The 144179-nt window shown below is 39.1% G+C and overlaps 2 protein-coding genes across 2 annotated transcripts; one reads left to right on the top strand and one right to left on the bottom strand.

Moving 5' to 3' along the window:
- The first annotated feature begins 23185 nt into the window (after positions 1-23185).
- Positions 23186-114260, top strand: LOC121314540 (bone morphogenetic protein 7-like). Its single transcript, XM_041247931.1, has 7 exons — positions 23186-23649; positions 83108-83300; positions 91694-91842; positions 92267-92464; positions 100518-100594; positions 109906-110016; positions 110903-114260. Exons 1-7 carry the CDS (start codon positions 23244-23246, stop codon positions 111050-111052), a joined length of 1284 nt encoding a protein of 427 aa, XP_041103865.1. The 5' UTR covers positions 23186-23243; the 3' UTR covers positions 111053-114260.
- Positions 114261-114846: 586 nt separating this feature from the next.
- On the bottom strand, positions 114847-127669 carry LOC121314541 (thioredoxin domain-containing protein 5-like). Its single transcript, XM_041247932.1, has 10 exons — positions 127333-127669; positions 123989-124138; positions 122643-122748; positions 120835-120931; positions 120149-120264; positions 119290-119376; positions 118580-118735; positions 117929-118011; positions 116711-116840; positions 114847-115980 (listed from the first exon to the last, which is right to left on the bottom strand). The coding sequence occupies exons 1-10, from the start codon at positions 127518-127520 to the stop codon at positions 115858-115860; spliced, it is 1236 nt and encodes a 411-aa protein (XP_041103866.1). The 5' UTR covers positions 127521-127669; the 3' UTR covers positions 114847-115857.
- Between the last annotated feature and the right edge of the window lie 16510 nt (positions 127670-144179).

Genomic DNA, 144179 nt, shown 5'->3' with positions numbered 1-144179 from the left:
CATGTTACAGGCTAAATCAACCAAAGTCTTCATGTTATATTTAACAGTGGCATTTAGTGAACACCTGCTTTGTTTCCTTTTGTATTGCTGGCAATGCAGAATAGGTATTCACTAGACTGTGATGATACTTTGGCTGATCATGCATATGTTACATAAACCTGTAGAACAGCAATTTAGCACAGACTTATCAAAAAGTAAACACAAAAAAACACAATATTTGAGTAAATTCAACATGAAATATTACAGACAACATAAACATGTATTTGAAGCTTATTGCTCTTTAACTGTGATCTGTTCTATTGGTTAGTCAAAGGTCTTGACTTACCGAGTGGCAAGCAGGGCAGGAAGACTGTAAAGCTGTAAACAAATTTGCATGTAAAAAACTTCTGAGCAAAAAATGAACATGCTCAATTAAAGTGATTAGATAGAGAATACCCACAGAGTACTCTAGGGTTTCCACAAATAAGGACTGCTGATATAACAGCTATCCTCATCAATGAAATGATGCTTCTGGAGTATTCCATTATAGTACAATCTATGGAAAACAAAGTATGTTTAAACCTAAATTAAACAACTGATTTGAGAATTAACAAAGTACCTTATCTGCTTAGTCAAGACCAATGCTTAGCAACAAAGCATTGGATTTGAATGAATGAATAATAGATTCCAAAATGAGATCTTGTTAAAACAAATACAAAAATCACTCAGCAGCATTGAATATGAGCATGTTATTCAATGCTAAAATGTTCTACTTTGGGGTATTATGATGACCTTGTGTTAAATGCAGTACAACTTCAGGAAAGGGAAAAGGCATCTGGCATTAACATGCACATATTGTAATGTATTACAGTTCTTCTAGTTCACTTTTAATTGTTGTTTCTTAATAAGTGGGGGGAAAAATCAACCATGTTAGAAGTGGTTCAAGTAAACTTCACTTTGCTGTGCAGCTCTCTCATGCAATTGTATATTTACTGATGCTACTTCAATTATAGGCAGCAAAGTGCACTTTAATAAAAAAAAAAAAAATCTATTTTGCTGTGGTTTGAATGTAGACCCCTTTGATTGTGCTATTTTGCCCTGCTTAGCGCGCTGTAAAATGTGGTGCCAATGAATAGGGCAGCGAGGTGTCACTGTGCTAAGTTCTTTGAACAAAAGTAGTGTTCTTTCATTTTAGGACAAACCAAAGTGCACTTACTACTGAGCAAAGATCCTATGACACCGTTGTATTAACATTTTTGCCCTGGATGAAATATTCTCCATGCCATTGCAATTCATACATTGTAATTGGTGTTTAGTAAAACACATACAGTACAGAATGTAAAGCAATATGTTGCATCTTTTTGGGTTCATCTTTACAAATATCTTAATCAAATAATAATAACAAAGAGTTAAGTGGCTTACCTGGTAAAAGCACGGCCGTGTGGTGTGGAGGATGAGTCATAATGAGGAGAGGGCATGATTGCGTCCTGGCTGTGTGAAGTTGTTCGTTTTCATTGGTTATTCCCAAGGGAGCGTCACATTGTATATGGTGCTTCCACGGGGTAGGGAGGCAAAAGAGGCAGGGACTGGTAGCTCCGACATTAGCTCTTCAGTTTCTGGGTAAAGAGCGATGAGGCAATTGGCTTGATCAAGGGACTGGAGGACACCCATTGACCTTTAGTTCTCCTGAGCTATTGTGAGAATTGGTGAGGTGAGAGAATGTGAGCATCCTAATTTAGAGAGAAAGTAATTGAGCACTCTAAATTAAAAGAAGATTAAAAAGAATATGTACAGTATAGTGTCAAGTAACCAGACTGGATAGCTGAACAGCTACTTTTCTGGGTAATTTAAAACTCCCTGAAGGGCACACTGATAGATCAAAAACATTTATGCAACTATACATCTTCTCACAAATAAAATCTGTGGATCACAGTATTTCTGCTGTATTAGCAGCATTTCTGATAAGTAAATTAAGCTTTCTCATGCAATGTGAGATTGATGTGTCTAAAAAGGTTGATCATTCTAAGCTGTGTAACTTCTGTCTTTACAGCTGCAAAGCAGAATGTGGTGGCAGAGACACAAGGGTCTATTATGGCTGTTGATATTAACTGTCCGGTGGTGAGGAATGCAGTAAATCAGGAGACAACCCAGCAGCTGCTTGAGATGTTCACTTCCTTTGAAAAGGACCCTTCGTTGACGGCCGCTGTATTTCATGGAATAGCTTGGTGATTTCTATAGGTTGGTCCTTTGATATTAATGATGACCTGGCAGTATGTTTGTAAATGTGCCTTTTACTGTTAGTAAACTGAAAACAGTGAGAGAGGTCTATTCAATCGATCAAAATGGTTCACATTTTGGAAAAATACGGCCATCTTTTTTATATCAGGAAAAGGGAACTTTTTGAAAACCATTCATAGCAGTGTCTGTGGGTATCTAGAATATTTTTCTTTAAAAGTAAATAAAATCCCAGGTTTGGACCCATATTAATATTTAAATATTTGGCATCCTCTTTTTAGATCAATTGAATAGACCACAGTGGCTACTCTGTGCATACTAGGCTACAACCCACATTGTAATGTACAACTCCTTTAAATTGCCCAGTCGAGAAGTAACTATTAATAAGTGTAACTCGTCATTGTTTTCAAAGTGATAAACTACTGCACCTACATTGCTCCTTCTTATTAACTGTAGTCAGGAGACCATTCGTTTTAGTCCTTATGACATGAGTGCTTGTGCTAGAAGAATGACATTAAGGGGCAAAAGAGAACCACCTTATAAATGGTTATGAAGAGATTCATTTTAAAAGCAAGAACTATAGTTACAGTTTTGTTACAGAAACCTGTTTTGTTACAGTAACTTCTCCAACACTACTTTTTAAGGGAGTCTTTAACTGCAGTTATACAATAGTACGGGTATTAATTATATGACATTAAATTCTCGCACTTTTCCAAATTACAGTCAAAATCTCAACTGCTTACTGTAATAAGCAGTTGTAAAACATCAAAGCAACTTTGAACACTTTTGAGTTTCAGCTAAGATAGTCAGTAACCATTTCTTTAAAACGTTTTCATTTGGTGGTGTTTTTACAACATCCGTAAGGTAATTTCAGAAAGCAGGTGCCAATAATAAGAAGCTACATTTCCCCTCACTTTTAGTGAACGGATGTGCGAAGCATATCAGTTGACTTCTAGATATGTCTGAAGAATAGAAGTCTGAGTGACTTTGCCATTGCCAGTTAATTAATATTACAGTTAGCATTTAGTACACTGACATCTTTATGATGTCCCTTGACACCTGTAGAGATTCTGTCTATGACTGACTGGGGTTAATTGAAAAAAAAAAAAAAAAAAAACTTTTAGAATAAGTCATCATTTTCTCATGCATTAATTAAAGTAAGAATTTTATAAAACCAGATGTTCGCTTCCGTGGCTTAATATTATATTGATCAGCCCAGACATCCTTTGTTAGAGATATCTGCTGTTCCTATTAAAATGAGTGGCTTATTTAAGGTCTGCATTTTTGTACCAACATAATATTTTGTCATCAATAAAAGACATTATGTGGATGAAGGTAGTGGTACCAATGGGAATCCTTCAAAATTATGTGTTTATTTTTTTAATTATTTATTTAAAGTATATATGTAAGAAACACATGACAGACTGTACATTCCTATTGTAGTATGTCAATACCGGTGGTGTTTTGTCCAACAAAAAACAACAGGTTTGTTATTGTTTGATAAAGCGTTTTTATATATATATATATATATATATATATATATATATATATATATATATATATATATATATATATATATATATATATATTTGTAAATAGCACCACATGCAATGGACAATAAAATAAACCACTTATTATTTGTAGACAGTATAATACATACAAAGCACAAGATTTCTGAAGAATACAACTAAAGTTTTTCTAAACAGGAAAACATACATATGCAAGATTTGTGCTTTCTGTAAACAGTAACATGCACAAGTTAGTTAATTGCCTCTTGGCAACTTCACTTAACTATATTAGAACCTGCTTGAAGTAAAAACCTGGACTGGATTAGTTCTCGAGGGCCAGAGTTGAGTACCACTGCTATATGACATGAATTCCCATGTTTGTGTTTGGAGTGAGCGCACACAGGAATGGGAACACCTTAAAAGCATGTTTAAGGGAACACCTTAAAAAATTTACTCTATGAAAGCATGCAGAGATGAACAGTGGGGTGTTTTGCTCTATTGAAAGCATGCAGAGATGAACGGTGGGGTGTGTTGCTCTATTGAAAGCATGCAGAGATGAACGGTGGGGTGTTTTGCTCTATTGAAAGCATGCAGAGATGAACGGCAGGGTGTTTTGCTCTATTGAAAGCATGCAGAGATGAACGGCGGGGTGTTTTGCTCTATTGCTGTATACTTCAGTGCAAAATCAAAGGATGGTTTCAGCTCCAGGTCTTCATCATCATCATCCTTTTCACAAAGTAAAACCTTCTTTCAAAGGTATTGTTCTCAGAACCCCCCCAATCACACATTAAACTCTTCTTTACTTCCAGTGACTGAATCAACCTGTTGACATATTTCATTTGCAATAACAAGCAAGTTATACCAATATAACGTCAAAGTAAACTAGTAATACTGCAAATAAATGGTACCAAAATAAACAATACTTATTGTATACACATTTAGATCCCTGAAGGTTTGCTGCTGTATCTTCCATTCTTTTCACTGCACTCACAGCTGAAAGGGATCTTTGCGAGAAATGCGACTGGACAAAAATGTCACCATACAAACTCCCAACCCCCCCACCAACTGCAAAACAAACATTCCACAGCACCAACATAGCCTTTACAGCATGTGCACTGACAGAGCAGGCTGAAAGAAACCATATAGAATAGACGGCAAACCCCACTGAATAGACAACACACCTTGACTTACACAGGTACGACATTGTACTTGTGCTTTACCTTTTGACTACCTGTGTAGTAGTATTATTTCCTAGAAGAAAAGACAAATTATTGACAACTGAGGAATGCATTATTTCTCCATGTAATTGTGAAATTGAAGTTTTTTTTATTTTTTTACATTTAGAATCTCCAATTATTTTTACCACCGATTTTGGAATGCCCAATTATTTAATTTTTGTTTTTCTCCTTTACCGCGGCAATTCTCCACACAGCTCAGGGACCCGAGGCTCAGTGGGTTTCCTCCGATCGCATAAGCCAATTGGTGTCTTTTTACACCCAGGCTTTTTACACCATGTTTGCAGGCTACCAGCCTCTGGAGGACAAATACCAGTCCAGCAAATCTCTGCCCCCAAGCTCACTTGGCGCCTGTAGGAGTTGCCGCAGAGCAGTGAGGAGAAACAGTCAAAGCCGGATCCCACCTCCCCAACCTCGGGAGCGCCAAAGCCAATGTGGCACCCCCCAGGAATCCCCAGCAAAGACCGACTGCCACACACAACCTAGATTTGAACTTGCAATCTGCTGCATGCCATGCAGCAGTGTTTTTAGTGAGCCATTCAGGGACCTGTGAAGCTGAAGTATTATCTGTATATTATTGATTGTTGAAACATAATATACTGATTCATGCTATTTTCTGTTTTGCTCAGCAAAATACATAAAAGAGATAATGGTGTTGTGTGATTTACTGCTCAATTGTTAATCTCATCAATCTTTTACTCGAAATTTATAATCACAGAGTGCTAATTAAACTAAAACTATTGAGCATATTAACTAAACTGGATTCTTAATTTGGACAGTTAACCTAAATTTTTCCTGCATACCTTTCTAAAAAATTTGCTATAATACTTTATAAAAGTATTATAATACTCTCATAATGCTTAGTCATGGATGAGAATTACCTTGAGCAATACTGTTAATTTATGTATTTATTTCTTTATTTTTTAACAAGCCAAGCAGACAGTCGCGTGTACAGGTATAATAAAAACTCTGTAATGTTCAGATGGAATTTTGTCCTTGTCCGTTTTGTGTGATGCAATCACACTTTATTGATATCTCATTTCAATAAATAAATAATTTGCCCAACTCCTTAAGAACCAATTCAAAATAGCTTCTCTGCTGTTAATAGAATTTTTACTTTTGGTTGTCAGTGGGGTATTTTGTGGTCTCTTATATGAGGTCATTTCTGCGCTGGTTAATTTCAAGGAGCTGGCCCATCAACGAGTCTCCGTCAAATTGGAAAAGGTCCTTGTGGCAGGCTGGTGAGTGGATAGAGGCCCAGAGACAGTCTGCAGTTCAAAAAAATACTAATTTTATTATAAATAACACAAAATAAAAGTGCACAAGGGCAAAAAAGGGATTTAAACACAAAAAGAAAGACAAAAAGCAAAATGGACAAAATAAAGGTTTCCAGGCTGGGCAATGCCTTCACTGGATTCACAAATCTCAAAACCGAACCAAACCAACCCAACCCAACCCAACCCAACCCAACCCAACCCAACCTGCTTCCTCAACTCCCTCCTCCCAAATGAGAAGCAGAGGCCTCCTTTTATGTCAGGTGGCTGGGTGCTGATTGATCGTTAATTAACCTAATCAACTAATCAACCCCAGCCACCTGAACATAATAAACCCAGGCAGGTAGGGGAAATTAACCCCATCCCTGCCAATTTAAAAAGGGCAGAGCTTTGCTCTGCCATAGTCCTGCTCTAATGGTAGAAAACTTGAATAACTGCCTTTTCAACAGAAATTTGCTGTCACCAGCCTGATTGGCATAAAGGATTTTGTTAAATAAAATTAGAAGTTTTCCACTAATAGTACTAGTTCTATACAATTTAAGGGTGTATTTTGGGGTTCCTGAGTTGCTTTCTTGGTGTGCAGAGTGACTTACTGTGTACAGTCAGGGGAGAGCTGGTTCCTGACCTAGTTGTACCAAGTTTCTGATCTTTGCCGGGGATTGTTTTTTTTTACGATTTTTTTTTTTTTTAATGTTAATTCATTCAAGAATAAAATCATAAGATACCAGGAAGCAGCAGCAACTTTTCATCTATAGTGTAGTCTTTGAAATACCTGCATATTTAATTTAATTTAACTTTAATTTAGCTTAACTTTAATGTAAGCCCTCTGCAGCTGCTTGCCAGATTGCTTTTGTTTTTAAGTTACTTTTTTATTATGTAGTTTGCCAAAGATGATAAAAAGAGAAAGCAATAGTCTTCAACCAATGGCTTCAACACAGGAAGCACATTTTGTATTTTTTTGTTTGGATGAATTGGCAGGGTCCATCTTCAATGCACTTCTCCAGGGCAGTTATCGCAGCAGTTAGTGGATATGCTGCCGCCGGAGGCCTTGAACTCTCTCTGCTGGTTGACTCTCACTGATGGAGCAGAGTGCAATTGTGGGTGTCTTCAGCAGGTGATTCAGTATGGTTCATAAGCACTTTCTTCAGTCCATAGTTTTATTATCCCCTGCAGGGGATGAAATCCCTTAGATGGGGATATAGTGAAGGCGGTCATACAAAAACACTTATGTCATACTTTACATATATCCAATTGTGATGAAATTGGGTATTAACATTGTTTGGCAGATTTTTTTTGTAGTACATTAGATTATGGGGATATATGGTGGTCTGTCTGTCTGTACATTTGTCCATCTGTATGTGTCACTGTCTACCTAATTTACAACTGTGTCCTCTGCTTCTGGTTTCTGTGCTGTGCTTAAAGTACTGTGCTGTCTCCAAGGCCACAATACCCTTTTGTAATGTTGTGATCAGAATTGGACACAGTATTCTAAGTGACATGTCATAAGTGCATTGTACAACCTTGTTATAATCTTTGATTTAAATTAGGGGTGTGCTGATTCTCATTTATTCCAAGTAATTACCTGTAAGAAGTACTTGTTAGCTGGTATTATCTAGATCAAAACTGATATTTATTAATGTGATGATTTCAAAGCAAGAAAAACGGCCCTTAACTCACCTTTACAACTGAGTACTAAACAATGGCAATTCATTTTTGCACTGAGTGTTTTAAAAGACAGTTGAAAGCAAATTTTCCTCTGATCCGGGGCACTGACATTTTGATTGTTTGCTGTCGTACAGAGGCCGTAAGCTGACAATGAAAATATATGTTGCAGAACTAGCACATGCAACTCATTTGTGACATGAACGTGACCTTTCATTAATCCTAACTAGGAATATGTATTTCTTTGTTGAGTTTAGTCAGAGATAACACCTTTCCAAGGACTACAATCCCACAAGTCACTGCACAGATGTAGCATATCTAAGGAAACTAAGGAAAGTGAAAAAAAAAAATATATATGAAAAAGATAAAAGACAAATAACCGTTTATAAAATATAAATGCATTTCTAGTTTGATCACAACAGGTTCTATCTTAAATAATACTGTCAGATTGTTATTAAGTGATATTCAATAATTGTGTAAAGAGGGGAAACCGAGGGACCACATTGTTTTGTTTTGAGTAATTAACACATTTTATTATATTTAATCCCTAACAATTTCAAATTTATTAAAAGGTAATTACTTGGAAAATACCAGTTTTGGCACAGCCCTAATTTATACTACACTTTTGACTATATTAGCCGTCTGTTCTTTTATTAGCTTCCGCACGCTGTCTGGTTGCTGACAGTGATGAGTCTATTACAACACAAAGGTCTTTCCTTGAGTGTTTTATTACACCCATTTGATAAGGGGTCATCCAAAATGGTCATGAATTACAGCAAACCGTACACCGCATGAAGAGCCCTCCACCCCCAAAAGCTTTGATAAATAACATTGTTCAAATACTCCAATATTTGAACGGATATCTGAACATCAAATTTCCAGTTTGCAGAGAAGTAGAAAGAAGACGACAGGTAGATATCCTCTACTTTCTGAAACATGAAACTCTAGCTGTCACAAAACATGGAAATGCAATATGTGCAGATATATACAGTTCATTCACACAGGGTGAAGTCCACTCAGAACTTAACAGCTATTTTTCACTCAACTCATCTTCAATAACCTAATGAAAATATTTTATTCCTTTACTTGTTAGCAGACTGCCTTTGGATTTCCATGGGAGCCACTGTCTATTTCTAGAAGAGTCCAATTCATGTACACTACAGTATAGTTTTTAACATAGACATGCATCACAACAAGGGGTGTGGGTTATCTGCTGATAGACAGGAGAGAGACAAGGAAGTTGACATTGACACGCCACTCAGGCACGCAAGATTTATTTAAAAAAAAAAAAAAAAAAAAACACAGTGGGTAAAAACACAGCTGAAGAAACAAATGCTGGCCAAAACAGTGGCCGAGCACTGCTCCCATTATAAGGGAGGTCCTGCTCCAGGGACATTCTCTCTGACACTCGAATAGACTGGTTGGGATTACATTTCCCTAAACTAATCCCTATTCATGAATGCTAAGGATCCTGGTTAGAAACGGTGAGCATCAGTTGCGATCACGACCCCGGTTAGACACACGTGGTTGCGTACTTGGTTCACTCTCCCTGGATATGTACAGTCCTAAGGGTTCACAGACGATCCATTCACTTTGACCTTTAGCTTACCACTCCTTTTTCAAGCAAGTGGCTGCTGTTAATTGATTATCCATAATAATACTCAACCCAGACATATCTAATACAAACTTAAATTTGAACAAAATGTATTTATAAAACTAAAAAGAAACAAAAACACACTATTTACATGTGCACGCAAAAACAACTTTTCTGCAGACATGAGGCTAATATACCTCCTTGGATTGTGACATGCCAGCAAGGTACTAGATCTCCAGGGAACACAAAAAGCTCAGTGAAGACACTTTCCCCAGCACTATGAACACTGTGCTAATTGAGATGCTATCTGTCTCACCCATAACCAGTTCAGCCTTTAACACCCTGCCAAGACTACTGCAGTACTTTATGTCGGCCAATTATTGATGTCATTATTTTCCACCCTTTGTGCATTTCTGAAAGGAAATAGGCCCATTAAATGAGCCGGAGGGTTAAAAAAAAAAAGGGTGCCTGGCAGCTCCTAAAATGATTACTGCCACGTTAAATGATGGCAGTTGGCCAGTGTTTAACTGTTTTAACCACAGAACCACTAGAAATTGATGGGTGGAAATATTCAATTGAAATTCAAAGGAACAAAGCGGCCTAATTAATAACATGAATACTGTGCAGTGTAAGGTGCTTGCCAACCCTGTGGATTCCAGAGGAAGTACTCTGAGTCTGCAGTGTTGACTCATAAATTAAGGTTTGAATCTCCCTATTAAAGAAATAGCAGCATGAAGTAGAGATCTGAAGTCACAGAAACCCTTGTACCAATACAATACACTGTAACATTGCTTTTAAAAATTATGCTTTTTGATTGGCTGATTTGAGTTCTGAGACATGGTGTTACGATCCAGTGAGGTGTATAACCTCAAAAGCTTCTAAGATATTCTTTATCCGTCCATTATCTGCAACCGTTTCATCCTATAGAGGGTCGTGGTGAGCTGGAGCCTAACCCGGCAGACACAGGACGCAAGGCAGGACTACACCCTGGATGGGATGCCAATCCATCGCAGATAACTAAGGGGCAACTTAGAAAGGCCAATTCACCTAGCCAACATGTCTTTGGACTGTAGAAGGAAACCAGAGTACCCAAAGAAAACCCACTCAAACACAAGGAGAACATGCAAACTCCACACAGACAGACCCCTGAGGAATCGAACCCAGGACCCTGGAGCTGTGAGGCAGTAACCACCGTGCCACCCGATATTTATGCTTTTGATAACATGTTATTATCCAAGCACTAATAGAAAATAATAGAAATTAATAGTTGTATAAGATTATGAGGCAATCGGTTCTTTTGGTTGTCTTTTCAAAACTGTTGTGCAGAAGCAAGGTATGAAGCTCCAGGGCATACCCTCAAACCTACTTAACAACTGTATTTGAGCAACAGGCACAATAACTGAAACTGAAAGATGCGTGCTTTGGATCTTAACAATGTGGAGAACTGAATAAAAACTAAATTCAAAATAGATATTGGATTCAAAGATGTTGTTCAACTGTAAAGTATATAAGGAACAATACTTTAGTAATTTCAAACATCTGTTTATAAAACAGCATTTTTTGCAGCTAGCGAACAGGGGTTTAATGAATGACTGGTGACAGGCTGCCTGGCTGAACCGCACAGACACAATTACAGGCGATGCGTTTTGGAAAAAAGAGGCCTTAAAGTGGACAAAATAAAGCTAGAGTCTGTGTTAGAGAACTAAAGCTGTTATCTGCAGGTTGTAGGGTTACAGAAAGGACAACTGGAGTATTACAATACTGCACAGTTAAAGCCATTTTGATAACCCCAAATATCAATATAGCAAACTTCCTGCATAATTTGGTCACTTTTTTTCTTTTAACATGCTATCAAAGTATTTTAATTAAGAAAGTACATATTAACCTTGAAGTTAATATTGTGGGTTATCTTGAGGATCAATCAGTCTTGATAAAAGTTAAAAAGCATAAGTCAATTGACATTGAAACTGAAACTTAGTGACTCTCTCCGGACCAGTCAAAGTGTAAAAATGCTGAAAGAAACAAGTTCTTCTTTGACAAACGTTTCTACTGGAAGTCTTTATTAATATCTTCAAAAATAGACTTCAAGTTGAAATGTTTATCAAAGAATGTATTGGTTTCTTTTGGAGTTGCTACATATGTGAGGAGGGAGTGATTTATTGTAAACTTGTGTGATATTTAGGGGGCATGAGCGAGGGCTCCTCCCACTACTTCCTTCCTACCAATAACATCTGCTAAATCACCTATTTAAACTCCAAGCTTTGAGTTGATCTCTGTCCTGCGTTTTTTGTTTCCTTCATCCTCCGCTCCTTCCCCACTAAGCTTCCTCTTCATTCAGATACATCACCTATGCAACTGCACCCTCCTCTGCAACGGTCTCCCTCTTAGGGTTAAGTGAAGCTCACTACCCAACCTTAGAAGCCCAGCGGCTGTTGGCTTTGTCCTCCGCGAAGGTTCACTGTGAGTCAAGGGGGAACCCTGGAAGTATCGGTTGCTTTCCAGTCTTGGAGACCAAAAGGTTCAGTCTCACCTCGGTAGGCCAAGGGGAATCTCCTTAGTCTTGTCCAAGCTATAAACACTTATCATCTATTATCAAATCCCGAGGTCTCTTCTCTCTCTGCAACCCCTCTGCAGCCCTCAATCAATAGTTATGGAAGACCAGTCATAGTTATTTATGGTACATAATTGTTTTATAGATTAATCTTTAATTTTCAATTAATTTTAGTGGAATATAAACGTTTGTCTTTTTTTCTTACAGGATACAAAGCACGCCATATTCATTATTGTCTGTCACTCAAACATTCCTAGCTCACAGTGCAAAAAAACCTTCCCCTTGGGCTAAATTGATCTAATTCCAGTATAAAGCAATCCTAGTCCAAGGTAGAGGTAGTTTTGCTAATAAATTACAGCAGAGCAAAAGTAATGTGAACCACTATCTACATTACACACACTTTTTTTTTTCTACACAAATATCTGCTACTTAGTTCTTGTGTCTCTGGTTAATTTCCCATTGTATACTGAACCATACCTTACGGGTGTGATAGAAGAACTATATGAATATTTAGTTCTAGTTATTGATAATATTAGATTATATTACAAGAAAATGGACCAGTGATTTCCTTTAACCTGATTGATCAATATGAGGGTGTGATAAGGTCTTGCTCCTGTCACGTGTGTGTGTAGCCGCTGTTCGCGCATATAGAAAGACAACTGGAGGTGAAACGCCGGCAAAGGGGCGCAGGTTTTATTAACACAAACACAAACGAAAGAAAATAGAGTCGGTCATGTGACGTTACTAGCAAGCGGTACAAAAAGTGCAAAATAAAACAATACAACAAACTATAAATCAAAGGTGCCGTGAAAACGAAAGGACTTGCAGCAGCTCCGAGCAATCTCCCACGGATGTTCTTAAACTGACGGACGATCAATCAAGACCCGCCCACCTGCTGATTGAGTACCAGTACAGCCAATCACGTGCTGCCCTTCCCCTCAACCGTACTTAGCATGCTGCAAGTCTCAATCTAGCGCCGGTCTGTAAACAATAATTCAATTACACAAATCAACTCCAAACGACACACAATAAAACCATTCCCACATAGAAATTACACCAACACTAATTTACCATTATGCATGCCAATCGCCCTGCCACAGAGGGCCTTAATCTCTGATAAAGAACCTCAATTGTTATCTTTCAAACTATGTTTCCAAATCAGTCCACAGGATAATACTTAAATACAGTATTCGTGTATTTTACCTATTTTCTGATTGATGAAAGGAAATCTCTGTTCTTGTACACGCCCTCTGAATGTCTGTCAGTGTCTACTTCCTCGTTGCCCTATACGTTCAATTTATCTATTTAAATTTAGTATAACAAATAAAGTTAAAAAAACCTAAAAGCAAACAAAAAATACGACAACACAATATCAACTAGTCTCCAGTTTGAATGACACAGGAAGCACTTGCATTTGGAATTGCCAATAGAGTGGTTCCACAAGGTAAGGCATGTAGTGATCGCCTCTAAAGATTGTCCAATAATTCCTGTAGATATTTTAAACAATGAAGTGGACCAAAATAGTGTAGGTCAGCAAAAGAAAGACCAAGCAAACCAAAATATGATACTTTTTTTGTTTGTTTTTGAAGTGCTGAATGGAGTTTATGTTTCATAATGTAAGGCAGATGTAGCACGTAAGTGTAAAGCACCCCTACTATGGGTTTCAGTTTCACAATTTTTAAGCAATATTATCTTACCACCAGGGTTTCTTCAGAATATTTTCTGTAGCCTTTGTTTGGCAATACTGAGCAGAAGTTATTTAAATGATTTAATTTTTTTTCTTTTTCAAAATCATGATGGGATAATTTGAATGGTTGAAGTTTATTTATTGGTTGATTTGATAACATTACAACTGTCAACAATTAATTCATGTTTAAATTAATAATTGATTACAGTCATTGAATATACTGTACATATTTGTAAATATAAGTAGCTGTTTTTACAAAGTGTTTGCTATCTGGCACAGCACTCAATGTGCATGATTGTCATAATGCTTTTGCTGGACAATATTACTAGCAGCCCTGGTGGCATCCTGGAACTGCTCTCACTTGCAAGGGAAAGGTGGTATTTATTCGAACTGCTCCAAGTCTTTGATAATATAGATGATACTCCCCCATTACGTAATAGTTTGAGCCAACCTGTCGTGTACTGGTGGCAACTACTGTGTTACTTCACCAGTAAGGTAAGAATGATAATAAGTTATGTATTTATTTATTTGAGAGCATCAAATACAAACACCAAGGACAATGTGACTCGAACCAGTCAAGTCAAGCGATATTATATAAAAAAATGACCTTTCCATTACAATGTTATATTATATAGACCTGGATCCTATAGCAGTTGCTTTCCGGTTCCTTTTAAGTACCACCTGGTCTATAGCAGTAAGGTGCGTTGTTTTGTTCACTGCTGCAAAGAAACTGGTGAGGTGGAAATACATGCACCGGTGACTGGATTAAAACAACAGTTTGGTGACATCAATGTGGCAAATAGTATTAGGAGAAAACGTTGTGCTTGGGCAGCGGCAGGCCTGGCTTTAACAGACTTGCTGTTGTCAGAAAGAAATACATTTTTAGGATGTCAGGTGAAAGGTTTAACAATTTGTTAAACAGATGGGGACCATCGCAAAAATACACACGCGATGCCAGTGACACCTGCAGAAAGACTTGCAGTCGCACTGCAAACAGCAACTGGCAATTCCCAGCAGTGCGGCCACGAGCTTCCCACTCCACTCTTTACTTGAGTGTTTTCTTGCTCTTCACAAATCTACCACACAGTTTTCTCCATCGGGCTTTACATTTTCTCCAGTCCTTTTTAATATATTTTTTTTTTTTCTGAATAATAACACACCAACACTGTTTCTATTATTTTAGTATCTCTATATTTTTTAACTAAGTGAGGGGTTATATAAAAGTGGATGCTTACGAACTTCTTCTATTAAAAACTATAATAGTTTCTTGTGCAGATAGTAACATGCTAAATGTAATACTAAAGTCATACAAATGTTTTGACTTTTTTTTAAATGAATTCTTCTTATGCTAAGCAGTACTCTTTTTTATGACTTAATTGCTGTGATATTAAATGCCTAGGTTAGATAATACAAATATTGTCATCTTTACAAACTCCATCAACTTAACTTCAAATGTCTTTGCTTTTGGTAAGATTTGATAAGACTTCTATTTCCTAAACAATTTGCCATCTCAGAGTTGAGTAAAATGTTTAATTTGTTTAACCACAAAGTGTCACCGGGTGAGCAAACGGAGAAGAAAACAACACGCCCATAGTATGAGGCCAGCATAGTTCAAAGATCACGCTATCATGTGATTTGTTTAGAATCAGGAATTACTGGAAGGGATACGGCAACTCAGTTCTACAGACTCAGATAATGATGTCTGGTGGATTCTGACACAGAGAAACATAATTTAAATGATATACTGTGTTACAGCAATGAACTTAGAACCACTCAGAATTATTGTAAAAGGTAAGATAAAGGTAAACATAAAGTGACATTTGAAGCTACTTTGTGAAAATTTAACGTGTGCCCAATTCTAGCAGGTCAGAAACTGGATGGTAAGGAACTAATCAATATTTCAAAAGTGATTTTGTTAGCAATTCTCCTTCCTGCATTTATTGTGGTTTTTCTGTACTCCCCACAGCTTTCCAGTGTGCCATGGAAGTGGCTGAACAGATCTCTGCTTTCCCACAGCGGTGCCTGCCAGCTGACTGTCAGCTTACCACAGCATCTTTGAATCCTCTTCTTTCTTTGAGGCCATGCAGTTTGAATTTCGCCACAGCAAGCAAGTGATTCTAAAGGAAGCTGTCCCTGGTGCTAACAAATTCAGCTCTGGGACAGGAAGGGAGTCTTAATATTTAGGATTCTATAAAGAAGTTAATTTATCCCTACATATCAAATTTAAAGTGTAGTTTGTGATAAACCATAATAATATGGAATGAGTGTGCGTGCATTCTCCTATTGCAAATTAATGCTAGACCTAAGATAATCCTTAAATCTGTTTGCAAATATTATATATGCTAAAACCTGAATGTTTGATAAGATCCTCAGTGTAACTTAAATGCTCTTTTAGTGAATGTTTCACTGACTAAACCCTTTCTGAAAGTGTGTAAGGGTTTTGTTTTTATTTAGTAGCTGTATTTTGCAGATAAGCTTCCTTGCATGATGAAAATAATCTCTACCTATCATAAAATCTAAAAATGAGCAGACACAGCAATCTATTCTCAATGGGGTGGGTTGCTGTTTTTCAAAGGGTAAATGCAACAAATGTCAAAATTACCCTAAACTGTGAGCTAGACATGCCTGCTATATTTGTCTTTATTCTACTGATTAAAGCTCCTTGGCTCATTTTAAAAGGCCAACATCATTCATAAGAATATATAAAGTAAGTGCAGATCAGACAATTTGTCACGATAATTCTAATAAAACAATCACTTCAGCAGGTGAATGATTTATATTGCAGTGCCTTTCAAAGTAACACAACAGTTACTACTAGGATATCCAATAGTCTGAAACCATGTAGCAGTTGTTAAGTAGTACACAAGAGCCATTCAGTAATCTACAAGGACAATACTATAGTTTTTAAGTAGTAATTCATTAGAAGATAGCCCACTAATATTGAATACTTCACTGGTCAAAGCAGATAGTGACCACATACCAAAGCCTACAATACGTAACTTCTGACATATTGTTTAAATGAAAACAGGTGAGTCTTGAGTCTTCTGTGATTTTTGCTTTAGACACTGCCTGTTGCTTGTCTCAACACGTTGCACACATGTGCTGGCTCAGTCCATTGTGATCTGCTTGCCACCGGAGTTGTTTGGGGGAGGTTGTTCCATTCCAGGAACACCTGGAAACCTGCTTTGGACACGTTGGTAAATGTAGCCATTGAGTTGAAGAATGAGCTGATTTCAAGGGCAGTTGTACACAGCTCTGGTAAATCTAGTGCAGTTGTCGTCAAAGCTGTGTCTGCAAGACCACCAAATTGTGCCTGCAACCTCGGCTAACGTAATCTGGAAAAGTGCAATACTGGCAGAGGAACTACAGCCGTTACAATCTACAATTCTATGCTCTCAATCTCTGCTTTTGTGCCATTTGAAAAATATGACAATGTAATTTTATTTTACATTTTAGAGTAAGTAGTTTAAATGTTGGGGAGAAATACACAAATGTACCAGCTGGCAAAAAAAACAAAAAAACAATGAGGATCTGACTGGATCAGATGACATGTCACAAAACAACACAATTTATATATATATATACACACACACACACACACACACACATTGTGTTACATGTTTTCGTGTGTTACTCTCAAATCTTGTTGTTTCAGTAATTTAGCCTTCTCCTTATTAAAACGAACCTCTTAACCAACCATGTATAATACATGCATAAGAAGCAAACCAGTAATTAAGCATGCATTCAAACTGGGTCCTAGCAGCAAGATAGCCACACTACCACCATGGTGACCAACCAGAACAAATCAGTAGGATATTTAGGAGGATCCAAATATAGGTAATACAAATTATAATAGCGTATGGTTTATTTTGAAAATATTTGCTAAGAAACTCATTATTCTAAATCATGAGAAAGGATTATGAAACTTGAATTAGGGGTTTGTTTTTATTTATTTTTTGTCTACTGTTTCAGAAAAAAAATACTTCTGAAGTCTGGAAGCATCACAGTGTTGCACAGGCTGCAGTGCACATAGCAACTCCATTACGCTTCCCCACAATCAACCTTGAGAAATCTTTTCATTCACATTTTTTTGCTGGAATTGGAAGCTTGGCACAGACTGTTCCTCGCAGCCTTGGATATGGAAACACTTTCCAACCAAGCCATCTGTCAAAGAACTAAAATGAGGCGTAGACTAGTGTGCTCTTTCACTTTGTTAAATGTAGAATAAAGCAAACAGCTGCCACATTGGACCTTGCAGGCTATTTTTTCTTCTCACAATTGCTTGTATTTAAGAATGTATTTCACACCTTTAAAAAATATTACTCTTAAGCATTTAAATATAGTAAGTAATAATTGTTCTGTCGATGTTTAACAACTTATTTTATGTCCCATTATTGGAAAATGTATATTGTGTCATTCAGTAATGCAGGTTTGCCTAATGGGGTTAGCAAATTATAAAATACAAACAATAAATTACACAGTTTGTTTCTGGATCTCTATACATCTATTGAACTTGATACAGTATGTAACCTACTCTGAATACATGACCATATCTAGTACCATTCCTTATTCAGACAATAGTACAGTTATGGTTGAATTTGACACATTGTCTTTTAACAAAAATCAACCTTGGAACATCAGATCACTTCTTACAGGCATACCAGATAAAGCGCTTTTGTAGCTCCCAGCTCCCGTTAGTAGAACCAAGCAGTACAAGCTCCACTCCACTCTCACTTAAACAGCGAAATAAGCCATTACCCCAATGCATTGAGCAACCACATCTTGTGGCGACAAACATCACAAAAGCAAGTAATGATAGCAGTGAACTAACAAACGTGCAATTGATTAGAATATAAGTGTAATAACAGGCAACAATAAAAACAACACAACAGTAACAATGAATATTTCCCCAGAGAAACCCAACAGTCCCAACATCCTTTTGCACAACTCATTTACATAATGCTTCCAGGTCAGAGGTGCCTGACATGGAGCAGCGTCCAAAGCCCTCTTCGGCAGACGGCAGCAGAGAGCCCGTTTGGCCATGCTCATTACACTGAACCCACCTCAGGGCCGAATGTCCCTCTGCCTATTGTCCAGTGCCCAACACAAAGTCCACGAGTCTTGGGCAGCCAATAGGGGCGCTGACCGTGCATGGGAAATGTGCTCCCTGGGGCCTCGGGTTGGGCTGCCCATCGGTCCTGTGGGTGTCTCAGTATCACCCAGGATGGTAGGCGACCAGACGCTCCTGGTGGAGGATGACTGCCCTATCCCTTGTCCGTAGCCTTACCTGGTAAGTCACCTCAGAGCCACTTGAGTACAAATCAAGGGCCCTCCCAATAGCTGGCCAGCTTAGGGCACAATCCTTTCTTCTGCCGGGGACTTTCCACAGTTCTTCAAAGGCAACAGCACAGTCCGACTCCCGGGAAAGTTGGCCCCCTTCTCCGTCAGGTGGTGCAAGGGCCTGGCAATTTGTACGAAGTCCTGGACAAAGCCAACAACATGTGAGAGGAAGTGTGCTTCCTTCCATATCAGGTTGCACTTCCCCAGATGGAGCTGCAAGTTCTCGAGTGTGTTCTTGGAAAGTAGTGGCATAAGGTATCCAGGTACATGGTGCAGGCAGTCCATTGAACCCTGGCTAGCTCGATTTACACAGTTCAAATGGCATGATGAAGAACTGCCACAGAGTGGCCAATGGAGAAGGCAGTCTTGGGGAACACCTCGACCTGCTGGTAGCTGCTCTGAGAACCTGTAATGCTGTTCAGGGCCTATTTGATTCTGGGGAGTGGGTACTAGTCTTTACGATACAGAAACACAGTGACCCATCCTTTTTCTTCACCAGAACAGCAGGTATGGCTCACAGGCTGGCTGATGCCTCGATCAATCTGACGGTGGCCATCTCCTGGACAAGAGCTTTAGCTGCCTCCCTTTTAGGCGGCAGTTTCCGGATCTGGGTTTTGTTGCCTGTGTTGATGCTGTGATGGACTAAGCTGGTGTGTCTACAGTCCCCTACATTGACAACGAAGATGTCCCGGTACCACTCAACAATTAGCTCATCCTATTGGCCCTGAAAAAGGCCCTCCTGACTGCTGCCATAGCGCTTCCGCTGCATCTTCCTTCACCCCTCCTGAGTCTGCCTTCTGGCAGTGGAGGTACCTTGGGTCATGGAGCAGGTGGAGGTCAAGACCCTCACCGGCTCCAGCAATGAGTCGATCGTCCTTGTTGCAGGTTCTGCAACATCATCTGCCCCTCCATGTCTGTCGGGCCCTCCTCTTCCCAGGTGAGTCGAAGGCAGTCTTGGCCGAGGTGCAGGATTCCCACACATTGTAAGGAGGTCCAGCCCCAGGATGCAGCCATACATGAGTTTACACCATCTGGAACTCTTAATTCACAGTGTGGCTACTGAGCTAGTTCCCCAGGCACTGTTGTCCTAGCATGGGAGCAAACGGCCTGGTGACGGTGCGGAGGCGAACCTTGGAAGGTGCCCAATGTCACTGTCATCTGCCTTGACTATCAGGAAGGACCCTGAACTGTACGATGGAGATAGTGGAGCTGGTATCTACCAGGGTTTTGTACTGAACCCCATTCAGGAGGCAGGGTCTCCTCAATGGAGTCCAGTGCAAAGCCCTGGCATTGAGCTTGGAGGTGGCCAAGTCCCCCTCATCTCCAGCAGCGCTTCTCGTGGTACTCTGAGGGACAGCGTAGACCCTCAAACATCAAAATATTAAATAATAATCGCAGTGAACTAACAAACATGAAATTAATTAGAAAAACATAAGTGTAATAAAAGGCCATAATAAAAACAACAATAAACAACCAGACAACAGTAACAATTAACATTTCCCCAGAGAAACCCATCCAACCCAGCATCCTTTGCGCAACTAATTTACATCTCGCTCACAGGCCGGAGGTGCCTACAGAGTGCAGTGTCCTAGTACCCCCGGAAGGCAGCAGCAGAGAGCCGTGATCATTACAACATCTTTACATTTGAAAAAAATAGAAGCACATACCGTTCAGTATTTTTATTAGGGCAGGGGTTTACCACCAGAGTACTTCAAAGTGTTATAGGGGAACGCGCAACGACCCAGCAATGCGAAATACAAAATGAAAGTAAAAGAAAAATAATTATATTGAATTTTTTAAACAATATTATATATAATCTCTAAACAACTCTACATAAATATTTTATTTTTGTTTCGCAGCTCAAAGTTTACAGTAAGACTATAGTTACAAGATGATTATCCACCTGTAGGCATGGTGATTTCGATTGGCCATGTTTCCACTCTGATATTTTAGGCACCGTTGCATTTTAGTAACAACAGTAGCGGCTGATTAAATTGTTTTTGGAGTTTGATAGAGTATGTTCAGGTTATCCTGTGTATTGTTTCGTGTCATGTGGATACATTTCTTAGAAAAACGAAAGAAAAAAACACAAATAAATCAATAGAATGCGCAAAGCGACATAAAGTTATACAGAGTCCCTCTGGATATATATTTTTTTAAATTGGGCTTTAATATTTAAGTTTATTATTGTCAGTTTTTATAGTTTTATATAGAAGTTAATGTTTCTGATGTTGTAAGTATCATTTACTTCCCATCACAAGTATGCTGAGATGGGAAGTAAATGATAAACATTTTACAGTGTAGACTATTTTGGATTATTTATAATAACTGCCAAATAAAAAGCGAATATTTGTGTTTCTCAAGCGATTCCCAAATACCGTATTTTTGTTCTGTGCATCCAAAGACGTGTAATTAAAAGTGGTAAGAATTACTGTTTGGCATTCTGTCTTAAAAGTTTGTCAGTTCCAAACTATTGTGACATAAATTATATATTAAATAAACTTTGGGGGGAATCTAAAGTGTTAAGCAGATTACTCTTGCCTTTTTATTGCTGTAACTGTGGTACCATTTAGTGATAATTGTAAACAGGTACTTCAGCTGAAACCTCCAAACAGAAGGGGTACAGTTAAAAAATAAATAAAAAAATAAATAAAATAAAATAAAAAAAATCTGTTTCTAGCACACCTGCAATGGGACAATGAATTATTTTGTCTAGAGTGAGAGCAGAATTTGATTAAAAAATTAAAATACAATACTGGATCGTCAAATAAATGAATGTGTGAAACTTTTTTTTTTTTTTTTTTTTGTATTTTACGAATGGGTATGTTGAGTAATGTTAAAGGATTTTATTATAATTATTATAATTCATTTTCATATGGAAATAAATAGTTACAGTAAACAAGCACCCCCTTCGTGAAAACATTAATGTCATTCCTCACTTAACCTCCAGGGGTCTCCAAAGACAGATTTACTTTACTGGGAAGAAAACTAGAACTCGCATCATCCTTCCAGCTTCAATTCTCAAGACTGCGAGTAAACCAGTCCTGAATTACATTTGAATGACTGAACTTTTAGAAATGTCTCAGACTGGAAATATTTGCATTATGCTATATATTTTAAATTTCCAGTAAATAACAATTAGGTTAAACCTTTACTCCCTCCACATTTTAGTTATCAAGTACCGTGTACGTATAATAGCAGGATCGACGTGTTAAAACATTTGGCAGTGATAGAAGTATATATCTTTACCGAAACCGTGCAATACCCATACCATACATGTACCATACAGAAGTACCTCTGAAAAGCTCAATTGCAACTTTTCTTTAGTCATCATAATTATGTAATCATTTCCACTGTTACATTCAAGCAACCTGTTACTTTTTTTGCCTGCCACCTCGCTGTGCCACCATTGGATGTAAGGGGTGATTGAAGGAAGCTTGTTTTGAATTTCCTGATATGTCTCATTGGAGAGTCGCTCGGTGACTGGGCGGGATCAACCGGGCTAGAAATGCTGTGGTACCTGCAAGAACAACATCACTTACAATTGAGGACTGGTGCGTTATTTGTAGGTATTGAAACATTTAACGAGAAGGATAAACTGACGTGAAAATGTACTTTGTGGGGTATTAGCTTATGAAACTACGAGTGAATTTAGAAGCTAGCTAATTGATTACTATATATATATATATATATATATATATATATATATATATATATATATATATATATATATATATATATATATATGTATATCTATATATATTAGAAACATACATGTATGTAAAAGTTTTTTTTATTTTAAAAATAAAGTCAAGATCTAATATTTTAAATCCCCTGGATATAGTTGTGATTACCTGAATGGAAGTACCATGCTGGACGAAAACTTTTGCATGCTGGTAAAAATGTGTACAATGTAAACCCATGATAAGTTGTACCGAAACTTAAATATCAAAAATGAGAATTTTAAAATGCATTTGCGTATAGACGTGATCTGCTTACTAGTTTTGTATCATCAGCTCTGAACACAACACACAGCTGTATAAAGAAAGCTAAACATCAAGAAAAAACACAATTTACAGTTTGATTTTTATTTTTATTGAACAGATTACAGTCGAACTAAACATTTAAATAATAATAATAATAAAAAAAAAAAAACGGAAGAAAACAAATCTAAAACCATGATATGCTACTGGTCAGCTTTTTGGGTACTGTGGTGGAGCTCGTGCTGTGTCTTCTATGCTACTGGAAGCAGCGCTTCATTTGATAGCAATAACGACATCCATTTAGGGTTCATTCACAGGAGGTTGAAGACTGACGAAAAGAGAGAGATGCAGAAAGAGATCCTCTCAGTCCTGGGGCTGCCACATAGACCCAAACCGCATCTGTCATCTGGAAAGTACAATTCAGCCCCGCTGTTTATGTTGGATCTGTACAATACCATTTCAAACGAAGAGAAGAACGAAGTAGAGGGTTTTTTGGATCAGTACAAATCCATCTTCACGACACAAAGTCCACCTCTTGCCAGTTTACAAGATAATACCTTCTTAAACGATGCTGACATGGTGATGAGCTTCGTTAACTTGGGTAAGTCAGGGCTGTTGTTAATTGTACAGGTCAAATATAATACTGTCACTCTGCTATTTGTATATTGTGCTTTTTCCACATAGAAGTTTGATCAACCGTAAGATTTAGAAAACTGTACTCATGTTGGAGATGTCTCCAAAATTCTGTTTTACCCTAGTTAAGCTATTATTATAGAAGAATCCAACGACATAATCTCTTAAGTCTTACTCAATGTTGTTATTATTTTGTTTAATTCGATTTTTTAAGGTGCACTATTTCATTATATCTGTGATGCGATTATACATTTCAAAATATATAATTATTACCATGTCTCACAATAGGGTGTAACTGACAAGTAAAAAAAAAAAAAAAAAGTTTTGTATAATTAAACAAAATGGAATATAGAGAGATATAGAATATAGATAAATGGTAATTACAAATGTGCTGCCATTATGTTAATCAAGAACGATTATAACACTCCTACTCGTCTTCAGTTGAACAAAAATAGTGAGGACATTGCTATTATACATATATATATATATATATATATATATATATATATATATATATATATATATATATATATATATATATATAGTGTGGTATATGTTATACAGTGTGTGTATATATATATATATATATATTATATATATATATATATATAATTATCTATATATATTATATATATATATAGACATATAGTTATGCTGACACCGGTGTACTGTGTGCCACATTCTTCATTTGTCAGTTCATGCTGAGTTTTAAAAGAAAACCAGGCTGTATTAATGTATTAAAGTGAATGCTTGTTTGTATCCTACTTATAGACAGAGAAGGAGATGTGATACCTTTTATTGGGCTCTAATTTAATCACCAGCTTTCAGGACCTCAAAGGTCTCTTCTGAAGGTGAAATTAGGAAAGAGAGATTGATGTTTTCCTACTTTCACTTGAAGAAGAGACATTTGAGGTCTTGAAAGCTTGTGATTAATTATTGTTTTATTAGTCCAATAAAAGGTATCACATTTCCGTCTCTTTGTCTGTCATCTCTGGAATGATATGGCTACCATTTCGTCTATCATGTCCTACTTATAGAATTTTAACATGACAGAATTTGCTACTAAGTAGTTGAATGACGAGACACTGCAGTGTGATCACAGATCATGCATAATAAGGACGCAGATAGCCAGCAGCTTTGCCAGTTCCACCAGCTCAGCCTGTTACTACTAAGAGAAGTGATTTGTCCCTTCAGAGAATGCTAACGTAATGTCTTCTGGAATAGTGGAAAATGTGGGTAAACGTTTGACGTAACTCTGAAAGGCAAAAACAAAAACAAAACAAAAAAAAAACCTTTACCTAATTTGGCATAGAATTGCACCTTGTACTTGTCTTTGAAGCCAGCCATTACTGCAGAATCCAGTTTCTGCGGGTAAAGTGAAGACCAGATGTTTGTTGTTCTGTATTGTTAGTATTTCTAATTACATATGTCAAACATAAACAAATCCATTTACCCCAATATTTGTTTTTGGACCTTAAGTTTTTTTTATGGTTGTATAGGGCCACCAGGGGTAGCAATTATATTTTACAAACTTTTTGGAAGCACTTGAGACCCAAGCTCTTAATGACAGCTCTCTAAAGTCAGTCAGAATTGTAGTCTTACCCACCTTGATGGAAACTGTCTTACAACAGGGAGATCGTTAGGTTATTACCATAACCCTGGTTCCCTGAAAGAGAATGACAACCATTACCAAAGGGTAATGGTTCTCATTTTCTTTCAGGGAACCAGAGTTATGGTAATAACAAAACGCTCCCTTTCAATTAAATGACACCCATTACCAAATGGGAAACTGTACCAAAGCTGTCGTGGCTCTAGATTACCAACAGTACAGCCCCACGGCGATTGCCACAGAGCCCACATGACGCCTAAGGGTATGCTGCCTAGAGCCCAGAGAGGGTCTCGCTAGGTTTGCCACATCAAGGTGGTAAAAACATGCAAATGTCTGACTACCTGTCCATGTAGCAGCATTGCATAGTTCATCTAAGGAGGCGCCATGAAGGAGAGCCCACGAACTTTCCTGGCCCCTGGTAGAATGGGCCATAATGTCCCCCAGTAAGGGAGAGTCCATCTGTTCATACGCCAAGCCTATCACATCTGCCACCAAGTGCGCTAGACGTTGCTTTGATAGGGCCTGACCTCTAGAGCGGGACCCATAGCAGACAAACAGCTGGTTGGACTGTCTCCAAGACACCGTCCTATCCAGGTAACAACGCAGAGCCCGAACTGGTCATAGTGTGTGCTGTCTATGGTCTTCCTCTGACTTGTACGGGAGAGGTCTGAAAGTTTCCAAAACCACCAGCTGGTTGATATGGAATGAAGATACCACCTTTTCCAAAAAGGCTGGATTTGTTTGTAATGTTACCCGCGAGTCATTCCCGTGAAAGTCATGCATGTGTCATCAATGGACAGTGCATGAAGCTCACTTACTCATCTGGCAGACGTAATGGCTATTAAAAACGCACCCTTCAAGGAGACAGGGCACAGTTCTGCTGATGCCATGGGCTCGAATGGGGGACCCATAAGGACCCACAGTACCAGTTCTAGATCCCACTTGGGGACCATACTTCTCATGGGAGGACAAAGCCTCCAAGCCCTTTTAGAAATTGCACTGCCAGGAAATGTACCCCAGGGGACACCGAGTCAATTTTGTCGTGGCACACTGATATTGCTGTCAGGTATACCTTCAAAGTGGACGCTGATTTTTTTGCGTCAAACATGTATTGTAAGAAGGTGACCTTTGGCAATGCACCAGTCTTGGAAAACTTTCCATTTATATGAGTACTGGGCTGTAGTGCTCGGTGCCCTAGCAGACTGTAGTGTTTCTTCTTCTGCATCTGGGAAACCATGTCTGAATAGACGGCTCCGTTCAATGGAGGCTCCTTTCAATGTGGAACCTTGCACCAATACCGTGACTGTCCCTGATAGTGGGGAATGTGCCTAGGCACACTTCTTGGGCTCCTGCAGTATGCAGTAGAGACTCTGCTGTTCTGGAGGCTGAGGGTGCAGACGCTGGGTTGCTCCAGGGGAGAGCACCAATTCCAGGAAGTCCTGTCATAAAGGGGGGGCATGCTGTGGGTGCCCTTTTTCCTGGTGGAAGCGGTTCCTCTTTCCCTCCTGTTCTGCTGGCCAAGGAACGTCCGTGGCTGCAGCTGCACACTGCATTAGTGCCCGGAACTCTTCCCTCTGCGACACATGCGGCAAGGGTGGTAAGGAGCCCTCCGCCTTTGCATGCCCAATGGAAGTGACTGGGTCCGAGACGTCCGATCTCGATGCTGTGAAGGACAGCTCGTCTGGGCTAGGGCATCTAGGTAGTGGGGATGGAGAACGAGACTGTGGGGGCTGGGACTGCCCGATGGTAGGGGGCACTCTGCCCTGTGATTTTAGTAGGGTCTCTAGCATGGTCTGCTGAGCCCTTACAGTCTCTGCTCGCTCCGCAAAGAGCTGCTCGGCCGAGCTTGGGCGCCTCCGAGGCGACTCCATTGGCGATCGTTGGCATCTGCTTAGGGAAGGGGAGCGGTGCCTGCATGGCGACCGCCTGTCCCCTGGTGACAGTCCCCTCGAGCGGTACCGCCTTGGCGGTGATCATCTCGCCTCCCCTGAGAGCTGTCTGCGCCTCTGTACCCGTGGTGGGGAAGGGGAGTGTGAGCCAGGTGTGCAGGACAGCTCTCTTGTCACTGTAGCAGGGGGGTCCTAGAGGACATCTGTAGAGGCCCTTGGACCATGGACCTCATTCTCCCATGGCTCAGGGAGAGAGAGACTCTGCTGGGGATAGGGCTGCTCTCCAGCACTTAGTTCTTCTAGAGAACTTCCTAACGGAGAGCCGTCCAGCTCACCTGCCAGTGCTTTGGCCGCATGTTCTGGCCCTAGGCATCTGGTGCAGGACTGGTGCTCCTCCTGCCTGGACAGCTGGTCGCACTGGTGGGAACCAGCAGAGGACCCAGTCGACTATACTGACATGGCTTCGTAGGTGGGGCTGCTGCTCTCGGTGCCGATAGTAGCACTGTCGGTACCGGGCTGTAGACAGCTCTTAAGCGATTCTCCAGTGCCGAATCAGTTGGTGCCGGGATCGGCATCAAGGAGAGCGCTGTCGGTGCCGAGTCAATTGCACCGAGGTCGATGCCCGTGTGTAGGGCATTCGGTGCTGGGCTCTAGACGGCCCCAAAGCTATTCACCGGTGCTGGGATTGGCGTCGAGAAGAGCGCGGTTGGTGCCAAGAGTTTGGTGCCGAGTCAACCTGTTCCGAGGTCAGTGCCAATAGTAGGCATGGTCGGTGCCGGGCTGTAGGTGGCACCAAAGATGTCTACACCAATGCCTAGTCAATCGGGGATGGGTAGGTGCTGTTTTTCTCAGCCTCAAAGTTGGCGGGAAAACCGCGTCGATGCCAGGGTATGCAGCCAATTCAGTCGGCGTGGTCACCGAGGGCAAGCGCAACAGTGCTAGGAGAGCTTGAGGCTTGAGAGGGGCGCTAGACCCGAGTTGTTTTTTTTTTTTTGTTTTTTTTGTGGTCGCTGTGGCCGATTAAATCAGTGTTGAGGACGACGCCCCGAGCCCGCGAGGTCTCCTCACAGCACCAGAACAGCTCCCCACACGGTATGTGAACACTACACAAGACATTGTGCAGTGAAAAGACAGTAATGGCCGCTTACCAATCTCCCGAGGAGGGGTCGAAAACCAGCTCTAGTCAGTAAACTGACATGAGAATCAAGCAGTGGTACTCTCAAAAACGCTCAAAGCATGATTCTACTGTGGATTAGATAAATTGCATGTAAAAAAAAGAAAAAAAAAAAAACAAATCAGCCATATTCGGGCAAGGAAAGCACAAAGCAATCTGTGACCTGTCTCAGTGGAGTGAGAAAGAAAATAGTGATATGTTACTGTGAGGACATCCCTCTTCAACAGAAGGTGGGAGGGACTTCCCCCTCACAGCAGGGCCCTGATAGGGCAGATTTTTTATATATGCTCGGTGATTGACGGTCAGAGAGGGCTCTTTCCCATTTGGTAATGGTTGTCTTTCAATTGAAAGGGAATGTTAGGTTATTACCATAACCGTTGTTTCCTGAAAGAGAATGACAACAATTACCCATTCGATAATGTTTGTCATTCAATTGAAAGGGAAGAAGATTTTATGTAGTAGAGAATACATGCCATTTACATAATAAATTAATCCGTCATGTGAGGGAGAGTGCAGTTGCAAATAAGTGTGTGCTACAGATGGCAGGTGGCAAGCTATTCTAAGTGATCCCAGTGATCTGCCTTATCAGGAAACAAAGGGTTAAGCTTGCTGTTGCTATTATGCAGTTGCTGGATTTGTAGTAAGATGTGCTGCATTATTTTGGTTTAATGAAATGAGACCTTACATGTTGATGATGCACTTTAACCAGGAAAAGTTCAACATTAAAAGGGCACAACAAGTCCTTCCATTTGCTGTGCAAGTGTTTACAGAAGCAATGTAAACATGTCATAAGAAGATAAACACAACACTGCATGCCAGAGACATTGGTCTAATTTACATAGAGCTTTAATTGATATCCATGCTGCCTATTGCTGCAAAACAAATCACTCAGTAGAGGACATTTTGGAAATGTTAAGCTTGTGTGACAACATGCTGCATACTGTATACATTCGAAAGTGACCACATTTTGCGGGTCTAATGGGTGTGAGTTGGAAAAATATTGCCTGAAGTAAGCACTGAAATGCATTACTGCTGTGTACTGTATATTTTGTAAGGTTTTTTTGTTTTGTTGTTTTTTTTTTTAGATTAGTCTCACAGAGTATTTAAAAACATATCACATTATTCAATTGAATCAGGAAAGTTTAGGAGTGATATTAAGTGATAACATTATCTTTGCAGATATTGTATGCTGTTGACAGTAGAAAAGTCTCTTGGAAACATTTTTTTTATAGATTTATTGGACCAAAAAAATGTCACATGTAGGCAGAATGACTGTAGCTCATGAGGAGGCTGTTCAGGGGTAACATGTTGACAGCTGAGAGATGAAATTTCTGTCTTCCGTGGGCCAGAGAACATTTGAGGTGGCGGCAGAAACAGTGTTCGAGACCTGATGGAAGACAACATGTGTGGAGATGTTGTAGTGAGCGTTATGCTGACTTTTATGTTGCTCAAACCAATCGCTGGGGCGGTGGAAGTGTGATGATGTGAGGAGGAATCTCCTTTAACATAAGAATGCCTTTGGTGCAGATTGAGGGCAAACTTTACTGCTCAGCGATACATCGATGAAGTGCTTGAGGCAACAGTTTTTCCATTCCAGCAAGCCAATCCAGGAGTGTCGATTTTCCAGCAGGCACTTTCAAGACCACACAGTGCTAGGATTACAATTGCTCGACAAGAAAACAATGTCAAGGGCTTCCCAGCTTTTTCTCCTGACCTGTCCAATAGAACATCTGTGGGACCAAATTGCCAGTGCCATCCACAGGAGACAACCGTGACCAGCTAACTTTTGATAGCTGGCAGTAGCTGCACAGGAAGAGAGGCGGAACATCCCACAGCAGTCTATCCATGGGCTGATCAGGTCTATGTGTCAATGCTGACAGGATTGTGTTAATGCTCAGTGAGGTCATACCCGATACTAACTTTGTAATGTTTTCATTTTGACAGTGTGTCACGTTTCGTACTGAAAACTTATCATGATTCTTTGATCTGTATTTTTGTTCACATTTTCTGAGATTTTGTTTGATATCTGTGTTTAAAATATTTGATTAAATTCATTAGACCTGAATGTTGTGTTCCTTTTGTGCATCTGTATATTAGGAATAGCGATCTTGTCTTGAGGCATTCCAGGAAAAATTGGGTTAATAGCCCTCTGAAATTGCCTTTGAGCCACCAGCTCTCTCAGACAATCATTAATCCCTAGCAAAATGTCCTTGACATTAATATTTAACTAAAAAGTGCAATACAGTGGTGTTTTTAACTATCACAGGACTTGTAATGTTTGTGAATGAGCAGAATAGGAAAAGGAAGTCCTAGCTATAAGCATGTATCCATTGTATACATGTAGACTAGCAATCTTTTCTTCCATTGATCAGATCTTAATTGCAATCGTGAACTTTAAACAGCTGTCCTAATAGAATTGGTTTTGGCAAAATGGTTCTTTATCATCGTTTTTAAGGTGAACATACTCAAAAGTTACAAATGACGCATCTTGTAAATAGTTAAATGATAGTTCATAATATTCCATGACTGGAGAATAGCATTAAAATAGGGGATCCACGTATATGGTAAATATATTAAAATTGTTTACTTTCAGTTTCCAGGCTTTATTTGTTATAGTTAGGCTTGCTACTATTTGATTTTTATTTGTATGCCAAATCGACAATTAATTTTATAAACAAATTTGTTTCAAGCACAGCTATCACACCTATAGCTTTAAAACAATTACTTTTTATGCCATTGAGAAGCGTCTCATTTAGGAAAAACCCTTTATCATATTTAACATGCTACAAAACCATGGTTACCAACAAAATACTTTAAATAACATTTGGTCACAGCGGAGCTATACCTTATAAAGATAAAGATCCTACACAAATTAAAAAATAGACTCAAATAAACCATAGAAAACACAGCATATACAAGTATATTACACATACTTTTATAACATTGTGAGCAAGTGGTTTGCATTGCACAGGTGTAGTGTTGATGTAAGTGCTCCAAGCAACGACAGACACAAAGTTCACGGTTCAAACAGTCTTTTTAATTCTCTTGGTCTGCTTGAGACTGTTAAATAATAATGCTGGCTGTACACAACAATGTGTATTGCCAGCCTATAAACCAGAGGGTTCAGTCCCTAAATAATAGTAACACACAGACACACAACACAGATACAGACACTCCCGATAGTGAGTGTGCTTGGTGCAGGTGTGGCGTAAGACAGCAAGTATACTGTACAGGTGCTGTGTAGTCCGGGTTTAGTGCTGGCGCGTAGCGACAGCTCCCAGGTTCGTGTTAGCAATATAACAATGACAAACACAGACAGTTAGTAACAAACAAATAAAACAGTTAACACTCACAATACTTATAGTAATGGTCCATTTCCTTTCTTGGTCCTTGTGATAACCACAAGAAAGAAATATATTACAGCATCACATCCCCCGATATACCCTTAGTCACGCCCCCTGCGATAGCTAGTTCAAACTCGTCTCCTCCAGTCCATAACTGACACATCGCGTACCACATTAGGATGATAGCTTCGGGCATTGTGACTCCGCCCCCTTCCTGGATGGCTGGCTTCCTACTGACCCTGGAATGAACTTCCAGACCATCCAGTACAAGGCACATTGTTCCTGTTATACAGCACCCTCACAGATCGGGAAGGAGATTGTTGACTAGGATTAATTCGCTCTCTGTCACAAGCATACATTTACAATTAAAAATAATATCCACAGAACAAAACATTAGATAGTTGAACAGAACTAACCTGCACTTATTATGCATAGTCTGAGCTGAAGTTTCATGAGCATAAGGTATGGCTTTTGGAAAAAAAAGTTTTTGATGAATTTGTGCTGCTTTTTAGTGTGAGAAGGTGATTTTCCCACTCTTTTAAGTCGTAGCATGGTTTGGCCGTGCACTTCCTATTTCATGAGGAATGTGCATGATATGTCCGTGCTACATCACATTCTCATGACAATGGAGAGAGAACTTGGAGTTTCTAGCCTGCATGGAAACCTCACTTCTGTTGTGCAATCCATAAAAATATACTTTTAACAATTGCAGAGAAGCATTAATGTAGCTCTATGACCTTTTCCTGGTTGCCTTTGTTATACTGCGTTTCAATGGTCGTTGCGTAATTTGTTCTGAAGTTTTTTTTTTTAATTTAGTTGTCGCCAATTATTATTCTTTTTACTATCTTCGCCCCAATTTTGTTGTGTCCAATTAATTTTAGGCTCAGCTCACCGCTACCACCCCTGTGCTGACTCGGGAGCAGCGAAGACAAACACAAACACACGCTGTCCTCCTAACCGTGTGCCATCAGCTGACAACTTCTTTACACACTGCATACTAACCATGCAGCCACCTCAGAGGACAACACACCTCTGGGCAGCTTACAGGCAAGCCTGCAGGTGCCCGGCAGGACCATAGGGGTCGCTGGTGCGTCGTGAGCTGAGGACACCCTGGCCGACCTAGCTCTCCCTCCCCGCGGGTGGCGCTCGGCCAATTGTGTGTCACCCCGCAGGAACTCCCAGTCACGGTTGGCAGTGACATTGCCTCCAGGCTATAAGGCATTTCTTAATATTAGTCTTGCAATGGGATTACAGGAGATAAGGAAGTGTATTTCTGGCTCAGATGATGATTTTTCAATTTGTCCCTTTTTTGTGATCAATTTTTTTTTTTTTGAAAATGAGAAAAAACAATACCCCAATATCCAATACAGTATCCCACCCCCCACAAAGGACTCAGAAAATCCACATCAGACATTGAGAGCTGAGGACTGGTTTATCAGGTATTTAATGGTAACTGCAGCCACTTCCCAGGCCTGTACAGTCCCCTCCCTGGCCTCATGAACCTGGGCGATAGAAAGGTCTATATATATAATGTCAAGGAATGCAAGGGTCCACTGACGCCAGTGCAGAGAATGCCGAGGCTGCCAGCGCAGGGCCATCGTTTTCTTAGCAGCAGTAAGGCTTGCCAGCCAAATCCGCTTTTTGCTGTAGAGACAGATCAAGTGACGAATCATCATTCAGCAAATGGACTAAAGGGGAACAAGGAATGATTTTCCCCAAGTATAGTGGATAAAGTTGAACAAACTCAATCCCAGAATATAGCCACCTCTGGACATTCCCAAATTATGTGAAAAAAGGTGCCCATGGCTCCCTGGGGACAAAGTGTACACAACGGGGTATCAGTGAGTTTCATTTGGAATCGTCTCCGTGGGGTTAGATATATTCTCTGAATAAGACTGAAACGGATCAGCTGGTGATTAGGGGTTTTGGAATCACAGCATAGATTATCCCAAACAGTATCCCAGCAAATGTCTACATTTGCAGAAGATATGTTCTTATTCCAAATAGCTTCATTCACTAATGGTTTGTAAGAAGCTGTTAATAAGTGAGTATAAAGTGTGGACACCAGCCCCTTTGTTTTACCCTCTGTGTTCAGAACATCATGCAAAGCATCAGATGGTAACTCTGTCCCCCAGGGAACACCATGGGGACACATTGCAAAGCGAAGACGTAAATAGAAGAAGAAAGAAGTACCTGGGAAATTATACTGCAGTTGTAGGTCTTGGAATGTGCGAAGGTAGTTGTTTTTAGTAACATCTACCAAAAATGTAACGGTCGCATAACAAAATATGTATCGTGAAAAATAGGTGAGTGATACAGTAATACCATTTTATTTGAAGTTTAGTGTGCTTTTCCACCAATTGCCATATTGTGATCAAATAAGAGATTATAGGACTAAAAACGTAATGTGCATTGTTTAAGGGAAATACCAGAAAAAAAAAATAAATAAAAATCTTGAAGTCTGTGTGAAGACACTACTTTTTTTCTAGCTGTCGCCATGAAACATTAGTGTCAGCATCAAACCACACTGATCGGATACAACACAAAGAACCAAAACTCCTGAGGATCTCGCACGATGAAATGTATAGAATTTAAGATGTGCCCGCTTTCCTCTCCACTTGAACTTGAAGAGTACCGAATGCACTTTATCCCAGTATCCAACAGGAGGAGGGAGAGGAAGCATTGAACTGAAAAAATTCAGTATATTCATTTTTATTATAGATATATGGGCTTGGAATGAGTTAAGCAACTACACCCATCTGTTTAAGTCCCGCTCAACCTGTCTGAAAATCGTATTAAAGATGGTGAGTACAGTCAAGTGTAAAGATGAGTGGATTTCCACACCAAGATATTTAAAAGGCTTGACTATGTGCATGTTTGTAGGCAAGACTATATCAGTCATTGCAGTATTCAGAGGCAACAGGGCAGACTTAGACCAGTTGATTTCAAGTCCTGAAAGAGCAGTGAAATCATTAAAAAGAGCAAGTACGTGAGGGAGCGATTGGGAGACGTTTCTAATAAATAATACCATCGTTAGCATATGTGATGCAGCGTATTCTTGATACTGATAGGGGTAACAGTAACAGTTTGGCAGGCTGCTTGTGCAAGCAGTTCAAGTGAAAGAGTGAACAGCAATGGGGAGAGAGGGCATCCCTGACGAGTGAACAACAATGGGGAGAGAGGGCAGCCCTGACGAGTGCCTGTGGAAATAGCAAACTGGAGAGCATTTGGTACCTGTGAGCACCATCGCCGAAGGATTAGCATATAATTTTTTTTTTTTGATCATTTTGATAAACTCTGCCCCCACTCCCATGCCAGGCAGTCAAAAACTTTTGCAGTGTCTAGTCAAAGGGCCACACACAGGGCTTCAATGTTCATGGCCGTATGGATAACGTGAAGGAGAAGGCAAACATTATCTGTCACCAACCTGGTCTTAACAAATCTTGTTCGATCATGGTGGATGAATTTAGTCATAAAGGTTTCAAGTTTACATGAGAGCACCTTGGCATACAATTTAAATCCATGTTTATCATGAAAGGGGGCGATAACTAACACAGAGAGAGCGGTCCTTTTGTTTCTTCAGCAATAAAGACGTAATAGCAGTATTAACCTGTCTGCGAAAAGAACCCCTCTATATAGCCGCATGCACCATCTCCAGCAGCAAGGGTCCTAGTTGATTCCAGAAAGTGAGAAAAAACTCAGGGGTTATGCCATCAAAAACAGGATATTTGCCCTTCCTCATATCCTGCACTGCCTCTCTCATCTCCTCCAGAGAGGAGATGTATCATTACAATATCGAATATCAGAACTAAGTAATTTAGAATAAAAGGAGCGGAACTCAGTATTTAACAAGAATGGATCAGACACTATATTACCTTGCGTGGTCTTGATAACTGAAATGTCTGCGAAATGTTTGTTATTACGAAGCCTTAAAGCTAGGAGGTGACTTGCTCTGCTACCATGAAAATAATAGTTCTACCTAGCCCTATGAATGAGAAACTCAGCACCCCATCTGAGTAACAGATTGAGATCTTTCCAAGTAATATCCAATTCGAGTGCAATGATTTCAGGAAAAAGAGCTCTGTAGAGTATTTTCTAAAAGAACGAATTTGGCTTCCAGCTCTTAAGTTTTGCACAAACGTGATTTATCGAGATAACAGGCAAAGAGTCAAACAAAATCTCTGATAAAGCCCTTTATTGTGAAGGACAAAATATGAGGATCATTCACTGAATCACGATTAAAATCAAGCAACTGGAATGAGATACAAAATGATTAGTTCTGTAATAGAGTAGTATTGAAGCGCCATTGTGTGGCTCGATTCAGAATGTCATCGAATACTAGCCTACAGTACATAGCACTGTGATCTGACAAAGTCAAGGGTAGAATATCAACATTACGCACTTTGGGGAAAAAATAAATGTTGACATAAATATGAAATCGATAATAGAGAAGGATTTAAGTCTAGCCGAGAGAAAAGTGAATTCCTTAACTGATGGATTGAAAACCCACCAAGCATCAACTACATTAAAAACAGATCTAAATCTCTGCAGTGTGGAGGATGCCAAAGTCTGTATACTTCCCTGTTGCATACTTGATCTGTCAAGAGCCTTGTTCATATCAGCACCAATCATTAAACTAAAGTATAAAATAGTAATTTAGTCAATTAATTAAAAAAAGTCTGGTTCAAACGTCGTTGTAGCGTAAACTGAGACAAAAGCAACCTGAGATGCAGGCGTTTAGATATGTTACTTGCCGCTCCCCGTCTCCCCCTGTACCCAAGATAGAGATCTGAAAACTATGGCGCAATAAAATCAGTGAGCCCTTTGTTTTATTGACTGCAGAAGAGGAAGCAGCCATGTAAAGGTGTCTGTTAGCAAATCTGGGAACGTCTTGTTGTTTAAGGTGAGACTCCTGCACCATGGCAACAGCAAAAATAAATATACGGGACATACAAGATGCCATCAAACAAGAATAGATCAGTCAGGTTATAACAAAAAAACACAGCAGTGGTTTTATTGAGAGCCCTCCCTGCACCTCCCCTCCTCCCCCAAAGATCACCACCAAACCCCCACCCACCCCCCGCCCCCCTCTAGTCCCAAAATCTCACCTCACACAACCATTGGTATGGAACTGTTAAAAAAAAAAAAAAGACCAGCACCCCCCTTCCTGTACAATAAATGCTTGTGACACTGGTGAACAGGGCAAACAGAGCATCACTCCCTCATTAGACATACAAATCTCCAAATTACAAATAGTCGTCACGAATATAACAAACTTACAAGAAAACAAAGTACTTGTTTGTCAGTTGTGACAAAATAGCATTCAGGAGAAAATGCGACAGAAATATCGGAAAAAATAAGAAAAAATAAAAAAAATCCCACACCGTAAAAGCAGGTGATCCACACTGTCATAAGCAGAGACCAATCCTGGGATGGGCCAGCAAGGCCGAGGGAGTCCAGAAAGGCTTGGGCATCTTCAGGAGAATTGAAGAGATAATCCATGGAGCCATGATGAATCTTAAGAGTCGTTGAGTAAACCCTGCTTTTGCAGGTCGGAGACTAAGTGACATTCTTTCTGGCTGCCTGCAACACTGCCTGATGATCCGAGTACCTCAGCAGTTTGAAAATAAGAGTGCGAGGCCTGTCCCTTGATTTGGACTGGTCAGAATATATACGATGAGCACGCATAATCTTGATGGTCTTACCAGACAAGATTGGGAACCATAGTGGGAGTTTTAGATAGAAAACCAGACGAAGATTATTGCGTCAGTTTCTGTCCTCCAACCCTGTCCTCTTAGCCTCTATCCAGTTGATCCTGGCCTCACAGGCTGTAATAGCTCTCTTGTTTACCGATCACAGATGCACGGAAAGCAGACAGATCCGCCTTAAGAGTCTTGAATTGTTTGGTAAAGGTCGAGAACTCCCCTTGCATGGTGGTAATCTTAGAAGCAGTCTCAAAACCAATGTTTTCAATACAGGATAATATATGCTCAAAATACTGACGAATCTGAGACATGCACGCCTCGACAATGGAGACGCTTGGGCGGATGCGATGTAGGTTTCTTTTTTGACGAGTTCAACAACCTGGGGTATGTCAGACAGTCAAAAATGGAGAAAGTAAGTAAGAAAACTGAGTTTTTTTTAATAACAAAATAAATGAGGGGAGGCGATGAGAAAAGCTTCTATGCAGCCCTCCTTCAATTTGTCCCTTGAGTGTGACACAAGCTGAAGAATGGTAATGGTGTCAAATTTGCACTGCCTACCCCTCCAGGTGCTCCATGCTTGGAACTTGCATTTTCAAAATCTTGGGGAGAATCCTGCACCAGGAAGATTCCCCTCTAAATCAAATATAAGTTTTAGTTTGCAGATGTACTATGTGAAATGGAACTGTACTGAACTGAACTGAACTGAACTAAACTAAATGCTTTTACTTTACTCGGTTTCTCCTTTTGGCCAAAACCTGTCCGTTTAACAAAACTCACTCATCCAAGCAGCCGAACTGGCTTTCCAGCTCCTTTATATAGCAGGTTGCCAGGTCTAATTGATAGTAAATAAACCAATTAGCAACTGGCCACATTGCACATACATTTTAACTGGGAGGGGAGGGGATTCTAACCCCAGCCCTGCCATATTTGACAAATACCTTTTATAAAAAAATACACTCAAAAACAAACAATCCTTTCAGATTTCCACACATCCAAAATCCACACATCCTTTCAGATTTCACTAGTTTCAAGCTTATCTGTGTCTTGACTTTGGCATATACTGAAATGGTACATCATGTATTACTACTACTACTGTATTTCCTGTATTTGTATTCATTAAGAAATGTTACATTTCTGATTTTTTTTTTTTTTTTTTATAGTCTTGGTTTGCCATAAACAAAATAATATTCTAGACTCAAAATTTTAAAAAAAGAAAAAGATTGATTTAATCCACTCAGAAGACCTCACCTCTAATCTAAAACCCGCATTATTAAAAGGGTTACTGCTTCAGCAATGATTAAGCTCCTAGGTAAACAGCAGGCAATGAAAGCAGAGTTTACAAGAAGGTCCACTGTACACCTTCCACAAAGAAAAGATACAGCCAGGTGGGATATATCTTATTCACCTGACACAAAATAGGCTAATTCCAGTGTCTATGAACAGACGTAGTTATGTAAGCCTGCTTTGCTGCAGTTCTTCTTTCCCTGAGTTGACAAGGCAACCTGTGTTTTATAGTATTCAGTGCTTGAAGAAGGTGACTGCAGATTCAATATGCTTTCCTGGCACAGATGTTTTCTGAGACATTTTATTTGCTATGTTGGAAGTTATGAGTCAGCTTAGTATTCGCATAATATTTACATGAAATCACTCCTGACTCACCTATTTGTAGCAAGACCAGCTAATTTGACAGCTGAAACCCTATACCTCTCTGCATCCATCTGTGTTGTTTTCTCACTGTCTGAAAACATCATAATCTGGCATCGGGATGGCAAACAAGTGTAATACATAACCACCACTCTCTGACATGCTGCTTGTTAGAACATGTCCTGTATTGGATGCTTAATCTGTGTGGTGCAATAAAAGTTTATACTTAGTAAAATCTAACCTAGATGATGAAGTAAACACCAATGCAAAACAAACTCAAGGGATAACATTTTGAAATGAGCACATTTAACAGAGTTATTCACGTGTGAATGGGCAGCGCTGTGTTGCAGCCTTTAATGGCTATAAAATAGCAGGCAGAGGCTAAATAAGGCAGGTTAAACACTCTTTTGCTTGTCTCTTTACAAAGTGCAACATCTCTTTAAATATTTTACAGCTATATGTACTAGAGTCCAGGCAGAGCAAATAAATAAACAATGTGTATAATTGTTAACAGGGACAGCTGTGGATGGTGGACTGGCAGGTCATCGTTTCTGGATGTTCTGGAGGTAGTTACCTGCTTTCACTCTGGGGAGATATAAAGGAGTATTGCAGACTTTCCTTTTTGGTTTGGCTGCTCTTTGTAGACTTTCCTTTTTGGTTTGGCTGCTCTGCTGTGCTCTGCGCCTTGCTATGGGTTCATCAACCTCACAAGTGGAAAGACTGCTCCTTTTATACATCTGTGGCTGGGCTTAATTGATTGTTAATTGATCAATTAAGTCCCAGCCACAGTATGCATGTATATTTGGCAGGGATAGCATTAACCCTATCCCTGCCAAACTGGAAGAACTGGAAAAAGTGCCAAATGCTGACATTAAAAAAGTGGGAAAACTACATATGATAATCAGTCATCTACCTGTCTACCACGAAAAATATTACACTTGTGCTGTGTCTCAGCAGATTTACAGCTTTAGAGAAGCTAGGAGACAATTGGCTACTGCTGCACTTACATTTACTAATAGCTGGTGCTGCATTTACATTAGCTGTGTGTCAACACAAAGTGAGTATGTTATGTAAAAATAAGTCACATATAAGGAAGTTGAATTAAGTTAAGTTTTAAAGAATACAATACTGTACAATTGTAATTTTAATGAATACATTATATACCTTATTGATAATAATTAACACTTCACAAAATGCATTTGCTCCTGTGACAGGATGGCGTGTGTGGTGACGTCAGGCCAGAAGCAGAAAGAATAACAAAGGCAAGCACCGCAGGGGAAAAGGCACAGTGCGCACCTTTTATTTAAACAAAAAATAAAATAAATATTTAAACACAAAAAACACTTCTCAAAGAGCAAAATAAAAGTTTAAACAAAATAACCATGAACACTACAATACAACAAAACCATATTTAAATACAATAAATACATACTAAATAATACAAGGAGACATGGGCGGAGGGGGAGCCCCCTTTCTTAAAATAAATACTAAATCAAAACAAAACAATAACGTGGCAGACAGCACCTCGCTCGTCCTCACCCCTCCTCGACTCAATTGTCAGAAATCAGACCTCATCCCTCCTCGACTCAATACTCACCCCTCCTTGAGTCAATCCTCACCCCTCCTCGACTCAATCCTCACCCCTCCTCGACTCAATCCTCACCCCTCCTTGACTCCTTTTACAGTCATTCTGTTTTACTTGCTAGAGATACCAGTGAGTACTATGATTTTTAAAAAATAAAAATACACAAATTAAATAGGCCTATATTTATATAGGCCTATTTATTTTGCGTATTTTTATTTATTTATTTATTTATTTTTTAAATTGTAGTACTCACTGGTCTCTCTAGCAAGTAAAACTGTACTGTTAAATTTTTGTCCAGCTTTTCCAGTATAACCGTAAAAAAGGGTAGGGGATAGTATGGCTTGAAGCGGTCTGACGATTGAGTTGAGGAAGGGTGAGGTCTGAGGATGTCCTATAATGGACACCGTTGAGGTTGTTTTTGGCATGCAGGCAATGCTGCAGGCAGTCATGTCACAGTCTGTTACAGTGCTTGTTCTTTATTGAGTTAGTTGCCGAAAAGCTGGCTTCGCACACGTAAGTGCTACCAAACATGGACAGTTCCTTAAAAATACAGGATACTAATGTGGAATATTTTTCTTGGGGTACTTTAAACCAGAATTCAGGCACAGAGTATACCGCATGTATTGCTTGCATGAAGAAGTCAGCTTTAAGTTCCAAAAGTTTATAGTCTGACTTGGTAGTTTCTGCCCCATTTGTGCGAGTTCAGTAGGGGTGGCTCTCACAGGCATGACCAAAGGATTTTGCAAAAAAAACAGAACACCACCTTCCTATTGCAATTGAGTCAAGTAGATCACATGACTCAACTGTCAGTGGTGATGCATGCAAGTTTTGGGAAATGGTGTGTGAACTCTGCACTTTGCAAGTAGCTGATCAGAAGCCCCACTTTGCTTTGGAAGGAAAGCACAGACCGCAGCATGTTACTCACCATCTTACATTTGCCTGCAGGGAGAGATTCAGGGTGTTTAAATACCCAGTCATATCTGTGAGAGAGGCCAGTTTTAATTTCCAGTCAGAGTCGGAAAACCTTACTTCGTTTTTGCCATGCTTGATTAGAAATTTCGTAATTATTGGGAACAAAGACCAAAAAACGCTCAGGCACACGCCCACGAGACAACCAACAAATCTCACTGTGCAGAATAATGTCACTATACTCTACGTCATAATGACTGAAACTTCTGGAAGAGGCGGTGACTTAAGGCTTGTGCACACAGGTAGTTTACTGTTTTTACAACAGGATCCATGACAAGATCCATGAAGTTCCCCTTCTTTATCTTTGCAAGCAGAGCCTCCTGATGAATTATTCAATGGCACGAAACAAATTTTCCAACTCCTTTGGCATCTCTTGCGTTTCATCCACAAGTGTGGCCTTCAAGAGGCAGTAAACAAAGAATCTCCTCCCGAAACACACCGTGTGACTGCTTTGGAAAATGCACCCATACAAGTAGCTGTGCAATATTTGGGACATCGATTGTTTCAACCAGTGCTATACTGAAGCAAGACGCCTCGTTCAGGTCAGTTATCAGCTGTCCAAATACATCACAACCAAGAGACTTGCATCACCTTGTAGTTGTTGTGTCCTATAGTTGCAATAGATTAATCAGTATTAATTTCAGTATTTTGTCTTTGTTTGGAAAGTTAGCGTAAAGAATTTTAGCAGATTCATGGAAGCACTCCTTTACGATTTCCGCGCCACTCAAAGCCTTCTTATGTTTAAGTAAAATCTGTATAATTCGAAAAAGACACTTCAGTAACTACAGATTCCTGCTCAGTTGTTTGAGTTAACAATGCTCCTGGTAATTGAGGGAAGCTTTCAGTTTCTTTACTTGCGCTTTTCTAAGTATAGATTACGTCAGAAAAAGGACTGAATAATCGTTGTGCAGTGTTGTAAAATGCTCCGTTTCTAGACTGACCCGGCTTGCTGGTAAATCAGACAAATGGCTTTGTTTGCTAACTCTGTAAAGAAAAACCACATCTTCTCAGAGTGAGTTACATTCTCTGCAGTGTTTCTTATGAGCATTTGTCATCACATGTTTAGGCCTTACTATTATTGATTGAATTTGAAGAGGACTTGCAGCTTCGCATGAACTGGCCTCCTTATTTCAAACTGCAGCAGATCCAACTAAACCGCTGTACTTTAATGCAGGAACTCTGTTGAGCAACAATCAATAAGAAAAGTAAGCTTTTTATTTTTATTTTTATTTTTTAAAGTAGACAGGCTAATTGATTAAAGTGACAATGGAGCTGGTGAAAATGTAATTAAACAACAAAAAAAACCCAATAATGTAAATAATGAAAATATACAAAACGCAGAGTGTTTGGGTTATATAGAAGCAGCTGGGGGGCCACTCCTTGGGTCTCCATTGACAATTTTGGCCTGCAGGACATATAGTGAGGAACACTGGTATAGAAGATGTTCTCAAAACCTCCAGTAAATAAAATATATATACAGAGGCGTCATTACTCTCCAAGAAGCTTAAATGGTTTTCCATTCCAGCAAATATAAGCAGCTAAATGTCTGTGGTTTCCTCCACCTTTGTACCTATGATTAATAAATACAGTTGTGGACAGGATACATGTAACTTCTTGTAGTTTCATGTTGTTTTTTTTTTAAATTATTATTTGTAAAACATCTGTTGAACAAAATGAATGGTCTGTTTTTATCTTCTTAAATGAGGCAACACCTCCCACATTCTGGTATCAACCAGCATTGTTATAATACTTTAGTGGTGACTAAAGACCCATATTTCATAAGATTGGTCCAGTCTAAATAAATTGAGGTTTAAAACAGAAGTGTTTTTTTAATGGTTATGTAAGTCTGTATGGACTCATATTTAAGCCTATTTGCATTAGAACTTGACTACTTTAACTCAGCTTTGTAAATTATGTAAGCAATTACTGATAGCGAAAGTGATCAAAGATTCGTTGTTTAAACAGTGTATTGTGTGCACTGTTTCTGATGGGATTCAGTTATGTAAAATAAAGTCACTGTTTGCTAGTAGGTACTGAACACCCTTTTAAAATGTTTCACAGGCTTTGTAAAATATCTACCATGCACTGTATTCATGCTTTTATCACGGACACGAATCAAAAAAAGTTTTGAGGCGTTTGTCAGGTTGTATATTGACTGGCGATTCAAGGATGCAATTCCATTCCAGTTGCGGGTATTTTCAGCAAGAAAGCTTACTCGTGACAATTGTATTAATAGGAATAGCTTCCTCCTGGTGAATCCTACTGTTTCTCTTTTTTGTTCTGTTTAGATGCTTGATAACCTCTACCTTAATAATGGTTAAAAAAGACACGACCCAGAAGCTTTGAATACCGTATTCAAGATGTAGAATCATTTTTGTATCCCTCTACACTGAAGACCTTTGTATCTTGTGAAAGTATGCTTGCATATTCATTATGAATTTGATGTTTTTAACATATACACTGCCCTCCAACAACAATTGGAAAAGCATTGGGACACTCTGTGCCCCAGTACTTTTAAGACTAAGAGAGGGATTGTGCTAAATAATTAAATAGTGATAGAATGCAGTGTACTATTATGTATCAACTATCGTCTGAATTGGTTTCTATTTTAGTTATATATTGTTGCACATATAATTGCTTAATAGTGTAGCAGTGCGATTATGTCTCCTTCCATATTTCAAATCTTGTATAGACATGTGCACTTGTTTGCATAGCTGATATGATACATGGTGTAAGTTAATATAAAAAATGATAGGGGCACTGAAATGGTTGGGATTAAACTAGTCCGTAAATTAATGAACAGTTTGAAATGTTTCCATATTTGCAACGGTAACGGCTCGGAACCAACTGTGTTGTGCATTCTGAGATTTTCTTATCAGTTCATTACCCATTAAGCAGTTCTTTATACACCCGCAACACATTGATAACTACTATGTAGAGTTATTGAAGAGCAAGGAGATCAAAGACAAAAGGTTCATGCATTCACTGAAACTCTAGATAGCGTTTTTATTAGACAGCCAGTTGACTGTCCCACTTTTAATTCAGTTCAGAGAGAAGCATTGTGCTGTGCTCTTCCAGAGCAGCTGTGGTACCATCATAGAACATGTCTGGTCCTGGAAAGGTCATTTGTAATTTGTCCTGCCTTAAGTACACAATATACGCTATCTGGGGAAAAAAAATAAAAACACCTAACTTAACACTAAAAGTGATGACCCTGAATCAATGCAAAAAGTGTGCAAGGTAGAGGGATAAGAGATGATGCTTAATGATAACCACCACTAACTCCTGTTTTCCAGAGTAATAGTTTTGAGTTGACTTGTAGCAGGGAGGTGCAGCTTTTCTATACTACAGCTATAGATCATGGACGGCATTTTAATTAGAAATCAGATTTCATGAGCTCCTTTTTACTGCTTCATGATGCATTGTTGTTTTTGTACTTGGTTAAAACACAAATAATTAACCCGAACTTTCTCAAAATACAGCACACCTAAATTGATACCTGGCTTTGCAGATGTTGGACTTTATTTGAACACCCTATCATGTGTTATTGCTTTCGTAGGAACATTAGGTTTAGTATTGCCTACTCACATCTCTGTATGCTACAGCATCTGTCCATATTGTCATATATTGTCATATATCTATCTACTTTCGTGGTTATGTACCAGATAGGTGTTATGTAAAATGAGGGAACAGATTCTGATAGCATTTCCACATATCTCGGGTAACTTTCGGTCTGGAGTGGAAATAAATGTTGTTGTTTTTGTGAAAAAAATACTATACAGTCAACCTTGGTTAACTCAACTGGTGGATAACTCAACATCTTCGCTTAATTCGACAGAAAGTCTTGGTCCCAAATTTTCTCCATATAAAATATATTCATCCTACCTCTTTTCATTTTTTTATTTGACACCATGCTTTACGACACTTACTACCACTACTGAAGAGATAAAAACGATTAAAAAGACTACTCGACACTGTCGTTTCACGTGACCGATCTACTTGACACTCGTATTTCATGTGACTGAACTCTGACTGGAAACAGATCGTTCAATCATTTATTCGCAACTACCAAGTGCAGCTAGTTACATTATCCGTTCACAATGAGTGAGATGTGAAAAATTAATTCTGGTTTAACTGGCTTTAAAGCTCAGGTTATTCGGGATAACAAACTTGTCAGCAGAACTTTCAAAGCGTGTGTTTCTGAATGCAAAACAATCGACAATTCTTCTTTTCCCAACATATTTTTTTGCAGACCCCAGGCTCTTTTCTCCACCATATGTATATTACAGAACACCTGTTTTTTACACACTTATTGTGACGTCTATATCATTTATATTAAATGATTTATTTCTGTTTTGAAATAGAACATTTGCCTGCAAAAAAATCTTTATATAAATAAAAATGGTATACATGGGATTTGAACCTATACCCTTCAGTTTGTATTATGTGTTGTGTTAATAATTGTCATTGCTACATGAGTAGTTGAGACAAGTACTGTTTTGAAAGATGAAGTCAGCCAGCTGAGAATTCTTGGGACATTTTTCGAGCCATCATTCATCTTCATCATCCTTATTCTGAGATTTTGATCTTGAGCGCTGAAAATTTTTGGTTTCCTGTCAGTGTAACACACATTGTGGTCCTTATTGGCACAAGGAAGTACAGTTTCCTCTTGATATTGGTTGATGAGAGTGACATTATTTGTGGTCCACACTGGACAAAAAAGGTACATTAATTCCTGAGAATTAGATATGGTGAAGGAAAACCTATATATTTGGGAAAAGTACATTTATTTAAATATTGAAAAGAATGAATACATAGACATTGATTTCTTTATTTTTCTTTATCATATAAACATAGTCATTACTATATGAAAGGGAAATAAATATTCAATAGTTCTTGTGCAATCTTTTATATTAGTGAAGATTTTTGTACATAAAGGTCATCATGCTTTCATATATTTTTACTTTCAAATTAAGAAATATATTATAATGACCTGGACAATTGCTTTGTTGCAGGACTTGTTGTCTGTTCAGTTTGTCTTGTCTGTCTTTTATGTATGTTACATGTATTGTAAGGGGAACGGGATGGGTCACGCTGTTAGGGAATGGGGAGAATGTGTGTTGTTGTTTATTACGTGGTGTGACAGGTTAGCCGAGTGGTGACGTCAGGCCAGAATGCAGGAAGAAAAACCAGTGCAGTACCTTGCGGCGCCATTTATTTGTTAACACAAAAATATAATAAAAGATTTAACAAAAACACTTGCTCACAGAGCCAAATAAAAAAGATAAACAAAAACAAGCCACAAACACAGTAAGAAAATAAATATTCCAGGTCAGACCAGTCCTCTCTCGTTCTCCACTTTCGAACACCCACCTGGAGTGTAGAGAGCTGCAGGCTTTTATGCAGGTGACCATCTCCCAATTAGCAGTAAATTAAACAATTAATGGGGAAATGGCCACCTTCTGCACAAGGTTTTTTTTAATTGTGGACGGGGCTTCCCATCCACACTACCAAACAAAAAACACCCACGGCTCTTCGCCGTCACATTTAATAAAACAATAACAAAACGCAGGACTTTGGTCATCATTTAAATATATAATAAATCATAATACTAATAACAACAACAACAATGCAAAACAGATATACTTTTTAGGCTTTGCCCTGCCCCCTTCTCATGTACAGGGCTCCTGGCCCTGTTACACGTGGGTTGCAGAGCATTTGAGAATTCAACACTGTCTCCCTGAGTTAGGGCTGCCATCTGTCCGGGTTTGACCAGACAGTCCGAGAACTGGCATCTGTGTCCGGGTGGCAAGAATTAAAAGCTCTGATGCCCTGATGTCCGGCTTTTAAGTGAAACGCATAAGAAACATCAACCTTCCTATAATGTTTTCTGTGACATACATTAGTTGCTTAAACGATTTCCACTATATTATTAGAAAAATGTACTGTTTAGTACTGATCTGTACATTCTACTTTGTCCCCAGCATTTGAGTAATGCTGAAGACAACAGACATGTCCACGTGATGTAAGCAATACAACTGATGGGTTTCATTCACATGATCCCAGCAGGCCCATACTGTCGGTATTTGCAAACACAGAGCATACTCCAGTCACAGGAATTAGAAAGACATAATTTATGATGTGCCAGATACTTGGAATTTGTGACCTCTGCTGTGCACCATCGGTGAACGAGCACACTTTGACGTGATTTGACCAAGTTTATTTTTTCAATTTGTTTCACTGTGTCAAGAAAAAGGACTTGTGTTGTCATAATTTAAACTTTTTTTTTTTTTTTTGGAGGGGTAAGAATTTTGAAGTTTTTAACTAATTAACTAATTAATAAGTTAAACTAATAATTTCTTACAATGTTCTAATACTGTAGTTCTTTTAGTGGTGTATAATACATAGTCTTGATTGCATCCTTTTTTTTTAATATTAGTGCTGCTTTCTCTGCATTGTATTGCAATTGTTTGCCAAAAAATATGCATTATCGTTCATTCCGCTTTGTTGTTGTTAATGGTTACTGTAAATAGTTCCATTGTTCTTTGTAGAAAAGTACAGTGAAATGTGTACAGAACTGCACAGTTAAGAATAATATATATATATATATATATATATATATATATATATATATATATATATATATATATATATATAGTGAGCCGGTAGGTGCACACAGAGAAAACAGACAGTGGTTTCCAAAATAAAGCAGGTTTTTATTGAGGTTGACAAGGCATTTAACAAGGCTTGCTCTTATACTGAAATGCCAGCGGTGTTGTCGAGATGTATCCAAAAAAAAAATAAACAGTTCAAACAAGATTTCAAACAAAACAAAACAACCAAAAGAGTGGCGATGTAAACCAACTGGACCGATAACCACATCCATTTGGTGAATAAGTAATTCCACCTGGTGTTTTTCTAACTGGCTTGGCTTCTTTGGGAAACCCTTCCCCTACCCTTGTTAGGGAATCTTGTCCTTTGTTAGTCCCAGCAGTGGACAAGTCATTCCTCATAACCCCCCATAGAGAACAGGGAATCGCAGACACAAATAACCACAGCGTTATCCAACATGGATTCCAGTTATTTAAGTTATCCAGTTAGTTGGCTCTTCTATAAATAAACCCAGGACGTTCTCAGGTCGGAAAACAAACCAAACAACACCCTTCCCCCCAGACTGCCGCTACATGCTCTCTTTTACTAGCCAGGCATTGGGCTGTTACAGGCTACAGGTGTGGGCCAATGAAAGCTAATGATACTCTAACAATGGTGAAACCATAATCGCCTACCTAACCACACCTGCAGCCTGTTAGCCCGTTAACTTCTTGACGTTATGTCATATTGGTTTGCACATGGGAACAATACATTTGTGGAAATGATTGCACATAAGGACAACTGCTGTCAACTGCTGTCAACTGCTGACATTTTCACAGTGTATATAAGTGTATAAAAACAAATTTAAACAATGTATGGTTTTGCCCCTGCCCACTTCCGGTTTGACGAATACATACCCGAATTCATAAACAAATACAAATATGAATACTAATAGCATGGGCATGAATACAGATACAGATAATGGCTCTATGTACCACCCCCAATATATATATATATATATATATATAGAGAGAGAGAGAGAGAGAGAGAGAGAGAGAGAGAGAGAGAGAGAGAGAGAGAGAGAGAGGATTGAGAGATCCCCTAACTAGTTATACTTTCACTCCAACTACAAAACTGCTATGCTACACAGATTCACATCTTGACCCTTTCAACAGACTAGGCTACTATTTACATTTACCCTATCCAAACGGCAATACATTGCCTCAATATAGGTTGAACAATTTTGCTATTCCCGTAATGTGTGTGTTATAATAGTTTGAAACTGACAAATGTGGGTGTTATAAAAAGTATAATATATATATATATATATATATATATATATATATATATATATATATATATATATATATATATATACACACAGTAATCCCTCGCCAACCGCGTATTTGCCAACCGCGGAATTCATGTATACGCGGTTTTCCTTTTGTATACCAATTTGCCAACAGCGGCATATAGATTTGTGTATACACGGTTTTGCATGGAAACATATGACGCATTTGCCTCCGCGCCATCTTGTGTATTCTTGCATGCTCCCATCTCACCAGCATCTCACCCTACCAGTACCAGAATCATCTCTCGCTTTGTCTCATGTACTAGTCATAGTATTATGCGCATGCGGTCTTGTTGCTCCGTGTTAACTTAGCGTAACTGCCACCAGTCAACAACACCCTGGCTTTCAATTCTAAGGATTCAAGGAAAATAAAACATTACTTTTTATTATGTTATAATTTTATCATTTTTTTTACCTGTTACATTACCCAGTATGTTATAGTATTTACATTGTTTTTATGTTACTGTGTTCTTCATTTGTGTTTAGTGAAGGAAAATGCAACTTAGATAGGCTTTGATAAGTGTAACCACGGCCATGGAGAACCTAACCCCCTATTTCTCATAAGCTCTAGTATTTACCAACCGCGGTTTTGTCAACCACAGGGTTTTCAAGAACATAACCCCTGTGGTTGGCGAGGGATTACTGTATATAAAAACATCCTCTGATTGGTTAAACAGCATCACATGACCATATATATATATATATATATATATATATATATATATATATATATATATATATATATATATATATATATATACCGTATAGCACAGCTTCCATACTAATGAGCCGCTTCACACTGAGTAAATCACTACGCACCACTACATTCTAAATTCCATGACAATTCCATTTTATTTGTTATTAGTTACAAAACCACTGCCAAAAACTCTTTCTAGAGCAGTAATATCCTTTTTATAACAAGGTGACCAGAACTGAACACAATATTTTAGATGCGGTCTTAATAATGCATTGTAAAGTTTTAACATTACTTCCCTTGATTTGAATTTAACACTTTTCACTATGTATCCGAGCATTTTGTTGGCCTTTTGTATAGCTTCTCAACATTGCCTAGATGAAGACATTTCTGAGTCAAAATAAACTTACAGATATTTTTCATAGATTACTTCTTCAATTTCAGTATCTCCCTGTGGCAAAGTGACCGCTGATTATTAACAGGTGCAGAGGTGATGCAGTGCAGAAATGAAGCAGACAGAGATTTGTAATCCAGTACGGAAAAGAGAATTTTATTTTTGTAATCCAAGTCTGGTGACCAAATAATAAACGCTGATGCGTAAAACACGGAGAACAATGACATAGATGATTTTTATCCCTAAACAATAAATAGGAGTATCTCTCCCACAATATACAAGCACGGTCACCAGTCCTGGGTGCGCGCTTTAGTACTCGTGGTGGGTAATACAGTTTATAGAGTGACAATGGTGTAGTGCTGTCCCGGGTTTAATGCTGGCCATTAGCGACAGCTCCAGAACGTGTAAGCCATCTAAAACACAAGTAACAATTAAAGACAAGATGAACAAACAAACACTCACAATATTTTTACAGGTTACTGCACGGGTCCTTCTGGGTTATATGTCATAACCAAAATGAAGGAAAACATTAACAATTCTCCGGCCCCTATATGCTGTTACGCAGGACCCCTTGGTAAACCATTCTAGCTGACTTTACTGCTTGCAGTTGCTACCTCGTTTACCTTCCAGGTCAATACGTTCCTGCAACGGAGTCTCGTTCTTCTTCCAGGCTGACCGACTTCCTGACCCTGGAAAAGAACTGTCAGGCCAGCCCGTCCAAGACTTTCCCTTTTACTACCTAGTACCCTCACAGGGCAGAAGGGAGATTTCTATTAATGTAATTTGACTTGTGTCTGCCCAGTTCTGAATGCTGTCTAGATAATTTTGAATGTCCTTTGCTGCTGCAATGGTGTTTGTCACTCCTCCTATTTTTGTGTTGTCTGCAAATTTAACAAGTCATTAATGTAGATTAAGAAAATCAGAGGATCTGATACTGATCCCTGTGGTACTCCATTGGTTACCTCGCTCCATTTTGGGGTTTCTCCTTTAATCAATACTTTCTGTTTTCTACATGTTAACCACTCCCTAATACATGTACATGCATTTCCTTGAATCCCTGCTGCATTCAGTTTGAGAATTAATTGTTTATGCAGGACTTTGTCAAAAGCTTTCTGGAAAATTAAATTAAACCATGTCGTATGCTTTGCATTTATCCATTGTCAATGCTGCATCCTTAAAAAAATTAAGCAGGTTAGTTAGACACGATCTCCCTTTCCTAAAACCATGCTGACTGTCTCCCAGGATACTGTTACCATATAGGTAATTTTCCATTTTGGATCTTATTATAGTTTCCATAAGTTTACATATAATAAAAGTCAGGTTTATTGGTGTGTAGTTACCTGGATCGGTTTTGTCTCCCTTTTTGTGGATTGGTATTACGTTTGCAATTCTCCAGTCTGTTGGTACAAGAGACTGCTACATGATCTGAGAGCGTTTTGTAAATGACTTCTTTCATTTCTTTGAGTACTATTGGGATGATCTCATCCAGCCCAGGGGATTTGTTTGTTTTGAGAGCTTCTTGTCCTTTTAACACTTCTGCCTCGGTTATGCTAAAGTTATTTAAAACTGAATCAGAACAGGTTGGCATGTGGGGCAAGTTGTCTGTATCTTCTTTTGTAAAAACTTGTTAAAAGTAATCATTTAATATATTTGCTTTTTTTTCTCTTCATCTATTATTTTGCCATTTGTATCTGAGACATTTTACTTCCTTCTTGAATGTTGTTTTCCTTGTTTGTTTTAGCCCTCTTGACAATGTTAATTTATATCTCTTGTGGCCTTTCTAACTTCCTTTTTCACTTGTGTTTGCAGTTCCAAGTACTCTTTCTGTGTACTTTGTTCTTGATCCCTTTTAAACATTCTGCAAAGTGCATTTTTTCTGGATTTTTTTAAATTGATCTATTAAACCATTTTGGCCATTTTGTTTTAGACTTAGATTTGTCTACTTTTGGGATGCAATTTTTTTGCTTTGCTTTTTCTGTGGATGTGTCTTCTATTTTGCTCCAGTCTTCTTCTGTTAATCTCTGCTTCATTTCCTCATAGCTGGCCTTTTTTAAATTGTAAACCTTAGCTTTAGTCGTTACTTTTGCGTTTTAACAAGCCCATCAGATGAGACCATATTGTGATCTGAGTTTGCCAATGGTTCTCTGACCTCTGTTTTAGTTATTCTGTTTTTGTTATTTGACAAGACTAAAGCAAGGCATGCCTCCCCTCTAGTCAGTGCTTTTTATGCATTGTTTGTTTTTTTACTGTATATCATGTGTTATGCATTTCTCTGTATTTAAAGTATTATGGATTTTCTTGTTGTTACTGCATCTTGTAAAGTGCTTTGTGATGGTGGTTTCCTATGAAAGACGCTATATAAAATACAAATTGATTGATTGATTAACTGACCAATTGTGTTAGGAAGCAGTCATTTGTCATTTCTACCATTTCATTTTCATCCGTCGTGCTCCCCACTGGGTTTCCCCATTTTATATGGGGGAAAATGAAATCCCCCATTAGTATGGCTTCTCCTTTGATACACTCATTTCTAATGTCACTGTATAACAGATTAATTTGTTCAGTGTCTGAATTTGGCAGTCTATAGCATGCCCCTGTTATTATGTCCATTGAATTTGTGTCCATCATTCTGACCCATATTGATTCTGTGTTGTTTTTTTCTTCCAGGTTTAACACCTGGGCTTCAAGACTATTTTTGATGTATAGCGCTACCCCTCCGCCTCTTCTTTCCTGCCTGTTTTTTCTATACAGTGTATACCCACTAATATTATATTCGCCTCTATCCCTCGCAGATAACCAAGTTTCTGTAACACCTATCATATCGTAGTTACTTGTTAGTGCAGTAGCTTCGTTCCAACATTTTATTTTTGACTTATAGCATTTAGATAAATACACTTAATGGCTATCTTATTTGAGTTGTTGCCCTTGTTTTGATGTAGTCTCCCTTCTCTTGATTTCTCCACCCTTCCTTTCCAGTTTAAATGCTTCTGAAACTCCTCGAGGATCCTTTCTCTGAGTAGATTGGTTCCCTTTGTATTCCTTTGCAGTCCGCCCTGCCTATATAGATAGTCCTTGTTGTAGAATGTGGTCCAATGTTCAAGGAAGGCAAAGCCTTCCCGTGTGGTCCACAATTTCAGCGATTTTAGATTTTTTATTTCCAGCTGTCCATATGGTCCTTTGTAAGGTGTCGGCAGTATCCCAGAAAATGCCACAATTTTGGTCTTATAATAAAATAAGTGCACCAGCAACTTTCAAGAGTAGACACATAACAGCAGATGAGGAACAGTTAAATGAAATAGAAGAAAACAAAGATTGAAAAAACACTGAAAAACTACTGCATGGGCTGTTAATATATTTAAAGACTGGTTTAAAGAAATAATATGGATATTCATTTTAAGGAAATAAATAAAAAAAAAAATCTCAACGACATAAGGGAATTTTATGCCATTGCAAGAAATTCGTTCAGTCTCCAGTTTTATAACACTGAGCTGGACTAAATACATATTTTAACAGTAGAAGTTTTAACATCTCTGCTGACAGCGAGTTTAAAGCTTTAAAAATATTTTAATAAAACACAGCAGTTCCCAAACGGTTCAACTTGTATTGGCACATTACAATAACGTAATTTAATTTACTAAAGTATATTATTCAACAACGTCTTGCACATCTGACAGTTGTAAAGTTATAAAAAAAAAAATATTTCTGTGCACCGCTTTTTTTTTTTTTAATCTCAGTATGATCTCTAGAACACGTTTGACAGACAAAGCAAGAAAACACAAAAGTCTACAACAGTTTGCCGTTACTATATATTACAGGTTTACTGCATAACTTTACTCCATGAAAAGTGTGATGTGAATATGCTGTTGCATACGGGGTATGTTTGTTCAACAACAAAAACAAAAACACATTGTGAATGTGAAAAAATGCCAAGTTATCAAAAGTGTCCAGCCGTTTAAAGTGGAGATATCAAAAACACAAGCCAAGTTTCAAGAAACCATCGGGGCAACCTTGGCCAGCTCAAAGCAAACAGGTACAAATGTAAAAGAGGTGGGGGTCAAGGTTACCCCAATTGTTTCTACTAACTTGGCTTGTGTTTTTCAGGCGTTTGATCTTAGCTTGTGTTTTTGATATCTCTACTTTAAATGGCTGGGCAGTTTTGATAACTTGGTGTTTTTCACATTTCCAATATGTTTTTGTTTCAGATTGATTCATTCACTTCAGTTCTTTCAACTGTTTTCATAAGGACATTTAACAAAAAACAAACTTGTAAATACTATAAATGTGTGAGTTCTGTTACTTATATGCATGTTAATGCCATGGCTTAAGTGCCCCCATGGTTAATTCAACACTGTGGATAAGTCAACACTCTGATGCCGTCCCCATGGTCTGTCGAGTTAACCGAGCTTGCCTGTATTAGTATAACAGTAAGTTCTGGCAATGATTATAGTGTTCATGTGTCAAATATGTTTGTCCTCTTCAACTGATAAAATCAGAAGGCTGTGGAAATAAATTATTACTTCTTCTGAAATGTACGTAGTACTGCAAAAACAATCAGCCTGAATACCCCCTTCCCCCTTACAACAAGCAACATTTTCTGACCTGTTTAAGAGTTATGTACATCTTAAGTGCCATTGGAGTTACGTATTTTGAAACAACACTAAGTTTACAGTTTTTCTGGAAAAGCAACCTGCCTGAAGACCCCACACATCTCCTCTCTGAAGCTTGAATTGATCCTGCACCTGTTGGAACTAAATGGGAATACTGTACTTAACCAAACGTACAGTGCAGCCCTAAACCTAGATGACATACTCTTTAATAGGGACATGCCCTTGAATAGCTCAAACTAACACAATGGTACATTATATGCAGTGTATCCATTAACTAAGTGAACTTTCTTATAAGCTTTATTTTAGACTTTTGGGGTTATCGTAGACTAACAGTAACCTAGCAACCCTATTCTATCAGACTGCTCAGTGAGTCCTAACCCACAGTAATTGACTGCTGAAACATTTGGATAAAAACCAAGAGCCTGCTTCAACCACAACTGTAACCAAGATGTAATTTTTCATAAAAGTAAAATGAAAAAACTCACCTTATGAGTGGTTATTAAATTGGTAGTTAGTTGGCATTTACCCCAGTCTATAATGAGCTCCTGTTTCTATAGAGAAAAACTACCAGGTAATTTTACAAAGCTGGAACCAGGCAACTTAAGTAATAACATTCAAATTATCTTAAAGGAATGTATTATACACCTACATTTTCATATTATTTAATTTTAATTAATACCGCATGATGTGTGCTCTCTGTCATTGCCTGTTGTTATTAACTAATGTCATTCTTCATTATCCACTGATCCACTATATTTCTGAAGTGAGATTGTTTGAAAAATTATTCCTAAGGCTGTGCAACTGTAATGTTGGTCTCCTGTGGTTTTACACTGAGGAATTTCCATTTTGTAATTCATAGTTTTTGGGGGTGGGGTTGCTGTTCAAACCACCTCACGTCACCTCATCAAATTCGCTTCATTTGGTGTAAGTGATTTCAAATTATGTACCAGTTCAGTAAATGCCCCTTTCACTGCTTAGACTCCTCATTCTGCTTAACACCTATTAGTGCATTTACACTTACAGTACAACTCTTACCTTAAAAGGTTCTTTCAATTTGGGCCACTTGTTTACACTTGTATTGGACTCAAAACCAAAACATAAATCATAATCCTATAGCCCTTCCAGGAAGATGGAGGGAGAAAAATGGGGTTTGTTGTGCCTCCCTTTCCATCTTCCCTGTGCCAGTTTATGAGGATGAAGTGGAGGAGGACATGCCTGAAAAAACAACTGCTGTGAGGTGGCTCTTTCTTAACACACAGACCCACTCTACTAAGAATGGTGTAGTAGGGCCATTAGGTTTTAATGGCTTTTCTGCTGACAAGTTTACGAGCCCTCAAATGCATATGGGTGGCTTTCTAAACATGCTGCGGTGTAAAACAAGCAGAGATCGGGGCTTCGCGTTCGACACTTCCGTTCTCGTATTTCACAGATTATTTTTTTAACCACTCTAAAAAGTGATTGTATTTGAGTTGCAGAGGCTGTGAACTGATTGAGAGCGTTCTGTCCAAATGAACTCAGACAGAACACTCTGAGTCAACTCAGCAGTTTGTGGGTTAATTAACTACTGCCTACATGCATAAAAAAGAATACTACTGCAGTGGGAACTAGGTAGCACACCTCAGCAGTTCAATCACAACAATTTAGTTTGGTGACCAATCACAAAACCACCACACAATTTGAAACAGGCACAGCTGTTTTATACCGTGTACAGTATCTCATTCAGGTCAGGATTGCAGTGCACTGGTGGGGATTTGCAAAGAAGCTAAAAGAGTTTCTGCTTTGGCAGAATTTGGGAGAGATGCCTTTGAGGTGGTGTGTTACCGATATAACTTTTGTTGTGTGTACCGGTGGGCCCTCTCTTATTGATTGTATTTATATTAAAATCTATTGCAACGTACAGGTACAGTACTGCACTCAGAACAGCCTCTCGTTCACAGCAGAGGTAGTAAGAAAAGTGAGTTCAAAACAGTTATTAAGAAAATTAAACATTTTAAACATGTACCAATTTCATTTAGAGGGGAGCATCAACAATCAGGGAAAACTCTGAGTGGGTCATTCTTTTAGAGGTAACCAAAGTTAATTATTAAATTATGCCTTTTCTCATATTGTGTGAACAAAGCACTTCCATTTTATCTCAAGGGCCTACATTCTTTACTATGCTAGTTTTTGATAAAGATAACTATGTACTGTACAGCTATGGCCAAAAGTTTGGAACCATCCCAAATCGAAAAACGTGACATTTCAAAATCTATTTGATTTGATCAGTATAGTAATAGTACAGTCTAACTAAGCTACAACTTTGCTGTTTGTTTTAGGACCCTTGAAAATGTGTTGTTTTATCTCTGGCTACATACAAAAACATTCTTATCAACGGATAAACAAATGAACCATTGTCAATGGTTAACTGTGTGTTTCCTCCAAAGCAAGAACAGGCAAAGGCCCATTGCCTTAACTGGTGTTCATGCATTCTGGTATGCATACATACACCTTTTGGTCCTCTTTGCCATGAAAATCCTTTGTAAAAAAAATAATAATGAAAAACCTAATGTTCTCATGTAGGTGTGGGTTGACATCACATTGTGACAGCTATTTATAATCTTTCTAATCATAGCAAAAAATTATTTCCATGATAATAAACATGCTTTTAATGACACACTTTTTTGCTTTTTACAAACCCTGAACCAAACCCATTTTTTTTTTTTTTGTTGTATTAGTGTAAATGTGTCAGAGGTGAAGCCCTGTACTTGTAAAGAGTCTGTGTGTGCATTTTTGTTGTTATAAACAAAGCTTGTTTATTTTGAATGTACATTTGACAGGAATTAGGTTAAAATCCCACCCCTGCCAAATCCATGTGCAGAATGTGGCCAGGTGTTGATTGATTGATTGTCAATCAGCCCTGGCCAGATGGTATATAAGAGGAGTCAGATCTTTTGTTCTAAGTTGTTGCTTAGTTTAGGGAAATGACTGGGAGCAGCAGGTTGTACTCCCTGGCTCGACACTGTGATAGCATATCTAAGGTGCATTTTTGATTTGTATTTTTATTTGTTTGTTTGTTTAAATTGGTTAGTCTTCCACCTCTGTCTGCCATTCTTGCCGATAGCCAGCTTTGACCTCAATGCTACTCTATCATATATGTTATTAGTGATGGAATAACACCCCCTAGCTATCAAGGCGGAACTACACCTACATAAATAAATAAATAAATAAATAAATATTCACTGACGTTATGGGACTGTCCACCGGAAAACAGTGGGGAGCCAGAGGAGGCAACCCCCATTGTCATCAGGACCCTGTTGAAGAGAGATGGCAAGATATTGAGTCTTCTTAGCAAGGAAGTGGCCCTGCACACTTTGGACTACCTGGCTGCAGACCTGGAAGAAGAGCATCCTACAGAGGACCATGCAGCACTCTGGCATGAGTTGGGTCGTGACTAGGACCCATGGCAGAGCCAGGACCTGGACTGAGATGAGATGGAAGTGGTTGATTATCCACTAACCTCAGTACTGGTATTCATTAGCCCTGTATCGGATGCAGCAGTGGTTGGAGGATCTCCACTACTTAAAGACCTGCATTCCGCACCAGCCATCTCATTGCTGAATGTTTATGCCCACTGTTGACAGAGGGCCAGTTAGCAGGCATCAGGATGCTGAATACAATAACAGTGGGAGTCAATACACTGCCACAGACTTGGTCAGTGCCAGCCATGCCAGTATTGACTGAGAAGGAGCTGCAACCCTGAGAGTCAGAGGGCGAGGAGCTGCCACTGTCCTAAGATCCATGCCACCCTCAGCCGCTGTTCAGGGGAGTGCAGTGAAAGCCAGTTGCTACCATAAAAACAACAGATATTCAGATTTCAGGTTTTAGCTCAAATAATCCACAATCAAGTGGAATAAAAATAAATGTTCTAACACCATAGCATTGTAATGACCCTGGGTTTGCTGTAACGATGATCGGGAAGGTTCTGGCCCAGGATCAACAGTTCAGTGCAGCAGGTGTTCAGTGAGGTTATAGATGGGAGAACCACTACCAATCAGGTGTTTGGCTTCTCTCTCTCTCTCTCTCTCTCTCTCTCTCTCTCTCTCCCTTTTAAATTGGCAGGGCTGGGGTTAATTTCCCCTGCCTGCCTGGGTTTATTATGTTCAGGTGGCTGGGGTTGATTCCCTCCGTCCGTCCAACATGAGGGGACCGAGCTGTGACACCTACTCGTAGAATACCCACGGTAAACACTAAACATAAGAAATCGGACACAACAAAAAAAATTTCACCAAATCAGAAGGTTGGAGACAGTACGGTAAGAACGTCTTATTCGGTAGAAACTCCTGACGTTAGCAGATGAGTATAGTATATAACAATATACTCGACCATGACCTATGTGGTGGCACATAGATTAAGGCTTCCGCCCGTGATGTAGCCAGAGATGGGTGAGGATGCTTCGCTCCTTTACAGGATCTGCAAGCAGGAGTGAGGAGGCTAGAGGACAGGGAGGTCTGCATCGTGAGGTCTGGTACATGGTGGGTTTCGTGAGAACTGGGATCTGCTGTCGCTCCTCTGCATCTGCAAAGCACAGAGAATATGGAGGAGGATCTGCCGTCGCTCCCAGAGCCAGAGAGGGAGGAGGATCTGCCGTCGCTCCCAGAGAGAGTGAGGGAGGAGGATCTGCTGTCGCTCCCAGAGCCAGAGAGGGGTGAGGATCTGCCGTCGCTCCCAGAGCCAGAGAGGGAGGAGGAACTGCCGTCGCTCCCAGAGCCGGAGAGGGAGTGAGGAGCCGCCGTCGCTCCCAGAGCCAGAGAGGGAGGAGGAGACTAGACTTGTGACAGGAATTCCTGAGAAGGGGCGAGAGTTATTTCTTAATGTATTAGCAAAAGCATAACAACTCACTTTGTCAAATGACATGATCTGAAAGGCTCGGTACAAGAACCCCTTTGTACAGGAAAGGACTAGAAATCTAGACCAGATCATTCCGGGCCGCCTCCGCCACCAGAGGGTCTCTCTCGGGCCGCCGTCGACGCCTCCAGAGCCAGAGGGAGCCGGGCCGCAGTGGCCGCCTCCGCCACCAGAGGGAGCCGGGCCGCCGCCGCCGCTCTCCGCCACCAGAGGGAGCCGGGCCGCCGCCGCCGCCTCCGCCACCACCAGGGAGCCGGGCCGCCGCCGCCGCCTACAGGCACAGGTCGAGGGAGAAAAGGTGTCTCCCTCGGCCCGGCAGGCGGCGCCGGAGGGCGGTGGTATCCCGGAAGGCTGTGGTCTCCTCGGCCCGGCGGCGCGGGCGGGCGGGAGGCGGTGGTCTCCTTGGCCGGCGGCGGCGGCCGGCGGTAGGCGGTGGTCTCCTCGGCCCGGCGGCGCGGCCGGACGGTTGAGATCCCTAGGCCCGGCGGTGCGGCGGAGGAGCGGTGGTCTCCCATAGGACGGCGGCGGCCCGCCTCCGCCACCAGAGGGAGCCGGGCCGCCGTCGCCGCCATAGCTACCTTGGACATTCGGGGCCCCCGCCACCAAAGAAGGCTTGGGGGCTCCGACATCAACCCCGCCCACCACCCCCAACAAGGTGGACATTGTAACCAACTGTATTCATTGGACCCCTGAGCACAATCGGGGGGGGGGTGGGGGGGGGGGGGAGGAGGGTGGCAACCGCTCAACCTACATTGCAACATATTTACTGTAACCTCAAGGTTGTGGCAGAGCAAAGCTCTGCCCTTTTTAAATTGGCAGGGATGGGGTTAACTTCCCCTGCCTGCCTGGGTTTATTATGTTCAGGTGGCTGGGGTTGATTAGTTGATTAGGTTGATTAACGATCAATCAGCGCCCAGCCACCTGATATAAAAGGAGGCCTCTGCTTCTCATTTGGGTGGAGGGAGCTGAGGAAGCAGGTTGGTGTTTGTTTTGTGGTTTTTGAATTTTCTAAATCCAGTGAAGGCATTGCCCAGCCTGGAAACTTTATTTTTGTGAGTTTTGTTTTTGCTTTATTTGTGTTTAAATATCTTTGGTTTTGCCCTTGTGCACTTTATTTTGTGTTTATTTATAATAAAATAGTGTGTTTTTTTGAACTGCAGTCTGTCTCTGGTTTCTCTATCCACTCGCCAGCCTTTGCCACACTAGCTGTCAGAGAGAGATGCTCTCTCTCTATCTTATTTCTTACAAAAAAGGAGTGATATAACTACTTGGTAAATGGAATTGGAGAACGTTATATTTGAATTATTAGAAAAGCTAAAACCCCTTTGACAATGACATTGACTGAATGGCATACAAGACATTGTAAGGAAAGACTAGAATCTACACCTAGTTGCAACATTGTTGGCAGAATCAAGGGATTTAGCATCAAAAAAGCTGTGTCTGGTTGGGATGAAGGGGCGTGCATTACGCTGGATTGTTTTGTTTCTCAAGAAAAAGGGCACATAATTACTGTATTCAGCATGTAAGTGTACTTTTTATTTTTTCATTAGTTTTCTTTTAAATATACAGTTTAAATGTTGATCATTGTGAAGTTGTCTTGAAAGAACTACTGTATACGGTATAAAGATGTTCAATTCAATTTGGGCATTTCTTTATCATTCTGATACAGCAAATTGCCAAACCCTTTTATAGTGAACAACATGATATAAGGAACATTTCTCCAGATCCCAGGGGGGTTCGTTATAATGAAGTTAGACTGTATATAAAATATGTCAGTACATGCTAACAAAGCTAACCAATTAAATGGGAAACCTCTAAATCAAAAGAGTTGTATTGTGGAGCTCCATGAACCATCTATTGGACAGCCCTCATATTGGCTGGCAAAAGATTTTTCTAATCCTGTTCCAGGATTTGACCTTAGTTTTGACTTCTTTTAGTGAGTAACAAATATTTTGTGTTGCTTTTTTTTATTAAATCATAAACGGATGTGTGTTTAGTTCAACAAATGGGTTTATACAATTTGTTTATCCAAGTACAACATCTTGTTTACAGTGCAATAGTGTTTCTGCTTAGTCTTATAGGTGGCAGCACGCAAGGCATGCAAGTTCTGTAAGGCTCATACGCACGCACACATCTCTTTGAGATCCAGTGATGCCAAGTGATTCCATGGCTGTGTGGGGATTCTTTTGCATTGTTGCCATGTAGCTTTCTTTAATGTCCAACCATTCAGCAAATTAATAAGGCACATTCTGAAAAGAAGAACATGCTACCATTCAATTTTTAAACATGCGTGATAGGCCAGAAAGACCAAAACTTTTTTGACGACTACATGTGATACTGGTGTCTAGTGCTTGACTGCCTCATTGATAACAAACATCACCAGGTGTAGATTCTAGCCTTTCCTTACAATGTTTTGGATGCCTTTGAGTCACTGTTATTGTCAAAGGGATTTTAGCTTTTCTAACAATTCAAATGTTCTCCAATTCCATTTGCCATGTAGTTATATCACTCCTTTTTTGTAAGAAGCATTTTATAGCAAACATGTATATATTTTTAAATGATATCTAACAAAGGTAAGCTCTCAGACATGCTTTACTTTCAGGTAGTCATAAAGTCTTCTGAAGAATCAGAAGTAAACACCTATTTTGGTAGAGACATTGAGGATAGCACAAGCAATAACTAGAAAAGTGTACAATGAAAGACACAATGGAAAATGATTGTTTTAACAAAGCTCTGCAATGATCTGGAATTCCATTAAGTTTTACTACAGACAGAAACTGGCTTCTTCTGTTAGGCTCAGGAAGGTACACAGCCACTATTTTGCCTTCTCTTTTGGAAACAGCTGCATTTTCTTTTTCGAAGATTTTCTTTCCTTATTTATCGTATCCCTTAGGAAGAATTCATCTCCCTAGTCTGACACCAACTTCCTTTTCTAAATCGGCCTGCTAGTACTGCTCGGAGTCATGTCAGACACACACCTGCTTCGGCAGACACTCGATTGATATAGCAGGACACCCCTGGGACTAGCTCTCAAATGCAATTCCAAAAAATAAGAGATATAAAAGGGCTTTTTAAAATAATCAAAATAGGCTTGGTAGAGCTTAGAAAAATAAGAAGAACACCAAACAGACAAATTATAGTTAAAGTACTGTACATAAAGACATTTACTATTTTTATTTAGTGTGTATTCCTGTAGGCTGGATTTGAAATCCAGGTAGCCTGAGTATGAGTCCAACATTTGGGGTTCAATTGTTTCTTAGGATTGCATCCAGTAGGTTGAGAATAAATCTACGAGACTGGGTTTGAATTCAGTCAAAGCTCCTTTTCTTGGATTCATTTCTGGTTGTCTGGTTAAGATATGGGCTTAGTTCCAGTTTTTATGGATTTAATTTCTATCGTGTGGTATTAGTTGCTGTTTGTAGGGGCATCATCTGACTGTATCTTGCTTGTGTCAGATCGACAAACAACTGGACAAAAACATCACATTTTGTGGCAAAGTGGTTGATTGTATACAGGTGCAGGAGTGATGCAGTGTGTGAAAGAAGCAGTGTGGCAGGCTGGTGAGTGAATAGAGGCCCAGAGACAGTCTGAAGTTCAAAAAAAAAAAAACTATTTTATTATAAATAACACAAAATAAAAGTGCACAAGGGCAAAATAAAGGGATTTAGACACACACAAAAAAAACAGTACAAAAAACAAACTTACAAAAATAAAGATTTCCAGGCTGAGCAATGCCTTCACTGGATGTAGAATTCACAAATCACAAAAAACCACAAACAGCAACCTGCTTCCTCAGCTCCCTCCTCCCAGATGAGAAGCAAAGGCCTCCTTTTATGTCAGGTGGCTGGGCACTGATTGATTGTTAATTAAGTTAATCATTTAATCAACCCCAGCCATCTGAACATGATAAACCCAGGCAGGTAGGGGAAATTAACCCCATCCCTGCCAATTTAAAAAGGGCAGAGCTTTGCTCTGCCACAAGCAGACAGAGATAATTGTATCCAGTTTGGGAAATGTTTTTATTTTGTATTTCCAGGTTTGGCGATGTGGCAGGCTGGCGAGTGGATAGAGGCCCAGAGACAGTCTGTAGTTCAAAAAATAATAATTTTATTATAAATACACAAAAATAAAAGGGCACAAGGGCCAAAACAAAGCAATTTAAACACAAAGAAAGACAAAAAGCAAAAATAACAATTTCCAGGCTGGGCAATGCCTTCACTGGATTTATCAAAATTCAAAAATCACACACACCAAAAACCACCAACCTGCTTCCTCAGCTCCCTCCTCCCAAATGAGAAGCAGAGGCCTCCTTTTATGTCAGGTGGCTGGGCGCTGATTGATCATTAATTAAACTAATCATCTAATCAACCCCAGCCACCTGAACACAATGAACCCAGGCAGGTAGGGGAATTTAACCCCATCCCTGCCAATTTCTAAAGGGCAGAGCTGTGCTCTGCCACAGGCGACCAAACAATAATTTCAGCACGAAAAATCTGCTTAAGTGAATGGCAGTGAATGAATGATGATGATGGTGATTGTAATTGCAGATGATTTATGACTGTGAGGGGCGCTCAAGGCCTGAGTGAAATATATATTTGGCCGGCGGTCTCGTCCGCGGGTGCCCGACGGCTACCTGCGCGAGGCCGGCTGGAAATACATGAACAAATACATGCATCCCAGTGCCGCAGGTAAGAAGTGGCTGTAGCCACCTCTACCCGAAATGAACCATGAATGAATAATGAAAAATATTTAACCCTCTCCACAGTGGCACTCTGCCACTTAACCCTCAAATAGAATTTAATGAAAATCAGCAGCTGAGACACGGCTTGTCCCACATGTCCGAAACCCTAATAAAATTAGGCTTTCGGACATGTTTCCATGCCAAAAGAGTTTTTGGTCAATTGTCCAGGTTATTAGCGTGGGAAGGCAATTTACCCCTCCCCTTAAAGTCGTACAGTGTTTTAGACGCTCACTTTCTATAACGTGAGGAATGTGTGTGCTACATCCCATAAGTTATGACAGTGGAGAAAGAAAGTTGGGTTATTACCATAACTCTGGTTCCTTGAAAGAGAATGACAACCATTACCAAACAGGAAGAGCCCCTCTCTGACCGCCAATCACTGAGCATATATACAAAAGCTGCCCTATCAGGGCCCTGCTGTGAGGGGAAAGTCCCTTCCACCTCCTGCTGAAGAGGGACGTCCTCACAGTAGCACATCGCCATTTTCTTTCGAAAACAGAGGTCAGCTGGGGACACAACTTCGAAGGGTAATGGTTGACATTCTCTTTCAGGGAACCTGGGTTATGGTAATAGCCTAACATTCCCTTTCAATTGAATGACAACCATTACCGAATAGGAAGCTGTACCAAAGCTGTCGTGGCTCCAGATTACCAACAGTACAGCCCCATTGTGATAGCCTCAGAGCCCACATGACGCCTATGGGCATTCTGCCTGCAACACCGTAGAGCCCAGAGAGGGTCCCGCTTGGTTTGTAACATCAAGATGGTAAAAATGTGCAAATGTCTGACTACCTGTCCATGTAGCAGCTTTGCATAACTCATCTAAGAAGGCGCCATGAAGGAAAGCCCATGATGTTGCCTGGTCCCTGGGAGAATGGGCCGTAATATCCCCTGGTAATGGGGAGTCTGTCTGTTCTTACGCCAAGCGTATCGCATCTGTCACCCAGTGCGCTAGATGTTGCTTCTATAGGGCCTGACCTTAGAGCGGGACCCATAGTAGACAAACAGCTGGTTAGGCTGTCTTCAGGACCCATCCTATCCAGATAACAGTGCAGAGCCCGAACTGGGCATAGCATGTGCTGTCTACGGTCCTCCGCTGACTCATTTGAGGTATTCCTTCAAAGTGGACGCTGACTTTCCATTTATACGAGTACTGGGCTTTAGTGCTCGGCGCCTTAGCAGACTGTAGTGTTTCTACTACTGCATCTGGCAAACTTTGTCTAAACAGACGGCTACGTTCAACGACCAGACAGTTGGAGCTGAGCTGGGTTTGGGTGCCATAATAACCCTTCCGCTTGGCTCAGGAGATCCTTGTGCTGCGGGAGCTGCCACGGCTTACCCGACAACATGTCGGAGAGGAGAGCAAACCAGGGGCATCTCAGCTATCTGGGTCCAACCAGCAAAACCTGTACTCTCTCCACCCTGATCCTCTTTAGTGTCAGAGGTAATAATGGTAGCGGAGGGAACGCATACAAGAGCCCCTGTGGCCAGGGGTGAGTTAGCACATCTACTCCCAGGGGGCCCCCGTCTCTCTCCATGGAGAACCATAGTGGCAAAGAGGTCGACTCATGCAGTACAAAACCTCTCCGAAATCTGTTTCACCACTTGAGGATGCAGTTTCCATTCCAAGCTGTTTGGAGCTCTTCTGGACAGGAGGTCTGCTGCCTTGTTGTCCACACCAGGGAGGTGAACCGCCCTGATGGAAAGTAAGTTTCTGTGGGTCCGGGCCAGGAGTCTGTGCACTGCGTAGTGAAGGCCCGGCGAGTGCAGGCCGTCTTGGTGTTTATGTGGGCTACCACTGTAGTATTGTCTGTCCGAAACAGTACATGTTTGTGCACTAACTGCTGGTGAAAATGAGATAACGCCAGGTTCACTGCTTTCAGCTCTTGGGCATTTATGTGTGCTCGCTGACAATGTCCCTTCCACTGACCTCTTATTCCTCTCCCAATCCAGACCACTCCCCAGCCCAAGCTGGAGGCGTCTGTACTGACCACTTCCCTTCTGTGAGGGGATCCGAGGGGAGATCCGAGGCGCAGATTGCCAGGATGGAGCCACCAATCCAGTGTCTTCCGGCATTGTCTGGACACTCGCACCAGCTGGTACTAGTCTCGGACCGGGTGCACCTTGAGCGTATTTATCCAGGCCTGAAGCGGGTGCATTCTCAGCAGCTGTAGTGGAAGGATTCTCGAGGCAGCTGCCAACCATGTCTCATTGTCGATAGCACCCAGGAGTCCTGGGTGCAGTCATGCCATGGGTCATTGCCTTTGGTCAGACTGGTTGTGAGGGGGGTTGGTGGCAGCCGGGGCCCCTCAGGGGCTGTCTCCCTTGGGCTTAGGAGGGGGTGGGTCTTTCTTATGCCCCGGCCTTGGTCTCCAGCCGAAGAACTGGTTACCCCTGGCCGGCGGTGGTCCCTTGCCTCCGGCTCTGCCTCTGCCTGCTTGTCTGTTTTGGGGTGGCGGGCGGTGTTCAGGTTCTGTTGCCCCTGTAGGCTGTGAGTGCCACCTTGGGAGCTGGTGGTAGGCAGGAAAGCGCAAGAACTTGGAAGCGCCCTCCGTGGCCTTGTGGGACACATCAATGGTTGCTCCAAACGACTGCCCCGGTGTAATAGGGGCATCTAGTAGTGCTGCCTTCTCGTTCTCGACGACCTTGGCCTGTGTTAGCCAGAGGTGTCTGTGCGCCGCTAGAGACCTGCCTGATACCTGACCTAACTCCCCCATTAGGTCGGTCATCGCTTTTGTTACCACCAGTAACTCCCCTGTGTCTGCCTCCATTGCCCGCTCCTGCAGCCTCTCAGTCAGCTGTGTCTGGTACAGGACCAGTATAGTCATTGCATTGGCCGCCCTGGCTGTTAGTGCCGTTGACGCATACGCTTTTTTAAGCATGGCACCAGCTATTCTGCACGGCTTAGACAGGCAGGTCGGGTCTTTGTCCCCTCTGGTGAAGGTGGATCCTTGCACCAGTACTGTGACCATACTGTAACGTGCCTAAGCCTGCTTCTTGGGCTCCTGCTGTTGTAGAGGCTGAGCGGATGGAGGCTGGGTTACTCCAGGACGAGCGAATTAGCTCTAGGGAATCCTGGCACAAGGGAAGGGCATGCTATGGGTACCCTTTTTTCTGTAGGAAGCGGTTTCCCTTTTTCTCCTGTTCTGCCGGCCCTGGGATGTCCGTGGCTGCAGCTGCATGCTGTATGAGTGCCCGGAACTCTTCCTTTTGTGACATATGCGGAAAGGAAGGTAAGGAGCCCCCCACGTGGCTTGCCTGATGGATGTGGCTGGGTCAGACCGTCCAACCTCGACACTGTAAAGGACAACACGCCTGGTCTAGGAGGTCTACGCATTGGGGATGGGGAGCGAGACTTGGAAAGTTGGGGATGCCTGGTTGTAGGGGGAAATCTGCCTTGAGACTTAAGCAGGGTCTCAAACATTGTCTGCTGAGCTCTCACAGTCTCTGCCAGCTCCCGAAAACACCGCTCAGCCGAGCTTGGGTGTCTCTGAGGTGACTGCGACGGTGAGCATCTGTGCCTGCGTCTGCATGAAGGAGAGCTGCCGCTGCCTGGACCACGGACCTCGTTCGTCCCTGGCTTGGGGAAGGAGACTCCATTGGGGATAGGGCTGCTCTCGTGCGCTTAGTTCTATTGGAGAACTTTCTGCATGGAGAACAGTCCAACTCACCCGCCAGTGCTTTGGCTGCATGGTCTGGCCCCAAGCATCTGGCACAGGACAAGTGCACTTCCTGTCTAGGCAGCTTCGCCGCACACTGGTCGAACTGGTGAAAGCCAGTGGAAGACCCAGTTGATTGCACTGACAGGGTGTCTTAGGCGGGGCTGGTGCGCTTGGTGCTGAGATCGAGTGGTAGGTGTCGAGTCAGTCAGCGCCAAGGTCTGTGCTGATAGTAGTGCGTTCGGTGCCGGGTTGTAGACGTCTCCGCAGCTGTTCACCGGTGCTGAATCAGTCGGTGCCGGGATCGGCGTCTATGGGAGAGCGCTGTCTGTGCCGATGGGTAGCGCGGTAGGTGCCAGGCTGTAGACGGCTCCGAATGGATTCACCGGTGCCGAATCAGTCAGTGCCGGGATCTGCGTCGAGGGGAGCGCTGTCGGTGACTTGCTTGTCTGTTTTGGGGTGGCGGGATGTGTTCAGGTTCTGTTGCCCCTACAGGCTGTGAATGCCACCTTGGGAGCTGGTGGTAGGCAGGAAAGCGCAAGAACTTGGAAGAGCCCTCCGTAGTGGTCGGTGCTGAGTCAATCAGTGCCGAGGTCGGTGCCGATGGGTAGCGCAATCGGTGCCGGGTTGTAGACTGCTCTGAAAAGGTTCACTGATGCCGAGTCAATCAGTGCCGGGAATAATGCCGAAGACAGCGCTGCTGATACCAAGTGGTCGGTGCCGAGTCAATAGGTGCCGATATCTAGCACGGTCGGCGCTGGGCTGTAGATGGCTTCAAAGCTAGTCACCAGTGCCGAGTCAATCAGTGCAGGGATCGGTGTCGAGGAAAGAGCTGTCGGTGCAGAACAGTTGGTTCTGAGTTAAACGGTTCCGAGGTCGATGCCGAAGGTAGGCGCAGTTGGTGCCGGGCTGTAGGTGGCACCTAAGATGGTTACTCCAGTGCCAACTCAATTGGGGCCGGGCAGGCACTGTTTTTCTCAGCCTCAAGGTTGGCGGGAAAACTGCAATGCAGCCGATTCAGTCACCCTGGTCGCCGAGGGAAAGCGCAGCCACGCTAGGATAGCCTGAAGCTTGAGAGAGGCGCTAGGCCCAAGCTTTTTTTTTTTTGTGGTCGCTGTGGCCAAATAAATCTGTGTAGAGAATGACGTTGCGAGCCCTCGGGGTCTCCTTACAGCACCAGAACAGCTCTCCACATGGTATTTGAAAACTACACAAAGCCTGTGCAGTGAAAGAGAGTAATGGCTGCTCACCAATCTCCAAACACGGGTTGAAACCAGCTCTAGTCAGTAAACTGACGTGAGAATTAGGTAGGAGCACTCTCAAAAACGCTCAAAAGCGTGATTTTACCATGGATTGAATACATTTGATGGTAAAAAACCAACAATTCGGGCAAAGAAAGCAAAAAGCAGTCTATGAACTGTCTCAGTGAAATGAGAGAGAAGATGGTGATGTGCTACTGTGAGGACGTCCCTATTCAGCAGGAGGTGGGAGGGACTTTCCCCTCACAGCAGGTCCCGATAGGGCAGCTTTTGTATATATGCTCAGTGATTGGCGGTCAGAGAGGGCTCTTCCTGTTCTGTAATGGTTGTCATTCAATTGAAAGGGAGTTTGGAGTTTCTAAACTGCGTGGAAACCCAGCCATTGATACTTGTGGGAACATCAAACACTCCTTTATAAGAGATGAATGTGTTTACTTTGCAAGAGCAGGTAGGACTGTATTAACCTTGGTTGCTAAATTTTTTCAGTAATTCGAAACAGACAGTATCACCACCAAAGTGGAGAAATAAATAAATAAATAAATTCAGAAGCATCCTAAAATTTTTTATTTTTTTTTTAAACGTGGATGTGACAGCACCGAAACGCAAAACAAAGCACCTAGGGATACAGAACGGTCTAGGCCCAATACAACTGCAAGTAGCTGCGAAAAAAAAAAAAAAAATGACGTGCAAACAAAGAATGACAAATAAGCAACAGCTGAAAGAGTACTAGTAGAAAATGACAGTGCTGATGTTGTGATTGATTGATATCTTACCTAAATGAGTGGAATATCCAACAGATAGGGCTAACTTTCCTATTAATTTTACAACCTTTCCCAAGGGATGAAGAGCATGGTGGAAGATGCTTTTCAGAAGATAATTATAATTGTACAACAAAAGCAGATGTCCATTTCTGTATAACATGGCTATGTTATTCACCTGAACTTGATTCTGTATACTGTGAGCCCTGTTGGCTATTCGGGGACCGTAGGAAATTAGGATTTGAGCCTGCTTGGGCAAAAGGTTTATTAACCAAAATACAGGCACATGAAACTTCTCAAATGCATAAAGATGCATGTATTGTATACGATCATTGGAGACTTAATTGGGCAATGGATGCACACAATGAAACAGAACTTTTGGAGACAAGTTAGTTAAAGCGAGTAGTTAATCTGACCTTAACTTTAGCTATGCGCAGATTGCATTTTAGAGGACACGGAAGACTCTCGGCGAAATTCAGGATCAAAGTGCTTCAGGAATTTAATCTGAAATTCTAACGTGCTTTAATGGAGCAGCAGCAACGAATGATGTTTACAGAGGTGTACAAGCTAGAATCGCTGCAAAAGAGCCGAAATCGATTTATGTACATTGTGCAGCACACAATCAGAATTTGTGAATATCCATGAAATATGATGGTTTTTTTTTGATGGGATACAAAGATTCTACGTTTTTTGCTGATGGTGTTAAACGCTGGGTAATTCTTTCCTCTTTTACGAGTGAGTCAGGGGTGCATCTGAAAAGATGTTGGTCATCCCATTGTAAGTCTGGGGCTTAAAAAGAAGCTTGAGTGTTTCCAGTTTGTTTTTCTTGTAGTTCTGTGTGTTTAAAATTTTAGAAACTGTCAACTGTGTCTCTAAAATGTTACAGTGAGAAACATTTGATCTAATGAAAGCTGGAGAACTGATTTAAAGTGCCGCTGAAACACTGACAGTCTATCGGAACAACTTTGAGAATGCACGGGAGACTGCGGTTGCCCTTGTATTAAAATGGGGCATTGACTGCAAATTCGAACAAAAGAGAGTCTGAAAAGTGAAATGACAATTTCACGATTTAAGCGAGGATCAGAGAGTAACAGATCCAGAGGAACATTTTAAAGTTAGTGTTTTATTCTTGTTTGGACATTGTAACGCAGCAGCTGGTAAACCGATTCCATGGCATGGACGAGATTGTTCAAAGATTTGGAATTCTACATCCACCTACCCTGGTTTCTATGCCAGATGATGAGCTCTATGCCAAAGCAGAAGAATTCCACAAGTTTTACAGCAGTGACATATCGCCATCATTTCCAAGTCAAATGCTATGTTTCCATGCATCACTAAAGAATAACATTCAGACACTTACTTCAGTCAAAGAGATAACCCATCTCCTCATTGTTGAAAACACTGCCTTGTCGTCTTTTTTGATGTCTGCACAACATTTATTTATTTATTTATTTATTTTTAACTATTCCTGTCACTGTCTGAAAGATCATTTTTCTAAACTTAAGCTGATCAAAACATACACCAGAAGTACCATGTGTCAAGAAAGTCTACCGGGCCTTGTTGAGCATAGAACAAGAACAAGGTTGTGGACGATTTCACTGCCATGAAATGCAGAAGTTGGGCATTTTAACTAAGGCTTGGTAAGTACACATATTTACTCAATATTAGTTATGGGGCCCGAATTTTGTTTTTGCTATGGGGCCTGTGACATTCTATGTATGCCACTGCCTGTATCAATTTTTATTTACAACTTTAAGCTCATGCTTGATGGTAGAATCCATTGATCATAAATATTGTCATTATAGAGCTGACTGTAGATGTCACTGCCGTTTGTAGCCAGAGTGATGATGATAGGCTATATAGTTGTATATAGATTTGTGACAATGTTTTATTTAAAAAAAAAGAAAAGAACAATCTGGTGTACAATAATTTGTTTTTTTGATATATACAATATAAAACAAAAAAGATTGAAAAGGGAGGGCGGCAAAATTTCATTTGCCTAGGGCGGCAGAAATCCTTGCGCAGGCCCTGCAGCTGATCCCAAACTTTGTTCCCTGTGTTTTTTCGTTGCAATTGGTACTAAGATAGTAGAGAGCTGGGAATGCTCTGCAGATAGTACCACACTAGCTAGTGATCAAGGACTACATTCTCAAGTTTGTTGCAATTGACCACTACAGTCTCTGAAACTCACCAAACTATAATGCCATTATATATTCTATATAATGGTTAAACTTAATTCAGGTCAGAGTGGTCATCTTCTGCACAACAAAGACAACTCGTACTATGCAACAAAAATGTACAACATTACTGTATACTATAGCTAACGAGACTGTACTCTGTAGTGTAGTTGGTGTTTTCCTTTTTTATATATACTTATTGTTCAAAAAATTTGGGCCATTGTGTATTATTATAGGACTAAACGTGTTACTTACAAGTTATGTTATATGTTACCTCCCTATGTCCAGAATCTTAATACTTGCCTTGTTCTGCATCTATGAGTCTTGGTAGCTTGAAAGAGTTATTTTCAAGCACATAGTTTTCATGCCCAACGTGCTTGTGTTCTGTAAAGGAATGAAAATGAAATCTCCTGCTGACATACAGGTATGGGCAACTCCACTCCCAGCTGATTCTGTTCCTGATACAGTAGAAATTGTTAAGTTTAAACAATGCTTCCTTTGTTTTTTTTTGTTGTGTTGCTACCCTAATAATAAGCTTTGTGTACATGCCTTTTGGATTATGCTGAAACTCTTACATGGTTTATAAGTGCAGATGATATTTTCACAGTCCCATTGCCCACAACTGCACCTGTAATAATAAAGGTGGTGCGTCAGATAAGTAAGATATATTTGATCGGGATCAATAGTTTGTAATTGTAATTATGCAGTGGGAAAAAAAAAAAACATCATTATATATATACAAAAATTACCTTGTCTTTCATCAGTGCTTTGTAGGGGAAATGACCAATATGTTGGATGTTAATTCTAAAATAATTTCAGTATAAGCAGTATGTTCTAAAGTCAATCATTTGTTTATTTATTTATTTTAAATGTGGTCTTAAGTATTCAGTTATAAAAGTAATCTTTTGGGGCTTTACAGTCATGTTGTTTTTCATGCCTGAAAAATCTAGTGAGATACTGTGAGGCCTTTTAAATGCAGTTTTACTGCAAGGGCTTATTTATACTGGATAACTGGAATTGATCCATAAATTACCCAACTGTTCCTTCATGCATTACTTTTGATCTTGTTTCTTGGTTAGACACCGAGATCAGTACAGGAAAACAGTTGCTAAAAAAAAAACCCTAAATGGTTTCACACAGTATGTTAAAGAGCAAAGTTCTGTGAGCTGCAAAAAAACATATAAGGAAATAAGTAGTGTGGGAAAAAGGTAGTTATATCTTCTGGCAGACCAGGCAGTATAGCACTACCGGCTACTTTGTTTCTGTTAAACTGTTTCCAAGATGTTGTAAACTAAAAACGCATTTTTGTATTTTTTACTCTGTGTACATTTTGAAGAGGATTTACAGTAAAAAGTAGATGGCACTTACAGTAATCAGAGAGGATTCAATTTATATTGTTGTTTCCTTTGTGGTACTGTAACATTAAACAGAAGTAACAATATACAATTTTGGCTATACTGCAAACTCTTTGCAAAGGGTTATAAAATAGTAAAAAGTGAACCTGCATGCAGTGTAGAAAGGGTTAAAGCATGCTGTGACACAGACCATCGCATTGGAAGTGATCTACTGTCTATACATGACCAAGATGGATCGGGTCACATTTCTGTTTTTGATATTGGTGGAAACTAACAATTGGTCTCCAACCAGGTCTTAAACTTTTAGCACTAGGAAGCTTGAAGCGCATCACAATAAAAAGGGCAACACAGTGCAGTACAATATATTGTATACCTGGTTTTAAACCTGAGTGTACCCATTGAAAAATAATATTTTGAATGTGTAATCAAACTGTGCTGGAAAACACTGAATCTCAAGCAGATATGTATATTAAGTCATGTACCTGTGGACCTTAATTACATCCCTAAAAATAAAAGTTAAGCATATCGTTTAATTATAAGTTCTTGTGCAATTATTGACCGAGGGGAGTGATTAGCATGTGTTATTTGGTTCCCTTAGGAGCTATAAAAAATGTGCAAAAACCCAAAGAACGTTGAAGTATAATTACACAAACACATCTGAATTTTTAAAATGCCTCAGGCACTAGCTTTTATTGGTGTAACCACTGGAGACTGCTTTCAAATCTGCCCGTCCAACTGTTGCATGGGGTGTTGGGATGTCTAACTGGGTATTTAACTCGCTGTATAAAGTGCTGGCTGCGTTTCTTTATAAACATAGTAACAGCTTTATAAGCATTTTAACAGATTTGGTTCAAGGAGATTGATGCCAGAATAAATTTAAGTCACTAAAGGAGTAATAACATGTCCTATGGGGAGGTAAAGCTGCTTTTCACCTTTCCATTTGAGACCGAAGCCCCAATCCTTTTGTTCACTGTCAGTCCACCTTAAATGATGCCAGTATATTGAGCAAGCTCTCAGTATTGAAGATGTGAGCAGGTCATTGCTAAGCTGTGGATATACAGTAATTCATTTTGTTTATTTTGCCAATCATATATTATTAATTTCAATAACTGCTCCAAATTGTCACACCCAATTTGGAAAGACAAACATGATACTATTTAGAACATAGCATGCTATTAAGCCATTTATTTAGTTCAAACTGAAATACAGTAAACACTGACACACACGACTACCACTTTTGTCTGTGCCTACATACCCATCGTTTTATACCTGCTCCTTAAACACTTTTACTTCACATTGATATCATAGAGTATAGGAAACTGTACTGAACAGAAAAATGTGGTAGAACATAGAAAAATGTTGTATATGTTGTAGTGGTGCTGGGGTCATAATTTTAGAGGTGATATCCTGCACCTTTCCCCATAACATCAGCACTAGCTTCTGGCAGTTCATGGAGCTTTACGCCCCTGGCTGGGATGTTTGTTGCACTGCATTCAGGTGAAGCCCTTTTTATAAATTGAAGCCCTTGCTTTTATAGTGTTACCTTCTGTGTCCATTACTGGTGTTGCACACATGTAATTAGTTTAGGACTGAGCACTATACGTTGCTGGACAAGTGACATCAGTCAAAGGGGTGGAGTAAGGTCTAGATTTATACAAGGCTGGTTTTTAACCAGATGATTTGAGATGCTAGCTCATTTAAAACCTTTAGAGGTAGGTTAAATGTGTCTGCAACATGATATTGACCCACTATAGTCTCAGTGCAGATGATGGTGTAGTATAAGATAATGGCTGTGGGTAACAGACACCTGATTTAAGTATTTATTATTGTATATACAGTAAATAAATCATTAATACAATAATGCTGTGCTATGATTACCTTCATTTTCACATTGATTTGCAGGTTTAGTAAAATTTATTTTGTTGAGTCAGACAAATGGATGCTTGTCACAAAGACAGCTGGAGTGGGGGACGTCAGACCAGAAACAGGAAATAAACGACAAAGAGAGGTGGAGTTTGGTGGAGCTGAGCGAATGGTTTCGCTCAGCATTTAATAAATGAACAGACAGCCAGATAATAAACGATTGTAACAAACACAAAAATACAGGACACGGCACATTCGCCAAAACGAGACAAACAAAACGGACTAACACTGCACAAAACACTGTGAGCAGATATTTTTACTTTACGTTATTATTTTATTATTTATTACCTCCGTCTCCAATCCCGTTCTCCACTCACCGAACATCCAACCCTGAGTGGGTGAAAACATGCAGCTTTTATGCAGCTGTACTGTGACTCGATTGATAATCAATCATTCAATTGGAGTCGCGGTACAACTGCACGTGAATTAATAAAGTGCAATTCCCCATGCTCACATATTATTACGTTTTACTTGCACGTGAAGTGCTGTGCAATCCTCATGCCTAAATATAAATATACATTTTAAACACTCGTGTTACACAGATCCGTTTATATCCCATGTACCAATGACTGTACACCAACATTAACACACAACACTGGATCAGCCTTCACGTGGCACTCTCTGTTAGTACCTTAGTACTGATAATTGATCCAACCCTGCTGACCAAATCCAATCAGTTTTTCATGGATCCCGGTCACTTGCGACATGCAAGCCACGATGTGTCAGGATCCTCCGACTCTCAAGCCGTTGGATTTGCACTCCGAGTTTTTCAACTCAACGCCGAAGGCTTATCACCATCCAAGCACACATTGATCAGCATCTTACTCATCAGCTCAAGATTGACATTGCCTGTCTACAAGAGACGCACATTGCGGTTGAAGAGGCCGGTCGCTATTCCATTGACGGCTTTGACCTGCTGTGTCATGCAACTCACTTCCCAGCACAGACCATCACTGATACATATTGGTCTGTGCCTACCAACAATCCGCAACTCAGAGAAGCTTCGTTGGAACTTCAGAAAGGCAGACTGGGAGAAGTTTAGTGAGATAGCTGACCGCAGCATTCCAACGATTCAACTTCGCATCATTCTGGTTGAAGAGGCGTATAACCGCTTCCGTCAAGCAATCTTCAAAGCAGCAACGTCATCAGTTCCAAGAGGCTGAAGACCGGTGTACACCCCGTGCCTGGACGATGAATGTGAGGCTCTGTTGAAAGAGTACGAAGATTCAGGAGATGCAGAGTTTGCGGACCAATTGTTTGAATCATTGGATGCAGCCAGAACAGTGCGCTGGGAGGAATTGACAAGTAACCTCGATTTCACCCACTCAAGTAGGAAGGCATGGAACTTGATCCACCGACTTGGTGCATCCCAGAAACCTCCTTCATGTAGCCACCCAGGAGTGACAGCAAACCAGGTGGCCACTCACCTGATAGAGGTTGGCAAAGCACCTCTCGAGAAACCATGGAAGAGGCGTGTAAGAGACAAGTGGCACCAACTCCACCGAAGGAATAGTGGTCAGGTCACAGTTAATCCAGTCACACCTGCTGAATTGGCAGAAGTTCTGAACAGAATGGAATCTGTAAGGTCATGGCTGGCTGGGTTTCTAACGCGTGTCCTGTCAGAGCGCCGCATGCCACGAGTTTGTCGATATCCTGAAACCGGGTAAGGACCCTCGCGTTGCAGCAAGTTACAGACCTATATGACTACTTTCAGTATGCTACTAGGTCCTGGAGCAGGTGATCCTTAAATGCATCACCCCAGACGCTGAGCGTATCCTCCCAATTGAACAAGCAGGTTTCAGAGCAGGAAGAACTTTAAAACAGACGCCATTTTCCTGGATTTAACTGCAGCGTACGACACCGTCTGGCGCACAGGCCTCTTGCTAAAGCAGGCAAAATCCTTGCCAGCTTGGGTTCCAGATGTCGTGGAGTTCCTGCTGCGAGACCAGAGGATACGAGTATACATGGGTGAAGAAGTGAGCAAGTGGCAGATTCAGCAGAACGGTCTCCCACAAGGATCTGTTCTCGCACCCAATCTCTTCAATGTGTATTTCTCGGACCTTCCTCGTACAAGATCCAGCAAGTTCATGTATGTGAACGACATCTGCTGTGCCACTCAAGCCCAAGCTTTCGAAGAACTCGAAGAGCATCTCAACATTGATATGGCAATCTTATCTGACTACTCAAAAAGTGGCGACTCCAACCAAGCGTCACAAAAACTGTTTCAGCGGTTTTTCACCTGCACAATGCAAGTGCTTCACGGGAACTGAAAGTAGTCCTAGATGGTGAATGGCTTAAGTGCGACCACAGCCCAATTTACCTCGGTGTTACCCTGGATCGTTCACTGACATTCCACAACCACCTGATAAAGACAGCCATGAAAGTCTGCGCACGAAACAACTTGCTGAGTATGTTGGCCGGCATATCATGGGGAGCACGAACACCAGTCCTCCGGTCCACAGCCCTTGCTCTCTGCTACTCAACAGCTGAGTACTGTGCCCCAGTCTGGTGTTGCAGTTGGCATCCAAAGAAAATTGACATTCATCTGAACTCTGCAATGCGAACCATCTCTGGCACTTTTCGTTCAACTCCGGTCCAGTGGCTACCGGTGCTGAGCAACATCAGACCTCCACACATTCGGCGCAAGGACGCAGTGGTCAAAATCATCAACAAGAGCCAGGCACTACCATTGCATGACTTTATCCTCCATTAACCAAAGGTGCCTCTGGAATCTAGACGCACAGTCTGCCTGTCACTTCCTGACCCTGATTGGTCATCAACAACCCAGTGGCAAGAGGGGTGATTCCAGAGTGACACTCGCAACCAATTCCTCATTGCCGACCCAACAGACCTCTCGCCCGGCTTTGACCTGCCACGCTAAGATTGGACTTTACTCAATCGCTATCGTACTGGTCACGGTCGGTGTGCAGCGTGTCTTTATGACTGGGGCGTCAAAGACAGCCCACTCTGCTCATGTGGAGGACTGCCCGCTGACAAGTTTCCAGGTTGACTCCGTGCTCTACACACAGCTGTTGATTCAGCAGTTGCTTGGCTGCGCAAGAACAGCACACACTAAGAAGAAGAACACACAACACAAAATAAACACAGGGGCGGGCACTTTGCCACACTGCTTATCACTGTTTTCACAATTGGGGGTTGGTGGATCATTAGAACCAATAGGTGACTGATTTGAATCCCTGCTCATGACTTTGGTATTTAACTCCTACCAGCTTGGCTGAACTGTGAATTTTAGAGCAGTTGAGCTATTAGATAATAGTATTTTTATATAGCGCCTTTCATAGTGGACCACCATCACAAAGAGCTTTACAAGAATGTCTCACCCAAAAGATAGAGCACAAGGAGGTTAAGTGCTCGGGGTCACACAATGAGTCAGTGGCTGAGCTAGGATTTGAACCGGGTACAAGCCTGTTTCTTTAACCACTGGACCACACAGCCTCCTACAAGAAAATACAGTAAGATCCAGTGGAGAGAGCTCCCTGTCAATGCCAAGTTAGCTTAGATTTGCTATGTTAAAGCATGCTGTCTTCCTTTACAGTGTTTATAAGAATTGTGGCTTTACATTGCTGTGAACAGTGTTCTCTTTATTATGGCATTATATCTTTTAACACAATCATGATTATTTTTTTGTATTTTTAACCAAACAACTTAAGTCAAAAAACATCTGGGGGTATAAAACATTTCTCAGTTGTATTGCTCAGGAGAAATAGTAGAAAATCATTTTCTGTGCCTAAAATAGCCATTCATTTCAGTCAGAGCATCAGCATGCTCTAGTTACACTATGTCGTTCAGGTGACAAATCCTCTTTCTCTTGGCAAAACAGTCTAGAGTTAAAGTTGAGAATGTACCTTTATTTTAGTCCTTAGCCAATTTGTGAATACGCATATAAAAGCAACTGTTATGTTATAATAGAACTGCATCATTGAGTTAGAGTGTGTTGTACTGTAATGCTTTGCCAAGTTTACTTCACCTTCAAGAGCTTACTCAATAATGACAATAGTCTTGGGCAAACATTGATAAACCATGGCAGATGAATGTTAGTCTGGCATACTCATTAGTTATGAATAAGGCTACGATTTTGGCACAGTGATTTTTAGTACATTTCACAGATGCGATGCGGCAGTAAAACCAAGAATTCACAGAAAGACCTCCAAATAATGTAGGTTTAGCTGCATCAACATACACAAGATTTTAAATAGTACTCTGTGGCAGGCTGGCGAGTGGATAGAGGCCCAGAGACAGACTGCAGTTCAAAAAATCCTAATTTTATTATAAATAAACACAAAAATAAAGTGCAGAAGGGCAAAATAAAAATCTTTAAACACAAAAAGAAAGACAACAAAACTTACAAAATTAAGGTTTCCAGGCTGGGCAATGCCTTCACTGGATTCACAAATCACAAAACCCACAAACACCAACCTGCTTCCTCAGCTCCCTCCTTCCAAATGAGAAGCAGAGGCCTCCTTTTATGTCAGGTGGCTTAATTAATTAACCTAATCAACTAATCAACCCCAGCTACCTGAACATAATAAACCCAGGCAGGTAGGGGAAATTAACCCCATCCCTGCCAATTTAAAAAGGGCAGAGCTTTGCTCTGCCACATACACCAAAACCAATAATATAAAAACTATTGCTTTTGACTGCTAACAAGTTTAAATGTTATTTTAGAGTACAAAACGTACACGATTCTGAAATGTTGTAAACGAAGTCTCTGTAAGTTGGTAAACTTCCGCTCTCCGATGCATTTGTTCTGCCTTTAGACTGCATATTCAACGGCTTGCAGCTTCTGTTTCTGTAAAGCACTATCCATATGTTTGTCACAGCTTCCTTTTCATTTGTAATCCACAGGAGCATTACATGCTGTACAAAACATCATGCCACACTTTAATGAAATGTCCCCTTTGGATATTTTTCACTTGCTTAGCAGTGATATTTGCCACTTTGTTCGCACTTCTGTTGCCATTTTTTCATTTTTTTTGTTTTGAATACCATCGGTCACCCATTTGAATTTGTCATCAGAACATTTCTGCTGACACTATACCCCAGTGATACATTAAAATAGTAGTATTCACATAGGCAAAAAAAAAAAAAAAAAACACACACTCAAAATAGAAAAAAAACATGTTTTAAAAATGTATATTTGTGAATCCGAATGCTATTGCAAAAAACTCCAAAAATGTGCAAGCTTATATTGCCTACAGTATCACCAATAGTTATTTTGTTAGTAAACCTTTCATTTACACTAGTCATGGGGTCTAATTGAAAAAAGCAAAAATGGGAATAAAAAAACATCCAAAATATTTACTCGGAATATCTTAGTTACAGCTCTATTCAGGGGAGACCTTACAAATAATAATAATAATAATAATAATAATAATAATAATAATAATAATAATAATAATAATAATAATAATAAACCTTTATTTATATAGCACAATTCTTGTAAAATACAATTCAAAGCGCTTTACATACAGAAAAAAAAAAAATACAAAAATACAATAAACAGTAAGAAAAGAGTACGGTTATTAAAAACAGAAGTAACAATAAAATTCAGAATAAAACATAACAATGTTGTGGAAAAGCTGTATTAAAAAGGTATATTTTTAATCGAGATTTGAAGATTGCAATTGAATGTGAATCTCTGATAAAAGGGGGTAAGGAGTTTCAGAGTGTGGGCGCACTAAAACAGAAAGCAGCCTCTCCCATCCTTTCACCTTTCACCTTCGGAATACATAAAAGGCCTGCATTTGCAGATCTCAGAGTGCATTCAGGCTGATAAGGAATTAGCATATCATTTAGATATTGTGGAGATAGTCCATTCAGTGCTTTAAAAACTAGTAATATAATTCAAATCAATTCTGTAATGCACAGGAAGCCAATGCAGTGATGCCAACACAGACGTAATGTGAGCCCTTTGTTTGTTCTAGTTAGCATTCTAGCAGCAGCATTTAGCACTAGCTGTAGGTGTGATATTGCATGACTTATAAGTCCAGAAAATAAAGCATTACAGTAATCTAACCAAGAAAAATTAAAAGCATGTTCTAATTTCTTTGCATCATCCAAGGACAAGAATGATCTAACATGTACAATGTTTCTTAAATGATAGAAGGACACTCTAGTAATGTATTTTATATGTGGTTAAAAGAAAAGTGCTGAATCAAAAATAACCCCCTGGTTTTTCACTTCAGATTTTACATTTGATTTTAGCATACCTAGATCAATATTTGTCAATATAGTACATCATTTCATAGACATAAGGCTTTACCAAGGTCACATATGCTACATCTCCGTTAAACCAAAATCTAATTCTAATATCAAACTGGGGCTAAGGCCAGTTCAATCTACAGTCTACGATCCAATCTGCAACTGGACGTTACACTAGTCAAATATAGCATCACATTTTTTGTATACAACAGCTGCCATTTATAAATAAATCTACCTCCAATATGTCCCTGATAATATAAATAGTTCACAGACATTTTTTTTTCCTGCAGTCCAAGGATTAAAACCTGCCTCTTGTGTCCTTTGCATCAGATATTAATTTCCTCCTCCACCACTGTGATTTGGAAAGATTGAGTTCTGCCATCCCACAATCCTAACACGTGGTGACAATTAAAATCGGTTTGATATTCATCTGCTGCTGATGGAACAAACAAGACATATTAAATATATTTCAAGTTGGTCTTGAATGTACCCATTGTCAGCTACCCTGTTGTAAAATAATATATTGTTTGAATCTCTTTAGACATACTAAAATAAACATAATAAATTAAATGACAGACATTTTGATGAAGTTTTTTCAATGTCTTTTTGAGTACAGTGAAACTTATATTATCTAAACTAACTGGGAGCAGGGGGTATTTGTGAAATTGATGGATAATTTTTACTCTAAAACTGTAAGGTTATTTCTATCAGAGTTATAATACAACTCCTGTACATTGAGAAATAAAAACATACAGTATTACACTGTACTGTAAATACCAGAGATAGAGGGACAGCTAGAGCATTTCCCATGACAACGGGGAGGAAGAGCCTTGCACTCTGATTGACTGGTACTTGTTTTTTTTGTTTTGTATGTTTGTTTGTTTTTTTACCAGTGGAGTACAACAGGGAGTTCTCACCTCACCGACGGCATCACAAGGAGTTTAAATTCAACCTGTCTCAAATTCCAGAGGGGGAGGCTGTCACAGCCTCTGAGTTTCGTATCTACAAGGACTGTGTTAGCAATGCCTTCAAAAATGAAACCTTCCTCATCAGCATCTATCAAGTGGTAGAGGAACACAAGGACAGGTAGGGGGTCTTTTGAACAAACAGACTTTGCTTAGTGTTAAGCACATGACTTTGAACAGTAGGAAGCCTTTGAATTTCGAATACCAAAATCTACATAGCAGTTATGCCAAGGGAATCCTCAATGCCAGATTCCTCAATCATGAATCCCTTATCAATAGTATCTTATTTTATGTAAGATAAGCAGAAACCACCAGCATTCACTGTATGTTCCCAAAAAGCATGGTGAAATTTTGATGCATCTATCAATACCTATTTAGAGAATATTATTTAGATCACCTTTTCTGGTCAACAAACCTTAACTCCTGTCAGATTTTTCAGCCATGCATTGTTAAGATTAGCTACGGCTTGACTGTGAGGAACATTATTGTGTATTCTGGTGGTAGCTGGTTTTAAAAAAAAAAAGTATAGTGATTGGAGATTAAAGTTTTCGAATATCCCATTAAAATTTACTGCATGCTATAAAACACAAGTTGAAGTTTGCTTTGTTAGTCTGGATAAAACTAGCAATGGAGAGGACTTGAAAATATCTGGAAAGTGAGCTCTGGTTTCTACTGCTGTCCCTGAGCAGCAATACATCTCTCCATATTCACTCTTATTTTCTCTTTCCCTTTCTTGTAAATGACCTCTAAGGATCAGGATGATACCACTTAGAATGGGGTGGAGATGGGAATATAATATTTTAAAGTTTACTTGTCCTTTTCATTATTACAGGATACTATACCTATATGTGTGCAGTATACTTTCTCAAAATATATTTTTTACTACATTATGCTCTCTAATTTGTGATTTATGTTGACCTCTTTGATGAATTAGCAAAAGGTTTTCCTCTTACTAAGAAAATAAACCCTTTCTGCTGTTAGTTCAAGTTACAAAGATATGTTAAAAATAATTATAATAAATGTGCAATCATCCGAGGGAGTGCTAATCTCCTAAACTTTAAAGCTCCCCTTACAAAGGTGCACAGTGGTAAATAGAGAGAACAATGTAGTGAAATTTAGGGAAAGTGTAGTAAACAACAGAGAGGCATGGTAAAGCGTGGTAGACCTGCAGTATAAGCAGTGGAAAAACATAAAAAAGTAGCCATGCAAGTTTAGCATTGTACACTCTTACATCAATTCAAATGACACAATTCCAATTTTAAATTAATTTCAGTTTGCTCTTCCACACACCCAAATAAGTAATTACATATGTTGTATATGGGGAGTGGGGTACCAGTATAGCATGTAATTAATCATTGGTGTTTAAAAGCAAGGATGTTTCTTTTCTATATTATACACCTTGAGGACATTTATATGGCTTACTTTATCAAGCTTCCTTTAACTATAATAACGCTAACTGATGGCTCTGGCAACTCACATTGTTGGATTGGGACAAAAAATCCCAGTTAAGCAAACATTCTTTATTTTGCATTGGTTACTGACAATTACACAATGCTCAGACAACCTAAAACACCCTTTCTCAACTCAGCTCTAATTAAGAACAGGTCTGTGTTCTTACATTGTGTTGCAGAGACAACGATTGGTGTTACATGTTTGTTTTAGGTCAAAATATAACTCTAAAGTTCATAAATAGTACTAAAATCCATTAAAATATATATTTTTAATTGGATTGCTATAAGACTCAAGGCACAGTAGTTTGTACTGTTTACTCTCCGTGTGTACCCATAACGTTATACATTAGTTCTTGTCTTGTTTCAGCAATGGGATGCAGAATGTTGAGCATGCACTTTACTTCACTGAAGGGGTGTGATCATTGCTTTAATTGTTTTGAAATTCTGTTGTTGCAGTTGAATCCTGGGACTGTCTGTAATTTGCTCTAAGTCAAGTAAAATGTTTGTAGCGTAATACCTCCTGATAAGACTGTTGCACAGCAGTATCTTTAACAAGGATGAGAAATGACTTACTTTAGAAACAACACACGCACAACACTGATGTGAACCAGAGCTGTTGATGAAGGGATTAATTGTATACTTTGGGAATTCTTCTAAATATAATTAGTTATTATAGTGTAGCGATCTCGGTTAACACAGGCATGCGCATCACACAGGGCGAGGCAATCCACACACAGGTGGACGGTGGACGCGAACTCGTGACCTCTTGCACTAAAGCATAGCACCGATACCGCTGTACAAAAGAGCTGGCTCCCTTGCAAGGAGCGTATATCGGGATTATGTCTCTGTATGTGATTACATCACCTACCAGCCCTGCTGCTGCCTTCCCCCATGCATGCTACACTCTCCCCTGCCAGCCTTAAGTCCGCCCCGGATTTGTTTACCAGGCTACAGTCTGACGAGTGAGTCCCGGGGTACCTGCGTCCACTTCTGACACCAATGTAGCGAACTCGGTTCCCGCAGGCCGGCGCATCACACAGGCTTATGTCTTTGTATGTGATTACATCACCTACCAGCCCTGCTGCTGCCTTCCCCCGTGCACACTACAATAGCTCAGAATTAATAATAAGCACATTGGGTAACAAAAGGCCAGTTAGAACATTGTTACTGGATCTCAGACAAAAGATTATAATGTTCTTGTTTATTGAAGCTAAAGTGTTAGTTTAATTCAGCTGACTAGGTGGATTATGTAATATTTTCTCTCATTCTCAATATATTTTAATGACAAAATCCTGTTTGACAGCTTTAATGCTGTGGTAAAAGACAGTGTGCTTTAGACATTTATTTGCTTTGCAAATACCTTTGTAGTGTTTTCCTACTAGAGTTCCATCAGCAGACTGTACTGCCAGTATTCTGATCAGTTAATTACAGCAGTCTGATTAATGTTTCAGACAGGACAGCTTTTGCAATATAAAAAAAAAAATGAACAGATGATTATGATGATTATGATGACAGATGACATTTTATATTTTCAACATTCATCATTTACTTGCTTGTTTGGCATTTGGCTTCGCCTTTTTCATATTGCTTGCACATTGAATCTCTTGGCTGACGTTAAGATTGCCAACCCCCTTTTGGGAGGCCAAAGGCAAGGAGGAGGTTGGGCAGGAGGTGGTAAATGCACAGGCAACATAAGGTGGAGTTTTTACATTTACAGAGCTACTATTGATTGATAACTCCAGTGAATGTACAGTTAGGTTTCTTGTCCAATCTCTTGCTTCGTTTTTCTCACTAGTTGCCTGCCTCACCTGAAAGTTAATTTTTTTGTGTGTGCCACCAGCTGAAACTTTGAATTGCTTTATATTCAGTCCCGAATGCAAGTTGTGTTTCCTGACAATTTATTAGAGATGCAACTATACAACACATTGCAGTCACTCTGATTGCTTGTTTGAGTTTTATAGTGTTTTATGTAAATTGGATTGAGTACAGTGGCATGTAGCTTCAGGTTTTAGGCATTTTGTAATTAAAAAATAAATTGGAAAGATAGGGACTTCTGTTTTAGTGTGGACCTCAAAATCTAATTTTCTATTGGACTGTAACCAGATGATTATGCCTGTTATTTACTGTTTTTTTTTTTTTTACTTCATATAATGTAAGCAGCTATTATTGGTTGATGAACTGGTCTAGGTCTGGAAAACTAAATGGAACCAGTTGTAACAACCATACTTTATGTGCAGTGTTTCCAAAATTTTCAATGAAGCACATCAATTCTAACACTAATAAGAAAGTGCTCAAAACACAACATGGTCAGACCTTTAAATCCGTGAAGGACACAACAGTTTTTACAATAGAACAGTCTTAAATAGCAATTAGCTCTGGTAATCCAATAATTTATAACCCTTTATCTTTAATTTCACAATTACAGCACCAGCCCAAACTCCTGCGGCACCCCTTCTTAAATTGGTCTTGATATGGCCAGCCCTATGAGCCACTTAAAATGCTGACTGATGTGTTAATTACCAGAGGAAGGCTGACTTAGAAAAAAGGCCATATGGAAGCTTTGGAAATGCCTTAATTAATGCCTAATGAAACAGTAAAGGGCTGCTGATGCGTAACAGGATGAAATTCCCAGAACACCTGGTTAATTGCAGACTTTAAAGTCTAGCGGAGGGGGAGGTTCACAGCCCTGTTGGATGTGATTAATACACTTTGCCTTTTTTTAATGTCTGTACTAAAAAAGAAACAGTGCTTTATAGTTGTAGAGGAAGCATTAAAGTGACCAGTGTTATTGAAAGCTTGTAAAAAAACATGCAGTTCTACTGTACTGTTTAGAGGTGTGGGTGCAGTGATAAACAGTAATGTGTGCGTGCAGTATGCGGCTACATTCTAAAAGGCGATACAAGTGTATACAGTGTTTGTTTAACAAGGCAATGGCCTTCCCAGCTATATTAGCTGTCCCAGCAGTGAGAGTACTGTGAATACTGAAAATGAGTCACAGTCATTAAGTGCTGCTGTTCCTGGTGTACTGTATTAACTGTGTTAGTCACGGATCATTCCAGAATTATGAAGGCGTTAAACCCAATGGCCAACACATACTTATTCAGGGATTTATTTCAGAAGCTAAATCATATTTTTTAGTTTCTAGGGCCAAAAAGCCATTTTATTCTGCATCAAATTTTAGAAAAGGCTAACTTTCCAAAAACAAATGAAAGATCATTGGAGTGTTTTATTTTGGGTTTGTGAATTCACACATTTGGAACAGCAAAGTTCTGTCACAGAAAATGTTATCGGGCCCTTATTGGGAATCTTATACACAGGGCCTAAACCACAGTTGACATTCTAGCGAGGTCAAATTTAGGTTTCATGTTATAGCTGGCAGTATATATATGACTGCTTGATATTTAATATTTTTTTTCCTCTTTCCCAGAATGTTTACATGAACATTGATGATGCAAAAAAAACAAAACAACCAATGACACGACCTCAGTGTCCTCATAGCTAGTTATGGCCATGCGTACACACTGTCTGTCTGACACATTATACAAGGTGACCACAATAACAGCCTTCATTTTTCACTCCTAGCCTCCTATGTGGGTATAACCTGACAAAGCTTAAATTATATATGAATATTTCTAACCTGTACCTGTACAGCACTCACACTTTCTTACATTAAGCCATGTAAAACCATTAAATCATCACTTTACGTCATATCCACCTAATGCACAACACATACTGTAGCAATGAACAAAAAAACAGAAGGGAGACCGCATCAAAACAAGAACAACAACTCAGGTAAGACAACCATTAAATGTATTTATCTAAATGCTAGAAGTATCAGAAACAAAATTCTAGAACTTGAAGCTACTGCACTAACAGGTAACTATGATGTGATAGGTGTTACAGAAACGTGGTTGTCTGAGAGTGATGGGGACGAATATAATATTTGTGGGTATACACTGTATAGGAAAGACAGGCAGGACAGACGAGGAGGAGGGGTAGCGCTATACATAAGAAACAGTCTTGAAGCCCAGGTGTTAAACCTGGACAAAGAAAATAAAACCGAATCAATATGGGTCAGAATAACAGACAAAAATTCAAAAGGCATAATAATAGGAGCATGCTATAGACCGCCAGATTCAGACGGTGAGCACAATAATCTGTTATACAATGACATTAGAAATGTGTGTAGCAAAGGAGAAGCCATACTAATGGGGGATTTCAACTTCCCCCAAATAAAATGGGAAAACCCGGTGGGTAGCGCGAAGGATGAAATAGAAATGGTGGAAATGACAAATGACTGCTTCCTAACACAATTTGTCAAGGCACCGACTAGAGGGGAGGCATGCCTTGATTTAGTCTTTTCAAATAACGAAGATAGAATAACTAAAACAGAGGTCAGAGAACCACTGGCAAACTCAGACCACAACATGGTCTCATTTGAAGTGTTTTTTAAATCCTCAAAAGTAAAGACTAAAGCTAAGGTTTACAATTTTAGAAAAGCAAACTATGAAGGTATGAAACAGAGACTAACAGAAGTAGATTGGAGTAAAATAGAGAAAACACCCACAGAAGAAGGATGGTTGTTCTTCAAAAACGTAGTACTAGAGGCGCAAAACAATTATATCCCTAAAGTAGACAAATCTAAATGTAAAACTAAATTGCCAAAATGGTTTAATAGATCAATTAAAAAAAATATTCAGCGAAAAAAGGCACTTTACAGAGCATTAAAAAAGGACCAAAAAGAAAGTACGCAGAAAGAGTACACAGAACTGCAAATGCAAGTCAAAAAGGAAGTTAGAAAGGCCAAGAGAGAAATAGAAATGAACATTGCTAAGGGAGCTAAAACCAATTCCAAAATGTTTTTCCAATATTACAACAGCAAGAGAACATTCAAAGAGGAGATTAAATGTTTAAGAGATACAAATGGCAAAATCATAGAGGAAGAAAAAAAAATAGCAAATATGTTAAATGATTACTTTTCACAAGTTTTTACAAAGGAAGATACTGACAACATGCCCCACATGTCATCCAGTTCCTATCCAGTTTTAAATAACTTTAGCATAACTGAGGCAGAAGTGTTAAAGGGACTAGGAGCTCTTAAAATAAACAAATCCCCTGGGCCGGATGAGATCCTCCCAGTAGTACTCAAAGAAATGAAAGAAGTAATTTACAAACCGCTAACCAAGATCATGCAGCAGTCTCTTGACACAGGGGTGGTACCGACAGACTGGAAAATTGCAAACGTAATACCGATCCACAAAAAGGGAAACAAAACTGAACCAGGTAACTACAGACCAGTAAGCCTGACTTCTATTATATGCAAACTTATGGAAACTATAATAAGATCCAAAATGGAAAATTACCTATATGGTAACAGGGTACTGGGAGACAGTCAACATGGTTTTAGGAAAGGGAGATCGTGCCTAACTAACTTGCTTGATTTTTTTGAGGATGCAACATCGATAATGGATAATTGCAAAGCATATGACATGGTTTATTTAGATTTCCAGAAAGCTTTTGACAAAGTCCCGCACAAAAGATTAATTCTCAAACTGAACGCAGTTGGGATTCAAGGAAACACATGTACATGGATTAGGGAGTGGTTAACATGTAGAAAACAGAAAGTACTGATTAGAGGAAAAACCTCAGAATGGAGTGTGGTAACCAGCGGTGTACCACAGGGATCAGTATTAGGTCCTCTGCTATTCCTAATCTACATTAATGATTTAGATTCTGGTATAGTAAGCAAACTTGTTAAATTTGCAGACGACACAAAAGTAGGAGGAGTGGCAAACACTGTTGCAGCAGCAAAGGTCATTCAAAATGATCTAGACAAGATTCAGAACTGGGCAGATACATGGCAAATGACATTTAATAGAGAAAAGTGTAAGGTACTGCACGCAGGAAATAAAAATGTACATTATAAATATCATATGGGAGATATTGAAATTGGAGAAGGAATCTATGAAAAAGACCTAGGAGTTTTTGTTGACTCAGAAATGTCTTCATCTAGGCAATGTGGGGAAGCTATAAAAAAGGCTAACAAGATACTCGGATACATTGTGAAAAGTGTTGAATTTAAATCAAGGGAAGTAATGTTAAAACTGTACAATGCACTTGTAAGACCTCATCTTGAATATTGTGTGCAGTTCTGGTCACCTCGCTATAAAAAAGATATTGCTGCTCTAGAAAGAGTGCAAAGAAGAGCGACCAGAATTATTCCGGGCTTAAAAGGCATGTCATATGCAGACAGGCTAAAAGAATTGAATCTGTTCAGTCTTGAACAAAGAAGACTACGTGGCGACCTAATTCAAGCATTCAAAATTCTAAAAGGTATTGACAGTGTCGACGCAAGGGACTTTTTCAGCCTGAAAAAAGAAACAAGGACCAGGGGTCACAAATGGAGTTTAGAAAAAGGGGCATTCAGAACAGAAAATAGGAGACACTTTTTTACACAGAGAATTGTGAGGGTCTGGAATCAACTCCCCAGTAATGTTGTTGAAGCTGACACCCTGGGATCCTTCAAGAAGCTGCTTGATGAGATTTTGGGATCAATAAGCTACTAACAACCAAACGAGCAAGATGGGCCGAATGGCCTCCTCTCGTTTGTAAACTTTCTTATGTTCTTATGTTCTTATGACTACAGAGAGGTCAGAAGTTGTGTATTTGTTTGGTTCCAATGTAACGTTTTAAAAAGAAACTCTGCGCTGCTGTTTCAGGTCTGCATCTTCAGCTATAACAACTATTTAACTGCCTGTCTGTCTCTGTCACACTCTGCATTTTAAGAATCATAGCTGTATTGATTTTGCACCAATGTTCACCAGTCTTTTATTTTATTTTACACTCCCCCCTCCTATAAAAGTTTCACAATGCATTTCACTCTGTATGTGTCTGTGCTGGTTATTTAACAGCTCAGTCTTCAGTAACAGTTCAATCAAGGGTGTGATTGCTAAAACATTCTTTTAAAGGGATTTCTAAATGTTTACTGACTGACCAGTCTACAACCCCTATTTCTGTGGAGTTCTCAGAAAAGGGGATTTTAATAGGTATCTCACTTTTACAGAGAGACAGGTCTGTTCCTGCTGGACACACGGACACTGTGGGCTACGAAGGAGGGTTGGCTGGAGTTTGATATCACTGCCACCAGTAACCTTTGGGTGATGAGCCCCACACACAATTTAGGCCTTCAACTCAGTGTGGAGACCAGCAATGGTAAATTTAAGATGCACTCCAGTTAATGTCACCCTAAGTTAATTATCATTATATTGAAATGTTCCAGTCAGAAAATAATGAATGTTATCATAAAACTTAAGGTCACTTTAGGAAACAATGGCATACGATTAGAAAATTGTTGTACAATATTGAAATCTTTTTGCCATCATTAGTGTTTTAAACTAGGTACAGTAGGAGAATAGCTGCTCCAGATTTGTTTTCTATCTTACTTAAAGCTGTCAGTGGTTTATGTTTGTTGCGTCTTCAGTAGCAGTCACCCAGTGTTCATTAATATGTTGTAAGAACACATTTTTTGTGTTTTGAGATGTGCACACACAAACCACTGGAATCGAGTGCATGAGCGTCACTATGCGAATCAGACCCTCATTGTTTGCCACTTGTTATTTTCCTTTTATATGAAAAGGCAACAGCATTAACCCTAAGGAGGCAGGTTTGATTGGGCGAGACGGCCCTCACGACAAACAACCTTTCATGGTGGCATTCTTCAAGGTGACCAAGGTTCACATCCGGACCACCCGCTCGGCACCTAATAAGCACAAGCAGCAGAGCCGCAACAGGTCCACTCAGCCGCAGAACATGCACAGGAACCCAAACGTGTCAGGTAACTAAAATCACTGAGCTGGCAAACCTTTAATATCTCACATATACTGTCCTGCTCCCTAATACTGGGATACAGCGACAGCAAATATCAATATGTTATATACTGAAGGTTGAATGCATTGTAGGACAGATGTTTCTAATAATGTACAAATTTTCCAGGTTAAGCTCATTGTGCAATAGGCCACAGACCTTTCCCCCAGCAGTATGTATGGAACTTTTCCCACTAAAATTAGACTTAGGTCCAAGTTAGGTGAGCCACCCTGCCCCCTGGAAATTAACATGGTAGTTTGCACTTTAAGTCATAGGGCTGAACATACTAAGACCAGTTAAAGTAGGGGTGCCACATGCATCTGACAAGGTAAAGATTTATGATATTTCCAATGGTTACAGGGACATCTGTACAGATTACTTTAAAATGTGTCTTTTAATTGTACTGCCTTGCACTAACTGGACTCTTGCTCTTCTGCATCATTGTGGCAGGGTGGCGTCAAGGCCCACAATGTCAATGGCAGGAATTAGACTCAGAGACAGAAGCTACAGTGAAGCTCTGTTGCGCACATTTATCAACAAAAATAGAAACAAACAGGGGCCAAAATAAAGGTTCAAACAAAACACAATAATCTTTGTTCACAAATAATTATTGTCCAGGCTGGGCAGAGCCTTCACTAGACCTTCACTGGATTTAAAACACAAACAACCCACAGTTCAAGCACATCTGAATCTCCTTCTCAAACACATCTGAATCTCCTACTCAAACACAAATTAATCTCTTTACCAAACACATCCTAATCTGCTTCTCAAACATATCCTAATCTGCTTCTCAAACACATCCTAATCTGCTTCTCAAACACATCCTAATCTCCATCTCAAACACATCCTAATCTTCGTTTCAAACACATCCTAATCTCCATTTCAAACACATCCTGATCTCCGTCTCAAACACATCCTAATCTCCATCTCAAACACATCATAATCTCCATCTCAAACACATCATAATCTCCGTCTCAAACACATCATAATCTCCGTCTCAAACACATCATAATCTCCATCTCAAACACATCTTAATCTCCGTCTCAAACACCTCCAACAAACAAATGCTTTTTCTCTCCCATATATACAGGTGGCCACTCCCCAGTTAGCACTGAGTTACCTAATTGAAGAATGGCCACATGTGTGATTGTTGGCAGAGGCAGAATTAACACCATCCCTGCCAGCCTTAATTCCCACACATATTATTTACACAAGCCGGGCTTTTGCCCTGCAACAATCGTATTTGAAACACAGAGGATTGGTTTCCTCCTGAACAAAACCAGTGGAAATTGTGGCCACAAGGCTTGTGTTTTTTTCATTAACAGTGTTGTAGCTTAATTCCTTGTAATTGGTCTTGTAGGCTGGAACTTTTCATAGATTGTTTTAGATTAACTTTCCTAAAATACTTTGCTTACAATCGTGGTTTGAAATTGGAGTTTCATGTGTTTCTCAATATTTCAGTTTTCTGGGCAAGAGGGTATTTTTCCAAATAAGGATATTTTGCACTCGACATGTTGAGAATAACAGATTGTTTTACTTTTCTTTGCAATGGACGTGCATATCTCAAACATGTATTCTCTCAACCTTCCTGACTGAAAAATCCATATTTTAAATATTTAGACATAGCTGAGGAAGTTCCAAGATTTTGTGACAGAGGTCCCTTCATAGTCATAAGAACTGTATAAGGGTTGAACTTATTGTAGGACAGATGGTTCTGATAATATGCCACAAGTTTCCAAATTGTATGCCAGTTTATGTAACTGGGTTTCAAACCAACAGTAGAATTGTGATTGGCAGCCTTGTAGTTGCATGTAACACAATGTACAATACACTATTGTTTGGAATATGGTTCTACTTTGCTTTTTGGCTCTGATGAAGACCACCGTGTTAATTTTTCATGCTTTAGTTGATTTTTTTTAAAAAAACACCTGGATCTGATTCATGAATGGCTGCTTATCCAAAGGTTGCTGTGGTCTTCTATATATTACAAGCATTCTCATTCCTTAAACGAAAATAAAAAATAAAATATATATATATATATATATATATATATATATATATATATATATATATATATATATATATATACACACACACACACACACACACATATAAACACACACACTGAAGTGATAAGTATAATACCTGTACACAAGAAGAATTATAAAGCACTACCTCAAAAACAGTAAATTCAGCAGACTAACCTTCAACCCAAAGTACAAGCTATAAACTACAATGCGTGTTTCAATTTAATGTATTGTAGCAGAAAAAGTCAGTAATGGCAGTCCTGTTGGGTGTCAGGGTTACCTGCCGTGTTACCAGCTTGTTTATATTATAAAGTCTGTATTTCAAGTGGTTTTTGAGATATGAGGTTTTGAAAGTACACAGGATGTACAGGGTGCTTATATGTTGATGTAACTTAGTGCTGCTGCCTCACACAAGTTGCTTGACCTGGTCTCTCTTAAAAACGCCTTAACGTGTCCCCAGTTTTTTTCAATTGATAATCCTATTCATTTATTACGAGAGAACAGCAACACTTTGTAACAAGGAATAATTCTCATTCCCCTGACAAAACTTCACCCAAACCTAGCCTCAAGAGAACAGCACGGGGATTCATTGTAAAGTGCATAGGCCACCCTTATGATCATACTTTCTCATTGTCCTTTATTCACGATGAATTCAGTTCATATTAAAAAAAAAAAAAAAAAAAACTAGCAAACTGTCTCACAGCGTACTTTGTGGATTTGTACACCAGTTCCTGAAGAATACTTGAGTGAAAAAATGTTATATCTTAAAAAAACTTTCAACATAATGCAGGGTTTGTTTCACACCAGGAGTACAATGCAACAGTTTTGCCTCTCCCCCAGGCCCTGTTATTACTGTAGCCAGTCATTAACCGTCTGGTAAAGGAATGTCCCACTTAACATTATTGCTGAGAGAATAATGCCACAGAATTGTACAGCTGTGTTTTTTCATCCTTTTTTAAATGCTCTTTTGTTAGTATAAGTAGACATTGCAACTTTCAAGAAGAGGTTTAATAACCTCTGTGATGAAAGACGGAGATAAACTCCAGTGACACACATATTTAAATTAACAAGAGTTCCTGGCTTTTAACTGGTGACGACCAGCTAGCTACACCACAGGTTCCTACACTGAATAACGTCTCTGTGACGTCTAGGCAGGCTGAGTATGTCACTTGTTATATACCTGCGTCAAGCCATTGCTGGAAGTGCATTTGAAGTACACTGTTTTCATTTTTTCAAATTGAATAATCTACATTGAATCACAATTAACTTAGAAGTTAATGCATGGCATACAATTTTACAATCAAGAAGTACAGCAGGGAGATTGTTTATTGTTGATCTGGTATTTCCACTCAGTGAAATCACACAATACAGTTTTTTTTTTTACTTTAATTGGGCTCCCAATTAAAAGTGAATTGACTAAAAATAAAATATAGTTTTAATAATAAATTGTCGAATGCCTTTCGCACTCGTTTCCTTTGCTGCGCTTCCTGTTGAAGGAACGGAGGTGACACTTTTGCTTTTGTGAGTCCTTGCTGCAAAAAAACAATTCAAAATGTTTCATTTAAAAAAAATAAATACTTTTTTTTTTTTTTTTTTTAAATATATTCTAAATGTTTGCCATTGACGGTAGAACCTGCCATTTCCGATCCTGTAAGATATGGTACCTTCTATTAACCGATGGATCTCTGCTATGTGTCATTTACACATGCTGCTACCAACTGAAGGGTACAGATGGGAACTGATCAATGATTATTTTAATATAGGTCTAAATCAGTAAATTCAGCTCTTAGCAGGACAGAATGGATTACATTACAGACATCAAAGAAAAAAGAGATTGGAAATTCAGTTTCACTTTTCACATGCCGTCATCTAAATGTAAAACAAACTGCCCATTTTCACTAAAAGAAAAGAAAGCCAGGGATTCATATAATTATTACCATTAAAAAGCTAAAACAAGATTTATTTGCCCACCTTCAAAGCCAGTTGGTGTTTGTGTGCAAGTTTTGTTTATTTTTTTTCTGTCATGGTTTGACAAGCACTGTTTAGCATAGACTGAGAAAGCACAACAGGAAATATTTTTGGAATGCTGTTTTGAAAAATTGCCACATACTGTATTACAGTGCTTTGTTCTTTATATAGTATGTGTGCAGTACCGTACTTTGGTGTTTTAGACACACTGAAGTACCTGACATTGTTAATTTATAGTACCCCAACATTATAAAGAAACTACAATGTAGTATAACAACTCCTGAGATAGGATATTTTTAAATGGACCCCAGGAATCAGTTAAATCAGATATGACATGTTCTACTGCATTTTCTTTAAAATAACTTAATTCCAGAATCCACATGCGTTGGCTTGCAGACAAGCTCAAAGAAAAGGCAAAGGACAATGATAACTCAATTTTGGAGCAGCAACACTGAGAGACACAAAGAGTGACAGTAACCATTGTAAAATGGTGGGGGAATATGCAGTTATGCATAAATACAGCATTTTATGGGACAGAGAGAGAGTCATTGATCAAAATTCTTCATTTTATAGGGATATAAAACACCACCAACAGCTATAACACGTTCAATAAGGACGCCCATGGACAGCAGTAAATGTCTGTGTCAGGTTGGTATGGAAACTGTGGGTGCTGTGCATGAGTGCTCATAAAACATGTTGACCTTGGTAAACACAACCCCCCCGTCTCTGTTTGATATTTGCTCAAACCTTGTCAGAGAGGGACTCATTTATTTCTCCATTTATCAAGGAGTGGTGGGCCACAGAGCTGCTCGGAAAAGGGGTGCTCACACATTTCTCCCTTCCCATCCTGACCCAGGCAGCCCATTGTACTGTTTCACAGGTCACAATGCCCTCAAGGAGTTTACACCTGGTTGAGACGGTCAGGTCTGCGAAGTTGAAGTGGGAGAGAACAAGCCATTTCAGAGAGAGTTTTTGCAGAAACCTCCAGGTCACTTCAGTTGCAGCTTTGTTTAATGATGCTGAGGAAACTCACTGAATTGGCGACTTGGGACCACTCCAACACTTTGCTAAAGGATTTATCTCTGTAAATATTTATCCGTCCAAAGCCAGAGGGCTGCTTTAGAAGAGAGGGAGGAAACATAAGATGGGCAAGGGCTTCAGCTGAAACAGAGCCCTTGCAGGATCAGCAGCAGGAGTTCCCGGGTTTACTGCACAGCTGCACTTTCCTTGCAAAATGATCCGCTTGCAGAATACAGGGCATATCCCACTCATAATCTAACAGGAAAAAGCAAAAGAGAACAAGGAAACACATGAAACCAATATGTCTTTGTATTTAGCAGGGCAGACGACTGACACTGTCCCTCGTGTCCCAGAACACCAGTCTGTCGTGTCACAGCTTTCATACTGACTGCTGTGAGAAGCTGAGTGAATCAAAGGTTTACTCAGAAATGCCTCTAAACCACAGCTAAGTTGTGGATTTGTGAAGAAGATAGTATAACCACCTTGATCCTGGTAATGGCTTTTGAGATTTCCATTCTAAATCACGAACAATTAAAAAAAAAAAGAATGGCAAAAAACCTTCCCAGCCTCCAATTTCAATTAAAAAAAAAATGTGGCTAATAATTATTAAAGCAATAATAAAAAGAGCAGAAGACATTGTCAGCCAGATATGTGAACATTATAACAGTTATGCATAACATTTAATGCAAATGGTGGTTGTCTGATTTGCTTAATCTTTTCTTTGATTTTAAATTATTGAGATTATTTTGAACAGCATGCGTTTGGACTGAGAACTTTTTAGACTATATGCAGATATGATTAAACTGTCTATCCTTTGCACAAATATACTGTTATTGATTTATGTAATACCAAGTATGTTATTGAAGGATTACTCAGTATTTCAAACTTATAGAAATCAGATCATATGATATTAATGAATTTAAACTACAAACTACAAAATCATGATGTTATACCACTTGCTATGTATTTCCTATCCTTTTGCTTGCAGTGCTTTACTAAAAGTACCCTGCAAGTGTGATTCTATTGTTATGTAGCACATAAAATAATTTTGGTATCTGCAGCCATTAACTTGTATTAAAACCAGTGCTGGCACAGACCGAGGGTCCTTATAATTGTGTAATAAGCACAAAGTAAGTGAACAATTATAGTCAAATGCAACCCAAAATATATAGAGGAGGCTCATAATATATTAGGTATATATATATTATATATATATCGTATATATATATATATATATATATATATATATATATATATATATATATATATATATATATATATATATATATATATATATATATATTAATATATCCCCATATATTAATGTCAAGCACGGAGGGGTTGCATGAAACCTACATGTATTATTACTAAGAATCAGAGTCGAAAATGTGCTTGGGTTTTTTGGAGGGTGCAGTGGGATGTTTTCCTTATCACTAAAGAGCATCTGCTTTCTGAGGGCCATCGCTCTAGAAGGCCTAACATCCCACGCAGGGCATGTGGCTAAGGTAATTCCTTACAAAATGTTTGTCACTTATTGTTTTTCCAAGCGCACTCGCGTTATTCTGCTTTTCTACAATTTAAGGTTAGACATTTTATCATCAACTTTGTACACCGTTGTCATGCCATCACCTAATCTTATTATATTAGGCCTCACACCACCACCATGTGTAGTAAAACTGTAAAACACCAACATTTATAGGAAAGTTGTTGCTCACCATGTATTATAATAATAATAATAAAGACTACAGGTCTCAAAATGTTACAACTGTCCTTGAATTATTATGCATATTAGGTAGACAAATATACAGTATAAACAATCAACGAAAAACAAATACCTGGATTTAAATAATATATTTTGCACGTTAACCAGAAAAACAGGTCCCACATATTGAAAGTACTGTACAGAAAAGTCAGATCAGAAAATAATGAATTAACTTACAACAAAACCCTTAAAAGTGGCCATTCCTTTTTCTTGCAGTTTTGTAATCTTAGTTCCATTTTAGTAAAGTAGGTTATCGTATTATATGAGGGCCTCTGGTGGTTGCAAAGAGTAATTACAACATTTGATCTCACAAATCTACAGAAACCAAATTCAGAATGTGGTTATATTTTGGTAAATATATGAAATAGAGCCCCTCCCAACATATACCAAATATAAATACAATACAAGTGTTTTCAAAATTAACTCATATCCAATATGTGAATCCCTGCAGGCCATTATTGGAAAAGTGGTTTTGGTTCTTGGTCAATGGTAACTTTAAGAAAGGCGAAGACAGGGCTATACTGATCTACTTGAAATTCACAGATTTATTTCAAACAAAATAGTAACCAAAATCGTAACTTACTCTTTAATTTTATCATCGGTTCTACTCCTATCGTGAGAACCTCGGAAACAGAGAATCGGCTTGGTATTCTGTGAGCTGAGTTGGAGGTCAAATGTCAAAGGTTTCCCACAATCACTGTATATGCCTTAATCTATATGTTTGACAATATCCTCCATAGCCTACTTAGTTTGTGAGTTGGAGTGTGAAAGACGGACAGACAGACAGAAAACATAATTTTAGTATTTTGACTCCTGTTTGCAGGCTGCAGATAATTATCCTTATTGAAAATGTTATAGATAATGAACATCTATACAGTTTTGAAAGAATTATGTTATAGCAAGCATGTATTTTTTATTTTAAAACATATTATCTGGTAGCATACTAGGTTAAAAGAAGCTCTCATTGTATATAGTGTCAGGCAGTCACATACACACTTCCTAGATCATTTAGTTCAGCAGTGTCTTAGGGCTCAAAGCTTGTCAGTCATTAGACGAACCAGCTGGTTGGTTGATCACAATGCATTTGACTCTCCAGGTGAAATACAAGTGTAACAGGTTACTTGAAGGTAAGGCATGCAGAATAAGAGATTTCTAAGAGTATATGTAAGAAAATGTGTTGTCATTTTGTACTGAAGTAGCTGCTATTCTGTATATATCATCACGATGTCTGTTTTTTTCTCTGACAGATTACAATAGTAGTGACCAGAAGACAGCTTGTAAAAAGCATGAGTTGTATGTCAGTTTTGGACAACTTGGGTGGCAGGTAAGGATACAATTGCATTGAGTTTGGGTTTGAACTAATGTCATTAAAAACACACCAAGGAAAAAGGAAACATTCCTTGAAAACATGTTGAAAAGAGGTGTTTTGGGAACTTATAACAATTGTGGTGGCCTGTTTACTGATTATTTGGACAGATGTCTGTACATATTGACTGCTATAATTTCTTCTTCCTTTAAGTGCTCAAATTGAGGAGCTACCATACAGAAACTACAGAATAACAATTTCTAAGGCATTCAAGTTCCCTTTGAGTTAAAACACACCCAGTTATGTGCTCATTTTAGTACAAATATTTATTTTAATTCGATGGTATATTGTTTCACTAATTCCTTCATCTTACTTGAACTTTCACAGGAGAACCAGAACTTATCTGAGTAGTAAAAGGGATTTTTTTGAGGATTAAAATGAAGCATGTGACTAACAATAGGCTGAACCACTACAGCAAGTTCCACCCCGAATGCAATATAGAGTGTATTGTAAAGCCGCATGTGTGTTTTAAAGGATTGCAAACAATGCATTTTCTTTTGGTGGGCTTCATTTACTCTAAGATCTGAGGTTCTACAAACTCAAAGGGCTGATTTCACAGACCCCGTTTAGCACTAATCTTGGACTACCTAATTTAGGTACAGGCAATCCAGAATCTGTCAGGATCTGTTATTGGGGTCTTTGAAACCAGTTGAAAGAGTAATACCCACTCAGAATACAAGAAGCTTCCAAGTGTATATGTGATGCCATTGCTTCTAACAGCCTGTGGGAAGAACCACATGGCCAGTAAAAAGGTTTTTCTTATTTAATAAATGCTTTGAGGCTGCACTGAAACATTATTGTTGTTGACCCTGTTTAATTAAATAAGATGAAAAATACAGCAGTTGTAACATTTTAATATTTTGACACACCAGTTATATCGCAATGGTGTGAACGATTGCACAATGGTATTGATACTCCATTGCTGTATCATGCATTTTCTCAATACCAGTGTGCAAAACATGTTCCAAATACATTTTGTCTTCTGGCTAAGACATTATCATTATAATGGTATCCCAAAAGTGTTTTCTGTAAGAGTGACTTCAGGTTATTGCAACAGTGAGGAAACAATTTATAGTTTCACTGTAAATCTTCATAGCTGTATGAATTACCGTAATTTTCAGAGTATAATGTGCACTCATTTACATATTTTTGAGGATGATGTCCTGTGCATCAAAGTAGTAACACTAGATACGGTTAAACCATAGGTTTATTTTTTTTTTTTATGAACCAAGATATGCTAAATTAAAATGCATCAACTAAAATGTATCTCACTGCATATCATTTGTATACAGTGGTACATTTGCTGTAAATAAAATGCAGAATGTAACAAAACAAGATATATTGCACTGCAAAAATATTACATGTTATAAAGTATTTAGCAGTGAATCATACTGACTATTTTTAGAATTAACTAGAATCAGCTAAACAAACAAACAAAAAAAACACTTCAAGCACTTTACTGGGCCTATCAGGTTTTCTAGATGATCAGCCAAAGAGATTCTTAAGATCAGTTAGCCCTTATTTATATTGTTTGTGGTCAATAAAGCCAATAAGAATAATTGTTGTTTTTGTTTAGTTTTTGTCCAGTAGTTCAAAGAAAAATTTCAGTAAAAACATAAAGGCTGTAGTTAATGCATACCACATAAGTTAGCATTGAACTATGTACAGTATTTATTTTTACCCCTATCAGTGAATACAAGTGAATACAATACAAGTTTTGGTGGGCGAGAGCCCTTTTAACTTTATCATCTGGAATGTTAAAGGGCTTAACCACCCAGTTAAAAGAAATAAAGTACTAAGCCATCTTTTACATCTTAAAGTAAGAATAGCTTTCCTCCAAGAAACTCACTTTCGCACTACTGATCAATTCTGAATTTGTAGGGTGTGGGAGGGGCAGCTGTTCCACTCTAAATTTCATTCCAAATCCAGAGGGGAAGCAATATTGATTCATAAAGATATCCTTTTTTTACTGTTAATCAAGTCATGGCTGACTCTAATGGAACTTTTGTGATAGTGACAAGTAATCTCTTTTTAATAATCAGTTGATTCTGGCCAAGTTCTTCTGGATAGATTACCTGTCGAATTTTACAAAAAATTATCTGTTTCACTTTCCCCGCTGCTTTCTACTGTTTTCAAGGAATTATTCTCCTCAGGGCTCCTCCCTCTTACATTTTCTCAAGCTTCTATATCTTTCCTGTTAAAGAAAGACAAGGACCCCCTCCACTGTGGATCATATAGTCTGATCTCTCTCCTCAATGCTGATTTTAAAACCCTCTCTAAGGCTCTGGTCCAGCATCTTGAATAGGTTTGTCCCTCCTTAATTTCATTGGATCAAACTGGCTTTATATAGGGAAGAAACTATTTCTTCAATTTACTATTAATAGTTCTTCAATTTAATATTATTTACACTTCCACAACTAAATTTCCCCCAGAGGTCCTTGTATCTCTTGATGAGGAAAAGGTATTTGACTGTGCTGAATGAAATTATTTTTTTGCCACACTTGACAAATTTGGCTTTTGCCCTAATTTTATTTCATGGATCAAGCTGTTTTATGCCTCTCCATTGGCTTCTGTCTGTATTAACAATATACAGTCTGAGTACTTCTCACTCCAATGGGGAAAAAGACAAGGCTGCTCCCTTTCCCCATTACATTTGCTGTTGCTATTGAACCTCTGTCTATCTCTCTGTGTCACTCACAAGGATTTGAGAGAATCAAAAGGAGATCAAGAGCACAAAGTTTCTTTATATGCAGATGGCCTCCTATATATCACAAATAATAATAATAATAATAATAATAATAATAATAATAATAATAATAATAATAATAATAATAATAATAATAATCTTTATTTTTTATAGCGCAATTCATACAACGCATCTCAAAGCACTTTACAGTTTAAAAGAACACACAATGATATTAATAATGGACACAAAGCAGGTTACACATTAAAACAAGGACACAAAATAGTTTAGCCCAGAAACCGAGGACACACCACACCAGTACTGTACAACACATAAACAGCCAGCCCTACACAGACTCAATGCCATTTTAAAAAATGTGTTTTAAGTTGTTTTTTAAAAACATCAACAGTATTTGAATCTTATTTTCTGTGGGAAAGCATTCCACAGCTTGGGTGCATAGCAACTGAAGGCCCTAACTCCCATAGACGAAGCCTAGATTTTGGCACTGTTAAGAGTGCAGCATCTGCAGATCTCAGGTTTAGGACAGAAGAATATACAGTTAACAAATCAGAGATATAGCTAGGAGCCAAACCATTCAAGGTCTTATAGTAATTTAAACTCAATCCTGAACTTAACAGGAAGCCAATGCAGAGATGCCAGGACAGGTGTAATATGTTAAAAAGATTTAGACCTTGTTAGGACTTGAGCAGCCGAGTTCTGAATATATTGTAGCCTATTAATAACACGTTTAGAGGCGCCAGCAAATAATGCATTACAATAGTCGAGTCGGGAGGAGACAAAGGCATGCACGAGTCTCTTTGCTTCAGGTAGAGAGAGAACAGATCTTAAGCGGGCTGTGTTACACAAATGGAAAAAAGACACCTTTGTAACATTCTGAGCATGAGCTTCGAAAGTTAGGCAAGGATCAAAAATAATAGAGATTTCTCATTTCAGAACTCGCTCTAATTTCAAGCTCATCAATAGCCAAGCTGAAGTTCCCCACATTACTCAACTGACGCAGAGAACCCAGCAGCATAACCTCTGTCTTATTGCAATTTAACTACAGAAAATTTTCTTGCATCCATAGTTTGATTTCCATGAAACAGTGTGATTTTCTTGCATCCATAATTTGATTTCCATCAAACAGTGTGAGAGTACAGAAACAGCTATTGAGGTATTAGATTTAGTTTGAAGATAAATCTGTGTGTCATCTGCATAAGAATGAAAACTAACTCCATGGTGCCGGATTATCTGGCCAAGTGGCAGCATATAGATATTAAATAACAGAGGCCCTAGAATAGAGCCCTGTGGGACACCTGTGGAAACCAGACTGGAAAGGGATGAGTATGCCCACAGCGAGACAGATTGCTTCCTGTCTGACAGATAAGACTTAAACCAGCACAGAGCAGTACCAGAGATACCAGTAGAGGTCTCTAGGCGCCTAATAAGAATATCATGGTTGACTGTGTCAAATGCGGCACTAAGGTCAAGGAGTACCAAGATAGATAAGGCTCCAGAATCTGCAACAATGAACAGATCATTTATCACCTTTACAAGAGCTGTTTCTGTACTGTGCAGTGATCAAAATCCAGATTGAAGGGCGTCATACAGATTATGTTGCAATAGGTGATTTGATAATTGGTTGGCCACTGTACGACAGATTAGATATAGGCCTATAATTACATAATATCTCTGGGTCTAAGGTAGGCTTTTTTTAGCAATTAGCAACAATAATAGATGTTGGAATAGGATCCAGAGAGCTGGTTGTAGGATTCATTTTAGACATGATTTTCGTCAGGCATGATGGTGTAACCTCAGCAAAGTCTGCGTTTACACCAAAAAAAACTTTCTTCATGCGCAGGGCTCCTGCACTGCCATCGTGCTGTATACACTTACATTAGTGTCGGGTGATTTACACAGTAGCAGGTTTACAGAACAAAAAAACTTTCAATTCGCACAACTCGCTTTCACTTTGCTGTAGCGATTTTGCATTAACTCTGTACACGTGGGTTACATTGCTGAAGAGCTTGATCATGTCAGAAACAGAACATAACTGATCATTATACCAGGGGGAGCAGCGAGTATATGAGACTATGCGTGTTTTCTCTGGTGCTAAACTGTCAAGAATGTTATGCATAGTAGTATTGTAAGAGTTTACGATGTCTTCCAATACGTTAGGTTGACAAACCCAATCTCCTGCCTTCCACATGTTTTGTCAATTTTGGACCAATTTGGGAGACTCTGGTTACAAACTGAACTTACATAAAAGTGAATTATTCCCTATTAATACAGTGGCTTTACATCTACCCTCTACACTCTTCCCCTTTAAGAAGGTTTTTGGTAGTTTGAAGTACTTGGGCATATCAGTTATTCCCACTTTTTCCTCCCGCTTTAACCCTTAGCAGTCCATTTATTCATCACTTGTCATGTGGGTCAGGTCCAATTTATTTTCACATGCACTGTTTATTTTACACACGCTGTTTATTTCAGAGTAAAACAGGTTTAAAAGGAACTGCATAGCAAAATGACACTCAGTACTGCATCTCCAGCCAAGCCCCACTGTATTTTTCACATACCTCTTCATAGTCGTGAATACTGATAAATCCTCTCCTGATCACTTGTTTTATCACCAAACTCCTCAATAATGCGATCCAAGTCATTATTTTATTATTATAACTTCTCAAAAAGCTCAGCAAATGTCTGTGATATTCTTTGTGCGCTGGATACAGAAGCAGCTGTCTCCTTTGATTGTGTCCATGTTATTTCTGTGGTGCAGGGCCTCTGTGTATTGCTCAGATCTGCCCTTTTTTTTCTTATTTTTTTGTCTTCTCTCGGCTCCTATCGGTCTCACTCTGCCATTGAAAGGTTTTCTCAGCTGTTTCTGGAGAAAAAACTACTAGAGACCTGTGTTTGACATCTTTTTGATAGCACACCCTTAAAATCTGGTCTCATAGTCATAATCAACATCAACATCTTAAGTTGGAGAACATTACATTTACATTAAGGGGCTCCAAAGACAAGTTTCATACAGTGTGGTTGCCCTTCATTGAGTATTTTGAGAACTTGAACACCCAAGCTTGGACATAGGTCTCTGTCTCAACTGCTGGGTGTTTAAATTACTGCATAACATTATGCTTCTTTCTTTTCTGTTATCTTAAACTGAAAACTAATAAAAAAAGATATTACCAAAAAAGTATGTAAAATTTAGAGATCTTCTTTTTTTAGGACATTTTCACTAACTGTTCTACACAAGCTTCTGACACACATACACAGTGTCATTGTGGACACGCTAGATGTTCCTCGTGAAAAAAGATATCAGGATGACACCAGAGTGCAAGTAAATCCTTGGACCTCCTGATTATATACAACTACAACTACAACTACAAAATACAACTGTTCAGACAGCTTTTACAAGTAAACATTTATAAATTGCAGTGTTTAAATGGATCATAATAGGATACGATTTGTTTGCTTGAAACTTTATGGTAAACACCTTGTAAACGTAGCAAAAAAAAAAAAAAAAATGTATTTAAGGTAGCACAGTTATATCAGTTACTTAAATTATAATAATATTATATTTAGCATTGCTTTGCACTTAACTTTTTCCTCATAAGAATCAAAAAGCGTGTCTAAAAGCAAATGGTAGCCTCTTTTTAAAACTTCTTCCTGGTGTAAACCATAAAATACACGTTTTTTTCCCCCCAATGTATATCAAAGTGCTTTGTGTACACTTGTGTACTATGAATAGTGGGATCACAAGCAGTGATCGGCTGCATTGTAAAACTGACAGGTTAACCACTTCATGTCGCTGGATAATAACTAAGATGTGATCTGAATTAAGTCGTTTTCCACAGCCTGGGCATTTGTGTGTACGGTTTATTAAAAAAATATATATAATAACACTATGTAACACAATTTTTGTTCCTGGGTAGTAAGTGTTAATTCCTAATTGCTTATGCCTCAAAAGTATAGAAAAATGGCTATTATTCCCCACAAACTTTGCTTTTGTGACCAGGACAGTGATATTTCAAAATATCACTATTTCCAATGGGAAAACGGGCAAATGTGTGTCTTTTCGTTCACATAAAGTCAGAAAAAAACAACATATGAATCCAAATTAACATGTATTTATACTAAAGTAATACAAAAATGACTACAAAAGATTTAGAAGTGAGTAGTTTTTTGAGATTTACGATTATACTGAAAGCTGTAATAAAAGCAAAAGAGGAGTCTGTCGCATATCCAACTGTGGTGGGACCAGAATAAGGGATGATATGTAAAAAGATAAATGAATCCTGTTTTAAATTATTGGGGTGAGACTTTGTTGTAAGTGACCCTGCAGCTGATGCATAGTTCACACACCCTAGTCTCTGTAAGTCACCTTGGATAAAGGCATCTGCTAAATAAAGAAATAACAATAATAAAGAAATAATAAATACCATTATACACAGAATATTCATACAATTATTGTTTTGAGATTCAGCTTTTATTAGGGATCTTCCCTAAATCCCTTGTTTAATAAGATACAGGGCATTAATGCTTGTGATAAAGTAGCCGTCTGCCGTGTGGGTGCGTGCATTCGCTGCTGAGTGACGGGCTGGAAATCGAGATGGATGTTGAAGTAGATACACCCCGCCGGTGAACAGTAATTATTTACATATCACACATCTTTAGCCCACAGCCGCAGCAGCCCTAAGGTGTATAAATGGAAGCTTTTTATACCTGACGCCCTGCTGGAACACACCTACCTGCTGATTAGATTCCGCATCTGGTAATCACACACAGCAGACAGGCTCTCCCAGGATTAATTACAATAAATACACACTATTTACAATATGCATTTACACAAAAAAACTTTCTTCATGCGTAGGGCTCATATTAGTATCGGTTGATTTACACAGTAGCAAAATGAACAGGTTTATAGAACAAAACAAACAGCATTAACGCTGTACATGTGGGTTACATTGCTGAAGAGCTTGATCATGTCAGAAAAACGGTTAAGGTGGATATGTGACTGGCAGATACACAATGGATAACTGTGTGTGTATATATATATATATATATATATATATATATATATATATATATATATATATATATATATATATATATATCCTACCCCACAACTTCCAAGTGAACAAAATATTCTATAACTTTTTAAAAATAAAAACTGAAATAGCTTGGTTGGATTAATGTCCACCCCCCCTGTAATAGCAATCCTTAATTAGCTCAGGTGTAGCCAATCACCTTGAAAATCACACACCAAGTTAAGTGGCCTCCACCTGTGTTAAATTGTAGTGATTCACATGATTTCAGTATAAATTCAGCAGTTCCTGATTATTAAGAATTGGAAGGTGTATGGAACCACCAAGACCCTGCCTACATCAGGCCATCCCTCCAAACTGAATGACTGAGCAAGAAGGAGACTGATCAGAGAGGCTACCAAGAGGCCAATGGCAACTTTGCAAGAGCAACAGGCTTTTATGTCCAAGACTGGTCAAAGTGTGCATGTGACAACACTATCCCAAGCACTCCACAAATCTGGCCTGTATGGTAGGGTGGCAAGAAGGAAGCCACTACTCAAGAAAGCCCACCTTGAATCGTGTTTGAAGTATGCAAAAAAACACTCAGGAGATTCTGTAGCGATGTGGCAAAAAGTTTTGTGGTCTGACAAGTAAAATGGAACTTTTTGGCCTAAATGCAGAGCGTTATATTTGGCACAAACCCAACACAGTGCATCACCCAAAGAACATCATCCCTACTATGAAGCATGGTGGTGGCAGCATCATGTTATGGGGATGTTTCTTATTGGCAGGGACTGGGGCACTTGTCTTAACTCAGGGGGGTGGAAACTTATCCAATTATGATCTTTCAGTTTTGTATTTTTAATATATTCATTTTTCTCAATGAGTATTTTTTTCCCCTTAACAGTGTGGAGTATGATGTGTAGATAAGTGGAACAAAAATCCTCATTTAAATGATGAAACTCTGAGGCACTGACACAATAAAATGTGAAAAAAGTTCAAGGGGGTGTAGACTTTCTATAGGCACTGTGTGTGTATATATATATATATATATATATATATATATATATATATATATATATATATATATATATATATTAGATGTTAGACGTTAGCAGATATTTGCATATGAAAAGCAACTGCTTACTTTAACTTAGAGGTGCTTTACTTCATAATATTCAGGCAGCAAGACAAGGCCTTGGCATCTTTTATGATGCACACAAACTTCGGGCTTGTTAATTTTGGAGCCCTTCTGAAAGCAATTGAATCTTAGTTGTTCTGCGTATAAATGGCGATTCACATTTAAGCCATGGTGATTAATACATTAATCATAGCATAAGTGATCACACAGAGAAAATGAAATGAAATGCAGACGCATGTGCAAATCGCAAAACAATGCAAAATTCAGCATGACGCCGACAACACTATAGACAGTTAATACTGTCAAACTTGTTAATACTATCAAAATGCAGCATGCTAATAGCGTTTGATACCTAAATGCAAATCAATGGAATAACCTTGTTAAATAATACTTGTGTATTCTAATTTCCTCTATGTTACAGGATTGGATCATTGCACCAGAAGGATATGCAGCAAACTATTGTTTTGGAGAATGCTCATTTCCCCTCAATGCACACATGAATGCCACAAACCATGCAATTGTGCAGACACTGGTAAGCACAATAGAAAATAGCAGCAGTTTCCAGTTTCTAGTTAATTCTGGGGGAACCTGGGAGTGAATATATTTTTAGCAATGATTCAGTGTTTTAGTCGATAAAATATACTGCTAATTTAAGAGTCTCCATTTGTATTCAAAATTCTGAAATGTAACTTCTTAATTAAATACAGTATGGCAGGATTTGAACCCTAACTAACCATACTTTCACTCCAACTACATAACCAGTACACAACAAAGATTCACATCTTAACCCTTTCAACAGACTAGGCTACTATTTACATTTACCCCATCCAAACGGAAATAGATTGCTTGAATATAGGTTGAACAATTTTGCTATTCCCGTAGTTTGTGTGTGTTATTATCCATTAAGAGAAAAAAGAAAAGTGATATCGGAAACAAAAACACATTGAAGATGTGACAAAAACGCGAAGTTATCAAAAGTGCCCAGCCAATTAAAGTGCCCAAATGTTTTTTCTAGCTTGTGTTGGCCTTGGCCCCCATCGGATTTATTTAAAGCCTATTTTAAAGCCTATTTGCTTTGTGCTGGGCAAGGTTGCCCCAATGGTTTCTTGAAACTTGGCTTGTGTTTTTGGTATCTCCACTTTAGTTGGCTGGGCACATTTGATAACTTGCCGTTTTTTTTCACATTTCCAATGTGTTTTTGTTTCAGATTTTATGAAACATTCCAGTGTCATGTTTACAGACAGGGTTTGATGTAAGGTTAGGAACAGTTTTTGAGGCTTAAAAAAATGGTAAACTCATGGAAACTGGAGAAGATGCAAAGAGAGTAGGGCAGTTGCTGCTACAGTCAATGTTTACAGGTGTATAAACTAATAAATATTGTTATCTGTACATTTCTACTTCATTTTGCCTCCAAACAGGTCCACCTCATGAATCCAGAGAATGTCCCAAAGCCTTGCTGCGCACCCACCAAACTAAATGCCATTTCTGTCCTCTACTTTGACGATAATTCAAATGTGATTCTGAAGAGATACAAGAACATGGTAGTCAGAGCTTGTGGGTGTCATTGACAAAGAAGCCAGTCAGGAGCTCACTGGCATTGCAGAACATGCTGTTTAACCAATTTTCTAGACTTCTGCTGCAGCCCTGCTTTCGGGAAAACAAGCTTTATCTACTTTACCCTTTAATTGTACAGGATCGAGGGAGCCAGTAACTGGGATGATGCTTCTTGACGGGGAAAAAAAAAAGCCCAGATGCAGATCCTATTATTCAAAGACTGCATACTTCCAAATGAGTTACAGTACAGGAATGGTCCAGACAGAATGACCATTAACTGCAACTCCTAAACGTAGAACTAAGGGGCGTGGTGAATGTTGATTCATTTAAAATGGAAAACGTTGCCAAAGTTGTAATGTCTTGTCTAATGTCTGGATTTATTATAATTGTTATATTCATCCCCAGACGATAAGCAAAATACTTTTGATATTCTGCTGTTCAGTTCATATTTTGGAATTTTTCCCCGAACTTACCTCTTGCAAAGAATGGTTTCTAATGTGCATTTATTGTTCTACAATGGGCTGCAATTTTAAAAGAGGGTCGCTGGGTTTGGTACAAATATTCCAGTCTGGGATGCAAACAAACGCTAAACCACTGTCAAGCAGGAAACTTTTTTTATATGTATTCACTGCATAGGCCATATTCACAAATAATTTAAAACACTATGCTAAAGATTGCACCATTCATAACTGTAACAAATGTGCATGGAAGAGCCCTTAAATGAACTTCCTGAGTTACTCATTTTAAACATCAACATTGTTTTCTTTTAAACACAATTTTGTTTATGCATAATAGTAAATACTTTGTGAATATTTATTTTAATCTTGATGTCATAAATATGTAGACTATCACCCACAAAATTACTCACATTAATGCTGGTTTAAAAGCAGTGGGTTAGATTAGCAAATACCACATATTGTTTTCAGTAACTAATAAAGCCCTAAATCTCTTGAACATTACACATTATATTAAGAAACAAGTGTCACAAATTGATTCCGAAGGTTTACCACATCTTGATTATTATACGTGTTCAATTCTCATATTTACTGTAATCATATGTGTTTTTCTAACCTCTTTGAATAAATAATTTTTTACAACTTTGTGATTACCCTGTAAGTACATCACAAGCAAAAATTACATAATTAACTTTGGGTCTGAATGCAATTGTCCATTGATCACTTCAGGCCTCAGCCAATAGAGGACAAATTAAGAACACAGTGGGAACTGCTAATTCAGTTTCATTTGTGTTCCGACTGTACAGACCATGACAAAACAGAAACATCTCAGTGAAGTGATGTTTACATTTCAATACAAAATATTTGGATTTTCAATTCATATGTAAATACTTGTACATTGTCTACTTATTTATTGCACTGAAGCATTTATACATCTGTTATAAGAAACACTATTACTCCAACAAAGTTTTTTGGAAAAATTTATTATGAAATTGTCAGAAAGTCATAAACAATTTTACAATTAATTTTGTTTTTGTACAAAAACAATGTTCTTGGGCAATGTACAACCCACTTATTAAAAAAAAAAAAAAAAGCTTTCTTTCACTGCTTTTATGTCTTTTACACCATGTGCTATGCATAAAGATGTTACTGACATTTTAAGTGTTTTTTTTTTTCCTGTCCAGTCATTTGTTTCCTTAATTGAATGGGCATAAATCAAACTTAAAAAAATTCTGTCACACACACAAAACAATGACATTTGTAGGAAAGCCCTGGATAGTTTTTGTTTGTTACTGTATTTTTATAAGGAACTTTAAGCCAGGCAGTTTTACAGTAGTGTTAGTCAATGGTGAAGAATAGAAAGCATTTTGTTACAATTCCTGTTTAACTTTTGGCCTGCAGAGCTTTTGACTTCAGTCCCACATGTGCAAAAGTGTGTGCCTCAGGCAGGGGGAAGAAGGTGGTGTACAGGATAAAAAAAAAAAAGAAAAATAAATGCAGGGGACAATCCTTGGCATATAGGAAAAGATAATCCACATAACATACTGCAGTAGGAACATTGAGCCACAAATGTGAACACAATTGACGTGTCCTAGAACCAATCAATATAGTGTACATACAAGGGGCAGCAAATGTTAGATAATTCTGTTTTATTTTATTTACTTATTTAGTATAAAAAGTACAAATAGCAGGGTCTGTTTTAATCATCTAAATACAGAGATGGCTTTAATTGCTCGGATGGAGTATTCCCCCTGGAGTGATTTATTGATTGCTTTATTAATATCACCAAATAAAATAATATAATGGGCAAAAGACCAATGAGTAAACAGATTTTAAGTCTTACAAGGGTGACAGATTAAGTTTAGATTATAGACATACAAGACATCAATGAGAGCAAGAAGCACCATATAACTGGCAGAGTTAATATTAAAGGAGCTGTGCGAGGATACTTCTGGTGACAGAGACAATGCTATCTTTATTAAGCAAACACTTGTCACAGTTTCTTTTCGAAGCACTAAATAATATGTACATATTGGCTACACCTTCGTTAAGGTCATTCTAAGAAAACGGATTCTCCAGAACGACAAAAAAATGACCCCACTTTCACACTGATTAGCTTTCATCTTTGACCTAGTTTTTCCAAAAAAAGTTTAGCTGTTGAATTCACTGGTTATCAAAGCGAAGAACAAAATGTATCGTCTGACATCATCAAGTACATCCTCAGAACTAACATGATAGGTTCTTTCAGATCAGGTGGTTTTCAACAGGTTTAAATAAATGCAGTTGTTTTTGTTTTTTTCAGTGATCACTAATTATTTTCCCCCAATTTGGCAAATCCAATTGTTTTTTTAGGCTCAGCTCACTGATACCACCCCCACGCTGTCTCGGGAGCGGCGAACACAGAACACATGCTGTCCTCTGAAGCGTGTGCCGTCAGCTGATCATTTCTTTTCACACTGCAGGCTCGCGTGCAGCCACGTCAGAGCTACAGCATCGGAGGACAACACAGCTCTGGGCAGCTTACAAGCAAGCCCGCAGGCACCAGGCCAGACTTCAGGGGTCACGGTTGCGCGGTGAGATGGGAACACCCTGGCTGACCTAAGCCGCCGCCGCTACTACATAAAATAGTATACAGGATAACTTTTTCTGCCTTTCAAATAATACTAAAAAGATACATTTTTCACATACCACAATCACAGCTCCTGCTTACTGGCAGAACAGAGTGTTGAGAGTTGCAGGAGAGCTGAAGATGTAGAAATGGTGCATCTTCAAATATATTGAATTAGCCCTAAATATTTTTGTTTAGCCAATAGACATTTTCATGAAACTGTGCATATACAGTATTAGTTTACAGTACTGTGTTTGATAATCACATTCTTTATTGATACAGCACAGTATTGAACAAATATAATTATTGTTTCCATCCTCAGGGAACAAAAAAAAAATCATATACTGTATAGGCTACCAAATGTAGCTCCTGTTTACTTGCACACAGAGTTGCAGGGGAGCTGTGATAGATGTAGACAAATTATTGATTGATCCATTCAGATTTTTATTAGCGATATGTACTCAATTTCCTCTTAGAATGAGCATGTATGTCTATATAATACACATGTTTCCAGCACTATTGTGGTTGCTGTTTTTTTTTTTTTTTTTTTTTTTTTTTTTTACAGTAGCCTGCTTATCTCCTACTGTACATTATTGAAAAAAAGTATGATTTCATTTTGGGAATAGGTGGAGCCTACCTTTCTTTTTTTGTTATGTATGCAAGTTTTTTTTTTTTACAACATTATGTACTGTATGTGAGGTGCATTTGCATCCCTTTTCCACCTTCCGTGTGAGCTCAATTATTGCTGCTGATGAGGGTTAAGGCATTTGTCATGTGTCAAACTTCATAGTTCTGGTGGTTAAAATGGTGAGTTTTAAAAATAATTAAAGTTTACACACACCAAACCCCTGGTCACAAGAAGCATCCTTTTAAAACAGAAGGGTTGAATGTCAGTATTTCCAAGCACAGATGGCCAATGACAGTGAAATTCCATATCATGAACAGAACATATTCTAAACAGGTACCACCTCTTTACAGCCAAGGCCCACCAGATGCAAAATAATTAGAAGCTACATAAATTAAACCGTACCATCCAATCAACAACTAAAAAAGTTCAAGTTTATAACAAGCTACTTCCTGGGTCATCAAGGCCCAGTGCTCACAGTACAAAATGCATAGTTGTGATCTTACTCATGTTAAGGAGATAATACTGAATGATATGATACAGTGAAATCTGGTTACCTGCATGTTGAACAAACCAAAACCTTTTCTAGACAAGTCTGTTCTAACTCCATGCAAGAAAAATGAAATAAAATATAGTAAATCACGTATGGTGTGTCAAAAGCTATCTGCATATATAAAAAGGAGTTCAGAATCTACACTGATGATTTAGTATTTAAAATAAGTAAGACAGTGCCACAACAATGTAGCAAATCATTCAACAGTTCTGGAAAGACAACCCAAAATGCTCATATGCAGAAAACCCTACTTCACTGTCGTGTACTATCTTCCTTCACTTTTAAGCCTCAGTCAAGTAAAACTGAATGACAATTTATATTAAAAAAAGAACCCAGGAAATAAAACTACATTGGTGCTATGAGAAGAACAGGCAGTTGTGGACTTGCTGATGAAAGCTTAAGAAAAATAAAAACACACTTATTAAATTAGTCCCATCTCTCACCCACGTAAATGATTGAAAGATCAGTCCAGATAACCACATCTTCCCCTATATCTTATCAGTAAGTTAACAGTAACAGAATCAAGGTCTGAAAGCAAAGGATGGTAGTAAAAGAAAGCTGGAAGGGGCAACTGTGCGCTACAGTTCATCTCTGGCCTGGCGCATCACAAAGCTATGCAAACTTTCAAGATCTCTGCCTCCATTATGTTCATCACCTTGCTGACCAGCACGGAACAGCAGTAGAGTTGGGTAGCCTCTGACCTACAAAAGAAAAAAAACAGCATTAGTGGGGTTTCATGGAGATTGTACTATGCTCCATGACAGAAACAATTTATATCAGAACCACAAAAACAAATACGGCACTATTCACAAAAGTGAGATTCAAATTGTGAGTTAATGTGCATTGGAACTATGGTTTCTCAATAGACCACAGAAAAATGAGTGTCTATTCAATATTCCTGCATATGTTTTTGAAATACAGACTGCAAGACAAGGTAACAAAGATACCTTGATAAAAGAAGTAGGTCCACATAAGCCAGTCAGGGCTACAGGCCAAGTTCTTGCCTTAGAGCCAATGGCTTTTTATTGTCCCTCTCGCACTTCAGTTAAAAACATGCGATATGCCACCTTTTTTCCTTTACAGATCAATGTCTTAGCACATTCATACATACTGACACAGGTTTTTAAAACACTTCCTGATGTGGAAAAGGAATGTTACGGTGTTGACTGTGCTTACAAAAAAAAAAATTAAAAAAAACACATAATGAAATTCAGCCATACAAGTAAAGCAGATTGGAGAACAATATTTTGAATCACAAGTTACAATTATGATTACAAAGTTAAATGCCCAGAGGGAAAATTATCAGAAAACTACTAGAACACATACAATTACTCCCATGGAATTCATATGTAGAGATCACTTAAAAAAGGCATCTATACTTCTAGTTGGGCAGAGAACAACATTCTTAATCCAAAATGGAAAGATCCTTACAGAGAAGCGATTGCAGAGTGTCCGCTCGACAGTACAGTCCACTTTGGCAATCTTCACATCTGTCAGGCCAGGGAACTCCTTCTTAGAGAGATCTTCCCAAGTAGGGACAAGATTTTTACAGTGACCACACCTTTAAAAAACAAACAAATAAAAAAGCATTAGTTTACAGTCCTTTGATGCAAGCCATACGTAATTATTGCCCTGGTGTCCTCAAGCAGACAAGAAGCATAATTAGCTATTCAGGAAACGTTTTGGTCGATCAGAACAGTAGACAACAAAATTAATCCTTCCTCTTTGTCTAGCCTGATATTAAATCTCAAAGCAAAATATGAATAATTTAAAAAATGCATATTTCTTATATATATATATATATATATATATATATATATATATATATATATATATATATATATATATATATATATATATACACACACACATATATATGTGTGTGTGTGTATATATATATATATATATATATATATATATATATATATATATATATATATATATATATATATATATATATATATATCACACACACAGACAGACAGAATTAGGCAACTGACAACTAAAAATAGATAAATTACTAAATGCTGTTTATAGCACAACCGCTATGATGTACAGTAGCACCTGTGCTAAAAAAGAAGCAACAGAGCCCCACTATCAGGGTCTGTAACAAACAATTGATAATATTGATGTTTTGGTTCTCATAGATGCAAAAAAGTATTTGCTATTTCCGAGTGGCAGAATTTGTTTATACCCGGTAGTAGAGAAGTATTCTGTAATGCATGAATGGGTCTCATTTTGCAAAGATAGATGGTACTCCACCTAATACAACTGTAGAGTATAAAATCAGGAAGTTTATTTTTTATTTTTAAAGAAAGGCTTTACCTTTACATGGTTGTTTGGGTAATTGCTATTAGGTATAAAAATCTAAAATTTATGTTTTTTATACCTGCAGTCATCCGCACACTTGCATAGCAATTCAATCTAACGAAACAATTTTCAATTCACATCCAAACAAACAGTGCTCCCTCGTATTACGCTTTTCACCAAAAACTGAAAACAAGCGTCCAGATGAACAATATTTGTTAGTGCACTGAATTTGTGAATTACATAATTGTACAAAATAGGGAATAACTGTATGCATATTGAAATCACTAAGAAACAATAAAGAGAAATGCAGTACTTCTTTAAAGAAAGTTGTTTCCTTACCATGGGGCATAAAACTTGACAAAAGTAAGACCTTTGGCAACTGTCTCATCAAAGTTACTTTCACCCAGGGTAAGGACAGTGGACTGAGGAGAGAAAAAAAAAATATATATCATCGGGTTAAAATATCAGATCAAATATTGTCAACTATTCAATTTGAAAAGCCAACCGAATCTCCCTCAGCATATTTTATTTGATTCTAAGAATAAAATCATATTTTCTAGTATCTGCTGACATTATCTTACATGCATCATAGTATGTGCAAGGTTGCAAGCATTAAGTACTTCTGTTTAAAAGCTTTTCATACAAATCAAAATTAACAGAAGTTCTTATTTAACTTAGATGGGATCATCAATTCTACCCTTATTCTGAGAAAGGAGGCATGGTTGTTATGATCTATTCTTTTTTCAAGGATTTACATCAAATGCAACAAGAACCAAAATTGTACCCAATTCCATAACTGAACAAAGTGTATGCATGCATATATATAGTGGACTGGCGTTTTATAATTTGGAGGTCAAAAATGTTATGTTGATGAAAGCCTCTGAAAACAGCCGAAGATGGAGGCAGGCTAACTCTGTACGTTTGTTCTAAATATTTATATATTTTATAATGAACTGGCCGTCTATTTTTTATGCGCTCCCTGATGTTTACCTCCTGCTCCTCCTGCTCCTCCTTTGCAGCTTCTTCAGCAGGCTGTTGCACCTCATTGTCTAAAGTGTCCTCAGCAGCTTCTGAGGCAACCTTTAGCTGGGAGTCCACAAACTCCTTCAGGGAATCCAGGTCCCTCTTCCCTCTGTACTGATCAACCTGCAGAAGAAAAATGCAAATGTGTCGTAAAATTTCTGTACTAGAGAAGAACCAACCAAGCCTCACTGTCAGTGTTTGTAAGGTAAACATGTGATAAGCTATGTACAGTTTTGATTACTCTGCCACAGCAATTACGCATTTAAAACACAGGCTGACTCCAAATTTAAGATTGTGGCTTTGTTGAACCAGGAGTTCTATGTTTTCAACAGATCCACTCACATTCAAATTGCTCAACTGGGTGTCATTTTCATGGTAAGTCAGTTGAATCCAAATCAACATAATGTTATATTTATATCTGAGACAGTGCCATGGTGAAGTGACCCTTGTGTCCTTATTTGTCACAGAATGACTTAAATTTATTTATTTTTTTGGGTCACAAATAAGTAAAACCTTAGATTACCAACACATAATATGTGCCAAGAGAAATTTTAAGATCATAGCCTGAAGAGTTGATTTGGCTTAAAGCCTTGTGGCCTAATTGGCATTGGCAGTATCCAGCAGCCCATCAGGTTTATAATTAAATGTATACAATTCTAGTAAACTGTGTACACTACCTTTTCTCCATTCTTAAACCATAAGAGAGTGGGATATCCACGCACTTGATTCTCTGAGCAAATCTCGTAATGTTGAGTACAGTCAACCTAAAAAAAAAATAAAAAATACATAATGTAATTAAAACTAGAGATTTTGGTAACCAGCTTAAACTAAACACCCAGTTTAAGGACAACAACATTTAAGGAATACATAAATGTAACAGCTAAAAAAGTCACTCCACACATGGTTTAGGGTACAGGTAGATTGTAAATGGCAGAATCACTAAGCTTAATGGGATCATTTTTGTGAGGCAAATGTTTTTGCATTCTCTCGCCTGGCAAAGTGTGTATGCCTTGCGATAATTTAAAGCCATTCCAAACATTCTGGGTAGGACTGCGTTGACTCAATAATGAGTATGATTACCACAAATGAGCTTTGCAACACCCTTTTAATTCACCCACTTCACCAGCTACTTCTATTTAAGCTTGCTGTTAGTCTGAGGGTGGTGTTGTTATTGTACTTAACATATTTATCCTGTTACACTGTGCAATTGCCTTTATTAACCACTTAATCTCCAAAACCTAAGATGGGGAAATTAATAATATATTATTAATATAATCGACTGCGTTTAGGTATCCTATTATTGCATTAAGGGGTCAGGAATCTAACAAATGGGACAGAGTCTTTATGATCTTTACAACAAAATGCAATTTCTACTATTTTGGGAAAGCAAACTAGAACACATGTATTAGCCCATTAAGAAACCCTCATTACAGTTTGATACTGGTTTGGCAAGATGGGCAGCTTTATTTTACTGGCCCAATTTATTTACTGGAAAAGCAAAATGTAAACTATGCTCCGATTATATTTGTAACCTACCTTGCCTATTTTGACTGTTTCAGAGTGCTCAAAGACAGAAGCCAGCTGCTCCCAGGTTGGGGCAAGGGCTTTGCAGTGTCCACACCAAGGGGCAAAGAATTTAATTAAGTGATATCCTAGGGGAGGGAAAAAAAAAAAAAGTTAGTCAGGTGTTAAAGCAAAGATGCTTCACTCAACATATAAATCATAAATTCATCTTATTTAAAAAAAAAAAAAAAAAAAAAAAAAAAAAAAAAAATGTACACCCCAGTTTAAAACATTTGTGTTAATGTTTCAGTGTTTAATTTAATACAAATAAATAATATCAACAACAAAAAAATCAATTCGAGAACAGCTGAACTTAGAGAAATAGAAAATCGAACCCGAAGCCTCAAGACAAGGGGTCTCCAACCCTGGTCCTGGAGAGCTACTGTGGCTGCTGGTTTTTATTTCAACCAATCTCTCAGTTACTTAATTGAACCGATTATTGGCTTAATTAGTCAATATTAACAGGTGTTCCAGATCTTTAGCTGCTGATTATGTAAAGACACCTACAAAACCTGCTGGATAGGAGCTCTCCAGGACCAGGGTTGGAGACCCCTGCTCTAGACCACTGTCAGCAACGTCTGACCCCGGGCACAATGCATTTTCTTTAAAGATATCCACTTTAAAAGATGTCCACATTTATAAAACTCTTAGTACTGTACCTTGATCAACATGTGCCTTGAAGTTAGAAGCTGTGAGGTCATACATGCCCTGCTTTGGTTCAGGAGCTTTGGGTGGCTCAAGTTCAGATTCTGGCTGCTGTAGATGGCAAAGACAGAACAGCTCAGTGAAAAAGAGTCATGAGCAACCTTGTTATTTCTAAAATGTGGGCAGACTAACATTTTGCAAAACACTAATAATGTTACAAAAAACAAACAAATCTTAGATTGCAACCATGCTCTACTTAGAGTTGAATTTCATATCAGTCTGTCACCATCTTAATTAAAATTCAAGTATGTAACTCTTATAGTAAACCCTAAAAATCAAAGCAATGAACAGATCTCCATCCCTTGAAGATAGTGACAGATTTTCAAAATCATGGTAGAAAATAGCTAAAGAGGGCACACAATTTATCAACGAATGTTCATGGGAAGCTACAGCTGTGGCCAAAAGTTTTACATCAACTACAATTTAAAGGATTGAGACAATTTAAAATTATATATATATATATATATATATATATTTTATATTTCGGACCGATGAATCAACTAAAGTGTTTTTTTTTTTTTTTTTTTTTTTTTTTTTTTTAACAATTCAAACCATGTAGAATAACTTTTTTTAAAACACAAAATAAATTCAACCAATAGAAGATCTGCATTTTCTCCACAGCAGTACAATCATTAGTGAGCAGAGGCAGGACATAACCAGTTGAAGGTCTTCAGTAGGATTAACCAAAGTCAAAGATCTGCCCCTTGTTATGCAGGTGTCCAACTATTAGTGAGCAGAGACGGGACATAAATATGCTAGAGTGGGTAGTGTAAGAATAGCTGAATTTCACGCGATATTGCCAATATTACAGTGACCGTTATTCAGAATTATACTGAGAACTTTGAAGTAATATTTAGAATGGCTTTTTACAAATAATAAATAAAAAAGTAAACAGACAATGTCATTGATTTGGTTACAAATCCATTTAAGAACTCTCAGAAAAATTGGAGATCGTTAACAAAGGGAGGTATACACCACAAATACCAAAACTAACACAGGAAAGGAAGTGATATCCTCGCTACTTCCAACATTCAAATTATGAAAGGTATGTGTGGCTTCCGATAGCAGCGATTTAAAAAATAAAAAACATACTGCTGGAACTGTCCGTCAATTGAGCCATTGCAACACAAACGTTGGACTTGATGTTCAACTGAGTAAGCAGAAGCATAGAGATACAATTCATCACAATGAGCAAGTAAGAAAAAATTGTGAGGTTCTTAAATGCTTGACTGATTCTATTTACCTTTGCAAGCAAGAACTGGCATTCAGAGAGCATGATGAAGGCACCACTTCCTCAAATAGAGGTAATTATATGGAACTACTTTCTCCGATTTTTGACTACGACAGGATGTTAAGCAATCGCTTGTCAACAGCCACAGAATTATCGGGTACCTCTAACAAGATTCAGAACGAATAAAAGCAGTAGTACAGGAAGTCAAGTATAAAGCTGTATTAAACAACCAACGATGGGAATGCAGCTCAGCTGTCTTGTTTTTTCAGATATGTGGCCGATAGTGGCCTGAAAGAACAGCTCTGTGAAGATGTGTTACATTTACCAAAATATAAAAAAATAAAAAATGCTTTTAAAAAGACCAAATTTCCAGGCACGGGTGGGCATTCCAATCCAGGCTTAAAAGACACAATTAACTATTTCATGGTCTGGATGCTGGTTTAATTGGTTCCGCTAAACAATTTAGAACAGGGTTGGAACAAAGACCAGGAGCGGAAGGGACAACTTTGATCACCCTTGCTGTAGACTTACAGCAGGCTCCTCATCCAGAGTCTTCAGCATCCAGTTCTCAAGTGTCTGCAAGTCACGAGCGCCCTGGTACTTTACTGCTTCCTGGTCAGGCTTGAACAGCTTTAGCCTGCATACAAAACAAGGTTAGGTCACATTTTACAAAACATGCATCATACCAGGAAACACTGACTTAGATAAGATGCAAAGCTTTGAAACCGCATTTGCAAAGCAAAACCAGTTTTTAAAGTTATGTGTCCTGCTTTCCTCCTCATATTACAGCAAGCTTACAAGTCACTGAGTGGGATGCAGCAGTCCTTTCAGAACCCTACGCTACATATGTTTGTATAATATTTAAACAAGAATAATTAAACAGTATCACTAATCTTAATGTGACATCTTGCCAATCTGATAAAGACAATTCAGTCGGCTGCATCAGATCAATATCTAAAATATATTACAACATTATACAAAGTTGTTTATGTGGATTGAAACATTTTCTTGACAAAGAGCTATTAATCAAACATTACTGACATCTACTCCCAACAGCAGCTGTAGTCCATCCCCTGCCACGGATGTCATTTTCCAAATTTAGAGCCCTAAATAACTTTTGCTAAGCATGAGGTTTTCTAAAATGAAAAAAATTAAAGTGTAACATATGGACGGACAGGAAGACAGATAGGACATCTTCGTATACCACTAGATCACAATACAGTACATATTAAATATGTACATCTGAAACACCTACTCGCAAAAGAGTAAGCAGCAGGGTTCTCAAAAACAGTTACACGTCCCAACGCGTTGCTACAACTGTTTAAATAACGTACCTGTGATTTATTTTAATTGTGAACATCCTGATGACTTTTTACACTTACAACTGTAAAGCTTGTTTCAAAAGCTTATTTAAAAAAAATGTCCACTCTAGTGCACTGGGGTTTGAGATCTGTCCTCTAAATTACTGCAGGAAAAACATAACAAGTGCTCTGGTTTCTGTTCTGTACCAAATCATGGATCGTTATTGCTGTGTTACCTGTTTGACAATGTGGGCAATAATCTTTACACTATCAATGCACTACAGTGGACATTTTGAAAAGAGCTTTGAATCGACTTTAAGTGTAAAAAGTTGTCAGGATGCTAACAATAAAAAAAAAAAAAAGACAGATATGTTATTTAAACAGTTGTAGCAACACATGTAATGTTATATTTCTCAGAACCCCGCTACTTGAAGTTTAAAAAACCCACAACAATCATAAAAAAAAACAAACAAAAAAAAAGTGTAAATCTGTTAAAAGATTTGTACTACTATAGATCTTTTAAAAATCTGTTTTGGGGGTGGTGGCTGGTCACGGTCTTCATATAACTGTACTTACGTTGGATATCCACGAACTCCCTGCTCAGAGCAGAGGGAGATATGCTGAGTGCAGTCCACCTTGACGACATAGGCTGGGGGGTTTTCCATATTATTGTATTTATCCCCCATCTCATTCCATGTTCCCTGTAGCCTCTGACAGTGGCCACACCTGGAAATGAAATAACAGAAGATCATTTTTGTATCGATAGAATTGAAGTAAATTATTGATTCACTTCCCTGGTACAGTCCACTTGTGAAAGAGCTAGAATTGTGGTTGGCTTAACGTGGCAAATATACCAAGATATTTTGCACGACAGGGGCAAATCAATTTCTTTCAGATGTTTCACATACAGTATGCCTACAAACAAACTGTGAAATGGCTGTTAAAGGTCCAGTCAATGGACCCTGTATAGCAACAATGCAAAGGAAGCAGGTAAAATGAATAAAGTATTAAATAAATACAAAATCGATAAATAAATGCTTAACAGAAGGTCCTGTAAAAAAATATTAAGTCTATAAATAAATATCAGATGAAAGGGTCACACTGGACTAAATGTCACCGATGTTGGTAAACATTTTGATTCCACCTGCTTAGACCTGAGCGAATCGGGCTTTACAAATACATGGACTATAACAAGGCAGCAATGTAAACTTTTGCCAGAGGAAGCATGCATTTCCTTATTTTCCTTTAGTCATTTTTAAATGTATCAAATATTATACATTTTTCTGGGGTGTGTTTTAAAATTATTCCACTTTATGGAAAGGGAATTGGACTTATATTTTTGTTTCCAACACTAATAAATAACCCATGCAAAAGATATTGAACCATTTACCCTTCAGCCCAGAAACAAGAACCCTGCCCTGTTTATTCTAACAGTGCTACACCAGCAAGAAAGTCATATTGGTCTCATAAATGTAAGAAACTGTTGTTTTCTGAGTTTAAGCAGTGAATTGTTCATTAGCATGCAGCAAGATTTTAAAATACATTTTCTTTCCACTTCTTAGTCCTAGCAATACTATGGTCCCCTTTTAATCATGCAGCAGATTGCTTGGTTCTTTAATTTTAAACACAGATATTTCACAAAGTTACTGTATACATGTAAAGTTGCATTGTACAATACTTCAAAAACATTTCAGTGGTCTAACTGCAATCAGATCTGCCAGGTGGGTGTTCAGTTAACAACAGTGTTATATTTGAAATGTGAAGAACCAAAAGATTCTCTGCACAATAAAAGATGGATCTGTAAATGTTAATAAGGGGGAAGATAAGGTGTAATTAAAAGCACTTTTGTTTTGACATTATCATACAATACAGTATTTTCATTGTAGCTTGGGGCAAAACCTGGATGTTGACTACAGATTTAAATTCATGTATTTTTTTCAACGGTATTGAATAATAAAATGATGCTGGTGCTTCTGAATAGTTACTGTTTCATAATTCAGCATGTTAGTGGGAGGAGAGACTAAAAATTTCTAAACATGCTGATGCACAGCTGCAGAAAAAAAACAAAAAAAACATTCTATTTAATATTATTAGCAGGGATCCCAGGGTATATACAGTTGCTGGGCTGTCATAGTGGTTCCTAGATTAAAAGGCTGCCAGGGAGACTGTTAAATTGCGCTTGTTGGAAAAATTTACTTTCCTCATCTCTGAAATGCAAAATCAACACAAAAAGAATTCTGCTAAGGGTTACTGTCATTGCTTGTTATTTGACACGGATAAGTTTAGGTTTGTTTTAACTTGGGATTAATATAGTGTGCGATAACCACTTTTTGGTATTTTAAATGTGTTTAGGAGTCACCACGTGGCTCATCCAGTTAAAGTGCTGCCGCTGGGAGCGTGGGATGAGGAGTCACACAGCTTGGACAGCGCCAATTCATGTCCAGGCTGAGGAAAGAGGCCAAACTTTGCTGGGCACCCCTAGGTGGGGCGTCACATTGGCTCTGATGCTCCCGAGGTGGGGGATGGGAAACTGGCAGGGATTGCTTCTCCTCGTCCTTCAACAGCGAACCCTACTGGCCAGACACCAAGCACATTTACAGCAGATAAAAAGCAGGGCTCTCCGGGATCAGTAGCCCGCCCACCTCTGCTCTGAATTGCTCGCAGTAAAAGCGATTCTGGCTTTAGGCTTGTGAGATCGAAGGATGCTCATACACCCTCAGAGGACTCGCTGCAGTGCAGAGAAGAAGAAAAAAAAAAAAAAAAAAAATAACTGGGCATTCCAAATTGGGGGAAAATAAATAAAAATAATAATTGGATTATATATATATATATATATATATATATATATATATACACACATACATATATACACACACACACACACATATATATATATATATATATATATATATATATATATATATATATATATATATATATATATATATATATATATATGTCCGGTTACTCCTAAAACACATTCTGAATAATTGCAGCTGTAATCTCCAAGTCAAATATCAATCATTCCGAACCATGGCATTAACAAAATGATCCAGTTCTTTAAAAGTAGGCTACCCATTGGGCCTGAACTAAACTTTGAAATATTTACATCGATGTAACACCAATGGCGGCAGTTGTACTACTATTTTTTTTTTTATAAAGGTGAAAACGTTAATGTTTCAGGCATTATCTTTTCATGACAGCATGCAAGTTAAGCAACTGGCAACTCTGGCATATATTGATACATGAGGCAGTTAAACATTTACTAATTATATGCTGTGTAATTGTGCTTCTACAACAAACTGCATACCGGTGGGTTAAATTGCTTTCAATAAGTAATCTTGAATGCAATATTAAGGTAACGTAAGAAAAAATATATACAGTCGCGCTGCGTCAATGCGCTTGCCACGTAAGCGGCAAAGCAACCTGGGAGCATCAAAAACTAGTTAACTATTGCATTCACTGAGAAGTTGTGTTTCACAAGTGTGACTTAAATTTAGTTTTGCATTTCCTATGAACGTATCGAAAACCAATAACTGCACGGCTTTAAACTATACTTAAATTCCCCTTTAAATGTAACCTATAGTTAGTTATGATTTTGACCCTCGCACACAAAAAAATATTGACTTTGCAAACCGACTTTGCAAATACCCTAAGGCTCAGTTTGAACTGTAATGCTCTATCCAGCAGGTCGACATACATAATAATCACATTAATTCCCAACCCTCAACTGTTATTTTAACTAACTAATATTATACAATGCCCAAGGGATAATGCCACAACTGAACATATAACAGCTGTACTAGTCACATTAAGGCCTAGGCAACACTATACATAACATACTGTAATGTACAAACAACCATTAAAACAAAAACTAAAAGGCTACCATAAATTAGGGATTAACACTTTAAAAGCATTACCAAGGAGCAAAGAACATGACGAAGTGCGGGCTGGTCTGGATGGCGTTAGTGAACATCTCAGCCGTGTACAAATGTTTCGAATGCTCATCTTCTTCGGCTTCGTTTTCGCAGAACACCCGGCTGAACAGCAGAGCAGAGCAGAGGAGGGCAAACAGCAGAACTGCGTTGTGGTTTGATTGTAAGGCCATGTTGCTATCCGAGAGATAATGGAATTAAGTGTAACTTATTTCTCTCTGCTGCTGATGCGACTGCTTCTCAATACAAGCCTCCGTCGTTCTCATTCAGCACTACCGGCTTGCCTTTGTGCCCGAGTAAGGTTTTTAAGTATTCTTCTTTACTGCTGCCGTAAAGCTGATCTTGCAGGCAGCCACCGGTACTGCAGGGCAAGGAAGGACAGGTTCAGCAGCGGTATGATTGCAGACATTACCTGTTATCATCATCTTATTTAACAAAATTCAGATGATTCAGCAGGTGAATCAATGCAGTCGTTTCTGGTTGCTCAAGTCCATTTTAGAACTGCAGTACGCAAATTTAAGATTTCTATTATTACAGATGATCTTATCAGACAGAAACTGAATCGCCTACCTTTGCTACTATGGATGAAACGATAGTAAATTTCTACGATACGAACAGTTGAGAGCCACTATTTTACCATACACCGATTATCAGCGGTTGTTTTTCAATTACTTTTTTAAACTGAATAAAAAACAAATAAGTTATGTCTTTTTTTTTCTCTCTGTGGGATATAGTCTGCAACACAAGGAAGCTACAGACTTTAAAAATGAGCAAGATTCTAGCAAGAATGACTAGCACACATGAAAGAAAAGTAATCTTAATGACATTGTCCTTATATTACCATCATTAATAGATGCAAACATTATAACTTTAAGTGTGTCAAAATGGGACTGTAAGATTTTTTTCCCTCCTGCTTTATTTACACATTTTATGTATTAAAATGTACTTATCAACAGTACACAATTACAAAATATGAAACATCTGTATTTCTTTCAATACATTTAAAGTAGTTGCTTTACACACATACTGCTAACTGTTCTCTCTCTTTTTTTTTTTTTTCAAATAGTCTGTAAAATAAATAAATAATTTTATATTATACAACCTGTATGGAATAGAGCAGTGTGGACCTGATGTTCTTTATGCATATTCTTTTTTTTTTTTTTTAATTATTTTTTTTTGTTATCATTTATAATTTAAGAAAACACATTTCAATACCGTCATCAACTTTACCCGAGGTAGCCTGTTTTTCTGGTGGCATAATAGCCTATAATGTGTACATTTTAATGGAAGTATTGAAATTATATACTGACAATTGAGGGTGGAACGGAGGACAGTAAAGAGGGGGCGCGGAACTGGAAAAAAAAGTATGTTAAAGTGACCTTGCTTGTTGACTGCTGACATCCTATGGTACTGTATTTCCCAGATATACGTTCGCCTCCCTGCAACATGCGCTGTGCCAGTCCCCGGTGCTGGCTCCCCCGGATGTCCGTTCTCCCTTCCTGCTGGACAAGGATGCGAGCAACGAGGGGATTAGGGCTGTCTTATCCCAGCCGGGTCCGGAAGGGGAGCATGTGGTGGCATATTTTAGCTGGTCGCTCAGCAAGGCGGAGCGGTGGTGGAGGGGGTCCGCCACTTCCGCCACTATCTCTGCGGGCTACCCTTCACCATTCGCACAGACCACGCTGCCCTGCAGTGGCTACTGACGTTCCGGGAGCCGGAGGGACAGGTCGCCCGTTAGATCGAGCAGCTCCAGGCGTTTCAGTACCGGATCCAACACCGGGCTGATGAGAAGCACGCCAATGCGGACATGCTGTCCCGTTGTCCCTGTGCCTGGGAGGGATGCGCCCATTGCAGCAGAAAGGAGAGGGAAGCGGAGCTGTCCCACCGGAGGGAAGAGAAATGCCGGGTGGCAGTGTCGGCTGAGAGGGTGGATTGGAGAGCCCATCAGGACAGAGACCCGGACCTCTGCCCCATACTACAATGGCTAGAGGAGCAGCGAAGGCCCCCTTGGGAGGAGGTGGCCCCTTTTTCCACAGCCACTCGGGGACTGTGAGCTCAGTGGAGCAGGTTGGCCTTGCATGATGGAGTCCTTCAGCGGCAGTGGAAGGTGCCTGCCACGGGGGAGGTGAGGTGGCAGGTGGTTGTCCCCGGGGCGATGCTCCAGGAGGTGCTAGAGGCCCATCATGGGACCCCAGGCACTGTTCATTTTGTCGTGAGAAAGACCCTGCGGCGGCTCCGCCAGTCGTTCTACTGGGGGCAGTGCAGGCGAGACGTGGAGGACCACTGCCGATGCTGTGACATCTGCACTGCCCGGAAAGGCAGGACCCCAGGGCCGGTCGCATGCCCCACTCCAGCAGTACCAGGTCGGAGGGCCTATGGAGAGTGTTGTTGTAGACGTACTAGGCCCCTTTCCACTCTCCAAGAGGGGGAACCGGTTCGTTCTGGTGGCCCTCGATTACTTCACTAAGTGTTCCAGAGGCGTACGCTTTGCCAGACCAGGAGGTGGAGATGGTCGCTGAAGCACTGCTGGAGGGGTTCTTCAGCCGGTTCCGGGTCCCTCGAGCATTCCTACCAAGGGCGCAACTTTGAGTCCCAGGTCTTTGCCGGGATGTGCTGGTGCCTGGGCATCAAGAAAACACGGACCACCCCTCTGCACCCTCAGAGCGACGGACTGGTGGAGAGGTTCAACCGCACGCTGGCCGTGCAGCTGGCTGTCACCACCGCCACCCACCAGCGGGACTGGGACACCCACCTGCCTGTTGTGCTGTTGGCCTGCCTCTCTGTTGTCTAGGATTCCACCGCATGCACCCCTGCCCTGCTGATGCTGGGGCATGAGCTGCGCACTCCTACGGAGCTAGCTTTTGGTCATCCCCCAGATGCCCCCAGTGTACCCCTGGGCCCTGAGTATGCCAGGAGACTACAGGACCGACTTGAATCAGCCCACAGCTTCGCCAGGGACCAGTTGCAGGCCGCTGGGGTACGGCAGAAGCGGAACTATGACCTCCGAGTACGGGGGCGCCACTTCACTGCCGGGGAGCTTGTGTGGGTCTTCAGCCCCAAGAGACAGTGGGGCCGTTGCCCCAAATTGGACAGCCACTGGCTTGGTCCTTGCCATGTCCTGGAGAGGATCAGGGACGTGGCCTACCGGGTGCAGCTACCTCACAGAGGAAGGTAGTGGTAGAGAAGGTAGTGCTGCACCGGGATCGGCTGGCCCCCTACCTGGGACAACACCCAGCACCATCCGACCCAGCAGTTCCTGACAGTCCTCTCCTGCCCCCTCCCGATCCACTCTGCCCTAACAGTCCTCCCACCCCCAGGGCTGAGTGTTCCTCCCCTGACGGTTCAGTTTCCCTGTCCCCTGTGGCTGATGGAAGGCCATCCTCCACACAGGGCTCCCGCCCGCAAAGACATCATCGCCTCCCGGGTCTTTTCCGAGACTTTGTTCGTCCCTCGGGGACGAGGGACTAAAGGGGGGGGCTGTGTAACCACCCTGGCGATGGCAGCATCCTGGACGTTCTGTTTGTCTTGTTTGTTACGTCCTATTAAGGTTCCGTTTATTGTGAGGGTACGGGGCACGCCGTTAGTGTGTGTCTGCGTGAGTGTGTGTGCGCAGTGGGCAGTTCACCCGGAGGCTATAAGTAGGAGGGGGGGGGAGCCGCGAGCGGGAGAACGCGGGTGAATGTCTGAGCGGAGAGAGACTGCGAGAGACGGAGAACTGACTGAGTGCTTATCGACGAAGCAGAGTGCGGTGTAAAAGAGAGAGATACAGCCGTTTATTATTTTGGCGTGAACCCCGGCCCAAATAGGGTTCTGTTGTGTTATTAAAAAATAAATAAAAGTACGTGGAACCTCATCTGGTCTCCCCCCCCCGAGTCTGTCTCACCCCCATAGCACAAAACGCTACAATATATTTGTAGTGAAACTACACACTAGGGCTGTCAGTGAAGCCCCTAAATAGCAATCGATTAATTGAGCTCACAAAATAGTAAATATCGATGATTGCACCATACATGTTCGGTGCATTCCTATCCCCGTGACGTTATTATTTTAATATCATTGCAGTTCAGTAAGAGCTTGTGCACAACAAGCAAAGGCGAGGGGTAATTATGCCTTGGTAGCGTCAAGAGATAAAAATAAATAGCATTTGTAACAATTTGCAAGTTTAACATACTACAGGAGCGTTACTAAAATATTTATTCCAAACAGATTACAGTACTTTGGAATGTAGATATAAACTAGACACGAGTTTACGAAAAACTTGCGCAAATCACAGCCAAATCACAGCCAAAAACATAATAATAATAATTTATTATTATTATTATTATTATTATTATTATTACCCGCTGATCCTTACTCCAAAATTGCGTTTGACATCACTGAACATTTATTTATTTATTTGAGAAGGGGTTGTACCATTCTGTGGCCTTGTAATATCATGGTGGTCCGGATCACTCAGTTACAGTGGCCTGGACCACTCAGTCACAGTGGTCCTGACCGCTCTAGCTGTTGTTGTTATCCTTCAATTTCACAGTTTCTGTAATTTTCTGTGCCCTTGCATTTGGGGCCGTCATCACGGGTCCTGTGGATGCGTTGGGTAGCATTGCAATACCGACCTTCTCGATCAGTGCCGTGTACAACTCCTCTCTCCTCGACCTCCCGTCTGCTGTCCAGCGCCTCCATATAATGTGATCCATCCCGTGTCCTGACACCACATGTGTCAAAGTGGTTTGCAGTGCGCAGGTGTGGTGATGCTGTGATTACGAAACAGAAGACACACAACAAAGTTAAAGATCCAAACAGGTTTTATTTTTATAATTCTGGTCCGGTGACCACAAAGAATAATCCCAGGCAATGCACAATGTATTGCATTGTTCCAAAACAGTCCTGAAATAATAAAACACAATTCAGAAATAATAAACAAGTAGAACACACACACACAATCCATAATGAGTGCTATAGTGCTTGTGGTGTAATACATTTTATCTGTGTACAATGGTGCAGTTTTGTCTAGGTTTAGTGCTGGCCTTAAGTGTTAGCCGTCTAATAATAACAAACAAGTAGATTTTAGACACAACAAAACAATCACAATAGTTTTACACTCATCCTTCAGCGTTTCTCACTTAACCATTACAAAGGAACAGATCACCTAGCCACGTCCCCTATTTGTACCTTCAGTCAGGCTCCCTTGGTTAGTGAGTTCAATCATTTCTCCTCCAATCTGAGGTTGCCACATCGCTTTCCCTCTGGAGCGATGACTTAATGTACAGCAGCTGAGCCTCCTATCAAGATGGCTGACTTCCATCTAACCCTGATAATGAATTGTCAGACCATCTAGTCCAGGACACTCTGTTCCCTTTATACTGCAACCTCACAGGTTGGGAGGGACATTTATCATCAAGAATCATTCTGTCTCTGTCACAGCAATTTTTTTTTTTTTTTTTATATATGCCTATGCAACATAGCTGTAAAAGTAAAACCAAAAAATTAGGATGGAAAAAACACTTGCATCTGAATTACTGGTCACCATGAAAGATATAACACAACTGGCTGCAAACACACTGTCTGGTAAGACAAAAGAAAAAAAAAACATTTTGCAAAGTAAAATCAGTGCCATCTAAAGAAATAAGACTGTAAGACAATAGGCCATTGAAGTGGGGAGACATGGTAGATAGATTAACATAAAAAGAGAAAGCAAAAGGGCAGATAGATTCAATTATATGACCCAGAATGTGTAAAAGAAACAGAAGATAGGGCAGGTGTGAATCGGACAAGACAAAAAAAAAAAAACATTTGAGTGTATGTGGCAGGCTGGCGAGTGGATAGAGGACCAGAGACAGACTGCAGTTCAAAAAAATATACTTTTATTATAAATAAACACAAAATAAAAAGGCACAAGGGCAAAAATAATGATGTTTAAACACAAATAACCAACCAAAAAAAAAAAGCAACACTTACAAAAATAAAGATTTCCAGGCTGGGCAATGCCTCCACTGGATTTAGAAAAATTTAGACACCCAAACAAAACCAACCTGCTTCCTCAGCTCCCTCCTCCCAAATGAGAAGCAGAGGCCTCCTTTTATGTCAGGTGGCTGGGCGCTGATTGATCGTTAATTAACCTAATCAACTAATCAACCCCAGCCACCGGAACATAATAAACCCAGGCAGGTAGGGGAAATTAACCCCATCCCTGCCAATTTAAAAAGGGCAGAGCTTTGCTCTGCCACAGTGTATTAAATATATTCCAAACTATTGGCATGAGAGGATGCTATGGTCCTGAGAAATACTGAGAAAAACATTGGTACCACCAGATATATGAATGAATAAGAAGCATTCTAAAAGCTTTCTTTTTCCAACCCATTTAATATAGTAAGTAAACTCATTGTTTTTACTTATTTTATTATAGTAAAATCTTCCATTCACACCAAGTTCACATAAAGACCAGCTCACCATTAAGACCAGTTTGTTGGGTAGCCCCTTAATATTTGGGAAGAAATCTGAACAGAGTTGCCAAGCCTGCTTGTTATAAACAGTTTTTGGCTTCCAGCTGCTTGAAAACTTTGAATGTTTTTTCAGATGAAAATTTTGGATGTTGTGTTTTTTTTTTCATTATTATTAAGGGTGGTAATGGAGTCATTATTCATACATGAATTGGTATTTAGAGCTCATACTCCTACAAGTACTCATTTTCGTATTGTACTTGGCAGTGTGTGAAGCTAAAACCAAAAGTACTATGAAAAAGCATTTCTGGCACTATGACAGTGACCAGAGGGTGCTTTACTGTAATATGACAATGGTTTTGTGTATTTTTACTGCCAGAAGTGGCTGGGGCTAAAGCTGTAATTGTCCGAAAAAACAGATCATCATTACAAATACTTGTTTGTACTTTTTACACTGCACACACCTATTCATTCTATCTAAAATGTTCACTCAGAAAACAGAAACAACAATAGAAGTGGAATGGAAATAAATAATGAGACTTATCGGTCAATACTGGACAACCCAAGGGTGTAATGAGGGCTTATAGCCTCCGGAAGATCCGATGATTCCCAATACCACCCACCCTGGAGGGTCTTATTGCACTTAGAAAATGGACAACTGTTCCAAAAAGAAAAGACAAAAAAATGTTTTGTGGTTTAAAACTTGAACAGAGAAGTTGTATTTATTTGTAATTCTGATGGGTAGGTGGCTCAAGGAGATCTGTCAGTGTGAAAAGACACTTATGCTGGTACTTTTTATTTCCTGGTCATCTATTGAAAATTAATGTACTGTGTCATCGTCCGTCTGTCCATCCCCCCCCCCCCCCCGCAAATAAGATGCCAAGGGAAAAAATTCTAAAAGGGATTAATCCAGAATCTTTTATATCAGTTGAAATAATCTAGTGCATTGTGAGAGGCATGTTGCATATAATTCGATTAATCAACCCCTGTAATACCAGCTGGGTACCGAACAGAGCAACAGTCTGTAAACATGTTGAACATAAATGTATTAAAATATAGGAAATAAAAACATATTTAAAGTAGGCCAGTTTATTTAAATACAAATTCTAACCTGCAATATCAGATATGTGAATAATTGAGCATTGCCATAACATTGGGTTAGGAGCTCAGCACTGCAGTAGTTAGGATTATGTGTACAACCAAAAACACTGACACAGTTCACAAGCAACACCTGGTGCCATATTTTTTAGCATGCAACTTTGCAATACTGAATACAGATGCTGTGAGACTTAAACCAAACTTTCTCTTATGGAAATTAGAAATAAATAAATATAAATATCTCTGTTATTATTATCCTTTGAAATACAAATACTTTATAATTTTGAAATCTGTTTTAAAGCTCTTTTCAAAACGGCCAGTCTAGTGCACTAGGGTTTGAAATCTGTCCGCTACATCACTGCAACAAGTGACCTGGCTTTTCTGTTACGTACCACATCATGGATCGTTATTGCTGTGTTACCTTTGACAATGTGGGCAATAATCCTTACACTGTCAGTGCACTAGTGCAGTTATTCTCGACCCTGATCCTGGGGACCCACTGTGTCTGCTGGTTTTCATTCCAACCATGCTCTCAATTCCTTAACTTGACCCTTAATTGAACGGATAATTAGCTTAATTAGACCTTTTTTTAACTGTTTTCAGCTGTTAAGCAGTTGCAGAGTTCAAGTTACTTGTACCATGTTATAGCTAACCTGAAATTGGCAACTGTTTAATAACTGAAAACAAGGAAAAAAAAAAAAAAAAGGTCTAATTTAGCAAATTATCAGTTCAATGAAGTTTCTAGTTAAGAAATTGAGAGTTCCGTTGGAATGAAAACCAGCAGACACAGTGGCTCCACAAGACCAGGTTTGAGAAACACTGCACTAGAGCAACCATGAAAAGAGCTTTGAAACAGACTTTAAAGTTATAACTGTACAAAGTTGTCAAGAAAATTGACAGGTACGTTATTACAACAGTTGTAGCAACACGTGGGGACACGTAACGTTATATTTTTCAGAACCCCGCTACTTTCTCTTTAAAGCTGGTCCTTACACTAGAAGAGATTATAGAGGGGACTTGTCTTGAATTAGTGCTTCTAATTTAGCTATTTTTTTTCAATTTCAATGGAAAGTGAAACTCAGCATATTGGCCCAGTAAAAAATACTTTACAAACCAACACATTGAGACTGTCTGCTAAGGAACCCTCCTGTTGTTTATATTTTTTAGAAAAGCAATCGGTATTCTTTAGGAAAAAAAGAAAGACAATGGAGGAATGTTTGTTGCTGAATTAAAATAATATGACAGGGTATTTTTTCAGCTGGAGAATAACATTCAAATCCTAAAATATAAAACATGCTTTTTGATCTCCATGAGAAAAATGATTCTTGCTAAATAAACATTACATTGTTGAACTCAAAAATATATTAAAAAAAATGAACAGGAAATTATTCTAAAAACCCTGTCTCCTTCCTTTTTCTATTTATTTTACCCCTATTTTTCTACCCAAGTTGAAATACCTAATTTGAGTATTGCATCACCCCTGCAATCCTTCTACCATTTTCACAGTCAAGGGTATTGATTACCAAGATACCAGGTCTTGTTGGGCACCTGACTAGTAGTTGCCAAAGCTGAATGAGGCAATATAGCCCCAGCCAAATTTCCTTCCTAACCCTGCAGGACTGCACATTTAAATGCAATTTTCCCTGTCCCTAGTCAATATTGGCAAATTTTTAACAAAAACACAGAAGAACGTTCTCGTTGACTGTGTTTAAAAGTGAGCAAAAATCCCTTGCCCAGTCACTCCCAGAACTGAATCAATAAATAATATTGAATCAATAAATAATAATGAAATCATGTCATCTCTTGTAGTATGGCAATCAACAAGTGGACATAACCAGTCTACCTCATCAATGGCAATCTTCTTAGCATTTCCCCCAACCTAACTAACCCACACCTCTTAGTATTAATATTGTCCTTTGTCTGCCCTCAGTTCTACAATCAAGCAGAAATGGACATATTTTAAACCACCCAGTCACATATATTTTGTTTCAGGTAATTAATTCTGAATCGCAACAATTTAATGTGCCACCAACCCTCCAAACACATACATCTCTGAGGGAAATTCTAAAGACCCTGCCAACATAACTAAGCTCAGCATGTAACAGCATGAGTGTTGAGAGCCTGTTATCTTAAAATGTCTATCAAACCTCATAAATCACTCTTTTCTCATAGTCCCAAAGAAACAGGGTCCAAACTGGCAATTCTTCAGCCTTAAGGAAAATATTTCACATGGCTGCTAAACACAGACATCCTCATCCCACCCTAGTAAGGATTACCTCATATAGCTAACAGGCTGTTACAAGCTAAAGGGCCAGCAAAATATGCAAGTACCTTCTGTGCTAACACAAAAAAACACAAACACACATATCTAACTAGATGTTTTTGAAAATAAATAAAGAATGAGAGTGTGGTGCCTTAGAAAGCATTTGTCACATCTGTACAAGTTATTTATTACAAAAAAAACCAAACTGTTAAAATAGGTATGGCTTAAGCTTGAAGCCACATATGTTATTTACATCTTTGATATGGAAACCTGGTCATCATAGTTTAGTTGAAGTTTTCGTTGTGCTGCTAAAGATTCCAAAAAGATTTTCACTGCTCCCCTTGTTGTTTAGTGGAACTTTTCCTTTGTTAAAGGTCTTGTTGCTGAGGTGCTAAAATAATTTTTCTTACCTCCTCTTATCATTGAATGCTACCCTGTCTGTCAGCACATGTCAGCATCTGTGCTACAAGTAATCTGAGCTATGGGTGGCTTTAGGCTGCACAACAGAAGTAAATTTAATTGTCATTTTTTGTAAGGAATTTCCTGACTTTGTAAAAGGAAATAATAGTAGTATTTGATATATATTATCTATAATATATATATATATAATATATATATATATATATATATATATATATATATATATATAAACTACAGTGTACAAAATTGAAGGCATACGAAAGAAAAGGTTTTTTAAAAATGTACACATAAAGTATAAAAGATTAAAAATATATATATTTTCAGGACGTTTCGGGCAAAAGCCCTTCTTCAGCAGTTTAAAAAGAAAAGTAAACACAGTGTAGTAAACTTGTTATTATTCAAGATTTGTAATTATACAAAAATTCTGTGGATGATGTCATGATTATTAGAATAGAATGTTCATTCCCAGAGGTTCCAAAGTTTCCAGTTTGAAGATATACTCTTGTTCCTTTTGTTTCCGAGCAACATTTGTTCCATAGCACTGATTGATCACACAGACTTATGTCTTCAGTAGTGTGATCATTACTGTTGAAGTGACGGGCTACTGGAAATGCAGTGGTGTTAATGTGAATGCTTCTTGAGTGTTCTATAAACCGGTCTGCTAAATGCCCTTTAGTTTCCCCAATATTCAATTTGTTGTATTTCTTGCAGATAATACAGAAGACTATTCCTTTAGAGGTACATGTAAAATGTTCTTGAATGTTGAATTAAGATTTAATGCCTGTAATCTCTGTTTCAGAATGAATGTATTTACAGATATTACATTGTGGTCTATTACATGGATATGTACCTTTCAAAGGTTCCACAGAAGGACCAATATCACTGTGTACCACATAATCTCTTACATTCTCTCTTCTATATTACGTCAAGGGGGGAGTCTTGAAAATAGGCACTGTAGATGGGTCTTATTGTAAAATTGTAAAGTTTCTTTGCACAATTGACTGTATCTTTCTGTTGGTGGGGTGGTAAGTGAGGACCAGAGGGATTCTATCATTTGTGTGTTGTATATTGTTATTATATAAAGCATTTCTTCTATTTATATTTGAAATGCGGGATGTAGCTTTAGTGATGATCTTATCCGGAAAGCCACAATTTCCAAAAATCACACACATTTCCTCGCTTTTGGCAAAGAAATCTTGATCGTCGCGCAAATAAGTCGGATTCTTAACAGTTATGAATAGGGAATCGAGTCATGGCAAGCCTTAGGGTGTGAGGAGTCATACAGTGATGGAAATGTCTAAGAAAGATATACTATTGCCTGTTTCTGATATGTTCCATGTGGAATCCAGGGCTGGGTGGAAATTTGTTACTGACTGAATGAACTGTTTTGAATCCTCACTGGAGTTGGTGGAAATTCCAAAGATGTGGTCAATGTACCTAAGATATAGTTTGGGTGTGTTTCCATTGTATTGCTGTAAACATTAGTTTTCAACCGATCCCACAAAAAGGCAAGCATATGATGGTCCCATTTTAGTTCCCATGCTAACACCTCTTACTTGAGTGTAAAAATGACCATTAAAGGAAAAACAATTCAATGTGAGGACAAGTTCAGGGAGTCTCAGAAGGATATCTGTTGGAGGTTCTTTCACTACCCATTCATCAAGAAAGTGTCTTATTGCAATTAACCCTTCATTATTTGGTATAACAGTGTAGCTTGTAATGTCCATTGTAAAAAGAATATTAATATCGCAAGGGTGCTGTTCTTTGAAATAAGCCAATTGTTTTAGAAAATGTATGGTCTTTAACGTAGGAGGGCAATGATTCAACAAGGGGTTTGAAGATCTGGAGATCAGTTCTGTGGGACAGGAACAGGCTGATACAATTGGGTAGTCTGGATTGATTGTTTTGTGGATTTTTGGAAGTAAGTAAAAATGACTGCAACAGGGATTTTCCACTATTAGCTTGCGTGAAGATGTGGGTAAAAAACTGTTTGAGATAGCATCATTGACAGTGGCCTGTAAACAATGAGTGAGATCTTTGCAGTTTTTAGTGTAGAAAATTTGTGTCGGAAAGTTGTTATTGGATTTCTTTTGTATAGAGGTCTCTAATCCAGACTATTACTGCTCCTGCTTTGTCAGCAAGTTTCTTTTTACAATGTCATCACAGTTTTGTATGTTCCACAGTGCAATGTTTTCCTCTTTAGATAAGTTATACTGTTTCATAGGTTGGTTAAAATGTATTTGTTGAATTTCTTTTTCACATTTGTTGACGAAAAATTCTAGTGCTTGAAATTCACCTGAAGGGGTTGTCCAGGTTGATTTAGTTTGTTTGTACTGATCAATCAATCATTCAAGCTTTAGCTCGCGAGATGGTTGGTCCAGATCTCTCTGTGAAGCGTTAATCCAGATGACCTCCACTTGCGCTTGAGCTTGTGGCAGGCAGATTTAAGCAGTCAAAATTCAAGGCTGTACCATGGGCAGTTTTGATCTTTCTTGACGGTTCTGGTTGTAAACAAGGCAAGAGTGGTGATGATATGAGTAAGGGTGGCTTTGTAGAGGGTCACGGCATCATCAACTGAGGATGGGAGAGTACCAGTTAGAGGGGATGCAGAGACACATTCTGAGAGGAGACGGAAAAAGACAACAGTATCAGTAGCGGTGGAAGGAGCAGGGAGATTGATATTAGCAGTGATTAAGAAATGGTCAGAGAGAGAGACATCTGAGATAAAGAGATTGGAGACATCAAGGCCCTTGGTGATGAGCAGATCCAGGGTGTGTCCTCGATTGTGAGTGGGGACGTTGACAGATTGAAAAAGTCCAAGCACAGTCGAGCGCAGAATTAGGAATAACAGCAATGCCCCTGCCTCGGGCAGTGAGGCGAGGTTTGTCAAAGAGGGAATAGCCCTTTGGGGTGGCTAGATGCAGCAAGTGCATGTCGTTTACAGAGAGATTTGTCAGACAGAGAGCGACAGTTGAGAAAGGACATTTTTAAGTTTGTAGCAAGCAGCGTAGGGAGAGAAGGAGTAAATACGGGTATGTGCAGCACGTACTTACCAGTGTTCATTCTACGAGTGGAGGACGAGTGAGACTACTTTGTCAAGGGGATCCAGACGCTGGGTATCAAGGTAGGCATGAGGGCTCTAGTAGCCATTGGGAGGTATTTGGAAAAGGTCCACGCCCCATCTGTCCTTGCTTGGACTACCACAGCTCAGACTGCCCTTGCACTTGTGGCCCTTAGATTGGCTGGTGCTTAGAACGGCTGGCATTATAAGACACTGATTACCAATTTATACTATTAAGGTCGGCCTGGAGCCGTATACTTAACACTAAATTTGCATTAACCTCACAATTAAACACACCCCAACACAGTTTGGATAAATTTAAATTTTTTAATTTTTTATTTAAGTGCAGACGGCTTACCTAAGCAAGCAATGATTCTAACAAATAAACAACAATCCACTTACCCATTTCAACGTCGATTCAAACAGCAACGTGAATTCCAGCCAGGGGAAGAAGCAGACACCACACGTGTTTGCAGATTAAAACTGATGCATGGAACTAGTAAGGGGAGTACATGAGGAATTAGGCTCAGTTTCTGTGAAGTGGACATGTAGACGCAGACATCGGAAAAAATGCTGCATATCATTAACGATTGTGAATTCATCAGCTACTTTTTTTGACACCAGCCACATATTGTGTGTGTGTGTGTGTTTATATATATATATATATATATATATATATATATATATATATATATATATATATATATATATATATATATATATAAAAAGAGTAATTTAACTATATTATAAATTTAAAAATTATATAAATAAATAACAATCTTGAGACTATGATAAAATACACTTCTATCATAGATAACCCTACTGGGAAAACAAGACAAAGAAACGCAAAACAACTCTATAAAGGTTAAGTTATGATACAAACTTTTAAGCAAGATAGGAACACACCACATATACAGTTCCTTTTTGGAATGTGTAGCAGCACTTGAAATACTGTAGTTAGAGTTTCTTTTTGAATATCCCTTCTCCTAAGCCAACAACTTAAATATTGTACCTTGGAGTTGAGATTTAAGTATTTTGTTGTGCCACCACATAACCTGCTTCAAACACATTTTGTGAAATCCCCACAAGTCACATTTAATAAGAAATGAGCACAATAATCTTATTGGCTTTGAATCATTTAATCTTATATATGGATGGCAATTGCAAGCTTATATATGACATTTTGATAAACTGCCAGCATGTTTTAGTTGTAACTTCTGTTTCTTCTTGACGCCCCTTGTTTAATCCAGGCAGCTTTTAATATGTACTACATTAGAGCAAATGTGCTGTAATAGGAAAACCAGATCAAACATGCTATTTATTTTGTTAATTGCTTGAAGTTTCCTTTTAAAAAGTGACGTAGCCAGCAGGTGCCAGGTTTAGAAGCACAGCCAACCAGACAGTTTCAAAGTTAAAAGTCACAGTTTCAGTTGAGACTCCAGTGCTACAACAGAGTGTTTTTGTAACATTTACAATATCTACATCATCTGCAACAATAACACACAATTTATAAAACTGTTTTCATGCTGAACAACAAATGATCAAACCAAAAACCAAAACAAATTATGACAAGTTATCATAAAACCGAAGAGAAAGGATTAATCAAAAGACTGGTTAAAAAAGGTTTTATGTCTTTTGATTTCAGAAGGACTATAGATAAGTCCAGAACCTGGAGGCATACCAACACCGTCACCGTGAGGGTGTAACCAGGCTCTAAGTTCCTGCATTCTTTGACTGCAAATAGAGCCGAAGGCATAAAGGGCCAGAAGTTCAGTTGTAAAGGCTAGGGCATTACCTTTTAGGGCATTGAGTGTCATCAATAGTACTTTCATCCAATATTGAGAAGCAAGCATTTGGTGGAGAGAGAAGCATTTTTCAGTACATGTTCTGCAATGTGTTTTTATCGCACCCAATGTGTTACGCTTGCCATCTCTTACCTATTCCCCTGTTTGCGTCTTTATTCTCTGCTTAGTTCAGCGCTTACAAATGCTACTGTCACCGTTGCAGAGCAAATAAAAAAGCAACAAATTGAAATTTAATTTGCTTGTCTCGCCCTTCTTTGCTGAACCTGTGAGCACCAATGTCGCAATATGTTTTAAAGACAGTTATTTTATTTTGTTTTTTTTATCCCTGTGACTTCTCCCTCTGTCATTTTCTCTGTGATTGAACACATTGACCGTGACTGCTCCGTGATTTACATCCAAATTTTCTGTGACAAACTCCTAGCCCTAATTATGAACGATGCATGAGAACTACTTGATCATTATTACCAGCATTATTATCATAATAATAATAATAATACTACGAATAATATATCTTTTTTTTTTTTTTTCCCCTGCAGGATGTTTTAAGCTTCCACCCCTATTCTGACAGCACGCAACACCAGGTCTGGACTGATGAGGAAACTCATTTCCTCCTCCAAATTATTGCGGACCTGGGGGTTATGGATGAACTGGATTGACCTCGCCAAAGAAATGCCACCATTTTCACCAGTATTACCAGTGCTCTGGCTGAACAGAATGCTCCTGCGGTACGAGATAAATTCAAGAAACTGAAATATTAGAAAACTGAACCATGGTACATTTACAGTTAAAATATAAATGGCTTCAAGTTGTTTCATGTTATTGTTAATGGAGACCGGAAAACTGTATACTAGTTAACTATAACTTATATATCTGTAACTATATATAAGACAATTCATGAGCAACAGTCTCAAAAGTGATTACCCTGTAGGCTATTCTGGAGAACAAATATTCCAGCAGATTTTTTACCACCAACATTCCTAAACGGATAACCTGTGTAATTGATATACATACAGTGTTGCCTAGAGGAATTTGAAATAACAAATCGATCATGTTGTCTTAATATATTACAATTTAATTATACACATACATACATACATACATACATACATACATACATACATACATACTATATTGCAGTACATAGTCTGCAAATATAGATTCACTGCTCAGCCACTGATATTGGGGTGGGCCACTGTCAGAGCCTTGACAAAATATGTGACTCGTCAAAGTGCTAGGTATCTCAAAGGATGTAATGCATTCCATCATTAATATTACAGATTTGATAAAACCAACGGTTTGTGGCCACATCTGCCTTTCATTTCCCTTTAGTACAATCTGAGGACCAATGTCTTGGAGCAGCCTTCCATCATGAAAGGCATTATATAAAATAGATTGATTGATTGAACATGACTGCCTTTGCTTCTGTGGCACCTGTACAATGTGCACCCAATACCAAGCCTCTTTCGAATGTCCCTTTATGATGGACTGCAATTCTGCTGCTCCAAAACTTTACAGTTCTGCAGGGATCACATGTTACATCACACAGTCAACATAATTTGCATCTCTAATTCAGGATGATGATAAATTCAATCAGCTAGAGAGGACCTAATAAAGTGAACAGGCATATGTATTATATACATACACACAGACACTATCCATTCTTTTTTTCTAACCTGTTGAATAGTGACACACACTTGTAATGATGCACTTTACTGAATGTAGGGGCTGGCTTATTCTATATTAATAGA

The sequence above is a fragment of the Polyodon spathula genome, chromosome 4 (assembly GCF_017654505.1).
Source record: "Polyodon spathula isolate WHYD16114869_AA chromosome 4, ASM1765450v1, whole genome shotgun sequence".
In the NCBI taxonomy this organism is placed as follows: Eukaryota; Metazoa; Chordata; class Actinopteri; order Acipenseriformes; family Polyodontidae; genus Polyodon; species Polyodon spathula.
The sequence above is the reverse complement of the archived record's forward strand: the minus strand, read 5'-3'. Positions and strand labels throughout refer to the sequence as shown.

Bases quoted from the DNA above. Each gene is read 5' to 3' on its own strand.
- LOC121314540 (XM_041247931.1), top strand. From the start codon at position 23,244: ATGATATGCTACTGGTCAGCTTTTTGGGTACTGTGGTGGAGCTCGTGC. The intron at 100,595-109,905 runs GTAAGGATACAA...TCTATGTTACAG, and splicing joins TTGGACAACTTGGGTGGCAG to GATTGGATCATTGCACCAGA. The intron at 110,017-110,902 runs GTAAGCACAATA...GCCTCCAAACAG, and splicing joins ATGCAATTGTGCAGACACTG to GTCCACCTCATGAATCCAGA.
- LOC121314541 (XM_041247932.1), bottom strand. From the start codon at position 127,520: ATGGCCTTACAATCAAACCACAACGCAGTTCTGCTGTTTGCCCTCCTC. The intron at 122,749-123,988 runs GTAAGTACAGTT...TTTTGTATGCAG, and splicing joins GGAGTTCGTGGATATCCAAC to GCTAAAGCTGTTCAAGCCTG. The intron at 115,981-116,710 runs GTAAGGATCTTT...TTTCTTTTGTAG, and splicing joins CACTCTGCAATCGCTTCTCT to GTCAGAGGCTACCCAACTCT.